Source organism: Scaptodrosophila lebanonensis, unplaced genomic scaffold, assembly GCF_003285725.1.
Source record: "Scaptodrosophila lebanonensis strain 11010-0011.00,11010-0021.00 unplaced genomic scaffold, SlebRS2 tig00000096-arrow-pilon, whole genome shotgun sequence".
NCBI lineage: Eukaryota > Metazoa > Arthropoda > Insecta > Diptera > Drosophilidae > Scaptodrosophila > Scaptodrosophila lebanonensis.
The window spans coordinates 2,396,170-2,527,456 of record NW_022060567.1 but is presented as its reverse complement, the minus strand read 5'-3'; the positions used below and the strand labels follow the sequence as shown (position 1 = coordinate 2,527,456).

Sequence of the window (131,287 nt, the reverse complement as noted above, 5' to 3'; positions counted from 1 at the left end):
AGTCGGTTACCTGCCCCATTAGCTTTTCTCTCAATTTCTTTAATTAATAAATACTATGACCAAACTTAAATCGCACAAATGCTGGCTCTACATACTATATATAATCACAATTTGGTTGGACCATGTGTCAAAAAAGAAGAAGAAGAAGAAGAAGAAGAAAAGTACATATGTACATGCAACCCAAATGGAGACGAAGGAAAATGAAAATTCAACTGAAACATTTTCCCGGGATGTCGTAAAGTTGAGGCAGGTTGCAGCTGCGCTCGCTAAGCAAATTAATTTTTCCTTAGCTTTGCGTTTTTTTTTTCTGTTCGGACGGAGACATTAAATATTCATATGCCAAACAGCATTTTCGTAAAAGCAATCACATGTTGTGTGTGTTTTGCTGAAATGTATTATTCATAATTAATAATTCAAGAAATGACATATGTAAAATCGCGCTTATGTATATAGTACTATATACTTAGTTCACACACTGAAGAGTGTGCTTTTGAAGTTGCCTGTAATAAGTACATACTACTTGTATTATGGTAGTTGGCTTTTATAGGCCGCAAGCACACAAATCAGTTAGCTGGCCAACGAGCTGCAAATAATTTCTGTCAGGTTAGATGCCAAGTATTTAAAAGGACCACGCAACCAGAAGGCTATCCACGCTCTTAGCTTCAGCATACGACGAACGTGAAATACGAATTTCTAAATCCCGAATTGTATTTTTATATACAAGTATATATTTATTTCAATTATCTCCGTAAATGCTAAATGGAATCGCACTTTAGTTAAATGTTATGGCTCTTTGTAAACTGTTTTCAGAGGCAAGCGAGAGGTAAACAGCATCTAGCTTCGATTTAAAGTCGCTGCCAAGCTGAGAGCTGGCAATTTGATTCAGACAGTTAGATATTGGTATTATGTTTCTGTTGCTGAGAGCTTTTGCGTGGAAAACGAGCAACAAACCGGCAAAATATAGACACAGTCGACATAATAGTTTTATGTGACTTCCTCTGTTCACATTATGCTCAGAGCTTCGGCAATGCACTGTCGGCGGCATGATGATGAGATATTATTTGTATAATACTTACTATATTTATTGATAATCAATTGGGTTTTAGGAGGCTAGTCGTTTTACCAACACTGCTGTTGCTTATTTATTTATAGGGCAGTCCCAATAAATAAATATGTATTTAACTTTTTATTTTCAACAAAGCGTCCCACCTCTTGCACCGCTCTAAAATGCATTCGTCGTTCTGCTACTCAAAATGGCTGCTTAGCCTCCTTTTTTTTTTATCAAAATTTCTGTTCTCCAAACGCAATTTGAAGCTAAGGTAAGAAAAAAGGAGTCACTTGGTCTAGGTCTAGAGAGTATGGCTGGTGCTGAAGCAATTTTTTTCTTTCGCAAGCAGCGATGCGATCTTTAATAATAATCAGTATATAGTATAACACTACAACTATTTAAAAAAAAATTCTTCTCATCACTTTTTCTACAGTTTGCCTTTTTTTCAATTCACTACGATTTTGTTTCTGGACTACAAGTATACTGGTGAATCTGTTCTTCATTGACAGTGATAAGTCGGCTCAAGAGCTCTGATTTATTGTGCTAAACAGCGCCCAGAGAGACTTGCAACAGTTAATTCGAACACGCTTTTAATCGAAAGTGATTCCTTTTCAAAATATGGTAAACCCACTCTTTAGAAATATCGGTTATGTTAGCTATACCTTCTATTTCGATTCGGTGGTCTTCTACAACCATTTGGCTAATTTTGGCGATGTTGTAGGACCTAGATACAATATCAAAATTGTAATTTATTTATTTTAGTTTTATTTACTTTTAAAATATAGAATACATAGTTGATTAATAGAAAATATAACTGGAACGATTAATGGAGAAGAAACACAAGTTATTGATTAATTTTAGCAATAAAAGTATAAATAATATGGTTTTGAACTAAAAATAAAAGTGTTAGCAGCAGGTAATACAAAATCCACAGAGTTTTATGTTGCTAACGCGCCGTGAAATACTAGACATACGAGTATTAGAAGATCATTTTGCCTATTCATGAACTTAACGTTACCTAAAATAGCTTTAAAACTAAATTCAACAACTTCAAACAATGTATCTTCAATATCTTAACTTAACAATTATTTATGAAAGTAGTTGTGCATGTAATTGTTTTATATTCCAAGGCTGAGGACTTTTATGATTTTTTAATGTGATTTCAAGAGAATCTACTGGTATAAAAAAGTCATAAATTTATTTGACAATATAGATAATATGGTAGGAAGGGAGTGCATCTATTAATACCAAGTCCACCCATTACTTAAGTTTTAATTAATTAATTAATTATCTGGCCGACCATCTGGTGACTCCAAAAAGCACTCGACTTCGAAGGGCTGGATTATTTGTTAAGAATATAGGCTATACAGTAATTAATAACTAACTTAAGAACTGTATTGCCCGCTTTTGCAGCAGCTAAGCCTATGAAGAGGATTTGTTTCGCATTAAAAGGTTAGCCCACTTTTTTGACCAAATCGTTATACCTTTTTATCTGGACTTCAGTGACATTGCGATAAATGTAGGAAATATAACATATTGAGGAAATATTACTGCCTACCCTGAGTGGAATCCGAATTAAAACTGTTTGTAGTATTTGCTCACTACTTTCAGTATTGAATACCAAAGATGAAAAGGCATTGAAATTGTTGAAATTTCTATTTTTGCACGCAATTGTGTGTCACATTTCGACAAAGAAATAGCACGCGCTGCGGCTCAGCGACAATGTGCCGGGATAATGCTGATTTAAGCTTCGTATAGTTACACACACACACAGAAACACGGAGAAACACGCATGCATGTATGTGTGTATATTTAGGTATAGCACTAGTTTGATGTTCCCGTCTTTTGAAGAATATAGCAATAAAAATACCAGACCGCACGCACACTCTCCCCACGACGCGTCGTGACAAGTGCAGGAAATAAGCGGCTAATGGCGTTAGTTGCTGAGGAGTCCACAGCATTACCCGTGTGCGTGTGGGCTTACACAAGTATACTACTATACTTGTATTATGAGCATATCTCTACATATCTGTGTACTCGTACATGGTTGTGATTCACATACTATATTTACAGAAGTTCATTTTTTCGCAGCCGAGGCGTAAATCTCAACACAAATCTCTTATTTCGGCAGCGTCTACCCAAAATCTGGTGCATTTGAATCGCTTCTGAGGCAAGCGGACGAACAAACAAAGCACAAAGTACAGAACAAATCGGGAGTTAGCATAACGGTTAACGGTAACAATCACTATAATAAACACTGCTCAAGTGAGACATTTAATAGAGCATAGAATGTTTTATGTTTGTCCCTTTCCCTACCTTCCAAGCTGCTGGTTTCGCTACCAATTGTTATTTAAATATACTTGTATTTTTTTACTTGAGAAACGCTGAAATACTGCCCATAATTGAAATGATTGATAATCTAAAATATAGGGGACATTAAGCAAATATCTGATGTCCCAGAAATACTCTAGGAAAGTTGCAATGATGCATTTTTATCCTGATGCGAATATCATCTTGACAGGGCATACGTAAAATCAACTTCAGCAGAGATGCTCTTCCAGCACCTGTTGTTGTGCCTACTACATGTATATAGACGATTCCACTACCCTTTATCCGAAGCGAGCATTAGGCTTAAGCAGAGTATAAGCAGAGTATATGCATGTGTTCTTAATCAGTAAAAAGAGGCAAACCGATCTCGGTATGTTCGTCCATCCTGGTGTCTGGATTTAGTACTCGGAAAATCCCACTTTAACCAAAGCAGACATGTAAAGGCAGCTACTCCTGTTTCGTTTTGTTATTTGTATACACCCATTTCTGTTTTTACACTGTCTTTTTTACACGATTTTGAAATAACACGGTTTGAAAATTAAAAATTTCATGTACAAGTATTTTTCTTTAGGGATAAGGAACCAATCCCCTATTTTTGCATGTGAACAAAAACAGAATTAGGTGTATTCCCCTTCCTTCTTTCGATACAGAGTTCCTTCAATACTAAAATTTGCACAAGATTTACCTCCAACTGTTTTTGTTTATATGTGTTTCATTAGCTACATACATACATACTTACAAAGCTTCTGCAGGATCCTTTCCAAGATCAACAAATTGTTAAATTTTCGGAATGTTAACACAAACTTTGAAAGTGGGTTTCAGTACCATTCAAATCTTAAAAACTAGCTGTAATATTAGTGTAGTGCTGGTCTTCTTCCCACTTCCTAGACTGCCGTGACTGTTGATAATATAATATATATAATATTCTCTGTATCATCGACCAAAGGAGACAAAGGCTGTGCAGTGTGAAAAAGAGGGAAACAAAAAAGGATCTAAGTCGATCCAAAATCGATTAGTATGTGTACAAAATCCAGTTAGTTTGTTTAGGATATTGGACAAAATGGGCTGTTTATGGATATTAATATAAGTAGTACATACCTGCAAATAATTTATCCTGCATGGCTTTCAAAATCAGAAAATAAGAGGAAAGCTTCCCAAGAAAGGTACACAATTGGACATTTGGAAACTTTAAATATTGATATGAGCTTCCAAAAAATAGCACATATTACTATTATTATTATTAAAAAAAATCTATTTTTTTAATTTTACTGTTAAATACTTGTAATATGAAATTTAGGAAATAAACGAAATTTAACTATCTTTTAAAAATAGTATTACGTTGAAATATATAAAATATAACAAATAATAAGTTGCAATCCCACCCACTATAATCCTTAGGCGATTTGAAATTGGGTTGCTGACAAAATTTTATGTTGATTTAGATTACGTTGGAAACTGTTGGCTAGTAGTAGAATTGTGTTTGTGTTACCTGAAACTAAATCGAAATTCAAAATTGTATAATTTCTTTCAAATCCATATGATTGATGGCTGGTAGCCATTTAAGTAGTTTTTTCAGAAGTCGCCACAGCAGGTGTTTCCACTGTGCTTTAAGCATATGCCCGCACATACGCGGAGAACACAAATAAACTAAATGGCATATACTTACATATGTATGTGCTCACACCTACACACGCACACAATAAACAAGTAGTACATACATACTTGTATGTACGGCAGGTACGACAGTTTTCTTTGATATAGCATCAGCTGAACTGGATAATGTGACATTAGATATAATTTTTTCTTTGTTGCTATTGCTGTTCTTGTCGCTGTAGCTATCGACGCTGTTGTCTTCGGCGGGAAAAGTGCGATGACAAGGCGAGAAAGCAAGCAGCAACAACAACAACGACAGAAAGAAACAGGATGAGCGGAAATTTATGTTTGACATTAAATAAATTTAATCGATTCTGTGTGGCATAAGAAACAACAGCGAGTGTTCAGCGCACACATTCAACTCTCACGTATCTATATCCGCACCCACACACACGCACACATACACTCACACACACACGTGCGCTTTCACCTTATGAATTTTCTTAATGAAAGTTGAGCATATGTTGTGGCGCTAGAAGAGCTCTTTTTCTCGTTTTGAATTGCGTTTTTTGTTGTTGTTGTTGCTTTTATTCTTTAGCTGCTGACATAACTGGCTGCTATTGTTGTTGTTGTTCTTGTTCTAGTTGTTGTTATTTTTGGTTCAAATTTTATGTACATTTCCAGGCGTTTAATTAAAAATGCTGAAAGGTTCGTGGTTCCACGTAAACACTGCAAGTGCTTCTTAATTGTGTTTATGATAAGAGTAGATGGACGCGTGTGAGGAGAGAGCGAGGGAAAGAGAGAGAGACCTAGAGGCCAGGAGTTGGGAAGCCTAGTATTCGCAACCAGTTGTGAGTTGAACAATTGCAAATTGAAGCCTAAAAGTATGCTACAGACTATCTTTAATTGGTATTTTATTGCGAAACATTTAAAATTAGTTTTGAGTTTTGAATTTTTGAATTATGCATAATGCTTATCTTCCAAACAGTTGGCTATACTAATTTCTGCTTTTTAAAGATACAAGAAAATGCTGCATTCGCCGAATCCGTAACAATTTAATTTTTCAATTAAATTTGATTGGTGACTTTATTTAAAAGGAAAAGAAATATGATAAACAGTACATATTAAAAAAGAATCAAAGTTTCTCTCTATAGTAACAGTTGTTAAAGCATTAAATAAATGGGTGATATTGACAATGGGTTATCCCCAGAATTATACAATTTCTGAACTAATGTAATGTTGTAAATTGAATTGTACATTCAATTTAAATTTGCAAATAAATTAAATTAGACTGAATTAAAAAAGAAATAAATATATAAAGACTAACATAATAACTAAAAGTAATTTGATACTTTTAACGCTAGGATAAGGTTTATAAGTAATTAAATAAATGTAATAAATAATTATAAATATAATATAATAGTCTTAACATAACAAATTAAAAATTATTATATGAAACACGATATTGTGATTTGAAAGAAATTTTAATTTATTTTAAATATTTTATGTTAATAAAATAAGTTCCCATCGCATTGATTGGGAAAATCCTAAGGCCTGCTTAATAGCCTTAAATGTTTAATGACTTCAATTAATATATTATTTTTATTTCAGCCGTTTCTCACACGGATAAGGAGGATTAGGTTTATAAGTAATTAAATAAATATAATAAATAATTATAAATATAATATAATAGTCTTAACATAACAAATTATGAATAATTATATGAAACACGATATTGTGATTTGAAAGAAATTTTAATTTATTTTAAATATTTTATGTTAATATTAATAAGTTCCCATCGCATTGATTGGGAAAATCCTATGGCCTGCTTAATAGCCTTAAATGTTTAATGACTTCAATTAATATATTATTTTTATTTCAGCCGTTTCTCAACCAATTTATGAATCCTCTTTAAGAAATAGCTTCACACAAGTTAGGCAATTGTACATGTTTTAGGTTTACTAGGCGTAGCAATATTAAAGCCAGCAGTATACAATAGCGGAAGATAAATAGCAGCTGCTGAATATATAATTTTGTTTACACTTAAAGGGCAAAATGGAGACGCTTCCAATGTTCTATACATAGTAAAGCTCCCACAACCTCCTAAAAACTTGGCCAAAATATTCTCACTACCCTTTGAAAGACTGGAGTGCGTGTGCTGACTATTGATGAGCTCCTGTTTTGCAATTGAAAACAAAAGCTGGCGATGGCAACGTGAGACTCTTACATGGAACTTGTGGTCGCGCCTTACACCTGCTTGAAATATGTCAATAGTATAGTATATATAAATATATATATATATATATATATATATATATACTTGTATATATACTTGCGGACCCAATGATGCGGTTGGGCAGCTGCAGAGCTGGCATAATATGACAGAAGTAAAAAAATAGAATTTTGTAGTGAAATGTAAAAACCTGAATATTTTCTGACGTCTATGCAGCAGCTTCAAGTTGTAAACAAACTTATTTAAGATATAATTTTTGTTTCTTCAACGTAGGAGCTAGACCTCCCTGCGGAAAGAATTTGGACATTGCCCTCTTTAAAGTCAGAAGAGACCGAAATAGGAATATCTTTCAATATTCTTTGTGAGGGAAAAATAATTAGAAAGTTTGTTTAGTGAAAGGATAAGGATATAAAGGTATATACTGTTTATGTAGGCATCCATCCAGAAATCAAGATAATTAAACCTTTACCGAAATTGGAAAACTGTTAAAACTTTTTGATTTAATTTTGATACAATTTTAAAAATTCGAGAAAAACAACAATATTGCTTTTTTTTTATTGGTAATTAGCATAAACGCCTAAAACATGGCCTGAAAATACGGTTCCTAATTGTTACTTAATCTTTCACCAGTTGTAAGTTATGGCGAGCATACAAGCAGAAAGATTAACCTAATAATAAGCTTGATATAATTAAAACTGTAGTGACTAGCGTAATAATTTAAAAGTAACCTGATACTTATAACGCTAGGATAAGGTTAAGAAATAAATAAATAAATAATAAAAAGAAGATTATAGTAACATTTATTAATTAAGCAATGACAATATTTTATATTTAAGAAACTCACTGAAATGCCTATTTTTTTTATCATTCAAGTGTGAAAATTACGTTTCGCTATAGTTAATTTTAATTGATGATGATTAGTAGTTACTAACAATTAGATATGACTACATAACACTAACGGCTTCTAAATTTTCGATTTGGGCTTTTTATGCACAGAAAAATAAAGTTTGTTGATTTCAGAAGATCGCTATAAGACGTTCATTTGCAATAAATATCTATTGTTATACCCAGCACCCGTGCTTAACTAACTTACTAACTGAAATGTCTTTAGAATAATATTAAATATTTGTAGGTAAGCAAGTTAAAGTATTGTCAAATGATTAACTATATACTTCTTATAGAAAAAATAACAGCAATAGGTAGCGGGCAAAACATGGAATACACACACAGATGCCATCAAACAAGTTAGTACCTACATCACACCCACATGTACGCACACATACAAAGGTAAATACTTGTCTGCCCACTCACTACAAAAGAATGCGCGGCCGCTGCCTTAAAAAAACGTAATTGCTAAAGGAGTTCTGGGCGACAATTATATCGTTGTAACTGTGTAATAATAAGAGTGGTGTGTAGGTTGTGGGTTTATACAAATAAGTACATACATATACTCGTACACTTAATGACCTACTACGATAGACAGAGTATCTCGATGGTAAGAAAAAAACTAAGCAACAGTTTTAGAATTCATCAAGTACATAGCAACAAAAGGATTCAAATTATTCCTGAGTAATTATTTAGCATAGATTCTGAATTGTTTTGATTTTGTTTGCATATCGACAGCTTTGTTTGTCGCTAAAAATACAATTAACGAAATAAATATAACAAATACATATATAAGCTTGTGGCGTAAATTGAGCCAATAATTAAAATTTCCAAAAAATGTTACTTTTAAATGACTTTAAAAAAATATTTTCTGACATTAGTGACTATTTGCATAATTTCCAGGGCATGGTAGACTCGATTTTGGACAGAGACTTTTTCAAAGGAGAAATATAATACACTTTGTTGTAACTGTTGCTTTCTGGCTTCTCTCCTTTGCAGCTCAATTCGGCGATGTCGAGTGGGGAAAAAAGAGGCGATAGGCAGCAAACAACTTGATGAAAAGCTGCCATGAGGTCATGTTGCGGGGGCGGCTTGCAGCATAGCTGTAAACTCACACATACCCGTACACACAACCGGATGCAAGGGTTGGGCAGCATTTTTGCGGCAAGTTGCTTTGACAAGCCAAAAGTTTATCCATTTTATTATATTTGAGCAATTTTCGGGGGCTGTCAAATGCGAGTACGTAGCATGTCTTGGGGGCCGGCTGAAGCGGCTGTTTTTTAAGTTCTTTCTAGCTGTCGTTTTTCTGGTTGTTGCTTCAAACAAGCTGCAAGTACATCAATGCTGCCTCAATTTTATGAGCCGCCGCTGTTCTTCATTAGCATTAATGAGTTAATTTGAAAAGGGCAAGCACGCCTATACACACCTTTACTCGTACACCCACACCCACACCCACCCATAAATAAAATGTGTATACGTACTTATGCACTGCCATATAGTAGCCTAGTAGCTGCCTGCCGCCGATTTGCGGTAAATGTTCATGCTTCGGCGACAATCTTAAAAGGTTTAAAATTGAAGCAAGGTTGTAGCTAATTGACAGTCAGCCTGTTTGCATAGACAGAACGGCAAAGGGGGCGGAGCTGCAGATGAAAGGCAGCATTGGTGACTACTTCGGCGACATTCTGGTGCTGCTGATGCTCCTGCTTTCAGCGTGCGACTAATTAAATTAGTAGCGCTAATTTCGGGTCTATTAGCAGACATCGACAATGCCGTTGAACGTTCAGCAGGCGACTACTTGACACTTTTCTTGTGCAAAAAGCATTTTCGACACTTTACAATCAGCAAGAAGTACGATTACGAATACGAGCAGAGGCAGAGACACACACCACACAATACAGATTCAGGCGTTGCATGAAATGTTGATACAACTTTTAATGCCCAAGTAATGGTGCACATCAAAACAACACATAATTCAAGATACAAAACAACATTGTCTAGAGATGGCACGGAAAAAAGTTTACATACTCCCAGTCCTGAATCAGCAACAAAGAGAAATCTTAGGCTTTATTTGCCTTTGAAAACAAGGCTACAATTATGTCCATAAATTAATTGGAAATTGAAATATTTGACTGTAAAAGTGAATATGCCGCACGGCTTCAATGAAAGCGCAATTAAGTTGTTCATCCAATAGGCGGCAGTTACAAGTGTTTCTTGGTAATTACACAGACTCTTCATTAAATGTAATACGCAGAAAATGCAGACTGAAAGAGGCTCATAAAGATTTAAAATCACTTACTACACATAAATACAATAGTATTAAGTCTCTTGTTTTATGTATTTTCGAAATCATGAAACGAACGTCGATGTTGAAGACAACGATCTTAGAAAATAAGTATGCACTCGTAGACAATTTTCAGATAATTACAATTGCCATTTTAATTTGGATAGTCCTCAATAAAATTATTTTGAATTACTATATGAAGATTGAACAATTCAAAGAAAATTGTCAATATTGCTGCATTCCCAGTAAGCTAAAAACAAGATGTAATTTATTACGTAAAACACTTGCAATGGGAAGCTGATAATAATGTTGTATTTCGTCTTAACTTGTACATCTTATTGGGTTGTTTTTGCCGCACTCTTTGAAAACAATTTGTAAGCCAAGCCAATCAGCTTATTTTTGAGCAAGAATTATCAACGCATTACTTGTAGTTAAAAAAAATGCGCAATTCCAACGGTCAGATTATGATAAGCAAAATTTGTATTTGGAAACCACTTTTTTAAAAATTTTCCAATAGTATAAGTAAATAAAAATATAAATTTATTTGAGACTTTCTTAGTACAATTATAATCAAATATTAAAGGTAAAAAAAAACAGTTCCTCACACATAGCAGAGCTATAAGAAGGAAAATAACGAAATTGTCAAGTTATTTCACTGATAACATTTTCAATTGGAATGGAATCGATGGTTGACATTTAAAGTAAAGTTGCAGAATTACACAAAACCGTTTCCTTCTCATATCTGTGCTGGGACAGCTGCAAGATATAGCAATCTGACTTGGTGTAGAGTTTTTAAAATTGTGGAAAGAATGCTGATTGACGTTGTCTACCATTCTTCCTTTTGGATGTTACAAAATTATGCATTACACCAAAAAACGCAGTTCCTTTTTAGTCAAGAGAATAAAAATATAAATAGCTGCTTTTAATTCGTATAAATTGGTACATATTTGTTTTAAACTCTCTCACACATGCATTTTAAAAAAGTTTAACCAAAAATAAATACTATCGACACAGTTAGAAACAAATTATTGAGTATTTTCCAAAAAGCATTTACTGTTGTAAGAAATTTAAATAAGGAGCGCTCGTTTCAGAGCTGGTGTCGTGCAGCCACCAGTTCACGAGTTTTCATGAACGAAAGCACGCTCCATCCCTCTGGCTACCCCAAGGAATGGAAATGCACATAAAATTGCACATTAAAAACAAAAAGCAAAAAATGAGCAGCAGCTCAAATTATTATTATTATTACTTATTATGGAGCTACATCTTTTTATTGCAAATTACACGAGCATGCATTTGGTTTGGCCGGGCCCCGTATTCGGGCCAATGCCGTTCGCAGTTTAAGCGCCTCAACGGATGGCTGCAATTGGCCTCGCAGCCATATACCCGCACTCGTAAATTGGATCGGTGGTGGCACGGGCAGGCGACGCAATTAATTCACTTTGATTGTCAAGGACTCGGTTCATGCTCCTAATTGCGTACACACTCGACTATACTTTAAAGCATAAAAAAAGACTGGCACTGACTGCCCAAAAGTTTTCAATTCAATATTTACTGAATCCAGTCATGCTGAATGCCTTTGGCAACTATTTACATACATACAAACACACACACATATGGTACATATGTATTAATGGAACAATTTCTTGTATACAGCAAATATTTGCATATACCCATATGCACTACAGGCGAGTATGTACATATGTATGTACATATGTATTTTTTGTTGTTGAATCATTTGAGCGAAAGTCAATTTCAAAAATCATGCATGTGCTTTCAAATATTAAATGAACATAAATATGACTTATAGTTGATACATGCGATATAAATTATTATTTATTTAAGGCCGTTGAGAGATGAAAATGAATATTAAACAATAATGTAATGCCGATGTTGACTCTTAAGTATCTGCAAGTACTTCAACACAACACAACCGATTTCAATTAGATTTTTTGTAAGCTAAAACAATTCAATGAAAATGAATATATTTCGCACGCATGATATAGGGCAGTGGTTTTTAATGAATATATAGATTATGGTTCTAAAAAACAACAACATATAATTAAAAAATTTGTCAGCATGCTCTAATAAGTGGGAAGTGATTCAAGATATGTCTACACCTAAAAAAAAACCTACACATATTTAAATATTTACACTTAAATTTGTACCACCGATTTTTAGCCACAGTATGTTCTATGTTCATTTCAATTTCGAGTTTAATATTAAAATATTACATATAAAGTATTATAAAATATTTTTCACACTTTTTTGCCCACTAACATCTAACATCAGTATCAATTGTTGTTTTTAATAATGATTTTTTTGTACATGTACTATATATTTATATATGTTTATTTATTTTATTGACAATTTTTATTGGAAACGAATTTTCAAAATTCTTTTGTTATTATAAATATTGACACAACCTATGAAAACCGACTTGGGAATTCTGGTCAATGTTTGTCTCAAGTTTGAAAATATTTGAATTAACTATTAAAAATATTAAGACTTCAAAACTACAAAAAACTTAACATTATAAGTATACTTGTAGTGGAAAATTTTACCATGAAATATAGAATATTTAACTATTCGTTATTTGAAGTGGGTGCATATTTAAATTAAATATTTTTTTATTTATTTATAAGCCTTTTCTAGCGTTAAGAGTATTGTATTGCTTTTAAATTATTGCGCTAGTTAATGACTACTGAGTACTTAATGGTAAAGAGTTACACATTGTATTGAATATTATTCATATTAGTACAATCAGTAATTGATTATGGATTTAGTTAAGCTTACGTTTTTTATATTTGATTTAAATACGACATACTTGTATTGGAATCTTTCTCAATAAAATTTTGTTTGAGTGTATGTACAATTTAAAGTGCATATATTTTATGCAGTATAGAATTGAGCAACGGCTTCTGGCAGAGCGTGGGTGGACATTTAATTTATGGATATAACTTCCTTTACAATTGACTTATCACGATGAAAACTGACATGATGAGCATGATGAGCACTGGTCGGATGTTATTACCTAATTTGAATAAAAAAATGACAAATTAAATAATCGCGAGGGAGGGAGGGTAGTAGGAAAAAAACACAAACCTGACAAGCGGCTTAAATGGGAAAAATATGAATACCACGTTCGGTTATTCTAGCTTCTATATTACTTATATGTATCTCTCCTTATGGGTGTAACAAACACAATTCAGTAAAGCTGTTGAAGGTCAGTAATAAGTTGAAGAAATAAATTATTCAAAGTAAAGAACTCGGCGTTTGTTGCTTTATGAGCAAAAATATATATTCGGGTTCACGGTTGATAGCTTTACATTTTTTATTTCTACAACTCGTTTTCCACCGTTCGATATTCTACTTAACTTCCTTTTCATAGACAGGGTAAGCTAACCTTTTTTTAATTATTTTAATTGTCACTTCACTTTTACTACAAAGTTATTACAGACCTGGGTGCTTGCTAGCACTTAATAAGGCAATTTATTATGTTGCTACTCAGTGTTTAATTTGAAATTTTTTACACACTATGAGGCAGTAAATGAAGTACACGGCCAACACACACACACACACAAACGCATGCCGTTTTTCCTGAGATTAAGGCAACTGTATTCGCGTACATAAATAAGAAGTGAATGTTGATGAAAAAGAGCCAGCAAGTCCTGCTGCACTTGTTGTTGTTGTTGCTGTGGGTACTGTGAACAGACTTATTTAAACTTTCAACTTTTGTGTCTTCTACCTGGTAGTATGTGTATAAAGAGCTGAAAAGTTAATCGCATTTTCACTTTCCGATTATTCGATTACATATTTAATAGTTTATTAGCTAAACTGAAGGGACAATTTTTGCGCAAGCGTCAAATTTAAAGTATTTTCAATGAAATAATATATTATGATCAACAAATTCGATCACTTGAAAAACAATAGATGAATTTCAAAGTCAAGTTGAGAAATTTCTTGTTTCAAGAAGGCCTGCCAAGCCTGTGGTTAAAAGGTTAAAAGGTTAGCGCCATCGAATTTTTTGAAAAAAATGTGTTTATTGACAACATACTATGTATAGTGTGTATATCCTTTCCCTACAAGTATTACAAATTGTGGATCTCTAAAATGCAGTTAAAATCCGGGACCCCTTCGAAAAACAAATTTAAGGATTTCGAAATTTTCTGGTGCACCGATTACGAAAATACTTCAGAATATGAAAAGGCTCCACAAAAAACTCATAGGCACAAGCTTTTCTGTTGAAATCTTTGTAAACTAAAAACAATTGGCGTGCTTTCTACACCAATCGTATATGGCTAAAACTTCAGATTATTATGAGACTCTACACAAGACTCGTAAATACCAGGCTTGCTTAAGATAAACAAAAAGTTATTCTACTAAAAGTGATTTTTCAACCGATAAGTGGAATAATGCAGAATGTCTAGACTAGAGACACTATAAGCTCTTATGGCTCAAAATTAATATTGATCGTACGGATAGAGAGATGTACGAACAGGCAGCCGAGGATGATCCATTCATTAACTTCGTTATCAATATTCTGAATTCCTTACTTCCTTAATTAATTCCTTAATTCCTTTTTTTAAAGCCTCTCATTTCCCAAAGAGGATAACTTGGCGCTTCTTTCAGCGCCTTTGTAGACTTGCTGATTGGGTTTAGGCCCAATGACCCGATTCCGTTATCTGCAAATAGTGCTCCCACAATTACGTCAAACTGACAATTGGAGTAGAGCAGCTGCTCCAACTAATCCTGGAACATCGCGTTGCCAACGAAAGCCAACGATACGGACAGAAAAGGAAGTGGCATAGCTTTGCCTTGGTGAAGTCGGTCTAATGGGAGATATTTCTCGATAGCATAATCTTGTTCTCCTGCTGACCGATTTTTGACTTAATGCTGTGCATTTGCTTGGTGGAAGAGTTTTTTTTAGATAGCCTTGGCCATCGTTTTTCTGTTTGTGCTTCAATTGCGACATCTCGGAAGTTAGCGATTCGAGGCTCGCTTTAAATCAATTGCCATTTTTATGTGAGCCGGCATGTTATTCCCTAAGTGATTGCCGTTGACAAGCTGCTCTGTACCTGATTGCTCCAATTGCGCGGCACGAGCACTGTTTCCGATCGAAGGAACGTAATGAGGGTGCTAGCATGATTGAAGCCAACGTTGCGACACCTGCAGCTCGCTTGTTTTATTTTCCTTCACATCGTCCTTTGAAGAGACCTTGCTTAGTGGCAGATTGTTGAGTTTGAAATCACATTTTATTGAACAAATGCATTTCAGTTTAATATTCTATAGATTTTAAAACATCCCTCAAATATTCATCACGTCATAAAATTCAAATTAAATTACGCCCTTGGCACCTTTTGATATAGTCAGTATAAGGGTATCTGTCATACGCACATTCTGGTTCATCAAATGTACTTGCATTCATATTTTCAACAAAACAACAACAGCAACATCCCAAAAACCAAAATGCTGCACAAATATTACACAGTCTATTTACCCTGACGCATAAACAATGCAAGCCCAGCCCAGCCCAGCCCAGCTTTCGACACTATCACAGGCGGCAGCTGTGCAAATAAAAGTTCAAGGATATTGAAGCGTGAACCACGAGACACCAACAATTGCAGCGCATTAGGCACAACGGGGGAGAAAAACAAAAAACTGTGAAGGAATGCTAGAGTCGAGCGGGCTCAACTTTTAAGTACCCTGTGCCCCAAAGTGTAAAAACAATTATTTTAAAAATAAATTTATAAAAAAATTAAATTAATAAAAAAATTTAATTTGATAAAAGAAAAATATTTTATACATATGTATGTACAGAAATGGAGACATATGGTAAATGTACTTGTACAGTTTAAATAACAGATACAGGGTGCGCCATCTTTTATGTCGGTGTGTAGATATTGAATGGCTTTGTCATTAGTGAACCGATTGACTTGAGTAGACCAGTGTTGAAAACGTCAGTTCAAGAAATTGTACAGAACCAAATTTAATAAGAATATCTCATACTTGAAAATCGGTTGTTTATTTTCAAAGATATTCAGTGTTTACATACCGACATAAAAGATGGCGCACCCTGTATACATTAACATCCGAATCGTGTCGATGCGTGTTTATGACAACAGCTGAACAGATTACGCTAAGGCTATAACTTCCTTTAAGAAGTATTTGACTTATCATGATGAAACTTCTGTGTGTTACATACATTCGCGTCAAACTAGTGTACCCTTTCACCCTTTGGGTGTAGGGTATAAAAATCCAAGTCAAGGTAGGATCGTCGTTCCATTGCTCTTGGGGTCAAAAGTGTCATGACAACAGCAGCGATGAAGATGATTATGACAGCGACTCAACAGCAGTGGCTGGGCAGGAGAAGGGGCTGGGGCTGGGGCAGGCACAGGGGCAGAGGCAGAGGCAGAGCAATGGCAGTGGCACAGTGAAAAAACCTCAGAGCAAGTCAAGTCAAAGCCAAGTGAAAACAAAACAACAGCAACAACAAAAGGCAATGGATGATGCAGCTTTCACACATTTGGGTGTGTGGGTGACTGAATGAGTGAAAAGGAGAGCTACTGGTTTCACAAGCGACATTGGTAGTTGCATGTTTGTAAAGCAATAAGCACTATGGCCATCAATTTCCATTAATTATAAAAGTGTCTACGAGATTTGGATTCTCAAAGCTTGTATTTATTTATTTTCTAATCTCAAAACCAACAATTATTTTGTGGCTTGCTCGATTTGAGAAATAATGAAAGTAAAAGAGAAAGGACTTCGAAGCCTTTCTTTTAAGCAAGCCACAAACAAATGAAAATCTTCTTATATCTTCTCATTGTTTCAAAAGGAAATGAAAAATATTTTCTTTGGGACAGAAACACACAAATTCTGTATACATACTTTTTCTTTTTCTTGTGCACAAAGGACGTAGAACTAAAACACAAGACGAGCTTAGAGAAGGATTTAAAAAATAGTAAGGTCGTGACGAAAAGGGAATAGGTTTTCAGAAATGTACACAATGATTTCATTTCCGTAATATATTTGCCATGTAAAGTCATCAGGATTGGCAACATTCTCAGTTTGCAATTCGCTTTAAATATCCTCATAAATAATACTAATTTGTTAACTTTAAACATGAAATGTACAAGAGTATATGTTTTAGGTTTGCAGGAGATGAAAAATGTAACAGGCAGAAGGAGGCGTGGCAGACTCCGGGAAGTATAAATGTTCTTGATCCGCATCACAAGACTAGTCGATCTAGCCCTGACTGTCTGCCTTTCGTTTTTTCAAAACACAACAACAACAATTTTAACATAACAATGCCTAACCAAGTCGGATATGTTTTATCAAATTTTGGGATGGTGATGGCTAGGAATGATGGCGTGCCCCATTCTCAACGGGAGGCACGAAAGTCTCCTTGTATTGTTTGCATCGTGGTTTTCCAACGCGAGTTTGTCGGACTGGTGAGTGGTCACAACAGGGAAAGCTTGACTCACAGAATCAGCTTAGACTCCACTTCTGATTCGTTACCTGTAGACTGGGAGTTTGCTGGATGGACGCAGGTCCCACCTGCTTCAGCTTTAAGATTCACCCTTTAATCTCCTGTCTATTTCGCCAATAAGACAACACTCGAATAGGGTAGGGTTTGCTGCCGCCTAGAGCTTTGTGTCCATGGGTTTTGTGCCAACATTTGGCACCTACTACAATGTTATATCGATGGGTTTCCTCGGCGTGATGGTACGGCTAGACTGGGTTTTGGTTTTTAAGAAGCGCTTCCAGCTGTTTGGGGGACATAGTCGACTTTGAAGCAGCGTTTTCAAGGCGATAATCAAACAATTATCAACAGTTGTGTCTTCATTGAATGTCGGACTATCATGTGGGATAGGAATCAAACCAACATCTGGTGGATACTTAGATAAAAATTTCGCAAAACCTTCATTCTATTCTTGCCTATCTGTGGCACTTTTGCTTGGCTCATTGTCCTCTGACCTCTTACGTAGGTTTGAAGAATATAAAATTCTTAGTTGGATAGCTTGAAGGGTCAAATTTGTTACCTTTAGCTCTTTAATAAATATAAGCAACATACTTGTAAACACAAAAATAAAAGAGAATTTGTCGATTTTTAATTAGTTCAGCTGCTTTTCAAGGGGCTCTGTCCACAGGACCATTGCTCACGCAATGAGTTTCACATTTAAACTTTCTTTTGAGGCAACTGAAAACTTTGACGTTTGCACTATTTATTTTCCTGCGATGATATCTGAAGACCTAAATGTGGCAAGGACCATTGGGATGCACAGTTCAACCACTTTTTTGATGGCCACTAGTTGGCAAAACTTGTTTTGAGTAGAATGCATAACTTATTCTCATCCAACTGTATCACCCGCAGGTTATTTGAACCCTTTTTTTAATGCGAAAGTTTGTAAACTGTTTGAACAGTTTGGTAGCAAATCTTTGGTGGCCAGTCTTAAGTCCGCAGACAAAAGAATCCCTCACAATTTATTTAAAACAGCCAGTAGGCACGTTTTTATGTGCGAACAACCCTCCTATATGTAGGCCTTAAATTTTTAACGATAACTCATTCTTTCACATCCCATTGTCCCATTCACGTCGACTTTAGAGCCAATGTGCATTTGGGCTGTGGTTAAAACTCATTTCGCTAGCTATTCGGTGCATCAGCCAACCGCAAAAATCAATATGCACGCAATGTAGCTCTTTTCGAGCTCATACGAGGACTCGTACACATTTGTACAAGTATGTATGTATGTACAAGTATGCATGTGTGGTCCTCGAGGCAGAACAATAAGCTGCCTGCGGTTTGGACACCCATTTTATTTTGGGCCAATTGCTAATTACCAACCTATGCCTGGGTAACAAGTGTGTGTGTGTTTCCAGGGAGAGTGCCAAACTCCAAATCAACACGTGTGTCAGATAGCATGAAAGGTAGACTGAAAACCGCTGGCAAACACATTGCGAGCGCATTATTCAATTTCAATTGAAAATAGGCAACTGGGGAAGTAGCGAGCTAGCAGATTTTAATTTAATTATTTACAACAATCGTCACCGTCAGTTCGATTATGCCCCTTTTTCCAGGGCAAACGGTAATTAAATGACACGATTTTGAATTTTTCCTGTACCTAAATGGTAAAAAGGTAGGGAGAAGGGAGCAAATTCGACCCCATAAAGAATTTATATATAATTTTAATCAGCATGAAGAGACAAATTGATGACATGTCCGTTCATCCGTTCGTTCGTTCGTCTGTCTGTATGAACGCCTGGATTTTGGAGACGGCTTGGCCTACATTAGTCAAACTTGGAATTTAGATACTTCTTTTACATACTGCTTAAAGTTAAATTTCTTGTTAATGCCGGATCGGCAACCTTTTCTGTGACGAAACCAAATGCACGGTAAAATAACTGTGTTATTAAGATACGTGCGTGAAACTTACGGTATAATCTAAAATATTAACGAAGTTGGTGTTCTCCACAACACATCGCCGCACGATGGTACATTAAAATAAACACACCATCGTCAGCAGTTGATTTGCCTTCTGTTTCTTTATGACAACCTGGTAAGTTATGGTTTAAAGAATGGCTGTTTCTTGTGTTTCTACTGGATCGGCAACCATCGGTGACGGCGGTGTTAATATAATTGTTTTACGCGCCATTTTATAGTTTGAGCTGCGTGCAAGCCATTTTCGCCTGTTTTCTAGTTCGATAACAGAAAACGGTAACCACTTTCTAGGTATTTTTTAAATTTACGTTAGCCAACAATTATTAATTAATAATTATAACGGCTCCTCTCACCAATCTAAAAAGGATTAACTCAAATTGAATCACACCAATACAACCATTGAGTTTCGCTTCTATCGCATCTCACAGAGACACACACTCTTTTAATTCCCCTCTCCCACCACGCCACAAAATTTCGGTACTACTGTCCACTTTATAAAAGCTTCATAAGTCCAACCAATCCACACGTAATAATATACTTCTCTCTACCGATGTTTTGAAAATAACTTTCCTTCGAATTAATTGAATTAGATGAAATTGATAGATGAAAATAAAAATAGAGAACTATATGTAATAATTATGTAGCTTTTGAGTTTTGCACAGTACAGTACAGTACAGAACAGGGATATAAAAAATACACTTACAATTGGACTTTTTCAAAGATGTTAGTTATAGCGATAGTTGTAATAATAAGGTGTTTTATGATATGATATCAAATATAAATGAAAGGCACAATTGATTTCTTAGATAACCGTTGCTTAAAAGTGTTGCTAAGTTTGCAGTTTCGAGCTCATTCTGACTGTTTCCGACTTCATGTCACGAATCATGTTGTGTCATTATCATTTTATTTCTTTGATTGCCTGTGTGATAATTTCAAAATACATCGAATAAGTGTGCCAGTTAATTTGAGTTCAATGCCAGATTCTCCAGATCCTCGCATTACTCGTCCTCAGTGGAGCTACTATCGGAGTCGTCTGAGTCCTCCTCATCGTCCGATTCACTATCGCTGTCGTCTGACTCATCATCGCTGTCGTCCGACTCATCATCGCTATCGTCCGACTCGTCATCGCTATCGTCTGACCCTTCATCGGGGTCTTCGTCATCCTTGTTCACCCCAAGTTCGTGCTGTTTCCCTTTTCGGCCAACGTCTCTGTTGTTTGGCTTCCTGTCGTACCAGTTCAACTCGGACTCAATATCGGAATAGTCGGAGTCGGCGTTCTTTTTTGGCACTGGCTCGTACTCCTCCGGTGGACCGTTCTGATGAGGATTTCGTCTATCCTCCCCCTCTTCCTCCTCCTGGTCCCCCTCCTCTTCCTCGTCGCTGCCACGCAATCGCTTCCGTAACATTTGCGAAAAATAATAGCTATCAGTATCGTGGCCGCCCCTCTTGCGCCGTGCAAATATCTCCTCAACCTCCTCCGCAGAGAGCGTCTTGTGGGTTGGAATGCGTTGAAAGTTGTACCAGTCCTTAATCGGATAGGCGTCGATCCATCCATCCTTGGCCTGCAAGAAGAGGAACAAGTTTCCACGCTCTTCTTCGCGATTGCCTTTGTACTGCCTGCCCTGCTTGCCGCCCACAGTCAGTATCCATGGCTGATCCTTGGCTCGATATTTTTTCGGGGGACTGGTTTTGCGGAACCTCTTGCGTCCCCCGTTGTAAGCCGTGCCTGGGCCGTACCTGGGCTGCTCCTCCTCCTTGGGACGCGATTGCTCCCAATTATTCTCCCTCTGAATAGTGACCTCATCCCATTTGTCGAAGTTCACATTAAGGTTGGCGTTGAAACCCATGCCATGATGGACTATCCCAGTCTTTGCTAAGCGCACATTGTATTCCTTCACACTGCCAATACCAGATTTCGGTTTGGATGGTGGCTTAGACATGTTGGCAGTAGATTTTTTTTCAGGAACTGACATCGCAAAGTCTAGACGTTTAAAGAATATGCTTTCTGTTCAATGACGAAGCAACTATGCCTACTATGAATTTTTTATAGCTGCGCAGAAGAATATTAGGGTAGAAATTTCGATAAGTCTAGGAAATCGATTGATTAGATGATGGAACATTTTGTTGGGTTTTCTTGTACATTTAAATCAAATCAAAGATTCGTAAAATCTTCTACTTATCTGTCACTCAACAGATTTTGATGTTTTAATATTTCCACCGGAGGAGTACGAGCCAGTGCCAAAAAAGAACGCCGACTCCGACTATTCCGATATTGAGTCCGAGTTGAACTGGTACGACAGGAAGCCAAACAACAGAGACGTTGGCCGAAAAGGGAAACAGCACGAACTTGGGGTGAACAAGGATGACGAAGACCCCGATGAAGGGTCAGACGATAGCGATGACGAGTCGGACGATAGCGATGATGAGTCGGACGACAGCGATGATGAGTCAGACGACAGCGATAGTGAATCGGACGATGAGGAGGACTCAGACGACTCCGATAGTAGCTCCACTGAGGACGAGTAATGCGAGGATCTGGAGAATCTGGCATTGAACTCAAATTAACTGGCACACTTATTCGATGTATTTTGAAATTATCACACAGGCAATCAAAGAAATAAAATGATAATGACACAACATGATTCGTGACATGAAGTCGGAAACAGTCAGAATGAGCTCGAAACTGCAAACTTAGCAACACTTTTAAGCAACGGTTATCTAAGAAATCAATTGTGCCTTTCATTTATATTTGATATCATATCATAAAACACCTTATTATTACAACTATCGCTATAACTAACATCTTTGAAAAAGTCCAATTGTAAGTGTATTTTTTATATCCCTGTTCTGTACTGTACTGTACTGTGCAAAACTCAAAAGCTACATAATTATTACATATAGTTCTCTATTTTTATTTTCATCTATCAATTTCATCTAATTCAATTAATTCGAAGGAAAGTTATTTTCAAAACATCGGTAGAGAGAAGTATATTATTACGTGTGGATTGGTTGGACTTATGAAGCTTTTATAAAGTGGACAGTAGTACCGAAATTTTGTGGCGTGGTGGGAGAGGGGAATTAAAAGAGTGTGTCTCTGTGAGATGCGATAGAAGTGAAACTCAATGGTTGTATTGGTGTGATTCAATTTGAGTTAATCCTTTTTAGATTGGTGAGAGGAGCCGTTATAATTATTTATTAATAATTGTTGGCTAACGTAAATTTGGATTTTAAAAAATGGCTAGAAAGTGGTTACCGTTTTCTGTTATCGAACTAGGAAACAGTCGAAAATGGCTTAAAAACAGCTACGAACAGCTCAAGCTAGAAAATGGCGAGTAAAACAAAGTTAAGTACCCACTATTGGCAGTCCAAGGTGGCCAAACTTTTATTGAATCATGTCAGTCGTATAATCATTCCAACGGTCATCGGCTTACCTCTCGTTTAGAAACTTCAGCTCGAAAAGTGGGAAACTGTGAGTTATTCTACGAGTATGACTCGTTGTTCTTGCATTGTGAAACAGTTTGTTTGGGCTTACTCGCTTTACTTTACAACGCTTTTGACTACAGTCGATATCGATATTTAAAGCAGACTATCAGACTAACGCGACTCGACATTTGGTCCCAGTTTGCCGCTGGCACAGGCCATTGACCAAAATCAATGGCCATGTATGAACCATCCTCTCTCTACTCCGTACTCCTGACTCCATACTCTTGCGGGTACGAGTAGTGTGTGTCTGTGTGTGCGCTCGAGTGTAAGCTTTTAGAGTGTCGTGGGTGTTTGGGAGACGGCTTCTTGGAATTTGCCTACAATTTCATATAAAATTGAAGTTGCTTTGAATATTTTGTTGCCATTGACAATTGTCAGCGCCAAGAGACCGGTGTCCTCTTCCCTTCCAAGGTCCCAGCGCACGTTTCGTGCGAGCTAGAAAGGAGGACGAGAGGTCCAAGAGAAAATGCAGCGCGACTTGCAGTCAATGACCGCGAGCAAATTGCAATGACAGACATACACACATACATATATATTTATACACACACACACACACACATTACACTTGCTCGTTTAGTTGGCTGCTTGTCTGCCACAGTCACAGCCACACCCACACACACACACACACACACACACACTGACGCCCATTGACTGCACACTCAAGTAGAAACTTGTCAATTTCTTGGCGCAGCCTTCACTGCCTTTTTATCGTGCGCTTGTCATTCCTTTTATATATAGATATATATGTATATATACATTTATATATATATATAGATTTATAGTTGTTTTCTTACCCAATAAAAAGGGGCAAAAAAGAAGGAAGCAAAGTAGCGAAATCAAATAAAAATCGATGTTGAAAATGTTGGCCAGGCCGTTGGCAGTCGAAGCTGCAGCAATGCCGCTCTTTTGTGCGAGTCCTTTAAATTTGCTAAGCGGTCAAGAAGTTAAAAATGGATAGTAGGGAGAACAAACAAATACAGTTCTGTTCGACGCCGAACTTTAAACACACTTTCAAAGCACAGCTCAACTCATTTAGATATATGTATGTATTTCCTGCGGTGTCCTTAAACTTAACCTAACTCCTTTGAAAGCATATAATAATGAGATGAGTTCTGGTGAAATAGTTTTCAAATTATTATTGCCAACAATAATGGATTCTCTCAAAAAAGTATCATATCCAGCAAAAATACAATTAGAGCGAGAACATTATATTGTTATTTTTGCCACAAAATGCAAATTAGACTTTGATATGCTTTTATTTAAATTGTAACTAAAATGCATAAGAAAGTGCCACGTAACTATGCAGATATGGGAGCTCTAAGAAATTATGGGCTGCACTAGTCTGGATAAGTAAACGGAAATTGCTTGTGTTTGGCGGATGTGGAAGCACCGTTGTATATTCTAATATCAATAATATGTTCTAGCTTAGTTTCTTTTCTACTGCCAGAAATTGTAGTTTGAGTTACTAATAAACGGAGTGACCAAGAATGGTAGAAATGAGAAAAATAATCAACCAAAAGCTTGGTTCATTTAATTATATTCCTCCAGAGAGGAATATAAATCATATTGTACAGCATTTCTTGCAAAACTTGCCTAATTATTTTTAAAATAATGAATCTTGCCGATTTCTTTATAAAATACCATAATAGCTGCAGCGTTTTTTTCCTTTTTCTTACCCTGTACTGAATAGTGAAAAGTATGTTGTTTTTGGAGTGCAAGCTTTTAACGCCCAAAGGGGGGAACTGGAAGAAAGGGAGGACAGAGAACAATCTAAATCGCTTTATCCGTTTTAATCCCTACTCTCCCTCCCAGTTTAATAAATATCGTACTAATGCCCCGTCATGAAGAAAGGATATGATTACATTTATTTGCATTTTAATTAAAACAAAAATTGAAGTTGGAACAAACTAAAATAATGCATGATTCTTGGCAATTTCGCATTTAATTTATTATTCAAAGCAGATAGCGGAAATGAGTTTTTTTTTATAATTCGTTGTGACGTTTAATTCTCAGATAACATGCAGTCGCTTGTTGATGGGTAATTGGATTTCACTATAACTAGCAAAATGAAAAACCAATTGGATTTTTTTGTTCGACGTACTATAGTAAGTTAAGTTATGCATTTATTTTTAATTAAGGTCGAATTAAATATCTGTTCAACTGATTGGTCGACTTATGCTGTGTGGCTGGCAATTTTAACTTCATTCTCTAGCAGTCATTTCTATAATAAGTATATCAATATGTTTTATTAAAGGCATTATTAAGGTCCCAAGAATGGCAATATTGTGGCATTAGCAATACATGGGACGGGCTCGAAGCCTTAAACTGATGTACCGAATAGAATTTGGGAGAAAGGACAGACAAAATTTGGTAAAAAGCCATGTTATTGGCTGGCATTTGAAATCGGATTGAAGCTTTGAGTTGAATGAGATATAAGTAGATTAACGATCAGCCACCATTAGAGGTCAATAATGATAACTATTTTCGGCAGTCTTTTTATATCTGCCTGCACTTTGCATACTAGATAAGAAAAGCGTATTTTACGCAAAGCCATAGCCATAGAAAGGAATAGTACACGGTTTATGATTATGTATTTTATATTTTCAGTTTGCGTGGCTTGTGCAACAAAGCACATAAATAGATTATCATGCCCCCTTTTGCCAGAGTATAAGAAGAACAGCAGCAGCGGCAAAATCAATTTCCGTTTAGGGTTTTTCTTTTTATCTTTCTTGTAGACGCTTAGACAAGTCTTAGGGGCACTCGCCCAGCAGCGCCTTGACGTCCTTGGGTGAATGGCCAGCAGCGACTGCGGACAGCGGCAGCAACAATGGCAACAACAAGACAAGAACGGGGCACAAACTCATGGCGTAATTACTTTAAGTGCGTGGGCATATAGTGTTCCCCAGTTTTTCAGTTTGCTTGTCTGCTTATGCAAAAAAGTATGCAATTATTTGCACGCACGGACACGCACACACAGGCACAGGGAAGGCACAGACACAGACACGCTTTTCAACTGTTGCACAAAGACATTGTCGGGGGTTTTCCTTTCACTTACTCCCACTCTTTATTGCTCTGCAAATTGGCTTGATTGGCACTATTAAAATAATTAGCTTGACTCGCATAATGTTATCAAGAATATATAGAATATATGTAAGTAGCACCTACTTTCTCGCCCACCCTCGCCCAGACTCAAATGACTCTGGGTGGATCAACTGAATTAAAGAGCATATTCAATAATATAATTGCGCAATTATTTTGAAATTAATCTACGAACAGGTGCAGGACCCTAAAATTACACCAAACAATAGCAATTTACGGACTGAGCAGCTGAACAGTCAGTCAGACAGATAGACAGACAGATAGAGGACGACGAATAGACAGGGGTATTAATTGTACGGGTCAACAGACGCAGATTGGCCTGATCGACCCAATCTAACGTATATTGTTGCAGCAATGTCTGCTGTAATGATTGTGGCATTAAATGTGCAATTAAGAGCATGTTGCCGCATTTGGGGCAACTCTGGGCTTGTGTGCAATCTGCAGGCAGGCAGTGCAAGGAGGGGGTCGAGGGAGCGGAGGATAGGGGATGCAGAATAGTGGCTGCGAATAGTGGCTGCGAATTAAGTGAAAAATGGATGGCGTGTAGTGTACGAGTATGTGGATAATGGCCGCCAATTTATATCTATATAAATTGGTTGGCCCAGCAAATACACAAAAAAGATGCAGGCGCATTATAAATCAACGCCAGTTTTGTGCCAAACCCTCCCGAAAACGAAACTTCCAAATAAAATAGAGACTGAAGAAATATTTGTTTGTTTTTTTCATTACGATAAATAGTCGACACTATCTTTAATAATAATTCATACACAATTGTTGATTTGCAGCAATTCTAGATACCCATCAATTGTCAAACTGTTTGCTTCAATTTTGTTCATAAATTGGACTGAATTTAATTTGCAATTAAATAGTATTTTCCACATTTCGATTACATTTTGTTACCGGTCTAGAACACACAGAAGGAGGCATGGCAGGCCCCACAATTCAAATATTATATACATATATGCTTTATTAAAAAATATTTGTGTGTCAGGGTGGCACGCGATAGAAATGAAACTGAGTAGTTATATTGGAATAATTTTATTTGATTTAATTTTTTTTAGATTGGTATGGGGAGCCTTTATAATTACTCAACAATTATTGATAACTAATGTACATTTGACTTAAAAATAATGGCTATTACATGGCTATTGCTGTCGGTTATACTTAGTAGTAGCTAGAAAATGGCTAGAAAATCGCTACAAATGACTAAAAGTACCGCTAGAAAATCCGCTATAAATAACAAGAATTTTCACTAGAAAAGGCAAGAAAACGCACAATAAATGGTTAGAAACCCAGCTAACAATAGGTAGAAGATGTTAGAAAATTCATACAAAACCGCTATAAAAAGGTGGAAAATCCGATAATGGCTAGAGCAACCACTAAAAATTTTTCGAAAATCCACCGAAAATTCAAAATTGTTAGAATAACCCGCCGTCACCGATGGTTTAAGCTAGATCCAGCTTTTAAGAGCCTCCGAATGCGCTGTTCTATTAACATAAAAAATAATTATGGAGTGCGCCGAAAACCACAAGAAATGGCGACTTTTAAAAATCAAGACCTAACTATGAGGTATTTTACAATTAGGGTCCTGCTGCCATGTGGAACACCAAGCTATTTTTTACATTATAGATTGTACCTTTAGGTTCAAGCACTCATCGTCACTGAAAAGGTTGCCGATTCAACATTCAAAACCGTCCCATAAAAAGTTTCACTACAAAATATTTTGTATTCTATTTTTGTTTGTTTATGGGAGTTGGATTCGCTCTACTCAAGCATTCCATTCTTGTGTAATGATGCCGAGTGCTAGATATTGTTGAAGGACACTTTGACGTCAACATCTGTTGTGCTTTGTGCGAGCATTTTTCTTTGTTCGTAGTAAGTTCTGGGCAATGGCATTAATATTGTTTCAAGTTCCCACCAGATAATGCCCAGGTTCTTGGCATCGGCGAATATGCTGATTGCATGTCTGCAGGAGGTGGAATTGGGTGAGATTTTGTTTCGCCCCCATAATGATTTTGCAGCTGGTAGTACTTTTCCACAGCTCATCAGACTCCGTTGGGGCTTTTAGGGATATCACTAATTGTTGTGTGCTGTTTGGCCTAGCTCTGCCGGAAGTTCGAGTCGCACCTTCCACCAACGTGTGGACTGACATGCCAGTACCTGCGTGCATGCCGCCAAAAACCTCGAACCATGACCATGATAATCCGATACCAGATCCATGCATTGCCTGGGGAGCTGCCCGTTTCGTCCAAGGCAAATACAGTGTACAAATAAAAATGAAATAGGGCTGAAATATTTGTGTAGGCTGCTCACACCAGGCTCTGATGCTTTTGCTCCTACGTGGACGGTCGTCCATGGTGATAATCAGGGCCCACAGCAATGTGCCTAGTAGGTGGTTTCCGTAAAGCGAAGCTCCACATCTGACCTTAGCCTTTGGACCAATACGAGCGAATGTCTTGGCTCAGATTATGCATTAGGCCTAATTTTGAGCATAAACTTTAGCAATTTCTGGCAAATTAAAGACTCTGACTTTCTCTGAATTTCTCGCCATCAAAAGCCAACTGGTAAGACATAAAAGCGCACCAACATACAAACAAATTGATGGCCTACTCACTTAAACGTATATGTCAAAGAACGTATGTACGTGTGTGTGAGCTGTGTGTGCATGTGCGTGTGTAATTTTCGCACGAATATTCTTTATAGTCATATCCTTAACAACAATAAAAGACATGCAAAAGCGTGCTGCTACTTAATAAGTAAAGAAGTCGGCAGCAAGAAGATGCAACACCGAATTGTTGGAGGATTGACAACGACGCTGCTAAGTATGCTATATTTTGGATTTCGTTGCTGGCCAAGTTGCCTGTCTGCGAGGGTGTTTGAGTTAGTTAGTGTAGGTGTGTGGCAGCTTTACTTTGCAGACAAAAACAATAAACATAAAATGCGCAAATACAAATAAACACACACTGTGTCTGTGTATGTGTGTGTGTGTGTGTACGTGTTCTTCTACATTGTAGCCTCCAATTGCCTGCCTCTCTATGTTTATCAATTTCAATGTCTCTACTATGTGGCTTTTGGCTCTCTTCTACTTACTTTAGATTCTACTTGAGCTCTGCTTCACCTTTTCCCACCCATTTCTCACGCTTTCCCGTTATTTGTTGGGGGCCATTAGTTAGCAGCCACTGCCACATAGTCACTTGGTTGATTTTTTTTTTGCATTTGCCTCTATCTCTCTCCATATGGAAGCGTTGGCCAACTCACGCACATTCCTAATGCTGGAAGGCAGGAAAAATTTAGTTCCGCCAAGGAACTTGCATTGCTAGAGTATCTTGGTATCTTAATAAGATAATCTAAGCCCCTATCGTTATGAGCTAACTTCAATTTTAGTAAAATGGGGAATTATAAATCGGATAGGCAACATACTCATGAAAATATGCTTCTGCATTTATTTGGGTCTATGTTAATGAAACTTGCCCTGCTTTTGGCATTTATACGGTAGCTAATTGTATCATAAAGTATTAATTGCTTGCAAGAAATGTTTTATTCACCTTATTACTTGAACAAGTGTTCAATTTCTTTTAATAGCTATTTAAGATGCATTTAGGCAAAGGCAAATCAGAGCAAGCCCGAAAAGTATTTCAATTATGTTTCTCTGAAATTATTTTCAGAAACGCAAATGAAAATGTCCAATAAAAATCTTTATCACAACTTGCTTGACTCCAATTATAGTACATTGGAGAATTATAAATAAAATAACTTTGTTATAAGAAAACACAAAAATCGGATTAGCAGCACAGATTGGTCAACATACTCGTATGTAATACGCTGATTATCAGTCCTGTTGACACTTCCACCTAATTTCTTTACACAATTCCAGACATTGTATATACATTTCTAATAAGTTTTCGTAATTTATAGCGGCTTTATTGATTGTTTCTATCGGACCATCGGCTTAATGTTGTAATTCATAAACAAATTTAAAGTACACCGAAAATAAAAACATTATTTTCAAACTAAAATCAAAATTATTGCCTTGGTGGTATATACTGTAATGTATATCTGGAAAGGTCATGAGCAGGTTTTGTTTGAATATAAGTCGATTTGTAAATGTTAATGGTTACCGGAAAAAAGAAGGTTAACAGATGTGCTACTATATTAAAATGTAAATATTTTTTAACTTATAGTGATATTTTTGTGTATTTTATAATCCCAAAAATTTGCTTTATTTTAACAAAACGCTTCAATAGAACAAGCTTAAAATTATTAATTCCTGGGCAAGTTTTATTTTATTGTTGGCTTAATGATAATTTAAGTGGTTTTTATATGCATTTAAAAAATCCTTCTCTATATGTCACACAAAAGAATGTTTACATATTACATACATATTTATCGATGCATCTATTTTTCCCTATCATTATTATTATTATTATTTTTAGAATTCCTATGCAATGTAAAATCTATATATGAGTAGTGGGTGAAGCTAGCTCGATATATATATAAATAAAACTAAATAAGTATAGTATAGTATAGGGGATAATATCATAGATGAATAAGAATGAGTATGAGTATGTTTGAATATGGTTATGAGAAATTGTAAAAATAAATAGATTATTTAAAAATATCGGACGTATTAATTATTCGTTGGGATTAGCGAATTATATAAATATTACCATTCCGTACTTGCTTATGTATAACAAATCGACAAATAAATGAATATTTACAATATTTTTTTATGAATGGCCCAAATTAAGTGATAAATACTAGCTATTTTCAAGAATTTGATAAGTACATACATTTTAAATATGCAGGTTTTTTTGGAATGGCCTTTTTTAAGCAATATTAACCCTATTATATAGAGTTCGTTTCTGTTATAAATTATGACAGATGTTTGCAATTTTTAACTGGAAATCCATCACAGTTTTCTTATTGAGATATATTTAAATTATCTGTGTCAATGGTAACAATATAATGTAGCTGCTATAGCAACGATTGGTCGAACACTCTTTTAAATGAGGAATAAGTGGGAAAAGAATAAAATCTTGGGGTGTGTGTAAGTGCGTTAAAATTTGAAATTTGCAGGAAACTGTTATGTTTCCATTATAAGCGATGTTACCATCTTCTAGATTGGTTTTAAAATTACACTGTAGAGCAGCATGTTATGAACAAATAAAATGAAATATTTTCCAACACTTCAGAGGAGTGGGCCATTTTTACAATTGAAAGCATTTGATCGATCGATCTCGTGAATTATCGAACTTATTTCGATCAATCAGGATTACGTCGCATTTCATCTCTACCTCTCATTTGCTGCCCCATCGACTCTGAGAATGTGCCGCTGTAGAGTGCGCAGCATGTGCCTATAATCAGATTCACACACACATACACACACACATACACACAGGCATAGTCTAAGAAAAGCTGTAAAAAGTCTGATAAAAGTTTAAGCTGCGCCTTTCATTTTAACGCCTTTTACTGTTTGCTAATTTATGGGTGAGCCATCAACAAAGTTGCCGCTTTTAGCTGTACTTGTAGTTTTGCAACTCGTCTTCATTTTACATTCACATTTTGCAGAGCACGAGTATTTGCTTTCACTTTTCTGCGCGAGCCACAAATTTAATGTCAAGCTCAGTGAGCCCAATAGGTATTGAACCGTTATGTGCGAGAGTGTGTGTGTGTGTGTGTGTGTCTGTGTTTGTGTGTGTGCATGTATTTTAGCTGGAATATAGCTCTTGTTGTACGCTATGCATATTAAATAGCTGCGCACACGCCTCGCAATTTCCGACTCTGACATATTTGTTGCTCGCCGCCCGTTGCCTAAAATTCAAATTCGCTTCCTTTTTCGCTTTTTCTGTTTTGTTTTTGGTTTTGGTGCGATTTTATGGTTCCCAAAGCCATGGGCGTGGTAAACGCTTGAAATTCATTTGTTTGTCCTAATTAAATCAATTTTCCACTGCATTTGCAGTTGTTGTTGCCCTTGACTAAACAAATTAAACTTTACACGGCTTGTCGGCATTTAATGTTGCATGTTTATAGGCGCACATGCATAAAATTACAGTTCGCATAATAAATAAAGATTTCATTGAATTTATTCATCTAATTAAAAGTAATTCATTTGAAAGACTCACACTCTGAAACAATACAAGACAATATCCGTTTTTAACTCTGCCACATTTCAACGAATCCATACAGGTGTTGGAATTAGTCCAAGGTTATTCAGAAATATGTTAAAACCTGCACATTTTTAACCTTTTTTTTTTAAATTATTTAAAAATGTATATGCTTGCTCGCTAAAAGAAGCAGAGTCGATACCTACGAGCGCACTGTTTTTGACTTTCCTGCAAGAAGTTCCCCCTTTATTAAAAGCAAAGACAGAAAATGTATAAAAAAAGAAAAAACAAGAGAGAATGCTGCAGTCGAACCAAAGCAAACAATGATGACCCGTTGTGGCATATCCGTTGTTATATGCACACATAGCAAAAGCAAAAAGAAGAGGGAGAGCAAACCCCCTCCTGCAGTTTACGGATCAGCTATTGGAGTTTAAAATAAAGGTAGAATATTACTTATAAAAAATGTGCACCAAACTTTGTAAATGGGGATTTGGAATTGTTGAGAATGTTAATGGAATTCTGTGCGTAAATGAAAAATCTGTACTACCCATCAAATTTGTACTCTGCACATGAACTTTACAAGAGTATATTAGGTTTGCGGGAGGTGAAAAATGTAACAGGCAAAGGGAGGCGTGGCAGACTCCACAAACTATATATATTTCTTGATCAGCATGACAAGACGAGTCATCTATGCCTGTCTGTCTGTCCGTATGAACACCTGGATCTCAGAGACTATAAGAGCTAGAGACACCAAATTGCACAAAGATGCGTTATGTGTGTACGCTGTGCAAGTTTCTTATTTATATTTTTGATTTTCTCCCCACTTCGCCTCCTGGGGGGGATTTCCCGATTTTCCATTCGTATAATCGCCTATATCTCAGAGACTATAAAAACTAAGGGCACCAAATTTTAGTCCAAGATGCTTTTTGCGAATACGCAGACAATGTGTATTTTGGAATTTCCCTCCTCTCCACCGCAATCACTAATTTGCCATAGCTACCGTATTCCTAGAATTGTTCATTGAAATTCGAAAAATACCCCCAGTTTTGAGTCCGGGTCCACAATTTTACGGCTACAACAAATTTAAAATAATATTAATAATAAATTTAAGGAATACATTTGTTCTAAAGGGGATTTTTGGGTACAAAGTGTATCCCCGTTGGACTTCCTTGACTTGAATCGACAAAATGTTATCGCAGTATATGTGCTTGAAAATTTTAAAACAACTTAGTATAACAGCCACTTCAAGAACAATTTGAATCTAATGAGCAGAGTGTTCGAATAGCACGCATCCGACTCTTGTACGTGGTCCCTGTACCGGCCTTTCTGCTACAGTTCCAAAACATATTACCTTGTAACAATCGTTCCTATTCGATATAGTGAAGCGTTTTTAAAGATGCTTAAATATTGGTTATGAGTTCGGAATAAACAAAAAAGTTATTTGCATGACCTGTAACAATTTTTGCCAGCGTATGGATTAGACAAAGCTGCATACCAATATTGTTATGATATTAAAGTGCTTGGTGTTCATACGGACTAAAAAAAAAGTCTCGTCACCCACAATTCCTCAAACACAAACGCAGAAACTAGGGTTTAATGAATTGGAAAGGATATATAGAATATGGAAAGTTAATTTATTGCTGATGTATTTTGAGTGCATCAAAAAATAGATAGGAAACTTTAAAAGTATACTTTTAATACTTCGATATTCGTTTATAGAATTAAAATACAATAATAAATGAGAAAAAAATAAAAACGAGCAACTACGGTCACATAAGGGTATATACAGTGAAAACTCCCTTAACGGACACCTCTTTTAACCGGACACCCCTCTTAGGCGCACACTTTTTCTAGAACATTCGTTTTGGTGTACTTTTTAGGGCAAGTTCGCCTTTCTTGTGCGGACACTCTCTTGACCGGACGCGGACACTATTTTTCAAGAAATTCGAGCTAAAGCCTCACTTGGCTGGACGCGAACCTCGTGTTAACGGACGGTGACATGCATAGAGACATCAAATTTGAAACAAAACCTCTCTTGGCCGGACGCGTACCTTTTGGTAATGGACGTTTCAAATGCATGCAGGATAGTTTCATATTTTTCATATTTCTTTCTACTTATGCCCCTGTGATCGACTACAAGATTTTTATAAAATATCTTATCTTCCGCTATTTGTGCACATATTATTGTTATTATTTAATTATTTCACAGTTAGGCTCAGTTTTGCAAGATATATAATAATAATAGTAGTTCTTGAACAAATATTGAAAATTAAATTAAATGTGTTGTTATTTAGCTCAGGAATGGTTGCAAAAGGAAAATATTTTATTTTTATAATAATTTGCAAGAGTAGTGAATATCTGTTTTCTTCTACTATGGCTGAAGCCAAGCACTGCACTTCTGAATGGCGCACATTTACTCAAAAATTGGTTTTTAAGGAAAAAATTTGCAGCAAGGTTCAAAATATAGTTGTGGGTTTATGTATATAAATGTAAAATTATTGAATGAATTTGGATCTTTATTTTTATTTTTGATTGTTATATGTAAGTATTTTCAAAATCCTAAAGTATTTTTTATATTGAATAAAGTGAATTTATTTTAATCGCCTAAATAGAAAAAATATTAAAATAAGCAAAAAAATTGAAAAAATTTCTATATATCCTCTTAACCGGACACTCTCCTTGGCCGGACAAAAGTTCGTCGATGGTGAGTGTCCGGCCAAGAGAGGTTTCACTGTAGTTAGTGTTGGAAGAACATGGAACATGGAAGAACAATGTGTTTGTGGAGAAACACTGGAAAAGGTATGAAGGTTCTGCGTCGTCTAAGAAATCTTCGCTAGTGTTTCTTTGATCGATGACACTTTACATTTAGGATTTATGGGCTTTAACTCGCACATATTTTGATCTAGTTCGATTTTCTTATATGACCTGATTAATTTACCTAATATATTTAAGTGTTCCTCAAACTACTACATCTAGCTAGGATGAGAATATTGTGTATCCTATCCTATCTTATCCTATCTTATTTTATTACAAACTTAAACTTCATTGCATTGCTTGTTGTTTGCTTTTCGACAAGCCGCTTTGCACCTGTTTTCTGGTTCGTTTGTCTCTTTTTGCCGCACGAGGTAGAGAAGAGAGACCGCAATCTCGCTCAAAAGGCTGTCTTTGATTCCGTTGCTTTGTGCTTGACCGCTCCTCACGACTGGACAGACTACCGAAAAGGTAGCTGAGAAAACCTCAGGCTTACCATTAAAGGGTAATAGGAAAATGGCATATATTTACATATGTGTGTATGCATATAGTAGTTTATATGTATATTCAAACATATGTACTATATATATGTATGTATGTAGGCAGAGACAGAGGCAACACAGACATTCCGGCATGTGTGTGTGAAAAATGAATTACCCGACATAGAAAATTAATGGCTGCATCATTTATTTGGCTCACTTGCTCGTCCTCGTATTACGGTGGACTAAAGTGCACATAATCGTCTGTTAGTTAATTGCTAAAGTTTAATAAAAAAGGGAAAGGCAAATACTTACGAGGCAACAAAACGGTCCTGAATAATTAAAGCTCTGATGCATACAAATACAATGCTGGCAATAGCGGCAATGGTTACCGTAATAGTAACGGTAACGGCAATGTTAACGGTAACAGGAGCAAGCAAGCAACTTAAACAACACTTGCTACCGAGTCCGAGTCCGAAGAACGAGGAGACAACAGGAGCCTTGAGACGCATAAAATTGTTTACCGTCGTTTGTTATGGTCGCTGTTTTGATGTTTTGTTGCTTTTGTTGTTATTGTTGCTTTTGCTGTTATTGTTGCATTTGTTGTTATTGTCGACTCTTACTCACTGGCTGTGTGCTTCTACTCGGGCGAGTTGTTTCGCCTGAATGAGCGTGAGAAAAATCAGTGTTAATTACTTGACTTTTTGTTAACGACAGAGCGCACATGTCACACAGCCAGACGCTCACAAGCTCAGACTCACAAACACACACACACACGCACGCACACACACACACGCACACAGACACCCACAATGAGCTTGTTAAATTGTTTTGTATTGGCAACAAATGACGCACCGAAAATGCGCATGTATGTAGTACTTATGTGCCCTTATAATGGCCAAATAAACGACGTGGTGTGGTATAAAGGACGCCTCTTGTCCATGTACTCGTATGATTGTACATGTGTGATTGTGTGTGTGGCAGAGAACTTTTTCTGCACAGAACGTTGCCCTTTTTGCTCGAGCGCTGAAAGGTATGCTACACTTTTCTCTCCTGTCTATTAGTTGATGCTGACATCGCGTTAGCAGGACATTTTGATATGTTGAGGAGTATTGTGATATCGATAGGGGAAGTCAATTCAAAGCTCAATTATGACTGTGCTTAGAGAAGATTTAATATAATTTATTTTACTTAGAGGGGCTTTTATTATCCTGCAGTTTTTATTAGACGTTACAAATAAACGAGCCAAAAAGTTATCTTAGCTGCACCAAAACTATGTGCCTCATAACAAAAAAGTTATTTCTCCATGGTATTATTATAGTCTGCACCCAAAGGGTATACTAGTTTAGTGCGAATATACATATGTAACACACAAAAGGAGGCGTGGCAAAACCACCCAAAGTATATACTCGTATGTGTATTCGTCGATATAGTCATGTACGTGCGGTCGTCTTACCGTCTGTATGAATGAAAGCATCCAGGTCCCCGTCAGTCTTAAGCAGATTAAGCTTATGTTTTTCACTGATGCACCCCTCAATCGTTTTGTTTTGAACCGCCGCATCTCGTATATAGGCTTGAGGTAAAGTGCAAAATGGAAACACTCGATACCGAATGCTTTAAAAAAATCAGCTACAATTAATTGAAGTACATGCATAAGTATATCTATCTGTATATGGACGATAGATATAGTATACTTATATACATAAATCTCGTGTCACAATGCTTGTCCTCGATAGATGCCGAAACTACTGAACCGATTTAAATCAAATTTCACATGCATCTATAATTTGGTCTAACTAGAAAGAGAGAATAGTTTTTATTGCAATTATTTATCGTTTGCATACTTTAATTTTGATTTTAGTATTTTCCACGTATTTTGTTTTGGATATGTATGTTAAAAGTAATAAAAATGCAGACTGAAGTAGAGCGTCGAGTTAGTGTTAGTTCTTAAAGTGTTGAAGGAAAGTGCGTGCGTTTGAAGTATTGAATTATAATTCTAGATATTCGTTCGAAACTCCAGAGGGCTGGGGGTAAATCGGCTACGCTCATCCGATTATCAAGAAAATGCGTTGAATGTCATTTATAGTTACGACAAACAGGCAGCACTATTTAATAGAAAATAGGATGAAAATGGAAGAAAAATATTTTAAAATGTGAATTGTCTATATATATATATATATATATATATATATATATATATATATATATATATATATATATATATATATATATATATATATATATATATATATATATATATATATAACCTTTTTAAAAACTGAATACAAATCGAACGCATGTTTTAATGCCATTTGATTGACATATCGATCGGTGCAGCCAATCAAAGGGTCGTTATCATCTGTAATATTAGTGTAGTGCGCTCACACCATATGCTGGTGCTTCCCCACTACACGGACTGCCGTCCAGGGTGATTAAAATTTTTAGATAGATATTATTATTTACGATGTGACCAATAAGAATAATAGCCCAGATAAGAACAGTAACAAACAACGAGATGATGACATGTAATACATTAGCGTCCATATGTTGAGAACAGAATACACAGACAAACGATTGCAGGAACCACCCCAGACGCCCACTCCAGTCATACACCGTTCGCACAGAAAGCGCAAAGAAAACAAAAAGAATGTTTACGAGCACAAAAGACAATGCGAGTGTATGCAAAGAAAACCAACAATACGTAATATCAATACGAGATCAAGTGCAATGGAAAGGGAGGGGGAGGGGCACAAGAATTGCGAAACACAAAGGAGACGCAAAAAGGGGATAATGACAATAGCACTGGCACAGCACACAACAATAACAGGCTTTACAAATGTCTTTGAGGGAGCACAAATATTAGACATTGAGACACGCAGAGCTTACGAGCACAGCAGCGAGGCAATAATAGTGCAGACCCCAAAGAAGACAAACGAGGTGGGTTCAAACAGTAAGGTGACTTTATATTTTTATGGAAACATATTTATTTATTCAATCAACACTTATATTGTCCCCTTCAAAGTAATCGCCCATAGATACTATACATACAATGCACTTGGCCCAACGCTTTTTTCAAACTTCAATGCATTTCTCATAAGCACTTTTTGGTATAGCCTTGAGCTCTTCCAGCGATGCACTTTTTGGTTCATCAATGGTTGCAAATTTCCGTTCTTTCATATGTCTTTTAGGCCTGTTTTGGGAACAGGAGATAGTCGCATGCGGACAAATTCCTGTGCATATGGTAGCTGAGGCATGATCGTCGTGTTGTTTTTGGCCAAAAACCCATCACAAGCAACGATGGCTGAGCAGGTGCATTATCATGATGCAAAAGCCATGCATTATTTTTAATCGCCGCAGAACTTCAAGGTTATACTCCTTATTCAACGTAAGATCTTGAGGTAAAAACTCTTGATGCACTACGCCATGGTAGTAAAAAAAAAAATAATCAGCAAAACTGTGGAATTTGGCTTTGGAACGATTTGGATGGGGTTTCGAACAAACTCAAATTAAGTTTAAGCTTTTTAATATTCTTACTTTTGTGTAATTTTTCTCGCTGTACACTGTCAATTGTTGTTTATCTTTTTATATTTCTCCATTTTGTTGTTTGGTTATTTTCTTCCTCGCTTGTGTTTTGTGAACGCCTAAAAGTGATTTTATTGATGTTCTCAACGACCGAAATTATTCAATGAGGATGTTCGGTTAAATTATGCGTAAAGAAAGAATTTTCTGCAGCTGAAACTTTAAAAATGTTCCAGAAGGCTTTCGATAAACAGCTTTTGTTAAAACCAAAGTTTATAAATAAATTAAAATGTCCAAGGGGGGCGAGAGAGCGCTAAAGACAAATCTCATCCACGTTAAGAAAACCAATAAATTCGTAATCCCAAGTCGTCGATTAACAAATAGAGCCATTGCTGACGCTGTCGCCATTTCTAATGAGTCAGCAAACACAATTTTAAGTCCACCTTTGTACCTCGTAAAAGTCAAATCTGCACTCGTTCCTCGTGTCCATTTCGCCAAAAATAAGACGCATATAATTTCATAGCACAATCACCGTATTCGTCTGATTTAGCTAGGTGGGGCTTCTGGCCATTTGATATATTGAAAATACCGTTTAGATACAATTGAGAAAATTCAAAAACAATCGAAGCCCCATCAAGAGAACAACATTTTTGACTGCTTCGACGGGTGGAAACAGCTTTGCCACATGAGCGATAATGTAGATCTTTATAAATAAACAAAGATTTTGGTAGTCGTGTATAATAAATAGTGCCGGTCATATATGTAGGCTGATAGCGACACTGTAGGAGGAGCACAAGTTATACGAGCATGGTATATATTTTTAAATAAAATTGTGTTTTATATTTGTTGATTGAATTTTTTTTTATGAAATATATAAACAAGTCTCTGATTAAATCACGATTATTAATTATTAAAATACAAAAAATATTAAAATTAATGAAACGGAGCCCAGAGGTTAAAGGGTTTTTTGGTATAAAATAAACACATGCCGAAACAAATCGTTTGAGTTATGTCCTTCTTCTTCTTTTTACTTTTTTTTACTTCTTTTAACTTCTTATATTTACTTCTGTAAAAATCCATATAACACAGCAAATGAAGTCCTTTGGGTTCAGAGTATTTCATTTTAGGCCTTGCTCGCCTGTCACATTCTCCCTTGTTCGTTCTATTATTCACTTGCATCATTTGCATTTTAAGTAATTAAATGTCAAATGCAAATAATATGCTCAAATGCACTTCAGTTCCAATCAATATGTTATTAATTTATTTATACGGAAGGACGAACATGCTCATAACGATGTGTCGCTTCATGATGGGCTTATTTGCACTCACGCCTTATTCTGCCTGTTAAATATATAGGCAGCTTTTAGTTGGTTGTAAGGCCGATAAAAAATACTTATCAAATCAAATTTCTAACGTTAGCTAAGATATTAAAAACATATAATTGCAAATAATAATGTAAAGCTCAAAGCTTAGCTTCTAGATTTTTTTTAAGCACAAATTAATTGCAAACCTATATAATTGGTTTTCTGCAATCTGTCAAGCGAATACACAATATCGCCCTAAGACTGTCTGGACGTTACGAGTTAAGCCAATTTGATTCTCCCTTCCTAGAAATGGTACTAGTGTCTAGCTAATTAAATACTAAATGAGTACTTTGTTTTATTAATTATCTATTTGGAGCTTGATTGCTTTGCTCAGTTGAGCTAATCAGTTACAACAGGAGTGTCGTATGATTTATTCATGCAGTTACTATAATTTATGCTTTAATAGTTATGTGTAAGGGCAGCAAACTTTTTTATATGGCCCATACTAGGTATAAGAAAATTAATGAATTAATCTTAAACGCCTTGTGTTCTACCAAATTTATGTATATATAGTAAAAGCAAAGAGCTTGCGTCCTAATAGGAATTCTTAATTATTCTATGATTTGTCTCAAGCTCTGCACAAGTACACGACCTCCATACTCCAATAATTGTACTAATCGAATTTATCGAATTCGGTATTATACTCAAATATTTTAAAATTGCTTTAGGTTATGTTTTTACTGTGAGGGCTTGTCTATTTATAATTTTAGTTGTGGCTTGATGGGTAAATTATGTATGCCAGTAATACAATAATTGATAGTCCTACCGACTGTCTAGAATTTGAAATCAAGGTTAAATATTGTGAAATAGTATTATGAGAAGTGAGTGCTCAGTCTCTTAATATTTTTATACACAAGTTTTTCCGTTTTCCCAATCATTGCATTATGAATACCAAATACATATTGTTAGGGCGGTTACTTATTTAATGATAGAAACGGTCTTATAACTTCTTTTGTTCAATAGTTCCTCCTTAACGATATTCGTGAATAACCATGGTTTTGGCTACCTTACCGGCTTAAAACAAGATATGTAATTGTAAATGCAATCCACACTCCTTAAACCACGCGGAACCACAAATATTCTGTAACCAAAAGGCAGAAATCTAACGCACAAACAAAAGTGCGTTGTGTGTGCGTTTCGAGAAAGTCTTGCCAAACTATGTTTGTGCGAGGAAAGTAGCAGATCGAGAGGAGCTAATGAAATTATAAGCGTGCCAACAGCTGCCTTGACGACCTTAAAATGTTGAAGGCATGTCTGAGAGTTAAATGGTGGGCTAATTGGCTGCAATTGCCTAAGTGTTGCAACAAGTGCCGCAAATCGCACTCGTACTCGAGGCAACGGACCAAAAATGCCGCCGACGACACAAATCGCAAATCAAAGCCTTGATGCTGAACACGCCTGCCACAAAATTGCGTTGCATTTCATGGCTGGTTGTGGGGGAAGTCGAGCTAAGAAGTTATCTTCGCCAGCTCCTTTCTATATGTATGCTTCTCACTGTGGCTAACAACAGAAACAATTTTGCTCCATGATACTAAACGCGAACTAAATATACCCTATTGTGTTCGTATTATCTCGTTTTACATAAGGATTTACATTTTTTTTTGCATTTTTAATTTCAAGCGTTTAATGCAACTTTGTTTAAATCATGAATTCATGAATGCGGCGCAGCGTAATAAATTGATTTTATTTAAAGTTAATGTGTATTACATAAGGAGCATTGGTTATTTTGTTGCTTATCTGCATACTATATAGTATGAGATGTGTAATAATTCTAACAAAATTAGTTCGGTCTGTTCTACTGAGTTGGTCTTGAGCAAGAAGAAATCAAATGTAGCTATTGTATTTGGGTTGGTATTTTTGTACCAACTGGAAATAAATTTGGTTCGTTCGAATTGTTTGTGAGCCAAAATAGCTTTGATAAAGTGTATAATGTCAGTGCTACTACTGTTCGGTGTGAAATAGGAGGGCGACAAGTGGCGACATTAATATGGTTCTAATTATAAAAGGATAGAAATTGTGATTATCTGTATTAGCTATTGCAGTTGAAGCAGAAAGTGAATCCGAGCAGACAAAATTCATTACACATTATTGTTTGCCGTTTGCATAGAAAACCGCTATAACATAACATTATGTAATTTGGCTACGTCTGCAGCGCTCTCTTGCCGTCATTAACATAATGTAATTGGGCAGTACTCTTGCTCTCATTGCAGGGGTGATCTGCAAATGCAGCTGCCGTGTTAGGGCCGTGCGTTCGTCAAAGTCGAGTCTCGAAGCGCAGTTCAGTTTTTGTTGCTCTCCAGCATTCGCAAATGATTAGTCCGATCTCGCTTGTTTGTTGTTTTTGGCGAAGCAACACATAACGTAATTCAGCTGCACCTGCTCTCCTGTTCTCATTAACACTCATTAACATAATGTAATTTTGTAGCGCTGTGGCTCTCATTGCAGCAGCTGATCTGCATAGGCAGCTGTCGTGTTAGGGCCGCACAGTTCAGTTTTGTTGCTCTCCAGCATTCGTACACGATTTATTCGATCTCGCTTGTTTGTTGTTTTTGGCGAAGCAAGACAGTCGGTCAGAGCCTCAGCCATAATATATGTACATACATATGTATGTACTTAGTAGTTGGCAGTCAATATTTACAATAAATGATTATAACGATGTTGTTGAAAGTAACTTGTTTTATTTGTAAAAAGCAAGTCTTGGCTATAGTTTTCAAAACAGCTGCCAAAAAATATTGCTACCTCAACAAAGTTCAACAATGGTGCAGAGTTCCAATGCAATAGCTTGTAAACTTGTGTTGGACTCGTCCTTCCGATTATACAATAATTGTACTTGCATCTACTACCTAAAACATGGAGGTCTACCATTCATTCTTCTGCGTGTTACAAACTTGCGCAGCAAAAACAATATAGCCGTACACTTTACTCTGAAGAGTATAAATATAGTATGAAAGCAGACAGGCCGCAACATTTGCGCTTGACTGAAGCGACGACCAAGTTAGTATGAGAAATCAGCCCGAGATGACAACATCTTGCATATATGTATGCATACATACGAGTACATACATATTTACGTATGTATGTGCATATAAGCATACGTTGAGTCAATGCACCAATGTAGCTTTTTGTGTGCAGCGCCCCCCAAGGGGACACCCTGTAATATGGGCTGTCAGTGGCATATAAATCATTGAAAAGCATAATAAACTCAGTGTAGCGCAAACAACGTGGCCAACCAGGCACAAACTGCATGCAAACAACTCACACAGCAAGATGATGACGAGGCGAAGAGGCAGCAACGCGGGGATATGCAGCTAGGGACGAACTGCAGTTAGAACTGAAGTCGAGGCAGTGGCAGACGAGCAGGCCGAGTCCAGGCCGAGCCCCATAAGGCTTAGCATTGGCCGCACAAACTCACGTGCGGTACCAAGACACACATTAGAGATGGGCTCGTAAGAAATTGTGCAGACATGCCTGCAACACTTGCTGGCATATTTCTGATGAAAAGGTATAAAATAATAATAACAAATAATTAATAATTAATCGAATAATTAATTAATAATGATTAATAATTAGTTAATATCAATTTCTTTTTGATTCTAGAATGTATACACTTATATAGTAAGTATATACATAAAAGTATATATAAGTGACAAGACAATCAATCTGAAAACGCGCTTGGTTTCCGCAAATAGCAAAGTAAATTAAAATTTGTTTTGTGAATATTTTTTGAACTTCAAGGTGCTTTCAAATTTGCTCAAAATAGTTTTTTGGCTTATCAATCAGATTGCAATGTCAGCATTATTTTATCTTATAATTAGACGTTTCTGCCATGCAACATGGATTCAATCTCAATCCTATGATCAATTAATTTTTTTAATAATTTTAAATAATGTGTTCCATTTTTCGGTAAAAATGTGAACGATGTCTGTGTTTCTGAGCAATAATTGAACTACGACGAAATGTTTGATTTATGAGGACCTGAAGTAGCCGGAGGAATGTTAAATATGCTATCGCTTTAATTCTTTTTGATTTTGCTACTGTTGTTTGTCTAAATCTATAAAATGTTTATCTAGAATTAAAAAGCATGAACCTTGCGCTTGATTTACACGACAATAATATACATATGTTATATAGCACAAGTGTAGCCGAATTTACTCAACTTCATATATTTCGAGAACATAACCATAAAAACACTCCATACAAAGTTATAGCATCATAAAAGAGAGATAGCTTATTATGTTGTCATATGTTCACTAAAATTGTGCCAAAAGGGTACTTTTTTGCAACAGTATGACGGCCATTATAGTTAATATTTTATGAACTCTGCAATGTCTCGAAAAGTCTTAAATCTCATATGTGTTTCGAATGCTACAGACGAGCAAGGTCGGCGGTGAAAGAGCCTGTACCCAAACAAACTTCTGCAATTGTGTTATATAGTTTATAAAATAATAATATGTATATAAAAACGTTTCAATAGAAATATTGACAACGTGTTGTGATTAACAAGACGGGAAAAAGGGGCGTAAAATTGATTCAACCGTTTCCGATATACAGGTATTCAACCAGATGGACGGACGGACATATCTAGATCGGTTTGTCTCGGCAGGCTGATTAAGAATTTACATACTTTTAAGGGTCGGAGGTACTCCACACTTTGCACGAACCTTATACACCCTTTCCATGCATCGGGTACAGGGTATAAAAATCTATAATACTAAAGAAATCATTTTAATAAAATTTGTAAGCAATTAAGAAATGCATTTTACATTGTTTGTAACTATTTAAATACACAATTTTCTCTACTTTAAACAAACTAATTAAAGTTTAGGTTAATGTGCAAGCCAGAGTTGGAAACTGTACAATTTTACAAGAAAAAAAAACAATCCAAAGTTTGATAGTTTCAAATATAAATAGCAATCCAAAAAATGTTAAATATCGAATATGTTTATTTATTCATGGCTACATCGATTCTTATTTTCTATTTTTCTATAAAAAAATCAGCCCATCCCGAAACTCATTTTGATGGTAGCCCGACTCCTCAGTAGTGAGTCCTGTGAATGTTTTCTGTTATTTTGAGACAGTGTGGTTTTTAAGTCTCCAACAGAAACGCAGTCACACACCCATCTCCAATGTACTGAGACGTGCCAGATAAGGGCTGCTCGGTGCATCCCATCATATATAATGTGGAGGGCAAAAAACTACTAATGTTTGACGCTACGCTTTTTGGCCAACTGGCGCACGCCAGCCGTATGGATAAGCCGCAAAAAGGCATGTTCAAACAAATTTAGGCACACTGGCCTGCGTTGGTCGCCGAACAGAGCGGCTTGAACGATAAACAGACAGAAAGACAGTCGGAAAGATGTGGCGCACAGACAAAAAGGCGCTTGGGCTGAAGTGAAATTTTGCACACGGGTCACCAAACTGGGCTCGAGGCGGCAACGGAGCTAACAACCGTGGTCTTAGCATGCAACACCAATGCACAGTCCAATAGACAGGGAGTCTCCTAAGTGTTTTGTTCTGTGTATAAATGTTATCTCTTTATCTACATACATTTCGGGTCATTTACAATTGGGATATGGTTAAGGGTTGTCGTGAATAGTTTAATCTGGAATATATTAAATTATTTGGAATACGAATTAAATGAGAAGAGATTTGAGTTTGAAAACCCCATTTAATCTCACATGAACGTCTTAATGCAATAATGTTCATAAGTAGCTATATTGTACTGTAAAGGGATTGTACCAACATCTTGTGCTGAACCAATCGTTCGACATGGTTTTAGAATGGTTTAAAAAAAGTCCTGTTTACTTTGGAACGCACCTTCTTTTTATATTTCTAAAATTATATTTGGCATGCTTGCAAATTTATTCAGTTTTGCATCTCTATTAAGAAATACCACTTCTACTGGGATCTCTTATGACAGCAATTATTTGTTAAGCAACAAAAAACAATTGTTACATAATCAAAAATAATGGTAATTCTTAATTGCAGAATACAGAGCTTGAGTCTAAGCTATTGTGGGTTTTCCATAGAAAATTTTTCTTTTAAAGAATTCTTTGTGTAAAGAACTTTTACAAGAAAAATTTTTCATTTGTGATCATTTTCCAAAGGTTTTTACCAAGTTATATAGAAAGGATATTTGAAGAGTTTTTTTTTAAATGGCAAAATACGTACATTTTTTTGTTTTATTCAAGTTTTGTTTTTTTTTTTTTTTTTTTTTTTGTAAATAAAATAACAATTGACTTACCCCTGAAGTTTCCTGTAATGTTTACAGGAATTTTCGTTTAACATTGATATTTTTATGTTAACGCTGTTTAAGGGAAAAAATCAGCATCAACACTGTTAAGACTCCGCTGTTAACTTTGCCTCACAAATTATAGACAATACGAATTAACGCATAGAACCGCTTTAGCCACCTCATATAACTTATGCACCTTAATACATACATAATGCAATTGCTTTTGTTCCTATTTTATTAATTGGCAACTGGATATTATATAGTAATCGAACAATCGCGGTTACGTGGAGCCTTCCCGACGTAGGGTTTGACGCAACAAAAATAAAATCTTAAAACAAAAAATACAATATTGGAAACACTGCTTACATTTTAACACTTTATTTATTGCCAAAAACACACTTTATATTAATATATAATTTATTTTTTTAAACCAAAAGAAACAGCCATGCGCTCTCTATCTTCGATCCCGACACTGTTAAGTTACAAAAAACCAGCAAATACTGAAAATGTGGGGACGCTTTCTCCCTCTCTCTTTCAGTTTCTTTTTACGGTAGAGATGTAACTATTCACTGTTAAAGCTCACATGTTTCGTGTTCCAAAGTGTTGTTGCTGTTTTATGCAGAGGAACACTTTGTTGTTATGTAGGGCATATGTATGTACTATATCTATTTGCTGCAGGAAAGTTTTGTATAAATGTAACAATTATTCTTTCGCTATATATTAAATATACAACTAAAATAAACTTTCATGTATAAGAATTTCATTTTAATTTTTATTCAATCATAAACCAAACTGGTCCCCCGATAGAAAATCAAAAATGTTGAGTATTTAATCTTCAAAGCTATGTTTCTATTTTAATTTCTGAAAGTATTATTGGCTTGAGCGAGCTAAAAATAAATAAATGAATGAATGTACCCTTTTTCTTCTTCTTCTTCAGTTTTTTTGACAACACTAATATTTCGCTCTAAGGCTTAATATATAACTGAAAATAAATGGTTGCCAACGGCAGATTTGCCAAAATGTCTACGCATAATTTTATTTAGTTATTTATCCTTTGAGTTTTTGCTGAAGGATCATGATTGACCAAAGACTGCCACTGTGCAGTAAACAGTATACATACATACGTATACAAACATTTTCACAAAGTGAAAAAAAAATTAGGCACAATAAATTGAACGGAAGTTGCTGTTTAAAATGAAAAACAAAAATTGTAAAACGGAAGCGACCAAAAATGCACACACAATGATTGCAAGAATAGCAGCCATAGAAGCGGAAGGGCGAGGGGGTGGAGCAGGTCTGGCTAACAGTTTGCTTGTCTGCGGCTATTTTTGCCCATTTTAGCAACAACAGCAACGCAATTTGGCATTACTGTATGCTCCTCTTACTAGCTTGAAATTCCTGAGCCGGGCCATTTGCGTGCTTTACATATTTGTGTGTGTTTCTATATCTGGATGCCTGGACAAAGTTAAATTTTGCTGCAGCCACAATGAACAACAAACAGGCAGCAACTGCTCAACATTCAAAGTGGCAAACAGGGACACACACATACAAGCATATACAAGTAGTATAACGATAGACAGACAGACCCACAGGCAGACAGACAGACAGACAGACAGACAGACATACAGACAGATAGACGCTAGATGGGATACGGACATTGGCGTCGCCGTCGGCGTCGAAATCGGAATACTCGCACAGATTTCAATTTCCATATCGTGTGGCATGTCTGCGCAATGCCGTTAGATTCCTTTCGGCAATTTCCGGTTGCAACTACAAAACAAAAGACAACTAATCGTAACAACAACAAAAGCGACAATAACAAAACAGCGAATTCATCAACCACTGCAAGACATGCATAAACTAACAATGCAAAACAAAATAAAACAGGACAAGAGAAAACAAGACACAACAAGAAAACAGGCAAAACAATGGAGCACAAATGAATGAATGAAATGTAGTTATGTCTGAACAATGACAAAGTCGATGACAGTCGGCCGACAAAAAAAAATAAATAAATAAAAAGAAAAGCACAAATAAAACAACAAATAAAACCGCTTGGCTACGACGCCTCCCGACTATCGAATATCCTGTATCCAATTGACTTAAAATTTTTACGAGCTTTTAAAGCTACTGCTTTTCAAATGTGATACGAAAATATTAACAAACCTTGATCTATAGGATGCCTCTCTGCACACAACTTTTAAATGATTCCGATTTAGACGACTAAAAAACAAGAAAAGAAATCTATTGTCGAGTGGGCTCATATCTTAGAAATAAATAAACAAAAATAAATAAATTTATTTTTTTGTAAGTCCAAGAATTGCAGGAGCTATGGATAAACACCAATAGCGGGGGAGTGGAAGGTGCAACAGAAAAAAATTAACAAACTTAATATGCATAGGGCTTAGGGGAACCTGTATACCAAGTTTGGTTATTCTAGCTATTGTACTTGCTGAGATCCTTGCACTCATACAGACGGACGGACAGTCGGACATGCCTATATCGACTCGCTTTGTCATCCTGACCATGGATATATAGTTTGCGCTTGTGTTTGGATGTATATAGTCTCTGCCACATAATTTCTGTGTGTTACATACATTCGCACTAAACTAATATACACTTTTACCTTTTGGAGTACAGGGTATAGCAACTGCAATCAATTGAATACTTGCTCTCTTGCATTTTAACATTGCTTTAGGAAAGTATTGTACTCTTACGAATTCTTTCGATGGAATTAAGATATTTAGTTTTAGTACTTAGTATAACAAAAACTATTGGCCCTTTATTTTGTGTAGATTGGAAACTATTGGCGTTCTTACAGACTGACAAAAGGATTTGGGGTTTGTAGAAACAGGATATTCTGCACGTAAATGTAAATATAAGAATAAAATAATAAATACGCAAGAGCTCGACTATCTGTAAAATAAGTTTCTTTTGAGTAATTCATAATAAATGATCTCTTGTTTTGAGGTCATAAAGACAATCTCTGTCAATTTTTCTGTATAGATGCAGGGATCTCCCAATTTATAATTAATTGGGAGCACTACAACAACATCTACAACAAAAATGGCCGTTAACAGGCAGAGCTCTGGGAGCCGAAACAGCCACTACACACCCATCGCTATCCTAGAGCTTAGCTCACGATGTGCCATTAGTTTTAACCGGGAATTTAATCTTGGCCCATGATCTGTTAGCAGTATATACTTGTTGTTGTTTTGATACAATTGCGTTCTACAAACACACACACGCATTATAGTTAAGCATTTTGTATTTAATTAATTAATTATCATTGTATTATTGCATTACAATTTAAAGACATTTATTTAAAAATTATACATTTTTTTGTTAAAATAATGAATAAAGATGCTTCTTTGAATTAGTGGGCATTTAAGCGCCGGTTGTGTGGACCTTAAACTTTCGACTCGTCAATTTCCCTATTTTGACTTGACTAAGTTATATCCGTACCCCCTCTTGACTAGTGCAATAAATATGAGTACATGTTGCACATATAGGACTAAGAATAAATACAACTCTTTTTGTACGTTGCACACATACTCGTATATTCCCAACAGTATTGCTCTTTAAGCTAGTGTTGTAATACTGTAAGCAATACATTGACATGTAATTGTTATAATTATATTAAGTTATGAATCAGATCAATTATTAACCAGATCGAAAGTAAATATCTTTAATTTTGTTTTTGATAAACTGTTAGCTGTGCTTGAGACACGTACAACCTACATTAAATAATCGTCGAAAAAATTTGTATGCTTTCGAGTGCAGTACATGTAATTGTTATAATTTAATTAAGTTATTAATTACATAAAAATTAAATATCTTTAAATTTTGGCTTTTGATAAACTGTTAGCTGTGCTTGAGACACGTACAACCTGCTTTACATATAATCGTCGTAATAATTTGTATGTTTTGAGTGCAGTACATGTAATTATTTTAATTATATTGTTATTTATCAGAGCAATTTAGCAAGTTAGATCGAAATTAAATCTTATTTAAATTGGTTTTCGATAAACCATTAGCGTACAACCTGCATTAAACAATCGTTGTAATAATGTGTATGCTTTTGTGTGCAGTACATATAATTATAATATTTATATTAAGTTATTAATTAGATAAAAATGAAATCTCTTTTAAATCTCTTTAGAACCAAAAAAGAATCTCGATCATGAGCACAAATTACAGTGGTGGCTTTAACTTTTTTTTTGAAACTTAACACAAGGACACAGCACGTATGTGCTATAATTATATTAAGTTCAAATGAGATGATATGGTCCGCCTAGTATTAGAAGTTCTATATTTTCTCCAACTTGCAATTTTGATTAATAAACCCACTTTAATATATGTACTTGCTTTCCGTCTATATCTGGCAGGTGGTAACCATGTCTCCCGCCCAGCATCAAGTAACGCCCAGCGGTGGGGCTAGCGGCCCTGTCGCAGCACAAGCTGAGAACGACTTTGAACTTGCCGCCAGCACTGGCGGCGATAAGTGGAAGGATGTGCCGGATCGATATTTTCTGTTCATTGCCCATTTTCTGGCCGGCAATGTCAACGATACGGAAGCTATGGACCGCTTCAATGGGCCCATATTGAAGGCGAGCATCAAATCGGTCTACTGGCTATTCCTCATTCAATATGCCGCTCTCGCGTTGCTTGGCGTCATTATGAACATCGTTATAATTGTGTATATACTCTATCATCGATTGTACAAGGATGTGACGCATGCGTTCATCATTAATCTGGCATTTTGTCATTTCGTCCAGTGCGCCCTAGTCTTACCGGTCTCCCTCATGGTCATGCTTATACAGAATTGGATATTCGGGCAGTTCCTATGCTTCTTTCTGCCCATGCTTCAGGTAAGACAGTACATACCCGATATTGGCAGAAACGTTAATTAAGGTGTGATCGATTGCAGAAATACAAGTATGAAAGCAATTCAAAGAATTAAGCTATACTATTTTGATTATAGTTCACAGCATGGTCGTGAACAAATGTATATATATTTGAATGCATATGATTAGCTTTTTATGGACGGGATGATAAGACGAGTCGATTAAGTCCGATCCGTCCGTCTGTATGAACACCTAGATCTCAGAGACTAGAAGAGCAAGAGGCGCCAAACCTTGCACACAGACAGCACACTGATGACTTATGTGTATATGCAATACAAGTGTATTTAAACATTTTACGCCTTCCCTCACTACTCAGCTACTAGTGTTTTTTCAAAGCTCCCAGAATTCTTGTATTTTTGAAAATGAAATTTGTATGAACTGTACCTCTTTCCCTACTATTCAAAATTTGTGAAGAGAATACAGATAAGAGGTAAGATTTCATGTGAAGGGAAATACTTACTCCTTCATACAAATAATGCAAATAAATATGTAGTAGAAATACCTACATCTTACAATTTTTCCTTGTTGTTATCGCCTCTGAAGTGGAACTACAAGTACTATATGTATGTCCTCAAACTGATTGATGGCTGAACAACTGCGTTGTTGTCACGCACAGATACATTTGACAAGTTAGTGAGTTGGCATTTTGTCTAATTTGTGTAACAATTTATATAAATTGGCATTATAATAATGTACTATAAGTGTAGCAGCTTGACAGCTGCCGGGCTCATACATCGAATCAAACTGAAGGTGCATACTTGTATAGTACTTGCATGAACTCGTGCATATATTTATGAAATGAGGAAGTGAGAAATGAAACTGGAGCATGTTTGTGATTTTAATTACTGATGGACATAATTATAGTTTATTACTTAGCTCTATTAAATATTTTGTTTATAAAAATGCAACTAAAATAACAATACAACTCATTCTTAATCTGGGAGCTTAGACAAACAATTGCTGGGCAATTATTCTACTGGTCACCGTTAAGAACACTGTCGGCAATTAATTAAATGGGAATTGTTTACAAGTCCTTGGTATCTTTTCATCAACAACTTGGAACATTTCTCCTAAGCATTCTTAATGCCTACCAGAATTAATTGTTTAAGGCCGCATATATACCCTTTACTGAAAAGCGTAAGGGTGCATTCTATTTGGTGTTTCAATTTGTAACACCTCTTAAGTGGAAATTTTAACCAATCTAAATGATAAAGTTCGTTAGTTTGTTTGTCTGTTTGAATCGATCGGCAGATCGGTCATAGCAGTCATGGAAACGGTATGATCTGAAAAGTAGTTATGTATAAGACTCGGGCTTGCTTGCAGGAAATGAAAGGTGTTCCAAGGCATCGGTTTATGGAGATAGGTCTGTCCGTATTAGCTTTCTAAGCTGTATTCGGTTGCAATTTAAAATCATAGCGCTATTAAAATATTACCCTTTTAATATACTTATTTATAACAATCGTTGGCCACAAGATACAAGCAGGGTTTGGGAGCTGCCGATATAATATAAATTGGTTAATAAATTAAATATATTGAGGGGGGGATTTTTGTTAGTTGTCTAATGGGTTGGATACAATTTATAACCAGGATATGAACATTAATTTGTACTGACGTGGGTACGTAGTTATGTCAAAGCTAAAAGAGCAGCGTTGGAAATTTGTTTGTGTGGAAAGCCGCAAGGATTTGTTCGCCGCTGCTGTTGACGCTGATAAACATCTAGCCAATATTTTGACTGGCTACTTACGAATACGACTACCACATAGTGTCAAATGCCATTGAGACTTGGGCCTAAGCTACAGCGCAGGCGAGAAGCAAACAAATTTGTTTCAATCATCGCACACGTCCAGCAGGAGCGACAGGACCAAAATCGGTCGGCCTAAGCTGGCAGGCATTTGCGCAAAGTAAGCAAACAGACGAGAGCTACGTATACATACATATGTATGTATGTATGTATGTATGTATGTATGTATGTATGTATGTATGTATGTATGTATGTATGTATGTATGTATGTATGTATGTACTTGTATGTATTTGTGGGGGTATGTGTGTGAGTGTGTGTGTAGTCGTATAAGCTTCGTGTCTTGTTTGACCCATTTGTCTTATTTTGTGGCTATTTTCTTTCTCTCCTCGCGCAGGACATACCGCTGCACGTTGCCATGATATCGCACATTCTCATTGCCTGGGATCGTATGCGCTGGCTGAATGATCCGCTCAGGGGTCGACTTCCGGGCTTTGTCTGTTGTTGCGCCACCTGGCTGACGGGCATGGTGATTGCCCTGCCGTATCCCATTTATACGATTTACGTGGAACTTGGGGTAAGTATGGAAACAAAAAAAAAAAAAAAAACAAAAAAAACACACACACACACACATCAAACACTACAGAGCGTTCGTGTTTGGCCAAGTACCTGCCTGTCATACCACCGAAAATTAAATTATGATACGATTTGATTACAACATTTGGGTCTCTACCCATTTACTGAGATGCTAGCATTTTGTTTTGGGCTTAGTAACGAATATGGAAATACTCTTATATAAAAAAGAATTAAATGTGTTCCTAAATAAACAGAATAGAAAATATTAAGGAGCAAGAGCAAGGTATTGGTACAGGGTAGAGCTGGAAAAACATCGATATATCGATGTTTGGGCAATATCGAAATCGAATCGGGTACTTTTTGAAAATTCGAAGGAGCAGGATGAAATATTTTAGTCCCAGTTTTTAAAATTTTTTTTTTTTTGATTTTAATATTTTTTTGTTATTAATGTAATAGTTTTAAAAGTAGTGGTGTTGGCAGTGAACGTGGATGTAGCGTGGACGCAAACAAAGAAAAAGGGAAAAGGAGCAGTGATGATTCATTTAATTCTGTAGTCAGGCAGATCATGGCCATCCACATAACACATGTAGGAGATTTTTAAAAAGCAATATCGGAAATAAGTTGGATTTTTTGAACAAAAATATCGATCTAACAAATAAAGGCTAAATCATTATAGTGTATTTGAAAACATCATTAGTATCGATGTTTTGGTTTTTAAATATCGAAAACATCGATCTTTGTGAACATCGGTGAACAGCTCTAGTACAGGGACAAATTGTATAAAAATTGTATAAATTACGTGATCAATGTTCATGTAGTTTTTGAGTTGTGCACAGTATTGGCAAAGTTCTGCAATTAGATGTAATCATATAAAAATTACAAAATAATGATTTGTATTTAATTTTATTCAACATTTGCAACATCAATCTCTGGTATTGGCAAAGACTAAATATTTTTATGAAAACATTTTTATAGCCTGTACCCAAGGGGTGAAAGGCTATACTAGTTTTGTGCGCATGTATGTAACACACAGAAGGAGGCGTGGCAGACCCCACAAAGTATATATATTCTTGATCAGGATGAGAAGCCGAGTCGATATAGCCTTGTCCGTCCGTCCGTCTGTCCGTATGAACGCAAGGATCTCAGAAAGTATAAGAGCTAGAATAACCAAACTTGGTTTCCATATTCTCCTAAGAACGAGAAATTACGAGTTTGAGTTTTTTTTCGATGCACCCCCCACTCCCCCGCAATTCGTGTTTTTTCTTATAACTTCCGTAATTCTCGGAATTTTGAAATCAATTTTGGTAGGTACATCCAGTTAGTACTAATGTGTCCGTATGCCAAATTTCATCATTATAGGTCAATTCTGAAGAAAGTTATAGCCATAAGTAAAATCGCTGCTCATGCGCTGCCTGCAGCTCTGTCGGCAGCGCTGCCCGCAGCTGTTGTTGTTGTTGCTGCTTTGGTTCAACTTTGTGCTGCATACATACACGCATATAAACACGCATAGGTACGTGATGTAAATGTATGCTGTTAAAACTGAACATAAACATGTATTCTAATTTAATTTAATTAATTAATTAATTCATTCAATTTTTTTAAAAATTTAATTTAAAAAAAGATTTTTTTTTTTTAATTTTTCTTTTTTGTGGAGAGTACAGGCTATTTTACTGTCGGGCTTGCTCGACTGTAGCGTTCTATCTTGTTTTACGTTGGTTTTTTTTACCCCAAAACTGGATAATAGGGGTTCCTTTTGGCTCTTCATGGCTGAGGATAAATATAAATGTTGTCCTTATTTCCCACGAAAAAGGCAAAATTACAACATGTTTTTTTTTCTTCAAAAACTTCAAAAATAATCATTAGCTTATGCGTTTTTTTGTGTAATAAAAAGTAAAATTTTCAAATCAAGCATACATAATCTTAAAATAATGATAATCGTATAATCCTCGCTGTCTCAAAGTTACTATGAGTGAATGATTTTTGCACTTAAAAAAACAAAATGATCATTATTTGCGGTTAGGAGGGACTATGTGCCCTGTTTGGATTAGCTTTTTCTACCGATTCATCCAGACAGTCGGGCAGACAGCCGGACATGTCTACGTCGATTTCTCCTATCATGCTTGTGGGAGCGATGAAGCTTCCTACACCTTTTCCACAGTTTTCACAAACATTTTCCACTCATTCCCTGAAGGTCAGGGTATAAACAAAAACTGCACCTACACAAGCAAATATTCATTTTTTGTTGAAGTTAAGGCACTAAAGCGAACACTGTGCTAGGTGTGTGTTCTCACTAATTGTATTTGTAACCGACTTCAAAAGAAGAAGGTTATCAATTCCATTGGTCAAGAGCTCAGAGAGAGATGAAACCTGCTCATGTTAGGGATTCCCCGATCTGCGGCTGAAGAACTTATCTCTGCCAATAGTGTTTCGGTCGTCAAGATAAAATTTTTTGCAATACACAACAATTAAATCGAAATGTCGACATTAGTGACACTGCATTTGGCGAGCAGGCCAGTCTTTTTATGACTGTCGCACTGCTTTTGGCACATACTGTATGTTCAAGGCGAGCTGCAAAGTGTGTTTGGTGCGTGATTCGTTGCCATAGCCGGGCTTAAGGCGCTGGCCATCCCCACACATTGCTTCCATCAAAATGAGCTGCTTGCGGGCTCAAAGCATAGATCAAAGCAAATGGGGTCCCCACACCCACGTCTAACGTATTCGTCTTCGTATGCAATTAATTAAATTTGCGTCTTAGCAACGGGCAATTCGTGGAAGTGTCTGTCTATTTGCATTTTCCAATTTGAATATTTGAACATATCTGATTAGTCAGTTTGCTAATATTCGCTACTGCATGGGAAAGGCACTGCGGCTGAACAATATCGACCTACTCTGATCTACAAATTTATGGCCAAGTTGCATATAGTATGTTGGGGCAATGTGTTGGCCATATCTGCATATGTTTGAGCCAGTTTCGAGCTCGTTAACATGCCTCGTCAACGCCGTTTGCATTTTCCAGCCAAAAGCTACCCAGCGACCCTACTACATTTTAGTGGAACACATAAATATTTATGGGCCATAAAGTGCTGCAACTTTCTGATACTCTCACATGTGTTGTGCTCGTGAAAAATCACCTGAGCTGTAATTTCCATAGTGCGGTCTTTGACAGAGGCCTGATAAAATTTGAATATTTTAATGCACTTCATGCACTGTGGATACGAGCTAAAGAGTTATCTTCGTATTATTTCTCCAAGTGCTTATACGAACGGATTAATGGAAAATTTTATAATTAATTAATTTTATAGACTTGCAGAGCGTGCACTTATAAGACATCTGTGTACAAAATTTGGTGGCTCTAGCTCTTAAAGTGTTTGAGATCTAGGGGTTCATACGGACGGACGGATATATCCTTTGTAAGGTCTGCCATGGCTACATTCTTATTGGCATTTGCAAAGTATTTAACGGGCAGCAGAAAGCGTCTACGACCCCCTAAATTATATATAAGTATATTCTTAATAACCATGGCGAAAGAAACCTAGACATGTCCGTCCGACTGGGTGATCGCCCGGTTTTCGGAAACGGCTAAGCGCACATTAACCAAACTTGGCTCATGCCTAGGCAATATTTTTTTTATTTCTCTTCCCCCTCTCTCTCTAGAACAGAACTTCGTCAATACTGTCCACATTTCTAAAGCTACATAAACCAAACTTAATGAAATCTATATTCAATTATCTACTTTTCTCTTTAATTTCATTCAAATCGGCCAATCGGTCGGGCTTGCTCGACAGTAGCGTTCTCTCTTGTTCACTTTGCACAAACCTAATATATTCTTGTAACTCTCAGGTACAGAGTATAAACATGTTATTTAGTTCACTGACTCGCTTTGCGTACAGTATGGTTGGCTTTTGTAATATTTATGTTGCTTTTGATTAATAATATTGATTAATTAGTTGGAGTATGTTGTATTAGGTTTGCCGATATTTCAATTAGTTCCACCACTGTTCAGGCTGTGGGGAGTGGAGGCGTTGGCCCAGGGGTTGCTATGGTTGGCTTTTGTCTGCCAAACGTGTCGCCTGTTGCCGTTCTCGTAAAGTTGGGAGTTCGTACTGCTAAGCATTTCCAGAGTCTAGAGATGTTTATGGCTGGTGAGGGTCGCCTCCGTCGTACGTGATGGGTGTGCGTGGGTGTGGGTGTGGATGTGGGTTGAAGGGTTTAGGAATTGAAGTATGCTGAGAAGGCGGGGGAGGGAGGGGAGGCTTGTGAGCTACGCCCAGTTGATTGAACCCTTAAGCAATTATTTGTGTGCTTCTTGTATTCACAAAATTTTCTAATTCCCTTCACATTTCACAACGACAATTTGTATAATTTATTTGGCAGTTCAGTGAATGTCTAGGCAACAGACGCGCCCATAAAACTGACGGCAACAAGTGCCGCACATATACTTATACAAACAAACACGCACACACACACACACAGACACACATACACACATACAGATCACCGTCATTGGCAACGATTTATAATATTTGGTCCAAAAGTCGATTATTGTTAGAGGAAGGAGCGTGTGTGTGTGCCTCGCCAAACTCAATCAGTCGTCAATAATGTCATTAATTCAATATTTGAGCATAATTTAATGCCGTTACTTTTAGCCAGCGGCAGCCTATTAAGCTGTGGCCTACACATATCCTTCTCACTCAGTTGTTGCTGTTGCCGTTGTTGTTTAGGCTCTTCTTTATGAATATTTCAGCATTATGCCCCGTCCTGTCCTGATGTTCTGATGTCCTGTTGTTCTGCTATCCTGTGCGTGTTGCAAGCCATGTCGCTCGGAATTTGGGCGGGCAGAGCAAATTGCTTTGACACACATAATTCCGAACGAACTTTGATTGCGTTGCGTTCCTTGCTGTGTTTTGTTCATGTCCTTGTTATGACTGTAGTTGTTGTTGTTGTTGTTGCTGTGCGACATGTGGTGCAAGTTCCTGAACTCTTGTCTATTTATATATGCATATTTAAGTGTACGAGTACGTTGATGTATTATGTCTTGTATGTATTTAAATAAGTAGCAGCAGCAATTTAGCTGTCAGGAAATTGGCGATATCTCTTAAACTAACAAATTAGCTTTAATTTATTGTACTCCTTAGCCGATTAAACTATTCACTGGAATGCAGACCCCGACGCAGTTTAAATAACATACTCCACTCCCCGCTATATCTCCTGCAATTCTGGGAATTTCGATGAAAACTATGTCATAGCATTGTTTAAAAAACGATTCATCTTATCTGAATAACGAAAAGGAAAGATAACCATACTTGGCATGTAGACTCAGCTATTCTATAGTAAAGACCAGTTTATTTAATTTATTTGTGAGATTTGTACAGTCAGATACTGGAAAGTTGTAATGACGAGCCTGAAATTAAAATGCAATGAAACCAACACTTATCTAAGCTGTAGAAAGCGGGAAAGGTTGTATGGTGCAAGTTCGGTACACTCCAGAAATTGAATTATGTTGCGTTGAATCTTACAAAATAACCGCTTTAGAGCCTCCGCAAGGACCAACATACTATAAACATATACGTCACAAGACGGCTGAACATTTGAAAACAAGATAGAACGCTACAGTCGAGCAAGCCCGACAGTAAAATAGCCTGTACTCTCCACAAAAAGGAAAAATTAAAAAAAAAAAAATTTAAAAAAAAATTAAATTATTAAAAAAAATGAATGAATTAATTAATTAAAATAATTAATTAAATTAAATTAAAATACATGTTTATGTTCAGTTTAAACAGCATACATTTACATCACGTACCTATGCGTGTTCATATGCGTGTATGTATGCAGCACAAAGTTGAACAAAAGCAGCAACAACAACAACAGCTGCGGGCAGCGCTGCCGACAGAGCTGCAGGCAGCGCATGAGCAGCGATTTTACTTATGGCTATAACTTTCAGAATTGACCTATCATGATGAAATTTGGCACACGGACACATTAGTACTAACTGGATGTACCTACCAAAATTGATTTTAAAATTCCGAGAATTACGGAAGTTATAAGAAAAAATACGAATTGCGGGGGAGTGGGGGGGTGTATCAGAAAAAATAAACAAACTCGTTCTGCCTAGGGCTTATAGGAACCTTGATACCAATTTTGGTTATCCTAGCTCTTGTACTTACTGAGATCCTTGCGCTCATACAGACAGACGGACAGACGGACAGACGGTCAGACGGACAGACGGACAGACGGACATGGCTATATCGACTCGTCTTCTCATCCTGATCAAGAATATATATACTTTGTGGGGTCTGCCACGCCTCCTTCTGTGTGTTACATACATGCGCACAAAACTAGTATAGCCTTTCACCCTTTGGGTACAGGCTATAAAAATTAGTAGCTCATCACAATTAAGGGAAAAATTTGACTTGTGCTTCGAAAATATGTAACTAACATAACATTGTTCAAAGTACAATAAAATCCAACAAATTAAAGTCTATATTTTAATAAATATGTTAAGTAGGTTAACCAAATCATTTCAAATTTCAAATTTTATCAACGAATAATTTTACGTTTTCTGACTAGTACATTCATTTAAAAGAAAACCCATATATTTAATCAGTCCGATTGGTGGACCAATTACACTTTAAAGAACTAATTAAAAACTAATTAAAATTAAAACTGAAACATTAAAAAAACTAATTAAAATGTAAGCGAATATGCTGGAAAAAGTGAAATACATAAAAGTAGTAACTAAGGATTCAAATATATTTATATGAGTATGTACGAGTATGTACAAACATATACTTATAATACATACAAGTATATCGCATGCATTGGCAACTTTGTATGTATGTATGTTTCCCAAACTGTGGCATCGGTTGTGTTTATCTTTGAAGCAAAAGTTATGAATCAACAAAATTTGAATTTTAATTGTGTGCCTAAAGCCAGTAAGTCCGACCTCAATCAATACAGCACTTCAGGTAGCATTGTAGGATTGTTCCTGGCATATATAGTTGTTGTTAACTCTGCTGCTACTGTTCCTCTTCCCAGTCATATCCAACTGCCTTGTCAGCACTTTGTTGGTTTTGTTGACAAATTTATTTGCGCTTGCGAGCTCAAAGGGTTCCCCAATACTAAATGTACGCACCTACATCAAAATATGGTAGTTGCTGCTTGGCCCACGAGACGTATACTTGATTTTCGGAATGAATTAAGGACATATGCACTGGATATTTGAATTGCTTTATGGGCCCGGCCCAAGATTAGAATCTTGAGATTCGAATCTACCGAATTCAATTTAGAAATACATATAATTAATTTATTTCTGCTCTGTGTCTGAAAAGGGTGTTGAACCAACCTGTATCTGCCTGTTGCCACCACAGTCCTGAAACAAATGTAAGCTTTGTTAAACCAATTGTTACAATGGCATATATATGATATAATATCCTGATTTCAACGCTTATTTAGATTGTGTGTGTGTAGTGGTATTATGAAAATCTTTCAAAAAACCAGAAAATAAACAAGAAAGGTTTTGGATAGGCACCTATATGAAATAATGAAATACTATGACTCTGTTTATTCCTGTTGTTAATCTGATCAAATATGTATTAACAATATGGGTTCAATTATATCAGCTCTGAACGATTTTAAAGAAATCAAAGTCCACGATAAAGGCAGGAAGAAATTGGAGGGAAAAACTACTTATTTCCGGAATCACAACAATGGCCGCATAACAATCCACCTACTCGTACGATCCCCATCAGACTGGCCCAACAAAATCAAATTAAAATTGTGTTTCCAATAAGTATTATGTACCGATTCAAGTATCTTGTCAATGAAAACTTTTCTCCACTTTCGATCTTGCTTCTTCTTCTTCTTTGCAATTTCTGCTTAGGCCGAGAGCATTAGGCAGTCGTTAAACTTCTCTTTTTGCTTATTCTTTCTACCAGAATTTTTAATTTTTTGGCATTTTGCGCTGGAAAGTTGTTTACAAATTTATGCAGTCCTACCACTCGAAATTTATGTGCGCCATAAAACTTTCTTGACACAGTGCAGAATTTTGGCTCGCTGCCGCCTAAGCATTTCAGCATTTCAGTCGGCTGGTAGTCGCTGATGGCTGGGAGTATGAGGTCATGAGTCCGTCAGCCAGTCAGTCAGTCAGTCACACAGTTGAGCCTCAAAGTTAAGATGCAGCAGCTACAACTAATTACAAGTTATGCGCGTCAAATCTCAGCAAAGAGTAAGCTCTCGAAAACTCTAGGCCACTAAGCCAATGAGCAACTTGAGCGAAGCTGAGAATGGATGCTTCAATGAACAAGGAGCTGTTAAGAAGGGAAACTAGGCTTGTGGACGTTATGGAAAAACATAGATGAATAAATGTATAAGGTGGATAGCACAAGAAACTTTTTTCATCAAATACGAAATAAGCAGTTTCATAGGACAACAATAATCACTTGATTTAATAAATTATATTCTTTTATTGACGAACTTCTTTTTATAAAGATTTTTTTCAATTTTAATTTACTGTGAATGAATAATGTGATACTATAAACAAAATGCAGAATAGATAAATTTATCGTTGGCTGAAAGATTAACTGAATTATCCATCTACACTCAGCCAAACGAATTTAAAAATATTTACTAAATTGAAGTTGGAGAACCAATACTAAAAAACAAAAAAAGATTGAAATGATAATGATCTATGTTTTGACGCAACGATAATATATGCCAGTCACTGGAACACAGTTAGGAACTTATTTATTAAAATAACACAAAATATAAATAAATTAGAAATTAAATAGATTTTCAAAAACAAAAGAAGATTGATTTAAATAGGAAGAACCGAACACGCAGAGCTGTGAAATGATAATGACTTATGTTCTGATGAGATTATACGAGCTAGATCCACCAAAGTTTGCATAAAGATGCCTTAGTAAGAAACATGCTTATTGAAATAAAACAGAATATAAATAAATTAGATAAATTAAATAGATTTAGAAACAAAAGAAGATTGATTTAATTAGCAATAACCGAACACACGGAGCTGTGAAATGATAATGACCTATGTTCTGACTGAGATTATACGAGCTAGAGACACCAAAGATGTCTTAGTAAGAAACTTGCTTATAAATTAGAAATTATATAAGGATAGAAGAAAATTGAATTGAATTTAATCGGCCCCCAGGAAAAACTAAGCTTTCTTATATTATTATTTTGTTGTTGCCCTGAATTTAATCGTATTTAAGGAAAAACTTTGATTTCTTTTATTATTATTTTGTTGTTTGAAAAACCTAATTGATTATTATTGCCCGAACTTATAGCATTGAAAGGTATGCTTCCATTTTTACTATAGTACTTGTATTAATGCAGACAAATGAATGGAAGTTTTGTTCAATCAGTGTGTGTTTTTTAAAGACGCCCTTTTTATTTACTCATATTTGTTGCATTTAAGAACGAAGTTTATTATGTAAGTGCGTTTGAACAGCGCTTAGCAGGCATCAGATTGAATAACTGACTTACTGATTGTCTTGAGGCACTATTTGTCCGTTTGTCGGTTGCCTTGGCTCCTTGGCTGTTTGGCTGTCTGGCTGTTCGGCTGCTTGGGCGCTCAATAAGTGCGCAAAGGCTTTAACTGGATTAACTCAAGTTGTGACTGCGCCTTGGCGCTTCAGTCGGGCAGACAGCTGTCGTCCATGCTGCAGGAGGAAAGGAAGAGGGCGTTGCTAAAATGCTATTCAAGAGCACAAACACACACACATACACACACACACACACACACACACACAGATACTGACACAGCCACTCACATGTACTGTGCACTCGCATACTAAGAAGAAGCAAAATTCTGTTGTATGCAAAAGTCTGCGCCCAACTATGTGTGTGTGTGTGTGTGTGTGTGTCGACCCGCAGCTTTATTTATGTTTACTGTTGCTGCTTTGCGTTGTGGTTGTTGTTGCTTCAGTAGCGGATATCCGCTTGCCGGCACTAAGACGTAAAAGGCAATAGCAATACGAACGACGCCCGAGTCCCATCCCCACCCCCACCCACACCCCCTTCCCCATCCCCATCCCCAGCCCAAGCCCCTTAGCTACTGTCTTAAAAGTAGAATTATGCTCTGAGCATGGAAATACAAGTCGCTGCGTAAAAGAAATGGCAAAGTAAATATTATCAACGCTACTGCACGATTCAGTCTCATCTCCCTAGCCCCGTACAGAAGGGATTGGGTGCCTTCAAGTGCAGCACCTTTGAAGCATTTCCCAGTTACCTTGCACTACAGCTTTAAAGGACCGCTTTAAAGTCTAACCTCACTGTTTGGGGCAACAAAGAAAAGGGGGAAATTTATGCCTAAACTCATATGGATAGATATGTTTGGCCGGCATAAGTGGAGCTTTTTCCCCTATCAAGCGGAAATCAAAGGCACATATGCCGCGTAGTTAATTTGCATAACACACACACACACACACACACACACTTACACATAAGTAGCTCTGCAGGTTCTTTGGGAAGTCTGTTTCCATCATAATCATTAGGCTTATTAGCATTATTGAAGGCTGTTCCAATTTGTGCGCCTAGTCGAAGTAAATTAGTTTTTGGGCTGGCATTAACGCAAAAAGTGTAATGTGCTTTAAGGACCAATCTTTAAGACTTTATGGTAGAAATTTTGTCGAATTTGGTAACCTCATCTATACATAAATTCTAATTCATATAATGATAGGCTTATCAGAAGAAATGGCAATAAAATTGTGAAATATTGAGTTTCTAGGAGCTTACTAGTAAAGCTGCTTGCCCGATCACAGCTGAAGGGTTCTAGAAAAACTGTTATGCAAAACAAATGGTAAAAAGGGTGTCTTAAGTGCGTGCAATGTAGTATGTAACAGGCAGGTAGCTACATCTTCGACCCCATGAAGACTATATATTTTTAAGCAGTGTGATGGCAGAGATTGGGCTAGACATATCCGTTTGTCTGTCTGTATGAGCGCCCTGATTTCAGAAATGTCTGAACTCACACGCACAAATCTTAGTACGTGGACTCTTCTAATATCCAGGGAACACGAGTTTATTTTATTTATTTATTTTTCATAACAGAAAGTTCAATTTTGGGAAGGGAGAAGAAGCTAAAACTTTAAAAGACAAATTATTTTTATAGGCTGTTTAATGAGTGTGGCTTCCAAAAAGCCCTGATCGAGAAGGCTATTGTTGAAGATCAATATTTTATTTTATCATACTTAGATATTATTTGACACTTTGTGTTTCCAAAAATTAGTTAAGTTGGCCTCTTACATCATATATGTACTATATATTATAAGAATATACATCGAACATATTTAACTTCTGCAGCTATCATGAAAACTATATAATTTGAGAAGTTATTTGTCCAAAGAACTTTAGATATTAGCGCTAAATTGCAGCGAAAATGATTTGTAAATCAACCAAATTTATGTTTTATTAGTTGAACATTTAATTCTAAAACATTATTGAAGATGAACTACTATACTGTATGAATATTTTACTATTTTGGTTATTCGCACAATATTTTCAAAAAAGCAAATATTTATAAATTGGTCGAATGAAAGTATGGAATTGTAGCGCCGTGAACTTTTCTTTTGTATTGCAACATGAAAACGTGACTCGTGGTTTATTTTCGGAGCAGAAATGTTTTTTTATAAGACCAAGTAGACGTAAAATATGTCGCGAAAAAAAAAACAAAAATAAATGGGCAATTTGCGACTTCTTTTCCAACACGAGCTTCTATTATTGTTAAACAAACTCAAGCTGATAATTGATATTTCTCAATATGGTTCAACTCTGACACTTACGCTTGATAAATCATTGGGAAAATTGCCTTCAGAATTCATACACAATACATGCAAGAACAAGAAGAACAATAAATCAATTTAAAAGCGCAGACATGTGTGCTTTCATTTTTGCTTGTTCATACACACTTCTATATGTGACTACATAAAATTCCTATTAAGAAATGTATGCAGGAGCAGATGCTATTGCCTCTATTGTTGTTGTTGTTGTTGTTATTTTTGTTGCTGTAGATGTTGTCGTTCCATCATTGGGTGCACGTGGCCTGGGGTTTTGGGCGCCCGCCCATTCGCTCTTTGATTTCTCGCCAATTTTAATGACCCTGATGTTTGGCTAAATTGCGTGCTAAGTGCTGAGCTATTGGCCGCCCCTCCCCCCTTTGCTGAAGCACGCAACGCATTTTACTAAAGGCTTTGCTTGTACGTGTGAGAGCGTGGCAATAGATTTTTATGACTCAGCAGCTGTACGAAGTATCGAACTAATATTGTTTTGCCCTACCTGCACACTACCTGTCCAAGCCCAACAACCGTTATGAGAGCTAAATACTTAACTAAAGCTGGCTCTCAAATGCCGACCAATTGTAGAATTCAACTATTTTACAAGTCTTTTACAGACTTTAAGATATTTTGCATTTGCTTCCGGGCCATACATATACAATATACTGCTGTATTGTATTAGACACAAACACTCAGCTAAAGTAGGATTTAAAAATATTACACACTAATCTAGTATCATCAAGGTAAACAGCATTGTTATTGTTTTCGTTCTCTCCTGTATGAGTATACTCGATTGTCGAGGCATCTTCATTTTGGCAAAAGCGATGCGCGACCCAACTCCCGAAATGCTTTCTTCAAGCAAAGCTACTTAATGTTTTTAATAGTAATTCTGGTGCTATTTAAAAAGTGTATTATTTATTAAAATATCGTTAACCAGTTTGAAATTGTTGTTTCTTTATTTTTTTATTTTTTATTTTATGAAAGTTCAAAAAGTTTTATAAACACATTTTTCCTAATAACAGAAATACCTTTTTGCATTGGTGGCATTATTTTAAAGACTTTTGAATTTTCGATGTGAATATATGTATACTTCTTCTTCTTTTTTGAGGTAATCTTAGTAATGTAGCATGTAATGTATTTAAAACCTCATCATATACTTTACTCTTAAATAACTATTTCTTGTGTCTCATCAAGTATCAAAAAAATTACATATCCTTCCAAAACTCCATTAAGACTATTTCATCATTAATATACTTGCAACTTGATTCGGACAGTCTCTAATCCTATATTACTCTACTACTTGTTTCACTTGTTGAATTTTATTTTAAGCTATACCATTTAATATATTTTATTCTTTTGTATATTTATAACTAAGTTTTTATACCCTGTACCCAAAGGGTATAAGGGTATATTAGTTTTGTGCGAGTGTACATGGAACACACGGAAGGAGGCTTGGTAGACCCCACAAAGTATATATATTCTTGATCAGCATGACAAGCCGAGTCGATATAGCCATGTCCGTCTGTCTGTCCGTCTGTCTGTCCCGTAATTCTTGGAATTTTGAACTACAATTTGGTAGTCACATTAGGTTAGTGATTATATATCCGTATATCAAGTTTCATTATGATAGAATGATCGGAAAGAAAGTTATAGCCATATAACCAGGCCCAATGCACACATACATATGTACAAGTACACAAACACGCATAGGCACGATTCTGATGTAAATGTAAATGTATGTATGCATGTATGGAATATTTAATATTTAATTTAGTTAATTAATTAAATTAATTTAGTTAATTAATTAAATTAATTTAGTTAATTAATTTAATTAAATAAAATAATTAATTTAATTTATTTTTTGTGGGGTGGTACAGGGTATTTAAGAGTTGAGCCTGCTCGACTTTAGCATTCCTTTCTTGTTTTTCTTTTTTTCCTATTATTATTATTTTATTTTTGTATTGTTCTTCTTCTCGCAAAGTTAACAGTTCTTTGTTAACTATAAATAAATAAATAAAATAAGATGTGGACAGCGATTTTTGGGAGCTCCCTTCCTTCAGAATTCCTATTTAGGCTTTCTTCTGGGTTGATATAAAATATGCCAATGGGCTAAGCTTAGCCTTGAGTAAGTTAGGAATACATCCTTTTCATATTATTGTCAACTAACTATAGCTTTGATAAATGAAATACCCAAACAGTTTCTCCTTAAATTGAGTTTCAAACAGAGTTGCATTTATTCGATTCATACATATACTCGTATTTAAGCAGTAGAGAGCATTCAAGTTTGGTTGTGTGGGGGAAAACATATTTGATATTGTTCCCAATTTTGTACGTGACATTAAATGGCAGCCGAAAATAGCGGTATAATATTTTTGTGCTGCTTAATATGGAAGCTGCTTGCTTGCCACTGTATGCGTGTGTGCGTTTTTGAGTGACATCCTGTGTGGGGCAAGGCCTTTTCCCATCGTGGTTGTTACTGTTCTTGTTGTTGTTATTCCCTACAACTGAAGTACGCACTTTAATGCTTAAGATTTGGATGACATTTTTGACAAAATGACATGTAGGTCGGGATGATGTTGTTTTTGTTATTTTATATTGTTATATTTATTATGATGCGATGCTTGTTTTTAGTCGCATTATTTGTATGTCATTTGTTATCATTTTTTTTTTGCCTCGACACTCATTCCTTACTTCTTATTGTTATTCAAGGGGATATACAGAAGAATGAGCCCACAATTTCAATTTCCTAAGTAACAAATGTAAGATTTACCTTCAATCCGTGTGCTTAAAGTAAAATGAAGCAAAAACTCGACAGAGACTTCTTAGATGCAAAACAATTTCATAATTCAACAAGCTACGAAGTTGTCTTCACTGTTGTCTTATTTACTTTTATTCCCTCATGGTGGGGGGGCTGCGAATTTTATAAAACCGCACTGGGTGCGTACTATCTTTTTCTTTTGATTATAAATTATTGTTTTTACCTTTATTCCATTTGGTCAACCTTGCCATCAAGTATGACAACAACATTCTCAATATTTAATTGGGTCCCAATCTCTAATTTCTATGACGGCTATATACTATAGAGATCTCACATGATTGCCCTCGACATACTTCTGTATAGCCTGTATCGTTAAGAAGCCGCCTTGGACAAAGATTCTGAAGAGAATTCTTAGTGGAGAAGAATAGTAATTGAAACAGACAGACAGACAATAATGCTGATCGTATATGTATCCTCAAGATGTGATCAACCATTGTTTCTTCTGTGTGTAACAAACTCCTAAAAGGACATGAATTTGTCATTTCATGAGTGCATTTAGATAAGTCAATTATTTGGTAGAGAAGGAAATCGTCTTCGACATAATATTTTCGCTCAGAAGATCGATTTTACGTCAAATTACAAGTCGAATAGGATTCGCCCTTAACACAGGTAGTCTATATTATCAAAAAAATGTTACATTAATTGTAGCTCATGCCACAGATGAAGATTTCCAAAAACAAGTCTTCAGTTCAGTTTAATTTCAAGTGCATTTGGTTGCACTATATTATGGTTATTATGCTCAAAGATATCTCCTTCTAGATGGCATACATTTATTATTAAATAAAAAACGTTATTTCTTAGACTTCTAATCTAAATTAAAACACAAAGCTCAAACGATTGCTGCTGACTAATACTTACTATTTGAAAGTTGTAGCATTGAAATGAGAGCCACAGCATGGTTTAAAATTTAAATAACTAAATTGAAAACTAAATCGAATATTAGTTCTTTAAGTTTATTTTAAACAAAGTAAAATATTTTTAAAATCTTCAAAAAGGTGTTCTAACGCTCTTTTCAGCAGGTTTCAATTAAAATGGAGATCAATGTAGATCCACTTTTGATAAAGATTCCTAAAAAAAACAAGTAAAAAAGCTAAAGTCGGGTGTCCCGACTTTGAAATACTCTGTACATATGTTTACAATAATTATAGAAAATAAAACAAATTAAGAAAATAAAAAAACAAGATAGAACGCTACAGTCGAGCAAGCCCGACAGTAAAATAGCCTGTACTCTCCACAAAAAGGAAAAATTAAAAAAAAAAAAATTAAAAAAAAATTAAATTATTAAAAAAAAATGAATGAATTAATTAATTAAAATAATTAATTAAATTAAATTAGAATACATGTTTATGTTCAGTTTAAACAGCATGCATTTACATCACGTACCTATGCGTGTTTATATGCGTGTATGTATGCAGCACAAAGTTGAACAAAAGCAGCAACAACAACAACAGCTGCAGGCAGCGCTGCCGACAGAGCTGCAGGCAGCGCATGAGCAGCGATTTTACTTATGGCTATAACTTTCTTCAGAATTGACCTATCATGATGAAATTTGGCACACGGACACATTAGTACTAACTGGATGTACCTACCAAAATTGATTTTTAAATTCCGAGAATTACGGAAGTTATAAGAAAAAATACGAATTGCGGGGGAGTGGGGGGGTGTATCAGAAAAAATAAACAAACTCGTTCTGCCTAGGGCTTATAGGAACCTTGATACCAATTTTGGTTATCCTAGCTCTTGTACTTACTGAGATCCTTGCGCTCATACAGACAGACGGACAGACGGTCAGACGGACAGACGGACATGGCTATATCGACTCGTCTTCTCATCCTGATCAAGAATATATATACTTTGTGGGGTCTGCCACGCCTCCTTCTGCCTGTTACATTTTTCAGCTCCCGCAAACCTAATATACTTCTGTACATTTCATGTACAGAGTATAAATATAAAGGAAAAGGAACTAAGGTAACCATAAATCAAGTTTAAAACTGATATTAAAAATGACTTACAATTGACTTTTGATTGCAAACAAACAAAGAAGAATCTATAAATGCTTCAGTTGGTAATTTATTGACAAGAGTAAATGAGTAGCTTGGTAGGACTGCTTATATTGTTAAGCTTGGAATGCAACTGATACTAAGTGCTTCAATTTCATAAAGATGTTGGGACAATTGGACGAAATTGGTAGACAGTAGAACGGCATATGAGTATCATATTTCACTATCATCATATTAAAGTCAAGCGCTGGCCTGAAAGTTTCCTTCAACAAATGTGGGGATGGCATGCCACGCCTAATGGCTGTCAACGCGGGCCGCAAGTTGGAGCGCTTGTGGCACCTTGCTGTGAGCGCAGTGCTGTGTCTCCGCCAAATGCTGTCAACAGCAAACATTTTTGGCAATGGGCAGCACCAAAGTCAGCACCAGTAACAATAACAACAACAGCAACAACAACAACAACAACAACGAGAGTACAGCAGACATGTGCCTTGCACAAACTACATATGCATGTTGGCTTTAAAAAGTAGTCCAAGCATCGTTAAGTGGGGCACAAATTACAAGCACAGCAGCAACGACAAAAAATAAACAAAGACTCAAGTGCCAAACACTTCTAACAAGGTTAAATGTATTTTGGCAATTGTAATCCACACACATACACACACACCTAAAGATAGACACACTACACTCACATCAACACTCACTTTTCAATTCAAATGCTCTTGTTGCCGTTGTCAGCAACTTGCAGAATACAATGCGATATAAAGGAGAGAAAAGTGCTGAGTCAGCCGAAGCAGCCAAGTCAGTTAAGTTAGTCTGTCATTCTGTCAGTTAGTCAAGCAACCAACCAGATCATGCCACTTGTTGTTACACACGCATTTGTTGTTATGCACATAAGCATAAAATATTAATACAAAATCAACATCAACATAAGCATCAGCATCAGCAGAAGCAAGAAATGCCAAATCAAAGCCAACCTTACAAATACTATATATATATACAAGAGTATGTATAGTCAAAATAAATACAAATATAAAACAAATAAGCATCGCCTACCAATCACTCTGCAGATGGCCCAACAGACTCACTCACAAGTATGTACATACTTGCTGAAAGTTCTAGATACGATTACCCAGCCGATAAGCCATTCAATTCTGGAGGATATTTTGGAAACAGCAAACACATCTATAGCGGTCGAGGCTATGTTGACCGCAAACTATATTAATAGCGATAAAAATAATTTGATCACGTATACGTATAATACGTATAATAATATTATTATGCGTATTCGAGCTTCTCAAAAATGCAACTTAATTCTACTACGAGTATATATTTTAGAATCAATGTATTTCTCGTTGTTTATTGAATCGCACTGATTTTTATTGTTAGTTGACACATTATCACTCACATACTTTAGACATCATTGATGGATAAAGCAAAATAAAATGGCAAACAATATGACAATTTTTCAATAATCATACAAGTATATATATTTTTTTTTGAGGCAATCTTTTAATTTTTTAATTTTTTTGTTTGTATTCCTTGGGGCTTAGGGCTTCTAAAAGAACATTTTTCCATCTGACTCTCAATTTCTAGCCGTCTGTCTGTCTGTCTTGGCTGTAGCTGTATCCCATGTGGTGTTGTTTCTGGGTTAAACTCTGAAGGTAATCCGCCGCCATGTTGTCGTCTTTTTAGGTCTGTCGACTCGACTGCTTCCTTGGGAGTGTTCCGCCAGAGTATCCGTAACATCGACATCGAAGTGGAACCGTTTTGCGTTCATTTGTCTTGTATAAGTTTCCATAATCATATGTTGTCAGTCGACCTGGTGATTGGACAGATGCGACTTATCCCAGTGGTGGGGCTGCCACCTGTCGCCGCCGGGGGGAGACGTCTTGGGGGGGGTTATACTATTGTGTTGTCCAGATAGCGTGGATGGATGTGTTCTTTTGGTGGATAAATGACCACGACGTTGAAGGCATGTATTTAATGAGATATTTTTTACATCATCTTTTATTATTTTAAATACATTATTTACAAGTATATATATTTGTCTGTATTAATTATATATATATTTCCGAGTCCTTCAGTCCGATCCAAATTGGACCACTATATCTGCAACTGGGGGGTCAATTGCCTCAATCTTTCCAAATGTAAAAGTTCTTCTATTTGGGATCACCATTTACCAAATTGATTCCGAACTAATGCCGAAGAATATATATTCTTCTTAGCCTGCCTTAGCAGTCTTCTTGGAGTGCTTCAGTCGAGTTGGGACTTAATTAAATATTTCAGTGCCAATGATTGATTTGGACAGTGCTTGTGTGGGTCTGATCAGCCTACTTACTCTTACATCTAATCATCTTAACAACTAATATCAAACAAATTTAATGGCGGAAAAATAGTGTCACTTTGATATTGAAAAGATGATTCGCATAAGAAATACGTACAATTATTAATTGCGTGTAGTCCGAATCTGCGAGAATTTCAAATGGCTGCGAATGAATTTTATTTGAATACCCATTTAAAAACAAAGATTGTACTAGAAATTTAAGTAGAACATTAAATAGAAAATTAGCCGTCGTTGGTTTATTTATTTACTCGAAAGGAGCTACAACTTGGCCTATAATATTTCCTAAGAACGTCTGTAACAATCAAATGGAATTCATTGAGGAACAAACCTAAATAACTGTGTTGTCAGAGGAAGGGATATCACCGCTTTTGGAAACAAATGTGCAGGATGTTTTAGATGAATACGATTAGAAAACATTTGAGCCCAACTTCAACTCCTTTTTATTATTTTTCTCTTAATAATAAATATTCAATCCCCGCAATTTAATTCACTCCCTCACTCCTCACTACATGTTGGGGTGTACGCTGTGTGTAATTTTTTAAACTCAAGTTAGCCCTGCCATTAAGACTCCGAGCAACAGCCAGAGTAGAACACATGTGTGTGAGTGTGAGTGTGTAAGCTTTTCTGGGTGTGTGTACACTTTACGACTTTAATTATGTAAGTATATAATTGTGTTATTATCGCCAGCGGTGGAAGACGCACTCTCACATGCACCGCAGCCGGTTCCCAAGCTATGGGTCACGGCCCATGCTTAAAAGGTGGCCTTTATGTATATATACAGATACATACACATGTACATGTGTGTGTGTGTGTGTGTGTACATACATATGTGTGTTTTTGTGCTCGCTTGGTCTTTGGTCGCTTGTCAGCATTTTACGGCCATTACCCTTGGCTGTCTGTCTTTTCGTCTTCCTCTTTCATTTTTTTTGTTGGCGCCTTGCCATTTTTCATGCTTCCCATCACAATGCTCCTTGTTTACATTATAATCCTGATGTCGGCTCTCATTGTTTTCTTATTATTATTCAGCAACGACAACAAATTAAATAAAATTATAAAATGCGCATTGCTTTTAATTATGCATTTAGCATTTTCGTTATGAAAACTTCGACTGGTCTCCAGGACAACAACGATAGAAACTTTTGTCTACGCCGGCAACTTGTTAAGCTCCCCGAAATATATTCCAAGCTATTAATCGTATTGTCTGATAATTTTCCTCGAACTGGTGTGCTTTTAATTAGAGCGCAAAAATTCCTGGCATATACGGTGCAAAAAAAGAAGAAAATTCGACGAGTGGCACGGAGGAGGAGTGGTAGAGTGCGGAAGAAATGGGCAATGGTTGGTGGCTGTTTTCTGGCTCTTTGCCAAAAGCATTGCCCACAGGCCCAATTAAATTATGGTTTTAAAACATTACTGCTGCCAGAGTCCAATATTCTCTACTTTGATGGCTCCATGTGCCCACGCACTGCTCCTCATTTATGGTAACAATGGCAACAATAGGAGCGTTGGCAGTAGTTGCAACAATGCTAATGATGTTCTCACAGTATGTGCCAAGGGGAATTGGCTATTAAGTCCAAACGTGAGTCTCTACTTCAGTTGTTTTGGGTCATTGATATTTAAAATAGCAATGTAATGCTGGCTTAAAGTCGGGCACAGGTCAGGTCACTTGAATAGCAGCATTGCCAACGAAATCAGATGCTGTCTCTACATTCTTAAGAGTGTTTGACTGATGTAATTAATTGGAATGAAATGAATGCGATTGAAGAATGGAACACGTACCCGTAATTGCTCAAAGCGGAGCTGTATGATTTCGGAGAACACAGCTTGTTACCATACAACACAGAAAGCATGTATTACCAGAACATGCATTTGGATTTTCTGAGAAATACTTAGAGTCCACATATACCTAGCCCGCTGATTCAGTGGGTTGCACTATGGACCAAATCGCCGTTTATTTTGGCATAAACTTCCAAATTTGTTGGCAATAAAACTCGTAAAGGATGTAATTTTCCCAAAGTATAAACTGATAAAAAGGTGGCATAGTATGTACAGATGAATATTTTCATATTAAATTTAATTTTCTACTATTTCACATTCAAATCAAATATAAACATCGTAAATTTTACTATTCAAAAGAAAGTGTACAACTTCGCTATTAAAGTATGTCATATTCAATTTAATGTTGAACCATATTAAATATTAATATGCACACACTTCAAAAAACAAATAGCTAAATTTATTATATTCCATAGTAAATTATAATATTTTTCTCAAAAAATAAAACAAACTTGTACAGCGTAAACACATAACGCATCTTTGTGCAAAGTTTGATGTCTCTACATCTTATAGTCTCTGAGATCCAGGTGTTCATACGGACGGACAGACGGACAGACAGACAGACAGGGCTAGATCGACTCGTCTTGTCACGCTGATCAAGAATATATATACTTTGTGGGGTCTGTCACGCCTCGTTCTGCCTGTTACATTTTCAGCTCCCGCAAACCTAATACTTGTATACTCTTTTATATTTCATGTACAGACATTAGCTAAAGATTTAAAAAAAAACTTTCCTTTAGTAACAAGATATAACGCTACAGTCGAGCAAGCCCGACAGTAAAATACCCTCTACTCTCCACAAGAAAAGGAAAATTAAAAAAAATATTTAAAAAAAGTTAATTAATTAAATTACATATAAAATATTCAACATATGCACATAATAAATTTACATCAGAATCGTGTCTCTGCGTGTTGAACCAAAGCAGCAACAACAACAGCTGCGGGCAGCGATTTTATTTATGGCTAAAACATACGGATATATAATCGCTATGTGGGTGTGATTACCAAATTTTAATTTTTTAATTTTTTCAAAATTATAGAAATTCTTGGGAAGGTGTATCAGATAAAATGAACAAACTCGTCCTTTCTCGGGCTTAGAATATGGATACCAAGTTTGGTTATTCCAGTTCTTATACTTTCTAAGATCCTTGCGTTCATACAGACCGACAGACAGACGGACATACGGACATGGCTACATCGACTCGGCTTGTCCTCCTGATCAAGCATATATATACTATGTGGGGTCTGCCACGCCTCCTTCTGTGTGTTCCATGTACACTCACATAAAACTAATATACCCTTTTACCTTTTGGGTACAGGGTATAAAAATTATTAATATCGAATCAAATGCTGCCACAGCAAAATCATTTACTGCGATGTAAAAACAGGCGTAGTGCTCTAATCTTTCCTGGACTGTGCTAATCATTTTTTATTTCAAATGACCTTCATATCTTTTTCATCAAAACATTACACACTCGAATACTATACTTGTATGAACATTTTAATTAAAAGGACATCAAGTTGGAGAGTAACCTAAAAAAACAGAACTTTTGTGGAAGGGAGCGAGAGGGATAAGTTTTAAAAAATTCGCTTTCCGCAAATGGAGAGTCGGAAGTTCTTTATTAAATTAAGGGTATTCTTTTAGTAATGTGTACAATAGTTAATAATAATAATTGGACTTAAATTAAATTAAATTTAAGTTTGTAGCTATTTTTCCCCAAGGTGTCTGTAGGAGCGCAATATTGTGTCTCTCATGTGTTCCGAGACGGACGTACTTTCTCTCTTCATACGATTCAGTCTCCTCACTCGAAGTCTGTACTAGAATAAGAAATAGCGACTCCTCAGTAATCTGCAGTCTTCATGAGATAGCTCTTATGTGTGTTTCCAGCTGCCCTTTGAATCCACTGTTTGCGATAGATCCATGAAGCACTTGATAACAAACTGCTAAATTTGTCTTTTTAAGTCGCATTTCCCTGCTAAAAGGTGAGCTTTATTCCTGGAAAGACCTTGACGTTGCTCAAAGAGCAAACGACATTTTTTATTGCGGGATGTGACAAACGGAATTCAATTTTCTTCCTTAGCCACACTTCCTATGCCACCAGCTGCGGTTTAGTTTGCTGCCTCCAGCAAAGCACACACACACACTCAAATATAGAGCTGGAAAATCAAGCCACCCACTGCCAGAGTCAGGCGCAAACATTTTTACTTGTAAATTATTATTAAGTGCTTTTCATTTAAAGTTTTCCGACACACAAGTCGAGCTTCAAAGGCGCCCGCATGCTGCACAGTTGGCCAGCGGTGGATAAAAATTAGGACATCAAATAAGGACCAGTTGGCTGATTAGCAAAAAATTGATTACTGGCTCTCTAGTTTTTTTTTTTTATTTGGTTTGTTGTTTTGCGGTTTTCATTTACGGTAGCTCTTTATCATTATTCTTTTTTTATGATGATTGCTTCTTAGCCATGACTGCCTTTTTGGAAAAGAGATGTCGAAAAAATATTTTCAAAACTAGTCTGGTGATCACAATTTTAAATAGTGGAACCCTTAAGACTTTTATAAACCACATAGTAAGACCAGCGAGACATGTCTGTTTATCTCTACATCTGGATAAACACCCAGAATAGATATGGACACGAAACTTGGTCCGTTAGCTTGTCATACCCATCTGCAGAGAAGGATTACTTTAGGCCTCGTTCTATTGGATATCAGCTATATAACCGATAGTGCAACTTTCTTTTTGAAAAGCAATTTTGCATTTTCTAGTTAAAGTACTCATTGCAAATTTAGGTTGTTTAATTAAAAACGCTAGAAACATAATGCTATGCTCAACAAAGTCGACCTTTTCACAAGGCATCCAGACAAATTATTAAATTATATATCACTCCTGACGCATTTTTAAAATAAACTTTTTAGAAGAGCAACTTAAATATACACAATTCTATTAGCAAGCAGGATTTCTCGATGTTGAAACAATTTCAATAAAGTGAGTGAATCACAATAAGCAAAAACAATAGGAATTGATTTTAAATGCTGAAGAAACCACTCCTAATAACTGCAAATAGAAAAGTGTTGTGTTTAAAGTTGTATAAATGGTTGCAATTTTCCATCGAAGGAGCACACTGTACACACAGTAGCATAATGCCATATACATACAAGTATATTATAGTATGTGTTGTATGTAAGCATCCTTTCACAGCAATTCGTCAAAGTCAAAATTACGAGCGAGGAATGATTATTCCTTACGCCTGCTGTTGCAATTTGTTGCCTCCTTCATGGTTTTTGCCATTGCTGTAGAGCGCAGAGTGTGGAGTGTGGAGAAACCGGGGAATAGATATAGAGAAAGGGCAGGGGAGGAGTACAGTTCCTTGTTTTCGTCACATTGCGGCAAACAGCTGTGGAATTTTTGTTTAGGCATCTCGTCTTGTTATGGCTAAAGTTCTGGCTCCAGATGTTGTTGCTGCCAGCTAGGCGGGCGGAAATAAATTATTATTAATGTGTTTGCTTCATACTCGTATAACGCTTTTGGCAATCGCCACTGCAATTTTTGGCGTTGGCTTTGTTTTTGTTGGCATCGTACTTAGTCAATAAACTGAACAAGAAACGCGCATTAAGCTGAAAAAGATTTTTGGGAATTTAGTTGAAATTATTTTCGCTGTTACACTCAAATGGGCTCCAATTTGCAGCCACTTGTTGATGGGCGTGTTCAGGCCCAAGTTTACGAACCGCAACAGCATAAAAAGGTTTTACGACCCCTCCCCAAATTGATTTCTTACAATGCGCCACTGTGCTGGAACTGTCCAGTGATGCCAACTCAAAGACACAAGAAAAATGTTGCATAAGCCAAGGCGTTGGAGCTCGAAGGAGCAGCAACAAGGGGTCCAAGTCTTGGGGAAAGGCAAGCGAAACAGCAAATAAAGTGTATTTGATATTTACGTTTCCATACAAATTAAATGAAAGCAAGCAAAAAGTAACCGCCAAAAAGCTTAAAAGCAGAACGCAAGCGGCGAGTACAATAAGGCGTCCCAAAGAAATATAAATACTTGCACACATTTATATAAATAAAATAAAAACAAAATATATATATATATATCTGTATATATAAAGGGATGCCCGCAGGAGTCGTTAAATTGCGTGCAGCTTCCGCCTTCGTCGCAGCTATCTAATATAATCGAGCGCCGATGTCGCAGGCTGAATCCTTCGTCCGATGTTGGCACTGGGGCCAGGGCTGGGGCCGGGGCTCGTTAAATGCCACAGAGCAGTCCCGTTTATTTGCATTTTGAGCAATATCCAAAAACAGATTTTCGGCCAGATTGCACAGCGCTAACAGTTCATTACCCAAATGACTTTGCTGAGCATGAGGACGGACACAGGTTCAACGTCAAACGACAAGGTTTCGCTTGAAAAGTTTTCTCCTTCTTTTTATTATTATTTTTTACTTTTTTGTTTGATAGCGAAAGCCGAAAACGAAAACAAGTGGAGACGCTAAAGTCGGGTGTCCCGACTTTCAAATACTTTGTACATTTGTAGGTGCTTTCCGAATTTCAATGAAAAATTCCAAGAAATACGGGAGCTATGGAAAATCAGCGACTGCTGGGGAAAGTGGGGAGGCTGGGAAATTCCGAAATACACATCTGCGTATTCACATAACGCATTTGGGGTTCCTAGCTCTTACAGTCCTTGAGATATATGCGATTATACGAATAGAAAATCGGGAAATCCTCCATAAGGAGAAATAAAAGCGGGGAAAAAATTAAAACAAACTTCCACAGAATATATATACTTTGTGGGGTCTGCCACGCCTCCTTCTGCCTGTTACATTATTAATATACTGTTTAATATACTCTTCAACATTTCATGTATAGAGTATAACAACTGGGAAACAATCCAACCTGAAAACTTTTTTCTTGATAAGCCGAATATTACAAGCTTTTATGCCAATGCCAGAATAGGAACTTACGTAAACCTTTTTGTATTTTGGTGTCCCAAATAAGATAGCGACAGCATTGGTTCCGCAACAGCTGCAGAGAGTGATTTGAAATAGCATTTTAATGTATTTCGTGGACCAACTATAAGTATATAATCCTAACGCAAATTTGTATTGCTTTCCACGAATTTGTCCAGTAATAGAAATCAATACCCTCCACGAAAATTGTTACGCTAATAGCACTTCTAAGAATTTACCGACTTGGATGAAATTTGAAAGAGAATTATATAATAATATTTGCTTGCAATATTTGGTTTATGTGACTTTCAAAATGTGGACAGTATTGACGAAATTCTTTAGCGGTGGAAGTGTGGAACAAATTAAATAAACTCATGAGAGTTTAGAGAGAATCTACTCACCAAGTTTGATCAATTTGCACTCAGTTTCTGAAATCCAGGCGTTCATCCAGACGGACGGACGGACAATTCTATATCGATTTATCTCGTCATATTGATTAAGTATGTACTTTATGGGGTGGAAGATATTTCCTGTTACTTAAATAAAGGTCTAGTTGAGTTTACATTCCATAGACAATAATACTTTATGTATAGTGGTGAGGATCATGGTGTAGTCCTCTTATTTTTATTTTTTTAATTTATTTCATAGTTTTTATAATTTTTAAGATTATCTCTATATATATAAAACAGTTTGTCCTGACTAACTGACTGACTGACTGATTGGCAATCAACGCACAGCCCAAACGGTAAGAGCTAGGAAGCTGAAATTTGGGCTCAAGTATTCTATCATGGTGTAGATGCGCACTAAGAAGGAATTTTGGAATTTTTCGAGCTCCAAAGGGGGGAAAAGTAGCTCCAAAGTTTGTTTGAAAATTCTGCATTTTTGAATCGATCAACTTTAAATTTGGGTTTTATAATCTATAAAAGAATACAAACAAAACTGCATACTCGGTTTTTCGAAATTTGTGTTGGAGCTTGAATTATTGGGGTTTTAATATTTATTCATTTTTTCAAATGAAAAGTTTGTGTTATAAATTTTGTCAGATCGATTTCAAATTTGGGTAATATAATCTACGTAACTAAAATTACAACTTTGCATTTAACGATTTTTAAAATATGCATTTTACAAATGCAGGTAGAACAAACAATACAAAATATCAAACAGTTGGGGACAACTAAGTATACATACACACACACACATACATACATACATACAAGCAGCTGTTCGTGTAGTTGCGTGCAAACGGTTGAAGTAGCCAAAGCAAAATGTGAGACACTAATGTGTGAATGTTCATTTGTACACATGTATGTACATACATACATACATATGTATGTACAAAAGTACATTCGTCTTGCACTGACAGGGCAAGAAATGTTAATTAATTAAAAATTATTAACATTATAACATAAACATTTTTATGTTATTTTTTCTTTTTTAGTACATTTGGCATAAGGGGTTTTTAGGACAACGGACTACAAGGGCGTACGCAGGTTGGTTAGAAAGAATTTCGCATTATGAATTACACCAGCACCATATGTATTACAAACGTACATACGTCTGTATGTATAGCATGTACATATGTATGTATGTACATCAATAAGTATGTATGTACGTTCATACATTCCTATATACATATATATATATATCATATATCAAATATCAAATAGTTGGGAACAGTTCGTGTCTATGTGTGCCCATGCATACATACATATGTACAAGCATATGTATCTATGCCTGTATATGTATGTAGCATGTACATACAAAACAACAACAACAACTTCAAGTTGTTGGCTCGCTCATCTTCTTTCGTTTTGACCATTTAATGTTAATTGCAAAGGCAAAACGCCAAAAGTTTACAGTTACCGTCGCTAAGCAACGACTGCGTAAGCGATAGTAAAGCAGAAACCGAATAACGGAGCTACGCATATTCTGCTTCGCATTGCAGGCAGATGTATGTATGTATATGATTTGTTCTTATCGATCTCAATAAATAATTAGATTTTATTATTTAAATATTCTGCTTATTGCATTCAAACTTCGATATTTTGATGGTATCGGTGGCTTCAACTATCGAAAGTTTTACTCTAGCAAATTGAGATGAGAATTGTCAGTGCTTTTTGATCGTGGCTCATCGCTGCACGGCATTGACACCAGTGCCGTGTTTCATATTCCGAGTTTGTGCGTGACCGTATTGACTCAAATGTGAATTTAAAATTAGGATATACCCTTATAATTATTCCCCTTTTTTGCACATAGTCTATCTTAAAACGTTGCGTTATCTCTATATATAAAACAGTTTGTCCTGACTAATTGGTGATCAACGCACAGCCCAAACGGTAAAAGATGAAATTTGGACTCAAGTATCCATTCATAGTATCCATCATAGTGTAGGAGCACACTAAGAAAGGCTTTTGGAAAATTCTAACTCCAAGGGGGGAGGTTTAAAAAAATATTAGTTATAGTGGTCATGTTCGTTTAACGAAATAGTTTGGCAAGAACAAAAATGTAACGGACTACTGAACAATTTTTTGTCAAGAACAGAAAATGTTCATTTAAATACCTTAAATGCCTTCCTACTGGTAACTTATAAGGTGAAAACATATGGGTAGGTTATGCACACACAAAATAAATACAATTGGAAACATTATATTGAGCCGGGTTAAGACGGGCAACACCTGCTAGTTATACCATATTTTATTTGCTTGATTGGGAGAAATTATAGATTATTGTTTATCGATGGAATATCTTAAAAAGAAAACGAACGGTATTTCAGACTTGTTCTCGACTACAAAAACATTTTTGCGACTCGAAATCTGAAGATATCATTTTTTATGACCTAATGCAAATTCAAGTCCAGATAGTATCTTTTGACAATGGAACAGATTAACTGTGTTGGGAGGCCCCGCTAGCTAATATGCTAATAAATATAAAAGATAGACACAGCCGAAAATGTATGTTAATATGTATTTTCGTGTGAAGAAACTATGTTGCAAAAACAATGTTAGTAAACATTCTGGTGCTTCTGCGGTACACAACCTTCTGCAGCATTAATGCAGCTACACTTCCTAACACTGTTTTATCTTACTATATTTTCTCGCTCGTACACTTGCAACAGCGTGCACCCATTTCCGCAAAAAACACTTCAAATTTCCGTTTTCAAAACGGTGACAAATCTGTAGGCGAATGGAAAAGCCAATTGCAATTTTCCTACAAACAGTCAACTGGTTCCTTTCTGAAACATTTTTTCTTAAAGCCATGGAAATTTGAAGGTTTTTTTTAAAGGTATTTTCGAAGCAAATTCGAAACGTTGCATGCAGTTTTAAAATAATTATTTTTAGCCAAATGAAAAAAGACCAAATAACTGCTCATAACAACAACAAATTACGCCTCGCTGTCGAAATCTGACAAATTGTTAGTTGATGTACAACACTCCAAAAAATAAATAAATAAAAAATGTATGTGAAAAAGCGCTTTAATAAACGTAGCAATGTAAAGGTTTTTTTTTCAGCACAAGCCAACGCTGGCGTGTGGTAGCTTTTTTCAGCACAGTCAGCTGTTTCAATAACCCATGTTACAAAAAATAAGTGGATGTCCCTGGTATGGGAAAATAAAATCACACGATTTCGACCAAAACGCGAAATTCGACGGAAATGAAGGCAGGGCCGTTAAGTCCGGATTTGCACGACGGTTTTTGCGGGCGTTTCAGTTGCCTTTTCATAAAAATAATTTATTTAGATGCTACCTTTGTAATTTCAATTTAAAGCAGAATTATTTTTATAAAAAATGAATTCAAATATTTTTAAAATGGAGGGAATTATTTAGCCTACAAAAACTGGCCTTGGTGTGGAAATAATAAAGGTATTACTGGAATACAGTAAATATGATGCTAACAAGCATGTCAATAGAAAAGAAAGACCAGCAAGCGTCCAATCAGCGAATGGTTCCCTTTCCCAATGTTCTTAAGCTCGTACATTCAATTTATCTTCATATGAACTGTAGGTACAAGGCCATAAGCACAAAAGGAGACACTTGCATGAGGCGAATCGCCTTGAAGTGGCATTTCCCCTTTTTGAAGCAGAGGGAAAATCAAATTGAGTTCCAGCATAAGTGGCTTGCTGCATCATCCACGACTTCTTTGAAATCACATTGCATTTGTAACATTCGCGTATGTATGCATATAAATTGGCACTCGGGCCAACAATTCAACAATATTAGTTCTTTGATAGTGGAAATATAATGCAAAATCTATGCCCCAATGACACCACGCTGCTACAAAACAAATGTAAAGGAAAGGGAAACTTCTAACAGCCGTAGAATTTTAATTTCGGAATCAAAACAACAAGTTTCCCCACAGAATCAATCTGTCTGTTCAAATTGTGGTGTTTTCTCAGCCAGATAATCAAAATACATATACATATGTATTCGTAAAATGAATCGCCTTTAAAAACTTATATGGAGATTTCTTGAGATAAAAATATCGTGTTTGATGAGTTTAAACAGCAGCCTATAATGAGGAATGAAAGTTCATAATTAAGTTAGTTTAATGGCGCGACGCATACTACAATAAGCGGTTACCAAATGGCAACGATTCAAGATATCAACGAAGATTTATAAATATTTTAACTGGTACAAGCAATTTAATTGTTAAGTACACCGATTTCGGATATGCACAAATCAAATATATTTTTATTAAAAATGGCATATACTCGTACATGTATAAACGGATAAAGGATTTTAAATTAAGGCCGTTCATTAACGTTCATTATTAAAATTTTTACCTTTTTCGCTTAACATTCCAAATTTAGGAGGCTTCATAAGCTACTCATTCATACATCATTATTACATTATCATTATTATTTATAAAATAATTTCATAATTTATGCGCTGATACTGATCTGATAATACAGTTCTTGTTAATTCTTTGCTCAAGAAGTTAAAAAATAGTATTACAAATTGTTGTATAAATTATTGACTAAAAAATGGGAAAATAAGAAGGGTAACGATCGAGCAACTAGTTTATTTTTTTGTGTCAATTGATCAATTTTCCAACACTGCCGGCTGTTGCAGTGTCTCTTTGAGTCAAAATGTAAATACAGCTTGACTTAATAACAATACCTATTGACAACTCTTGATCCGGTCCTACTACCATGCTGAATGAGAAATGTAATCAGAATATCTGAATACCATCTAACTTCTTACGAATAAAGCAAGAATTAAGTCTGATAAATTGTTGTTGGCCTTGAAAAGCGCAAATTGAAGAATAAACTTTTCCGCAGCATACGCAGTTGGGCTACACTACTATTTTCTTTTTACTTTCAATTATATTCAAACTTGGGCGATTTTCATGCCCGACTGTTGCTTCAGGATTGAGTAATGCTGCCAAGGAGGAGGTCTTGCCTGCCAAGAGAACTGCAAACTTTTTAATAGTTCTTCATACAAAATCATTTACGAGTGTGTTAAGAGCTCCAGCTGTGACTGAATGTTTGTACGAATGCAGATGTAAGCACGTACATATGTATGTATGTCTTAAGCATATGGTAGTATGCAAAAACTTGGGAAAAGTGCCGAGTTGCTAAGCCAAATACAAGTATGTGGGGGAAGGGGGGATCTGAAGGCAGTAAGTAGATTTTGGTGTCGGCAGCTGTGCTAAGTCGCTGCAGCCCCGTGCTGTGTAGTGTAGTTTAGAGTAGTGTAGAGCTTAAGTTGAACGAATGAATGCACTCCTCCGTGTGCTTAGTTAATTAGGCTTACTAAGTAAGTAGACGGACTTGGGGTATGCTTCTTGTTGCACCTTGCCTAGATGGCTTTCTGGAGTTCTACCAGAATAATTGTTGTGTACATACATACGTATGTTAATTATAGCGTAAAACTAGTCGAACTTTAAACAAGTAAAAAAGCTAAAGTCGGGTGTCCATTTCATGTACAGAGTATAAAAACTGGTTCTTGGATGAACTGAGAACGATATATTCAACGAACGAAGTGAACCGTTCACCTGTGACTATTTCCCAAAATCGTCCGTAGGTAACAGTTATTTTGTGATAGAGAAACGGTTAACAGTTATTTGCAAGCTCAGATTTATTTATATCTTTAAAAAAATTCTGAGTAACACTTGTGGTAGAAATCGAAATAAAAAAATAATAAATAAATAATAAAATCCAACAAAAATGTTCCATCATCTAATCAATCGATTTCCTAGACTTATCGAAATTTCTACCCTAATATTCTTCTGCGCAGCTATAAAAAATTCATAAAGTAGGCATAGTTGCTCCGTCATTGAACAGAAAGCATATTCTTTGAACGTCCAGACTTTGCGATGTCAGTTCCTGAAAAAAAATCTACTGCCAACATGTCTAAGCCACCACCAAAACCGAAATCTGGTATTGGCAGTGTGAAGGAATACAATGTGCGCTTAGCAAAGACTGGGATAGTCCATCATGGCATGGGTTTCAACGCCAACCTTAATGTGAACTTCGACAAATGGGATGAGGTCACTATTCAGAGGGAGAATAATTGGGAGCAATCGCGTCCCAAGGAGGAGGAGCAGCCCAGGTACGGCCCAGGCACGGCTTACAACGGGGGACGCAAGAGGTTCCGTAAAACCAGTCCCCCGAAAAAATATCGAGCCAAGGATCAGCCATGGATACTGACTGTGGGCGGCAAGCAGGGCAGGCAGTACAAAGGCAATCGCGAAGAAGAGCGTGGAAACTTGTTCCTCTTCTTGCAGGCCAAGGATGGATGGATCGACGCCTATCCGATTAAGGACTGGTACAACTTTCAACGCATTCCAACCCACAAGACGCTCTCTGCGGAGGAGGTTGAGGAGATATTTGCACGGCGCAAGAGGGGCGGCCACGATACTGATAGCTATTATTTCTCGCAAATGTTACGGAAGCGATTGCGTGGCAGCGACGAGGAAGAGGAGGAGGAAGAGGGGGAGGATGGACGAAAGCCTCAGCAGAACGGTCCACCGGAGGAGTACGAGCCAGTGCCAAAAGAGAACTCCGACTCCGACTATTCCGATATTGAGTCCGAGTTGAACTGGTACGACAGGAAGCCAAACAACAGACCCGTTGGCCGAAAAGGGAAACAGCACGAACTTGGGGTGAACAAGGATGACGAAGACCCCGATGAAGGGTCAGACGATAGCGATGACGAGTCGGACGATAGTGATAGTGATGATGAGTCGGACGACAGCGATGATGAGTCAGACGACAGCGATAGTGAATCGGACGATGAGGAGGACTCAGACGACTCCGATAGTAGCTCCACTGAGGACGAGTAATGCGAGGATCTGGAGAATCTGGCACTGAACTCAAATTAACTGGCACACTTATTCGATGTATTTTGAAATTGTCACACAGGCAATCAAAGAAATAAAATGATAATGACACAACATGATCGTGACATGAAGTCGGAAACAGTCAGAATGAGCTCGAAACTGCAAACTTAGCAACACTTTTAAGCAACAGTTATCTAAGAAATCAATTGTGCCTTTCATTTATATTTGATATCACATCATAAAACACCTTATTATTACAACTATCGCTCTAAAATTCGGCATATGTATGTAACATCTATGAAAAAGTCCAATTGTAAGTGTATTTTTTATATCCCTGTTCTGTACTGTACTGTACTGTGGAAAACTCCAAAGCTACATAATTATTACATATAGTTCTCTATCTTTATTTTCATCTATCAATTTCATCTAATTCAATTAATTCGAAGGAAAGTTATTTTCAAAACATCGGTAGAGAGAAGTATATTATTACGTGTGGATTGGTTGGACTTATGAAGCTTTTATAAAGTGGACAGTAGTAGCGAAATTTTGTGGCGCCACCACGCCGAGAGGGGATTAAAAAAGTGTGTGTCTCTGTGACATGCGATAGAAGCGAAGCTCAATGGTTGTATTGGTGTGATTAAATGTGAGTCAATCCTTTTTAGATTGGTGAGAGGAGCCGTTATAATTATTTATTAATTATTGTTGGCTAACGTAAATTTGGATTTTAAAAAATGGCTAGAAAGTGGTTACCGTTTTCTGTTATCGAACTAGAAAATAGCCGAAAATGGCTTGCAAGCAGCTCAAACTAGAAAATGGCGCGTAAAACAATTATATTAACACCGCCGTCACCGATGGTTGCCGATCCAACCGTCAAGTAGAAACACAAGAAACGGCCATTCTTAAAAACCATAACTTACCAGGTTGTCAAAAAGAAACAGAAGGCAAATCAACTGCTGACGATGGTGTGTTTACAGCTAGTGTAATTTAAAATATGAGGCGGAGGGCTTGCCAACTTTGGGATTTTTTTGGTTTAAAGCATTTGAACAGACAAAAAGGGGTCTTACTTTGTTATCCTATGTATATGTACAGAAATGGTATATATTATCCATAGTTTTGGTGCAGCGCAATAGTCTAGTTTTGACTTAAAAAGCAGTCAGTTGTGTATTTTTAAATATAATTCACGGTTATTATTTCAAAAACCTAAAAAGGTGATTTTTTATGAACATGGCTCTGCATAATGCAAAATGTAATTATAAAATAATAACTTAAAATATTTTCTTATTTATTTTTTTTAATTAAACATTTTTTTTTGTATTTTTTAATTATTGAAAAATTAAAATATGTATAACATTATTGAAAATAAATGTATCAATAAAAATTTTTTTATGTTAAAAACTTGGCAATTTTATTAGGCAAATATTGCACCGGCAACAAAATTCAACTTTGAGCTAATATTGTGCAGCTTCTAAATATCATAGCACAATTTGCAATGATTTGACTTCCGTTCAGAAGATATGATTTTTGCAAGGAAAAAAGTCAGAAGGCCCCACTGTGCGAGGGTGCAATGCGACGCCTTTAGCAGGTCGATCAAAACTAGGCCTTGCAGTGCAGTTGCCAGCAGAATGCTCTCTTTAAGAATGTAAAAGTGAAGGCAAAGAATCAAAAATCATTGCTGTAAATCAACTCTCTCCCATTCCACACGTGAAAGCCGTAGCAAGGATGACAGCGATATAGCTACAAAACCAAGAGCTGTGAACAGAGCTTGGGGATAGATTTCATTTATGGCTATAACTTCCTTTCAAATAAGCCTATCAGTTATTTAAAAAAATGTCAGACGTACAACAGTCTTGTCAAAAAATTAAAAATAATAATCTGATGAATTAATGAGTAACTTATAACCATGTCGCAACGAAAAATGCTATCTGAATCCAGAATATATAGGTTATAATTTTTACAAAATAGGCTAAAACTTAACATTGTATCGGTAACCATTTTAGGCATGCAGCATTTTTTTTAAAGATACTAAGTAGTATAAAGCATTTTAATACTTATCCTTAAAAACTTGCGGAATCTTTGAAAAAAAAGCAATTAAATAAATTTGAAGCTCCTTTTTGAATTTAGTTTTTGATTGTTATTTGTACATATGTACACAATTATCTTTATATTGAATAAAGTCAATTTATTTTAATCGGCTAAATAGCAAAGCACTTGTTGGAAGCGAAAATTTAAGCGGACGCTCCTCTTGGGCGGACAAAAGTTGGTTGACAGGAGACTTCACTGTAGTATCGGTTGATTTCAACAAAAAATCAATATTTATATTTACAGCGAGATTATTGGCAAAAACGAGCTTGTTTTCCAGTATAATGATTTATTATTGAACTTGGATTATTTGGAGTGTTGTGTTTGTTGGTGAACCTATTTTTCGGTTCTATGCATACGATAGATCTGTGCCATAAACAACTATATAGGGACTGAGCCAAGCATTTTAGATATTTGGAAAGTTTTTTTTAAAAAATGAACTATGTATATTTGTAAAGTAACATCTGTTTTTACCCGCAGTCTAGATATTTATTTTCATGTACGCATTTCCACTTTTACCAATAAAGCCGACGTTTTTTTTGGGGATTTCCACATATCTAATTAGTAAACAACTTTTGACTACTCTATCTGAGTTTCTTGTCCTCTATATACAACTTAGAAATCGGTTTAGAAACAACTTTTGATTAGCGCCATCCAAGACACACCATTATCTTCCTACAATTTAAATAGACTTTGCCGTTTCTTCCTTCAAACTCTGGAAGATCGCAAAACATTTTCACATATTGCTACACGAAATAATAGGTTATGAAATCTTCGTCCTTGAAATTTCACACAACAATTGAACTCTTCATTTCTTGGGATTCTATCGAATTGCATATCATTTAACATTTTTTAATATCTATTTTTTATGTAACATCCCTTTTGTATTTTGTGCTGCGTGTTTTGTATTGTCTCTATTTTTGTTTAATACCACAAATCAACTGACATAATTATAGTTGATTGTATAGATGATTTACAAAATTTATATTTTTCCATTTTTTTATTTGATTAATTGAACATATCTCATTAGTTTTGTAATACTTATTAAAAGTATGTCAATTTAAAAAAATTTAAAATTTAACTGCAACAATGTAGCTTGAATATATGGGACGTAATATTTCATTATTTTTTAATGGCCAGAGTTGCATTTAAATAATGGATTCATTTTTTACATTTTCAAATGCTTATGCTCGTGTTCATTAATAAATTCTAGAGGTTTGATAAATGTCCGTTTATGTATTAATACAAAATAAATAAATGCTAATCCAATTCTATTTAGTAAGCACATTTTTAGGTCGCTATGGGTAAATAATTATTGGAATTTTAAGGCTTTGTGAAATTAATTCAAATGCTACCAAATTGTTAGACACAGCGCTTCGTCATTGAATATTCTCCAGTTACATTCATGAAAGCGAAAGTTAAGGTGAATAATTGGCAAGTTGCTGTTATTGTTGTTTGTTATCTACCTACAGCAATTAGAGCCTAAAATCCATAAATTCATTTCCGCCCATGGTTTAATTTCCGTTTCCGGCGCGTGCATCGGACCATGGCCTTAAAGTTTTGCAGCCGAACGGGAAAATTTCGCCAGCGCCGTTAATGTGTATGTACGAGTATGTATTTATTTAACTATATGTATTGTAATTAGAGATATGACAGTAGAGGAGTGCGTATGTCTCAGGCATAATATAAATTACTAGCAATACCATTCTATAGTTACATACATACATACATGTGTATACACATTGTGTTATTTTCGTATTGTATTTTCATATTGCCATGACATCTGCCACAGAAATGGAACCGACACCAGCAAAGACTGCGGCAGTCCTAAGCTCCGGTCCTCACGAGCAGTTCCTAATCGATTGCTTACAATGGCGAACGACGCACAGTGGGGCCTTCTCATATTTTTCGTTGCAAAAATCATATCTCATGAACGCACAAAGATATTGTCATGAAAAATTGATTTATTTTGAAAGAGCAATTCTTAAGCTTTAGAACAAATCATTGCGCGCTGTTCTACGATTTCTAGAAGCTGCACAATATAAATAATAATTGCCCAAAAAGATGACCAAGTTTGTAATTTTTTACATCGACCTAAAAAAAATCAATCATCAATTTTAAAAATTTAAAATAATGATGATTTTAATTTGTTTATTTCATATTGTATTAAATTTCATTATAAAATAATTTAAATAAATCCCTGTTTGTATATAAATTTGTTTAATTCTTGTTTCTGGAGTCTAGGACTTTCTTTGATATTTGTCCAATTAGTAGGCACTGATATTTTAAGAACATTCTCCCATGAGTCAACATTTGTTGAACCATGGAAGCAAGCTCGTTTTCAGGAAGGGAGTATTTTACAAATTATAGGTCTGTTTATAGTTGCAATTTAAAAATAATCAACTTCCGATTCGGATTTCCTTGAGAGTACAATTTTCTTAATCTCTGGGAAATTATACTAGTACTATTAAATACGTTTACGCTTTTTACCAAAAGCGTTCATGAAATTTTTGATTTTTGCAACCTATTTTGGCCTAAGGTCCCACAGTGCGACGGAGCGTACAGGGCCGTGGAAACTTTTGCCTTTGTCTCACTTGCGCGTAGATAGCCGGCAATGACACAACTTCAATTTGGAGTCCTGTGGTTGCCTGCGTCCTTGCTCCTGTATCCGTCGACCGCCGGCTATTTCAACTCCAGCCAACTCTATAATTATAAAATCAATTTAATGCTTAAATTGCAGGTTCGGTGCATAAAAAACTGAACAGCCAGCAGGCAGAAAGTATTTATTCTAAAGCTGAGTGCGTGACACGCACAGTCACGAAGGAAACATCTCAAGATATATATTTTTATTACAGTTCTCAGCAGTGTAGTTGACGAATTCAAAATTTTCCAGCACCGATAGGTATAAGGTCAAATCTGGGAAAAGTTCTTACATTTCAGTAAAGTAGTACTTTTGAAAATTTTCTAATAATTCTTTAATAAAATGTGCACATAAATCTTTAAGATTTAAATGTTGTTCCTCTTACTTAATACGTGAATTAATACAAAATTGTTCTATATCTTTATTGGTCTAATCAATGGACTACATTTTTGTAGGATCTCTAATTTTGGAATTCTCATAATTTTTTGTCACATAGGAAGCTTTTGTGAACCCTAAAGGCGATATCCTTACGAATTTCACGGTGCAATGAGTAGTCGCTACTAACGCACACCTCTAGTTCACATTCCCACACACACACACACACACACACACGTACCTATATATAGGGTCAGTGGACAGTGAACTTTGAACTGTGTATGCGTGCTTGTGTGGTCAGCGGTTTTCCGAACTCTGTAATTGTTTATGCCGCGCAACCTTTGAGGCATTCAGTGTTAAAAAAATATCGTTGTCATGTGATTATTTGTTTGTCTTTTTATTTCTCGATGCCACCTTGCAGGACTACATGAAACAACTGAGCGGAATGGGATTATGTCTCGTGAACTTGATGGATGACATGCACGAATACACTCGGGGCCTATTTCTACTCATGTAAGTATAGCAATTGACTGTAGAACGAAGACAAGTGATCGAACTCGTTAGCTATTTATTAAAAAAAAAAACCCCGGAATGAATGTGTTATTCGACCCTCTTCCCCATTTCCTTTCCCGATATCATCAGTCTTGCCATTTAGTAGGTGGAATCAAGTCCTAACGAATGCGTCACAACTGCTCTTTGCATTATTCCCATTTGGGTCCAAAGTGTACGCATTTTTCCTTACGTATAATACTATATGTACGAGTATGTAGTGTATGCTCAAAATTTCCTTCTCTTCTGTTTTTTATTTTTTTGTGCATAAATAACGTGTACAAAAGTTTCTTCTACCCCTGCACTGGCCATTAAATAAAATCGTCCAACTATTATATATACATATGTACGTATTATTAATTTCAGTTGTGTTCAGCCCACTCTCAAGAAATAATGAATCACACTATAACGTGTCGAAATCATTCGATATTAACTAAAAACTATTTTTTTTTAATTTTTTTTTTAATTTCAAACAGCATTTTAGAAAAAAATTTCAAAAAAATAAAACAAACCTGCACAGCGTATACACATAAGGCAAGTTTTGGTGCAAAGTTTGGTGTCTCTACCTCTTATAGTCTCTGAGATCCAGGTATTCATACGGACAGACGGACATACAGACAAACAGAGAGGCATAGATCGACTCGTCTTGTCATGTTGATCAAAAATATTATTATATATATAATATTACGATAGTTCTGTTAATAGGATTAAAAGCGGAATTAAAGACTTAATTCTTTTTGGTCTAGTCCGCATGATAATGTGCCACACAGTTTCCTTTCAACTGAACTCTATTTGTTGGCTCTCTTAATTATGCAGTTTAAGCTTTTGATGAAAAGCGAACAAATTTTGAACACAGCTCGTGGCTCTATTTGTGCTCCATTTGCAGGTATTGTGGACCGGCCATACTACTCTCGTATCTGTACATACGCACCTCGCAGGAGCTGCGACCGCCCGACGGACCATTCGCGGTTATGATGTATGAGCATCGCGCCGACTTGCGCATGCGACAAAGGTAAGTAATGAATATGTACATACATACATATATGTATATACATATATAGTATACATATGTATGTACAGTGGGAGACGTCTTTGTCTAATTTTGAAGCATGTACTTTTAGATTTTTGTTCACTTCTTTCAAAATAAAAGAGACATCTCTACGATCAAGTTTTTTTGGACGACCACTTCGAGGTTTATTTTTGACACTCATTGTTCTTATACTATAGTTTTTAAATATTGGCTGCACAGTGGACTTGCTAAGACTTAAGAGTTTGGATATTTCGCCTAGTTTTATTCTCATTTCTGTGCTTTAAAACCAATTTTCGCAAATCGGTTGAAGTTTTCTTACGCGGAGCCATTGCTAGGCACGGAATCGTTCCAGAGAGCTACTAAATGAAATGTTAATACACCTAATTCTGTTTTTACACGGTAGAGGGATTCCAGAAACACCCGTGTAAAGAAATATACATATATGAAATTTTTAATTTTCAAACCGTGTTATATCAAAATCGTGTACAAATAGAATTTGGTGTAATTTCTAGAGCTAAACAAAATCTGGACTTTTAAATATCGGGGAATTACTGTTTTATTGTGATGCACAGTTTGAAGTAAAAAGTGTCAAATAAAATCGTATGTACACTTTAGTCAAGGAAGAAATATGGATTCTTGTTTATACCTATTAGTAGAGGTGGAGAACTATCGATGGCACTATCGGAACCATCGATGGTGGGGCACTATCGAACTACCATAGATGGTAGCCATGCACTATCGATAGTTTTAGACAGTTTTTCTTGAAAGCTTTACCAACAACTAACAAAGGGCGCACAATATAATTGTAGCTCACAGCGTGTATTAAACTTTTTAAAACTATTTATTAATATTTACTATAAAATATATGTATGCGAAAAAAAGGAATATATTGGTTAAATTGATTGATTACATTTGCGTTCGAATTGTTTTAAAAATGTTATAATTTGTAAGAATAATTAAAAAGCTTTAACCCAGGCGAGGATAGTCCTGTAACTAAATTAATGCAATAGTAATAACCGATCCCAATCCATCAAATTGAAACCGAATGCTTGTTCGTTGAAGCTTGGGAAAATATTAATTTGTTGCTCTTTTCAAATAAGAACCCATGGCTTATATCAAAATATGTATATAATCGTTTATGAATGTTCATAAGTCAATATTTTATATCAATAACAACGAAATATTACTTTCTTTTGTTAAATTTTAGTTTGCTGTTTAACTTAAACCTATATTTGTATTTTTAAACATATTTGTTTAAATACGTTTATTATCAAGAACTATCGATGGTTTCCTGAAAACTATCGTCGACTATCGATGGAGCCGACTATCGATATTTCTCCACCTCTGCTATGTAGGGATACAACTTAATTTTATGATTTTTTGTTTTCTTTTATAAAAATACATAAGCTGGTATTGGTTTTTTAATAAACACCTTTGGTTCTGCCAGGTAGCAATATATGGGGCGTATGTAGACTTTTGGCGCCCACTGTATATATGTACGAGTATATGCTTTTGAAAATTGTTGGGCTCTTGGCATACGCTTAACTGCTGTGGCTGTGTCTGTTGCTGTGGCTGTGGCGGTGGCGGTGGCGCAAGGACGCCCTCATGACCCGTGTCATGTTATCGAAATATATATTAATCATACGCCGTAAGCCGCGCTCCACCAAAACACCAGTGACAGTTCATTATTGGACTTCACTCCCGGCTGCTACTCTTTCTCTACTTAAACATGTCTCTAATTGCGTTGATTAATATGGCGGAACTTGGAAACAAAGGCAGCACCAGCAGCAGCAGCAGCAGCAGAAAGAAGGCGTGCCAGTGTGGCAGCAGCTGATGAGGATTGAGCGGATTGAGGAGAAGTCGCCGGCGCTGAGAAATTGGAGCACAGTCGCCTGTCGGCTGTTGCCACTAATGAGCTCAATCTTTGCTCATTTGGTCGCTGTGGGCGCTGCATTTAATGAGGTTGCTCGATTTGTTAAGAATGTTTCTCATTCCTCTTCTTTGATTTTTTTTCTCGTTCCCGTTACCCGTAGAAACTCATCGACCACATCGACATCTGGGGGCGAGCGTACGTTGAGTGGAGGCGGCGTAGCGGGCCTGACCACCGTCACCTCGCACAGCAATGGCGGCACAGGAGGGGGCTCCTCCGCCCAGTCACGCTCCTACGATCTATACAGTGCGGAAATGGACGTGCGGCGCGAGAAGCGGAAACAGCGTAACTTTGGCAGCATGGCGGCCGCCCAGGTGGTCTGTGTCTGTCCACTGATGGTGCTGCGCTTCGCCCGCCTCTCGCTGGAGGAGACCTACGAGAACCAGAAGCACTTCGACTTCACGTATTTGATGTTTGTTTGGGTCGCCTTCTTGCCAACCGTCATCTTCCCCTGCATCTATGCCTCGCAGATTTTACCCAGGTTTGAATCTATTTCCATTTCTCCCTGTCATTTTTCTCCAAACAAATCTTTTTAAGTGCTAAGTACATAAAACATGCATGTTTATTAATATCATTAACAAAAATGCACACACTTTGTATTTTAGTTATAGATTTGTAAGTCTTAACGTGATGTAAATGCTACAAACAATGCACATCCAACTTTTTCTTTCTTGGCTCTCTGAAAATTGTTTGCTGTGGTAAAACCCCAAAGCTACAGTTTTGTCAACCCATAAAGTATATATAAGTATATTCTTAATCAGTTAATAAACCTTCTTCCACCCTGTCAGTGATTCTCCACTTTTAGCTTTTATTTATATTGTTATCTTTTATTACTGTAGTATCTTAAATCAATTTAATTTTACTTGTTTTTGATTTTTTTTTTATTTATATTTCCGCATCTCTATTTCCTTTTAGTTAGGTCTGACTACTCTGTGCTGTGAATCGGGGCATAGCTGGCCATTTGGCAAATGAAATACCCCTACCAAGTTTGATTCGTTATTTGATATTATTGTAATTTATATAGCCTTTTTACTCTCTCATTTTTTTCATTCTATTTGAAGTTCTTTATTGCATTGTGTTGTTTTTCATCGACAGCTATGTTTGTTAGTAAAATAAATAAATAAATAAGCTTCATAACGAGGACGATATTACCGATATGGCAGATATGTCCAACCGCTGTCCGTTTGTCTATCTGTATGAATTCCTCAATTTCGGAACAGGCTGATTTGCCAAGCATGTATTGAGGGAATGTGGGTATGGAGGTACCTAGCCTGTCTTGGACTGTGCGAGGATATCTCCCGTTATGTTATTATCAGTCGTTGGGAACCAATACGTCTTGCGTGATTTAAAGCCATAGTAGAACTTAAAGAATTTTCTTTATTAGCCTAATGAGATAATGGTACAATCGAGCAAGCCCCGCACCCCAAACATTCACAGCTGTTTAATATATGAGTACATTTGTTGCTATATACATAGATATACTTGTAAGCGCATAACAGCAGGAAAAATGTGATCGTCAAGATTTTGGAGCACCAATTGTTCATTAGTTTTATGCCAGTTTCTGAAATTTCCAAAGTCCTCAATCTCACGATATGTCCCTTTACGATCTGGAGCCTTGGATGAACTTTAGCTTGGCCTGAAGCAAAAGATGTTCACGATTATATTTATTGTGCCACTGTCTATACCATTGCTTGTACCATTGCTTGAACCATTGTTTGTACCATTATTTTATCGTTGTTTGTACCATTGTTTGTACCATTATATGTACCATTATTTACCATTTTTTGTAACTTTATTTTATCATTGTTTGTACCATTGTTTTCACCATTGCTTGTAGCAATATTTGTACCATTGTTTATGCCATTATTTTACCATTGCTTGTACCAGTGTTTGAACCATTGCTTGTACCATTATTTTACCATTTCATGTACCATTGTTTGTACCATTATTTTATCATTGCTTGTACCATTGTTTGTACCATTATATGTACCATTTTTTAACATTTTTGGTAACTTTATTTTACCATTGCTTGTACCATTGTTTTCACCATTGCTTGTAGCATTATTTGTACCATTGTTTATGCCATTATTTTACCATTGCTTGTACCAGTGTTTGAACCATTGCTTGTACCATTATTTTACCATTTCATGTACCATTGTTTGTACCATTATTTTATCATTGCTTGTACCATTGTTTGTACCATTATATGTACCATTATTTACCATTTTTTGTAACTTTATTTTACCATTGCTTGTACCATTGTTTTCACCATTGCTTGTAGCATTATTTGTACCATTGTTTGTGCCATTATTTTACCATTGCTTGTACCATTGTTTGAACCATTGTTTGTACCATTATTTTACCATTGCTTGTACCATTGTTTGTACTATTATATGTACCATATTTTTACCATTATTTTATCGTTGATTGTACCATTATATGTACCATTATTTACCATTTTTTTGTAACTTTATTTTACCATTGTTTGTACCATTGTTTTCACCATTGCTTGTAGCATTATCTGCCATTGTTTGTACCATTATCTGCCATTGTTTGTATCATTATCTACCATTGTTTGTACCATTATATGTACCATTATTTACCATTTTTTGTAACTTTATTTTATCATTGTTTGTACCATTGTTTTCACCATTGCTTGTAGCAATATTTGTACCATTGTTTATGCCATTATTTTACCATTGCTTGTACCAGTGTTTGAACCATTGCTTGTACCATTATTTTACCATTTCATGTACCATTATTTGTACCATTGTTTCTACCATTGTTAGTAAAATTATTTGAACCATTGCTTGTACCATTGTTTGTCCTTGCTCTGCTAGCAGCAGTTGCTGTTGTTGCTGCTGCTTAACACTGTATTGCACACATAGTCACAAAAAGGCATGCATGGACACACATACACCCGTTGATAATCCCGCTGTACATTTTTGTTATCATCCTGCTCCACAGAAACGAACAGGAGCGGCTCCGCGGCTACTTACGGCTGTCGAGCAAACGCAAGAAGAAGGCACGCCGCAGCGATGCCGGCGAAAGCGGTGCACCTGGGGGCAGCTCCCGCGAGAACTCCATAGAGAAGGATGAGCACACAAACACCACAACCGTTCTGGCTAATGGGGCGCACGGACCAAACGCTGGTGATGTCTACAGCGAGCCAAATAAGCAGACCAAGTCTGCACGCTCGCATGAGCTGCGACATGAGCGACATGCGGGCGATCGGTACAGTGGCGCCCCCTATCGACAGGCCCAAAGTCATGGGGCGAACAAGGAGCGCGTACAACGTGCTGCTCCTCTCTCCGGCGGCAGGGGCGCTGGCGATGCGGGTGTTGTCAACAATCTGGGCAAGGACATCCGGAGCAAAAAGCACGACGTCAAGATCAACATTATATCTGATGGCCAAGGCCCCCATTCCATGCGCCATGGCAAGCTGATGAGCAGCAGCAGTAACAGCAGCCGTAAGTCTGCGCATGCGCGACACAGTGGTGGTGGTGGTGGGGTCGGTTTGGGCGTAGCTGAGGGCGCTGGATCAGGACGAAAGCTAACCATTGAATCGCTGGACAACAATTCCGTGTCAAACATCACTGCATCCACCTACTGCAATGGGAATAGCACTCTACTCGATGACAGCAGCACCAGCAATTATGGGGATGGCGAGGAGAGCTCAGTAGTGAGTAGCATTATGATGCCGAATAGTGCACATCTGGCCACACGCTGGCACGCAACGGGCAACATGCGTCACAAGGATGTGTCCTTTAGCGAGTGCAGTAGCACTTTCTCACGCATGGACTCATCGTCGAGCACCTTGGAACGTGATTTGGAAATCATTGATCTGTTGGAACGTGAGCGTAGCATGGACATACAGGTACAAATATCATACAATAAGTTAATAATCATAATCCAAATAATATAAAATATTAAATTGTTATTATCAAAAGTGCGTAAATTATTATTGGTTATGACCGAGAAATACGCGGCCTAATAAAGGATTTTAATAAATATGTGTTGGTGGCTCAAATATTTATTTTCAAATTCCAATTGGCAACAAAAGTAAAAATAAATATATTTAAAAAAAACCCCAATATGCAAAAAAAATAAAATAATAAGAAAGCAATAAAATGAAACAATAAAAGTCAAAATAAAATATTCAAATAAAAAATTTAATAAAAATTCCAAGTGGCTGTATTAGATAGATCAGAACATTATAGGTGTCACAATTGAATGTGTGAAAGATTACATTTCAGTATTCAATTAAGTTATTGCTCAAAAGATTAGTTGACATTCAATAGTGTGTAAATAATTCGTATTTTGAAATCTACCTTAATTTTTTAAGGTGTGATTCGTGATTTTAACTTCATAACAAATGCTCATTTAGACTTTTTGCTTTGAATATTCATTTGTATAACAAAGAGTTATTAATACAAATTTCCAATTCTGAAGCGACTGCCTCTTCTCATCCCTAGTTACTAAATGATATTTGAAAAAGAGTGTGTCAAATTTAACATCGATTAGTAAATAATTTTAGTAGCAAAAATTAATAATTAATAACTATAAATGAAGCCGGCGCGTAAACATTTTATAATTGAAGAAAGAAGATTGTAGAATGCTACTATTTACAGATATTATTTAAACGAATTTGTGTTAGAACTTATAAAAACCAAAAATAATTACAAAATATTGGTTCTAACTTGAAAGATAGATAGATAGAGAGACATAGAAAGAGCGAGAAAAGTTCAGAAAGCTTAAGTGTAGGCCTAGAAGTGCAGACTCAAGTTAAGACAATTTATTAAGAAATTCGAGCTCCATTGCCATTATCTACATATAAAAAAAGTTTGAACTACAGAGAAACAACAGGTAAAGCCTCCTTCCAACTTTCCATAAAGTACATTTGAAGTCAGATGGAATATCGCAGTTGTCGGTCAAATAATAACGACATAAATCTTTAAGAAAAATTTAAGTAAAGGTCAGCTCTTTAGCTAGAAGCACAATAAGATCTGAAATACAGTCAAAACACAGAATTAGAGTCCGCTTGAAAGAGGCGGGCATAGCTTTAAGTAACTCATAATTTCTTGAATCATCTCTCCATTGGTGCTAAGACAAACAAAAGTCTTCAAGCCGTTCAAAAGCTTTCTTCTGGAGTACTTGAAAGCGACTATCACTTGTGCATAGTTACAAATATTAAAAAAAAACTCATGGTATTACAAATAAAACCTTTTTTAAATTCAATAACCAATGAGTTACTAAATTAACCGACAGGATTATAGAACAAAACAGTTACAAAAATATATTAAATTTCAACAAACAGTTTTTTTATGTATTATTTATTTGATCGAGGATTATGTTTTCCCTGACAATCAATAATATTTCAGCAGCTTCAATTTATTTAATTTTATTTCTTAATCATGGCTTGAGAGATTCATTCGCTAAAAATATGAATTCATATTTTGTGCAGGACATGATGGAGCGAGAGAAGCACGGCGAAAAGGTGAGAACAATGGGTGGCGCCGGTCGACAACTTCCCGATATTGAGAAACTCTATGCACAACGGTCACCCAAGCCCACACGTGATTCCTATGGCTATGAAAAGGCGCTGACCAAGAATAATCAACTGTTGAGCACCTCGGTGCTGCCGGGCAGCGACCCACTGAGCATATCTCACTCCACGCACTCATCGCAACCCACTGAATCGTACAGCTTGTCATCGACCCTGAATGAGGAGGAGATGCCCCTGCCGCGAGATGAGCTGCTGTTGCAGCGCATGAGTCTACACGATGACATGGTCGAGCGCATGATAGTGGACGAGGAGGAGGAGGAGGTACCCCAGGATTTCTATGACAACTACACACCCGGCGCCAGCAACAATATGCCCATTGGCAGCAATCTCAATGGGAAACCACTGAGCACAGCGGTGGCGGCAGCAGCTGCACCACCAGTTCCTCCGCCCGCTTACCAATATCAGTATACACGCCGTCTCAGCCGCAAGAGCTCGCATCACAGTGTTGGAGTCGGCAGCTCCCATCATCGAGGCAGCAAGCGGGACAGTTTCAATTCTTTGAATGGCAGCGATTTAATTGCAGGAGCTTTTTGTGAACTGGATCCGACGCAGCCGTTGAACAAGATGTCCGTGATTGATAGTCGAATGCGACGTAGTAGCCCCAGGAACTCCAGTTTTTCGTCCTCGTCGGCGCGCAGCTCCATGAAGTCGAGGGACTATGGACACGGCTCCACACATTCGGCGCATCCGGAACTCGACTTTAGGGAGAACATTTTTGCCGAACTTTAAATTGTAGAGCCAACGAAGAGAAGGCATCACAGCTGTGTCCTGGACTTGGCCATGGCTCAAAGCTGGACTTGGATTTGTTTAGTAAGTTCGTAATTTATGCATAATATCCTACTGAAAAGAAACTGTAATTACTTATATGGATGAAAGACGAATTCTTTTGCATGTACTTCCAAAGACTTGTTCACACTATCAAAAAAAAAAATGAATATTTTTGGATTATTAGCATTTGCTTACTCAGAAACATTAACAGAAACACAATAATAGTTTTGTTTTCTAGCTTTCTTCCACATACATACGTATATAGTTTCTGTTCAGTGCAGACTCAAGCTTGATAAGAGTTTTTAATCCTGAATATAGCAACAACTTAAACGAACAAGTTTCGATATTATTATTCTTTCAGATTTTTTTTTAATTGTCCATAATATAATAATATATTCTTTATTTTTGTGTTTTTTTCACTATTTTTTTTATATTCTTATATTTATATATATGTATATTTTATTTTATATATATTTTTTTATTATTATTATGTTGCAAATAGGCCTGCAGTTTTGGTCGTAAGCAGACAATTTGCCCTTTTTTATATATGAGACACTCTTACAGAATTTTTAAAACTGCTGGAATCCTGTTAACTCGTTGAGTTATACCGGGCTACAAATAATTTCTGATAGATCTTTTAACATTGCATTGTTGGGAACATATTTTATAGAAAGTAGAGCATACTTTTAGGGTTCGCTCTTTGGGTTGGAAATTTAGGTGCAATAAGCATTTTATAAACAAAAACTACGGCTCATTGCTTACAAATTACGAAAATGACGGGCATAAATTTAAAAATGTATCGAAACGAAATGTTTTTTGATATTGCAATGCGTTGTGAAAAAATCATTGTTTGACAATTTATCAAGAAATCGTTAGAAAATGACATTGTTTAAGAATGAATACACGAGTATATGCCCAGTAATCGTGATATATTTCAGAGTGAACTTGGTTGATGGGCCTAACCAAACAAAAAATGAACATTTGAACCTGATAAGAAATAAAAGTGTAACTAGAACCAAATACGCATAATGCAACAAAACAAAATCGAAAATTAGTTCGATTCGAGTTCAGGCCTAAAAACGGTTGATAGTGTGAACAAGGCTTAAGTTTGGTGGGAGGACACCATGAGGAGCAGAAAATTTTTCGCGGCATTCGCCACTCATGCAAACAGAGTCCCTTGTTAAACTTGAGTGCACACTTCTTCGTAAACTACTACTCATTAATGTTTATTTTTTTGCTAGTTGAAATGAAAATGAAAAGTAGTAATAAGTGCGTTTTCGAATGCAACTTTTTCTATGGAGAATTTTTTACTCTTAGCTTAGCGAAATTTCGCGGAAGTGCGAAAGTTGAGAATTTGGAATGAAGTATTACTATTTTTTTGTCATGTTTCTTGAAAACATGTTTTATACTATGACCGCTGATAGGAAAGCGGCTTTGGTCAACAAAAACAAATTCAAAAAAAATAATAATGCGAAAAACGAGAGGACAAAGAAAAAAGTTAGGAGCACTTTTATGAATGGGCACACTTAAGAGATAGAACAATTCATGAGACGTAGCTGAATTAAATGACAAATGTGGTTTTGTAAGAGGAACAGGATATTTACATGAAATATAATCAAAATACAAATAAAATATCAATGGATAAATCCATTGTACAATATTCAAGTTGTTAAAATAACTAATCGCTATGTACTATATTTGTGTACCAAGTAGATGCAGATATTTTCAAATCAAATCAAAACCTCTGGCAACAAAATCCAAAACACAATTTTAAGCTATATAATCAGAATAATAATATCTGTGTGTGTACGTGTGTGTGTGTCTGTGTACATAATCAAGTTATTACTGAACGCTATTCTAATATAAAGCTATACAAAGAGATAACAATAAGCGAGCAACATGTGCCAAGCAGCTTAAGTGCTGAGAGAAAGTAGATTTAAGTGGGAATAGATACTTAAATACTTATAAATACATACATGTACTATATATTCAACAGATTATTTACCGAGTACGCGTATGATCTAAGAGAACGCTGTCAGAAGCTAACTAAAATATTCATATAAATGTTCACGTCTTTTAAAATTGCAAATTTTAATTGTGTTTAAATGTCATACGAATATTATAAGCAACTAAATATTTAACAGAAACTGTTTCGCATCGGAGGCAGCGAAGGTTTTTAGTCGAAAGAGTGCGTAAAGCTAATTGTTAAGTGTGTTGCCACAACAAAGCACAAACAGAAATATTAAAAATTTATCAAATAAAATATGTATGAAATACAGTATATGTATATTATTACGCACTCACACAAATTTGCAATTCTTTTGAGCCCCGAGAATTGTAATTAATAACGAGCGCAAACATTTTACAGAAGTCAATGCTACGAACTAACTATGAATGTTATTGTTATTTGAGACAACGCAGCAGGTTTTGATTAAACAAATAAAATAAACATTAAAAATGTTATACATATTGCATAATAAATATGCTAAGCAGGACAAAAGTACGAGTAACACAAACAACGCAACCAATGCAAGCTCCATGAAAAATGAGAAAAGTCCCTTTACACATCTATGTATATACGTACTATACACATACATATATATATTTGTGTATATTGAATAAGTTGTTTTTTTTTGTATTTTTTTGTATGTGAAACAAAGAGAAAAACTAATAAAAAATTTGATGTGAGTTTAACCTACAAAAGGCTGTTGAATTGACTTTCCTGTACGTTTGGGGGGGCCAGTGGGTAGCCTTCTGTCTGCCTGATGATGCGAATTGGACGCTGTTTTATTTGTATTTCAGCTGCGTCATAAAAACGAACGGAGCGGGCCTTGTGCAATTCCTGGCGTTATCTGTAGGTAAGTGAGCCCCTGCCTCGTCTGCGTTCACTCCGAGAACATACATATATAGTACATATAGTCGTAGTGTAAGCCAAGCTGCTGGGACCGAGCATGTGGCGCCCAATTTAATCCCCAAAAATGTATGGGAGCAGCACACGAGGTCATAGCCGGTTGTGACACTGCACAGTGGGATTTTGATAACAATATGCAAAGTACAGAATATTGACTAGTTGTAAACCGTAATGAAAAATCTGCAAAGTAATATAGTAACTATGACGACTATTACTTATTTGTTTCCTATTATAAGCCTCTTTTTTTGTACAGGAACATATGGGCTTTTCCAACGAAAGGACAAACGGCGGCGAAAAAATGAAGGTTTTTAAAGAATATGCTCCTGTCAGTTTAAAAACTAATTTATGGCATATAAAGAAATGCAAAAGAGTTTTGTTTCGACGGATCAGAACTAAAAGTAATTAGTACTGTAAGTTGTGAAAAAACCCCATATTTTTTTTCACTTATAATGTTCGCACTTAAATTTATTTTTGTTTATTACATTTAACACTTGTAAACGTGGTTTAACGATAACAAAATAGATTTTATTTATTTGCTTGAAATTAAACAATCAGGCGCATGCTTCCATTCTCTTTCAGAATCCAGAGTCAATACAAAAATATAACTAAGGATGCAAAAATGTATCGACAAATACTATTATAAAACTTTATTGTTATTGTTAAGTTTGATATTATTATATGAAAATAAAAACGTTGAGCACTTCTGTTAACTCAAAAAACACTTCCTATATATAGTTTCGAAACAAAAAGAAAAAAAATATATATATCAGGATCGAAAAATGAGCGAAAAATTGAATTTAAAAAATTGTATTCATAATTTTTGAGTAAGATCAAAACCAATGTTAAGAGACATTAATGCACAACCTTCTAAAACTAGTCACATTGCCTCAGGTCGCGAAAACAACTTTCGGATTAGTCCCATGCGCATGCCTTGGTTATTTACAATTATCTTGGAAACGAAATGTTGCCCAAAATCAACTTTAGCATCAATTATAGGGATAGCTAAAAGTTATGTGCTAAGCCTATTTACAAATTCAAAATTCGTTTTCATTTGAATTTTATATTTTCATAAATTTAAGGTATTAGAAAAAATAGATTACTTAAAAACGCAGATCCTCAATATTTAGTTAAATACTACATACTCTCTAATGCAGATTTTTGTTAAGAAGATGTACGAGTAATTGGGCAAATGGCGACAAACACTCGTTTCGAGACAAGAAGTAACCTTCGTCTGCACCGAAGCCATATGCCTTCAAACTGCAACCATCTACAACCATATCTGTATATCTACATAAGCGTTTTTATTTATTTACTTATTTATTTATTTATAAGCCTTATCCTTACAAGTTACAAGTATTGGACTACATTTAAATTATTACGCTAGTCATTACAAATTTGGGTATATTGATCTTATATAATAACCTATTAATTATTTTCTTATTATTAGTTTTATTTTTAACATTCAAAATTTTTATTAATCTCTATAATTACTTTGTGTCCCTACACTCTATTTTTCATTAAAAAAACACACTCTTTAACATTTTTTTTTGCATTAAGCCATCTGCGATTTGGTCCCAATTTCTTTATAAACAAAAGTTCTTCAGTCAAAACTCTTTCTAGGTCTATCGCTGAAATTGTGGGAAAAGTAAAGTTTAGAGACTGCCATTTAGATTCATTTCATCATGCTGATCATATTTACATATATTCAGCTTAAACTGAAGTTAAGAGAGAGGGGTTGCAAGGCCTGCACCACTGTGCGTTGCATCGGATGACGAAGTTGGCAAAGGTGGCGAGGAGTGCGAAGTTGGGAAAATAGTTCGCAGCGCAATAAACGCGCAACGAGCTCAAACTGGGTGTGGAACGAGGTCGTTTGGTCACTTGGCCATTTGCTCGGTCGCCCGGTTGCCCGGTCAGTGCTCGAGTTCAAAAGTTCAGCCACCGGATCGGAGGGCGACTCCGCGGCGGCTGCTGCTCATCGTTTAGCAACCGCAGTCGTCTTGAGCCCAAATGACCTCCTAAAGTTATTGGGAGCCATTATTTTGCTTAATGCTTATATATGTAGACTCTTATAAATGAGTATATTGCAAAGATTCTGCATAGCTTATATTTTATTTATTTAGCAACACACTTAAATTAGTTTAATTTTTGCAGCGTTTCTTTTGTAATGATTAACACACTAAAGCAATATCTATTTCTCAATATAATATGCTACTGACAAAGTTTAAAATACCAGCAAAATTAATTAAAATTAATTAACAGTTGGTTGGAAAAACATCAATTAATATTATCTATTTCTTTTGCTTTTGTGAAAACATAGTGAATTTTCAGAGAGATTTTTTTTAAAAGGTCTACAAGTTTTGCAAATACAACACATAAATTTCATTAGAAATAGAAAAGAACTTCGTAAATCTGGAGACTGTAGATCAATAGGCACAACATTCGGTACAGCCCGCGGTCTTTTTAATACTTCGCTAATACCATCGCTTTAATCATATGTTTAATGAACTTGAAAACTCTACTTTGTTAAGTGTGGCGTTTTATAAAATTAAGTTGACTGTTCTTTACCAGATATAAATAATTATATTAAATTTTAAAAAAGAAACCGAAGTTCGATACAAAATTGAACTGAGAAACTTGGCGAGTTGCGGTATTTCCCTTACCAGAAACATTTTTTGCGTCGCTAAGTCGTTGTATTTGTATTTGTTTGTTTATTAATTCCTAGTACGACAAGAAGATTTCTTATAAATTAATGTACTAGTCACAAAGTATGCAATTTTCTTAGATAAAATGAATTGTGATGTTTATAACCTACTTAATCCTATTTTATAAGATTAATATTATTAATACATAAATTTAAGGCTTGTTTTCTTTCTGTTTTTTCCTGTTTTTTCATTATTATTAATACATATATTTAAGGTGATTTTTCTTTTGCTCTTACCGTTATCATTAAATTAGTACAAAAGAGTTGCCTAATGAATGTAAATGTATAGTATAGGTTTAGTGCTTTTTGATTTTTTCAATTAGTTATACTCTTGGAAGTGTGCTTCAATTCTAGTTCTAAAATGCGTTTCATTGCTGATTATTTTTAAGTTATGTGATAGCACGGGCGATTTGCCCTTGATTGTACCGTTGCTCTTGACTTACTTAAGCAGACTGACTTGAACAAGCTTTACACTAAAGGCTCATAGCTTCGCCTTCGCTCAATTCTTACTTTCCTAATTTTTGTGCTCTCTCCCATTTTATATTGTGCCCAACTACAATGCGCTTCAACACTTGCATCCAACAATGTGTGATGCTCTTTCTTTGTATTTGCTTTTCTCATATCATTCTTTATCTAATTACAATAGTTCTTGTGTTCACATTAGCTTTTTTTCCTGCATATGTACTAAGTAAATTATTATGTGTTTTTAAAAATATTATAAGTAGTAGTATAAGTTTAATCCAAAATAAAAGTAAGTTGGGTGTGTGTACAAAGATAACTGTCATAAAATAATTATTGTTTCCTTAAAACTGTACCGCTTGTCACGCAAAGCGTAAATTAACAATCCGTTATGGTTTGCTACTTGTTTAAACACATCGCTTTAACATTACATAACGTAATTGGGCTGCACCTGCAGCGATCTCAGGCTCTCATTAGCGCAAAGTAAAATGGCACCGGCGCTCTCTTGCTCCTATTAACTCTGTGTTAACTTAATTAATAAACAACGAGTTGTAGAACAAGGGCAGTCAAAAAGATGGTTTGGCGCAGTGGGAGCGAAGTCAAGTATTAACACATCGCTTTAACATAACATTCTTACGTAATTGGGCTGCACCTGCAGCGATCTCAGGCTCTCATAAGCGCAATGTAACATGGCAACGGCGCTCTCTTGCTCCTGTTAACTCTATGTTAACTTAATTAATAAACAGCGAGCTGTATAACAAGGGCAGTCAAAAAGATGGTTTAGCGCAGTGGGAGCGAAGTCAAGTATTAACACATCGCTTTAACATAACATTACTTACGTAATTGGGCTGCATCTGCAGGGATCTCAGGCTCTCATAAGCGCAATGTAACATGGCGACGGCGCTCTCTTGCTTCTGTTAACTCTATGTTAACTTAATTAATAAACAGCGAGCTGTAGAACAAGGGCAGTCAAAAAGATGGCGTAGTGGGAGCAACGTCATGCTATGTGTATTAATACATCGCTTTAACATAACATTACTTACGTAATTGGGCTGCATCTGCAGCGATCTCAGGCTCTCATAAGCGCAAAGTAAAATGGCACCGGCGCTCTCTTGCTCCTATTAACTCTGTGTTAACTTAATTAATAAACAACGAGCTGTAGAACAAGGGCAGTCAAAAAGATGGCGTAGTGGGAGCAACGTCATGCTATGTGTATTAATACATCGCTTTAACATAACATTACTTACGTAATTGGGCTGCATCTGCAGCGATCTCAGGCTCTCATAAGCGCAATGCAACATGGCAACGGCGCTCTCTTGCTCCTGTTAACTCTATGTTAACTTAATTAATAAACAGCGAGCTGTATAACAAGGGCAGTCAAAAAGATGGTTTAGCGCAGTGGGAGCGAAGTCAAGTATTAACACATCGCTTTAACATAACATTACTTACGTAATTGGGCTGCATCTGCAGCGATCTCAGGCTCTCATAAGCGCAATGTAACATGGCAACGGCGCTCTCTTGCTCCTGTTAACTCTATGTTAACTTAATTAATAAACAGCGAGCTGTATAACAAGGGCAGTCAAAAAGATGGTTTAGCGCAGTGGGAGCGAAGTCAAGTATTAACACATCGCTTTAACATAACATTACTTACGTAATTGGGCTGCATCTGCAGGGATCTCAGGCTCTCATAAGCGCAATGTAACATGGCACCGGCGCTCTCTTGCTCCTATTAACTCTGTGTTAACTTAATTAATAAACAACGAGCTGTAGAACAAGGGCAGTCAAAAAGATGGCGTAGTGGGAGCAACGTCATGCTATGTGTATTAATACATCGCTTTAACATAACATTACTTACGTAATTGGGCTGCATCTGCAGCGATCTCAGGCTCTCATAAGCGCAAAGTAAAATGGCACCGGCGCTCTCTTGCTCCTATTAACTCTGTGTTAACTTAATTAATAAACAACGAGCTGTAGAACAAGGGCAGTCAAAAAGATGGCGTAGTGGGAGCAACGTCATGCTATGTGTATTAATACATCGCTTTAACATAACATTACTTACGTAATTGGGCTGCATCTGCAGCGATCTCAGGCTCTCATAAGCGCAATGCAACATGGCAACGGCGCTCTCTTGCTCCTGTTAACTCTATGTTAACTTAATTAATAAACAGCGAGCTGTATAACAAGGGCAGTCAAAAAGATGGTTTGGCGCAGTGGGAGCGAAGTCAAGTATTAACACATCGCTTTAACATAACATTCTTACGTAATTGGGCTGCATCTGCAGCGATCTCAGGCTCTCATAAGCGCAATGTAACATGGCAACGGAGCTCTCTTGCTCCTATTAACTCTATGTTAACTTAATTAATAAACAGCGAACTGTAGAACAAGGGCAGTCAATAAGATGGCGTAGTGGGAGCAACGTCATGCTATGTGTATTAATACATCGCTTTAACATAACATAACATAACATAACGTAATTCAGCTGCAGTGGTAGGGCGCTGCGCGGGCCAAAGTTACTAACATACCAACAACATCCCATGTTAACTTAATTAATAAACAGCGAAATAGAGAACAGCGTTAGCCAAAAATGTTATTTGTATCAACACATCGCTTTAACATAACAACGTAATTTTACTGCGTCTGCAGCGATCTCTGGCTCTCATTAGCGCAAAATAATTTGCCACCGGCGCTCTCTTGCTCTCATTGCAGGCCTATAGCCCTTTATCGTCTCTCATAATTAGAAATTGTTGCTCTAGTTGCTTCACACTCACGTTTAATTGGTTATTGCTTGTTTTTTTTGTAGTTACGGCGAAGCAAATACATAATGTAATTTCCAAGTGACAACAACTTTGCTATAGATTTCAAAACAGCAGCCAAAAAACAAATGTAGCTCAACAAAAATAATAAAACAAGTGTGACAGGATAAAACTTCGATGGCGGCTTGCCTGACAAAGGACTACTAAAGGCTGAACATGACTACTTTAAATACTTAGTACTGATGATCCTCTCAACTATTTGACTGTTATACTCGTTTGACTATTGTTGATCTCATACTTCTGTATTACTGCTATTAACGACCAACCAAAGCACCAATATTATTCTTACTTACCTTACATGAAGAGAGTCTATTCTTAAAGAGCATTAAATATTAATTTGAATTAATAATTTGGGCATAATTTACTTTTGAGTATTATTCGTATTTGAGTTTTCTTGAGTCTAGCTGGAGCCATTCTTAAATATCAACTGTGGTATATACAAGTATACAGACTCAGGGCTGGAAGTGTCTGAGGGGACCAGTTTGAGGTCTAATCTAATTATTGTTTCTGCTCACAAATATTGTGATTTGAGTCCATATGCATGCATAGATATAGTCGGTATAAAAAATAATAACTTTAAAATATGTGATACAAGACCAAATATATAATAGAAATATCACAATTAAATACCATAAAGAAAATAAATAATACGTAATATTTAAACAGTAATTGGAAAGGCTCTTCCCATAAACTTTCACACCTGCTTTCCGCTGTCATTACCACAATAATGTGATACCAGTATTGCACTCGATAATTTCATTTTCAACCATTTCTTGAGCAGAACTTCCACACCCGCACCCGCACCCACACCCACACACAACACTCGCTCTGTGCTTTGAATTTGAATGTGAATGTGCCACAAATGCGAGTACAAATGAAAACAAATGTCATTATGTACTATGAGTATATCAATTTCAATTCGAATTGAATATTTCCATGTTGCTTACATAACACAACAACAACAACAACGACAACAAAAACACAACAAATGTCAGTAAAAAACAAAAAGCACGGTGGCAAACTATGTAAAAACGTGCGGGGAATGGCAAACAGAAATCGGCCCAAAAGGCGGACATGGCGGACAACCAACCTAACAATCAAGCGATGGCATTTTAATAAATTAAAAGCAAGCCAAAATGTCTGGGACAGTTATATGAATACTATATACTCGCATGTATGTACGCTTGTATGAGAGTATGTTCAAATTTATGCGTTGGGCCGACATTATTGTCATGACATTTGTCTATGGCTCAATGAGCGGTCCACTGGGGGCTAGCTTGGGCGAAGGGTATATCAGCTAAAAAGGCTGTGCCAATTAAAATGCATTTGGCCAACAAATTAGGACAGCGAAGCGTAAATGAGCCTCTCACATGGGCAAACACGCTCATGTCTCAATGCACCACATTCGCAATTGCAAATAAAACTTACATACACTAGCCAACTACAGTGCCACTCCTTTAAATTGAACTAATTTGTGATAATGAAAATAAACTAATTACATTTAATTATAATTTTCTTCACAAAGTAGCCCAAATACTCGCACTCCTGATTTAAAAAATAAAACAGTTTAGACAGTTCACATTTCAATTTCGTACTAGAATTCAGCTGAGAATTCAACAGAGTTACAAATCCATCCTGCAGGGATTTAAAATAAACATGTTCAATAGCAGATCAGAGTGAGAATATGTAAAATGTATATTGTCAATGCAGTTCCTTGTTTGCAACCAGACACATATATAAAAAAAAACATCACTTGCTCATATAAGTACACGCACAAGTGCAAGAAAAGGGAACTGCAGAAAAAGAGAGAAGATGTAGAAGATAGAAAAGTAACAATTGTGTATAAAATAAGCAACATTTTTAATAATATAATTATTTCATATTTGGATTCAAACGTTTTAGCGTCTTTTATTAAAGCCTTAACATACTATATGATCTGCATGACGAGACAAACTGATACATAGGAGACATCCGTATGATCATCTAAAATAGTGGAAGCCATAGGGGCTAAAGCTTGGAATGCAGGCTTATCTTATGCATATCAAGTATACACAAATCATATAAGGCCTCATTATTTTATATACGAGAATCCTAAAGTCAAGCCGAACTGATTGTAATAAGAAACATTATCTTTAATTAGGAACTAGAATTTCAAACTGTACTTCCACAGTCCTTAGACAGCTGTTAGACTTGTAATTGATTTATACAAGCTCGTTATAAGTATTTGTAATGTGCCATATCGAGGTAAAACTGTGGATTAAAATAGCCATATGTCATTGGAAACGCAATTTCAAAAGAAACAAAAATATGGGCAAGTAAGCAATTTATTTGTTTTTTGTTTTCAACGATTTTTGGTCTAAACTAAGTGCACATCAGTGATTTTAACATTAAAAAAAGTGAAAAAAATGTTTATTCCAAATGAAGTATTTTAAACTTTACCTAAAACTTATATCTTATTTCAAATGAAATGAATATTTATATATTTATACAATTCTAACTTGCAATTAAATCGCAACTACAATGTGATTTAAAAGCCAGAGCAGCTTCTGGACTGGTTTAGTTCAGTGGTTGAGGATTAATTGGCCGTGACGAGTGAAATGTTTTAAGATAAGAGTACTTACCTGCCAATGGATAATGCCTCTTTAAACGGCTTCAGTGCTGACTGATGTCGAGCAGGCTTATGGCCCAGATATTATCGCGAACAGCATGTCGTTGATTCCAAAATACACTGTGCAGCTGTTTCGCACGTAGGAGTAGTCCACGTTAGAGGCGCTGGGTGTCCCCCATAGGTGGATGTCATAGGTGGATACCAGCTCTAAGATTGCCTTGCCTAGCAGGGGTTTAGAAATCTTGCTATCGGACATTGCACTTTTTGAGCAAACAACAAGAACGGAATGAAAGAGCAACAAAATAGATAAATGAAATAAAATAAACACTCGTTTCATGTCACACGTTCGTGGAGCAATATGTTTATGTATAGTTTACATTTACATCAGGATTGTGTGTGTATATGGACAATATAAAGTTTAGTCAAAGCAGCGCCAACAACAACAAAAGGTGCTGCCAAAGCCCGGGCAGCGATAACATAAAGGGTATTAAAATAACTACAAGTTATTGCCGTCCCGGCCAAGCCACGGGAACACATACATAGGTATTTAAAACTATTTTCATGCTTTCGTTTTATTTGAAACAAATAGATAAAAAAAAGTGAAAGACTTAGTCTAACTGACTATCGAATTGTAAGCGAAAGAAAGCGAAGGATATATAGAGCTAACTCTAAAGAATTTTTAATTCCTGATCTAGGTGATATCTCTCTTAGCTTTGTGGCAAAGGACACAAGCTTCCGAGGCAGCTTTAAATACAAATTTGCTGGCAGAAAAGGGAAGACCGGGAATGCTAATCGAGCTTCTTGACTCTTTACATCACTCTGGTGACATTGGTTTTGAAAAATTTGTTTATCAATTACATTTTTAATTAAACAATAATAAGAAGACAAGTAATTTATACATGCTGATGATCTTTCTTAATTAGATAACTGTCCATCGGGCTTGTATCTACGAGTATGTATGCGTTTGTGTACAGTACGGACTCGCACCAATGCATTAAAAGCTGTGGGCAAATTAGATTAATGGCATTAACTTCCTTTGGAAGTTTGTCGATGAACTGAAAGAATGTTATATCCAATTCCAACTTATTGAAGAGTTATGAAAGCAAAACTAATATCAAAATAGTTGCAGTTTAACACAGACTTGTGAAAAAAGTTGCATTGTACAGATGAATATTTTCATATTAAATTTAATGTTCTACTATTTAATATTCAAATCAAATAAAAACATCGTAAATTTTAATAAAAACATTCAATTAGTGATTTTAATATGCATAATATTTAAAACAAAGTGTAAAACTTCGTTATTAAAGTGTGTCGTATTCAATTTAATGGACAGACTTCAAAGTAAATTATAATATTTATCTCAACTTTAATTTGAAGTTTTTTGTAGCCGATTTAAATATTCTAGCAATATATTAAATTTTAATTGCCTAGAATTCTCAAGTCGGTTTTCAGCGTTTGTGTGGTATAAATACAAAGTGTAACCGCTTGACATACAAATATTGTCGTTAGGTATGTGTCAAGTAAGTGTTATTCAATCAGATGCTCCTCGCTTTTAATGTTAATACTTGTATTGATCCAAACTATATCCTTACTTAAAAGGCATAAAAAATATCAAGATAATTAATTCATAATAACAAAAGACATTTAAAATTACTCTCCGCTAATAAATGGCTCTATAGAAAAAGAAATTATATATATAGAAATAAAATATGCATCATGGAAATGTTAATATTGAAAAGAGTTAAAAAAAAACCAGTAGAGTAGACAAAAAAGTGGAAAAAATATTTTATAATTGTAAAAAACAAACCTTTGACGCGAATCAAACCCACGTCCCCACATCATCACTTGTGATTTAATATCGTCAAACTTTAAATTTAATATTAAATTTTTAAATTTACTAAAACACACGATGGTGCAAAATCTATGGTAAAAATAGTTAAATCTACGTGTAAATATTGAAATTTCCGTGGTTTTTTTTTATCAGTGTAGAAAATAAATACAAAGATTGTTCATTTGTCAAGATCCTTGCGTTCATAAAGACAGAGAGGCTATATCGACACCAGACACCATGTTATATGAACATAGAATAGCACGAACTATTATGCTAAGCAAATGTGAGTAGAATGTGGAAAATTTGTGTTCAAATTCCTCTCATCCATGATCATCTACTTCAAAATCAGGATCCTCCAATCTGCAAACTCTGTTACACCTGTACTATCAATGCACGTCATAAGTGACTGGCCTAACCTAACCAAATATTTAAGCAAAACTATTATTTAAATAAATTGATGAAGTACATGAAAATTTGGAAATTTAATATAAAATATGTATTAAAAGATGAAGTACATAAACATTTAAAAAAATATATTTGTATTAAGAATTTAAAGGTCTCTAAAGAAATTTATTAGAAATAAGAAAGCAAAAAAAAAAATGAATTGAGAGAAGAAATATTTATATAAAAATATTTTTATTAAGAATTAAACAGTCTTTGAAGACATTTATTGGGAAAAAGAAAGCTTAAATAAAAATACTTATTGAGAGGTAACTATTTTATTTGATGGCGTCTGGAAGTTTGTTTAAAATATTTCAGAAAGAGCTCGAATCAGAAGCTTTGTAGCTACCTGAAAACGCAGGAAGGGTCCAATTTACTGCGAAGCTTTAAATATTCCACCTTAAATACGTGAAATATTATATACTATTAAAAATAGTTGTAGAAAATAGAATGTAATGAAATATGATAGAAGAGGAGTTCATTGATTAATTGCCACTTGATTTGGGAATTTGTTGAAGCGAAGCTAAACTGTATGATTACCCGCTGGCTAAGCAAAGGTTGCGAATTGTGTATTGATTATGAAAGCCACACCGCGATGGTGATGGTTTTATAATGCAGCTGCTAAATTGCCAAACGGTGTCCGGTAGCAGCAACAGCAGCAGCGGCAGCGGCAGCGGCAGCAGTGAGCTCTGAACAGACAAGCGCACAGTTAACGGTTAACATTGGTCACATTGCGTATACGTGATCGCCATAAATTTACTTCAGAGCGTTTCATTTTCATTTGCGCGCATAATTGAAAGCGCATTTCATATGATTGAAAGTTGTTTATTATAGCAGCGTGCCCACACACACACACACACACACACACTACTTACGCGTATATACTATACTTTAATATGCGTACACATACATACATACATACCTTTATAGTAAATACGAGTATGTGTGCGTGTACTCGAATGAATGTGTGGCGGTATGTGTGTCACTTGCATTGGCGACGACGGCTACGTGCCTGAGCAATGAAGACGAACGCTATGGCTCTGGCTCTGGCTCTGGCAATGGCCATTGTTGTTGCTTTTTATTATGCCAATGAGCCCAGAATGTGTGGACAATGAAGTGCGAAGCCAGCGGCGGTAAACGTAACGCTGGCAAATTACTCAAAGTGGCTTAAAGTGGACGCAAATTTGTTTGTTTGTAGCCCGGCTAAACAGCCAAGGTAAGAAAAATAAAAAAAAAACACATCAAGAGGGCATGGGTCAATGGCAAGATCTGTACTAAAGATACCAAAGACATGCGAATCAAGGCTGATTAGTCTCTAGTACAAGCTCACAGTCCGTTGTGCGACTTCAATTTATTCTACAGAGTTTAATCTCGATAGTATCCCAACTGAGAAAGCGAATGGCGACATTGCTGTATACATTCGTTCCATTCGCATTTGGCCTGCTTTGGTTCCCTCTATGCTTCACGTGAACATTCATGAAACACGTTTTGACCTTACAGCCTTATTGCCACTCTTAATTATACATTTGCCAATGAAAGTAATTCTTTGAGTAATTATAGCTTCTCATATAGCTTAGAAAATAAAAACGGAATGTGAGCGAACGGTCCATTCCATTTAATATTAAATATTAGTTCATTACAGCTGCAAAGCGTATTAAGTATTGGCTTATATGTAAAGCAGGCTGCTTCCTGTTTTCTTAAATTTTAGTTGACCTGTTCCCTGCGGGCTTGCAGGCTAGTAACATTTCTAAAGCTTATCCCTGATATTTTTAGTGAGTCTGTTGGCAGTTGTGGAGACTGGATAGATGTCTTATTTACTCTCTGGCGAATGCAGTGTGCTTAAAAGTCACTTTCACCACATCAAGAAGAACAAATTATTTAATCTGCATAAAATATAAATTAACAATTACCAACGAAACCCATGTTTAAACTTAAAACTGAAGCACACTTGCAATAGAACATCTAAATATCGTAAATTATAATACAAACATATCATACACTTATATTAGTTGGACAACAACATGCAGCAACTACAAAAATTATAAAAAAAAATTAATAATAAAAAATAAGAAAAGAAATAACATGTATGATAATAATAATAATAAAAGCTAAGGGAAATATTAAAAAAGAAAAACAGAACAACAGAAAATTATAAATTTTAATGAAATGACATTAAATTAAATTGAATTAAATAAGAAATAAATAGCGTAAAGCTAGGATAAAGATTATACATAAATAATAATAATAATAAATAAAAGTCAAGGTCTCGTGAAATTTAAGCACTAAGAAAATTACTAAATAGGTATAGAAACTAAAGCTGAGAGTGGCATAAAAAAATAGGTGTTGATATAAAATCCAATACAAAAATATCGGCCAAAAACAATAAAATTTCAATTTTATTGAAGGAAATTCAAATGATTAGAGAAATATGTATTTATATATTTATTGCCATCATTATTCCTAATAACTTTATTACTTTGAATTAAGTTTATTCCTATGCTATATTTCTTGATGTCTACTTAAATGTGTTGGCACCCCTAAGGCACTCATATTTCATGAGAAAACTGAAGAAACACAGATTGTTCTGCTCAAGACCATGTGCCATCATCTCCATACTCATCCATTTTTTTGATGCGCCCATGCAGAGGCAGATGCAAAGGCAGAGGCAGAGGTGTCTCTTGCATAAGTGTTGGGGAAGGCATAGCTCATACGCACACACACACACAAACACACACTCACTTGCTCGTCACAATTGTCGCTGAATGCAAGCAAATCAAAAGCAAAACTACTCATGGAGCACAAAAGCAATATTGCAAGCCCAGTGCGAGTAAAAGAGTGAGAGCGGGAGCGGGTGCGGGAGTGGAAGAGGTAATGAGTGATACTGATAGTGAGAGAGAGAGAGGAAGAGCAGGTGGGGTATAAAAACGTGTTGGCAGCGGGCGGACGTCACACAGTTGTTACAAACGCGCTCCAAGTGCGCAGATAACGAGCCATTGCCGGTGGTAGGTTTAATTAAAGCAACAACAACAACAACTACAAGGACAACGAAAGCGACAACAACACAACGACGGTTGGCCACCGAAACGCGAAAAGGAATCAATTACAATTAGCATTTGTTGTCTGTACACTTCAATCGCGCACCGCCCAGCCCCGCCCCGCCTCCCCATCTAACCCACCCCCAACAACAACAAAGACCCTACCACACTTCCCGCTGGCAACGCCATTAATCATAAAACGCGGTCATGTTTGCACAAGTGAGGCAACACCGGGCAACTATCCTGCTCCTGCTCATGGCCAGCATGCAAGGTGCGTGCCATGCTCAATTATCCTTTCACACGGACGCCAACACCAATTCGTTCACGCTGAAGACGCCGGCACTGCAGCAGACCTTCACACGCTTCTACGGTGCCGGTAAGCAGGCGGCCGCACCGACGGCTCAAACGGTACAAGAGGAGCAACAGCCGCAACAACAACAAATACAGGTGAGTCTCCAAATCACAACACAGTGCCTAATCCATACAGTGAACAATGCAGGTGAAGTGAAGTCAATCATACGAGTATATACTATATCAATCAGAAAAGGGATCAGCCACCAAATTGCAGTTAGGCATTGAAGTTCAGTCTTTAATTTAAAAGACTTTTAAGGACCTTAAAGTGAAGAATATTAATAACACTTTGCTAAAGAAATTTAATACAAATTGTAATAAATCGTCTAAATACTTGTTAAAGTTCCAGTATTAGTGAAGATTTTTATTGATAAGAGCTTCTTTCAGTTATGGATAAATCGAATGATGTTAGAAAATAGTTTAATCCGGTTCTACTAAGTAGCTTAGATCGTCCACCTTTAACAAAACGAAATTTTGCTTTCAAAAGTAGAATACCAAGCAGATATATTTGGAAATGTATATACTTTTGCAACAATTTGCCTTTGAATGAAGCAATCTCAAATTTGACGGCCAACAAATAAATAGTCCACATTACTGTTGTCGTCTGTCAGTGGCCATATTTGATGTCCTGTTGGAATTGGTTTTGTTTTTTCTTTACGGGTCTACCAAATCACCTGTTTAGAAATAAATTTGCAGAGTTGTAATCACTTTTTTGACAGCTTCTAGAAAAATGAGTGGCACAAAGCGTTGCATTGAATGAATTATTAATTACCATTTGGAAGGTTTACCGCAAAGGGACATTTTCGAAAAAGTTAAAAACCCTCAAACAACAACCAAGCAATAATAAATAAATATAAAATAGATAAATGATAAAAGATAAAGGCGGAAATGGTGCGAAAGCAAACCTGTCTTTCAAAACCAAAAGTTAGACTTTGCGGCTAATGAAAAAAAAGTAATCAACCGACGTGGAACTAGAAAAAAAAAATGGTTTAGATTTCAATGTTCGTGTCACAGGACAAACCATAAGAAATTTTTGTTGACCAAATCCCGCTATTTATTTTATTTATTAACTTATCCTAGCGTTACAAGTACAAGATTACTTTTAAGTTATTACGCTAGTAATTACAAATGTATTTGTAAATTAATTTAGCTTAATTTAATAAGATAAGAAACCTCAGTTCATTACGTTAATACTTATACAATACCTACATATAAAACAATTTTCAAAGTAATTTCAAAGATTAAAGATATAGGATCGCAAACGTATAAATATCTTTTAACTAGCTATTTGCTTCTAATTGCTTCTGTGTTGCACAAGGGATGACAAAACCGTGGTTCTTCTTAGCTAAGCGTAGTTCTGAGAGAGTGTACACTAATAATTATACAGCTGTGTGTTATAAGGGTATGCTTGAATTCTTGGATGAGTAGAATGAGAGCCCGCTATAGTGGTATTTAAATGAACTACTGCATAAGTACAGGTAGAGAAAGAATCATCCCAGAACTTTGTGTCTATAAAGCTGACAAAATAATCAAGTAAAGATTTAAACTTACTTTATTCATGTTATCATCCGGCGATATTAAGCAATTGTATGATTTTTGCCTTAAGATGACGAATCCCGTCCTCGAATTACAGACTTTTCTATATATAACCAAACATACTTTCATTTCTCACTTACGCCCAAAACATTATTTGGGCATACTTTTATTTTTGAATGATACTTAAAGATTTAATGATGCAGAGGTTTTATTATATTCGTAAACTGTTTGCATGCAAAAATTAAAATTGCAACGAATTGAACAAACCGTGAAATACAAGTTGGCCTCATATATGTAGTTAATTTTGTGTGAATAGTATCTACTTTTTATTGCATCTCACAAATTTCTTCACTATGTGTGGTTACTGGTGGTTACTAGGCGCAGGCTCTTGGGTGAAATGGCCTTTCCCAGCAGGAAGTTGCACATTTTGGAGATAACTGAGCTTACTAATTGCAACAATAACACTTGATGCCAAACTTTCATTTCGTTTTTAAATATTTATCTAATTTCGGGCATATAGCTAAGATGTCCTAGTTGCGCAGAAAGCGTTAAGCATTTAGGAATACTATACTATACATGCAGGAGCAAGCGTGCCAGATTCCAAAACTTTGACAGAAAGGGCATTCTATGATATTATTTGTTAGTGGGAAAAATTCTGCAATTTTTGTTGACACATCCAACGTAGATGCCCAAAAAATTATGTGCCTTTAATTTTGTATACACGTGCTTAAGAATGAGAGTGTAATGGTAGGAATTGTGTGGTTCGCAAAAATATATTTCTCCACATGGATGAATTAGTTGCCTAGGGTTCGTCGTTAGCAATACTTCGAACCAGATGCAGAGGAAGTTGACAAACAGAGTGCCGATAGGGAGAATATTTCTGTTTTAAGTTCAATTCAAAGCTATACATATAAATTGGCAAAGCTTAAGATTATTGTTGAGGTGGTCGGTATTTTGTAAAACTTTACTTTCCCCTTTCGAAGATAGAGCTGATTGCTTAAAACTCAGAAGGCTGCTAGTTCAAAGTACTACGACGACGGCGGCGCCGCCGCCCAACGGGACGGACTGCATCTCCAAACCCAATTTGCATGCCGTCGCTTATCCTCTGGCCCAGAAACTCGACGCTATGCTCGTTACGTGCCGCCGCACCCGTCTCGATCATATCCTTTACCTGTCCGGCCACCATCAGCATGCCCATGCCCAAGTCCTAGTAGATATGGTGGCTTGATGAATAGTCTTATGTGTCGGTATTCAAATGAAACTTTACCTGGGGTTGTGGCCATGGCGAGGGCACAGCTTGAGTTTCTCTCATCACCATCACCACCGCCAACGCCACCACCAACAACAACAAGGCTCCCGCGAATTTCATGGTATTTCCAACATAAAGCTTACTCTCTGGAACGCTTCGATTTCGAGTTCTGTGCGGCTCAGTTCGTGGGCGCGCCCTTATAAATGTGCATTACATGCAGGTGGCTAATTAGCTGCTGTGGTTGTCGATTTAATTTTCATGCTTTTCTTTTTTTGTTGTCGTTTGCTTGTTTTCCTCATTATTGGCGCATTATTGCGGTGCCTTTGTTACCCATCGAACACTTCCGGCTGATAAATGTGCACATAACTTTTCGTTTTTGCTTTCATTGCGCGATTAATTTACCGCCTGGCATGCGATTTTTTTACAACTGCTCATTACATTAATGCACCGATATATTGAAGCGTTGCATTGAAGCGCTGCGTGAATAACAGGGCGGTAATAGAGCTCCGATTTCAAAATTATTCTTGTTCCGATATTGGGAAAAGCCATCAACATAATATTATTGCTAAGCTCATTTTAAATGCATCTGCGTTATTTATTGCCATTGTTATACCCTGTAGCGAAAGGGTAAAAGGTTATACTACTTTAGTGCAAATATATGGAACGCACAAATCATGTCCGTCTGTATGAACGCAAGCATCCCAGCAAGTACAAGAGACAGAATAATTAAACCTAGTATACAGGTTCCCCTAAGCCATGTGCAGCTCAAGCTTATGTTTTTTTACTTAATATTATAGTAGGTCTTCTTGTTCCCTAACATAAGTGGAGTAGACTTGTAATTCTCTTCCCGAACTTAAGCAATGTTTTTCCAAAGATGAGTTGTCGTTGTTTTCAAAACGCTTTCTTTTGTTCTTTTAATAAAATGTTTTGCTCCTAGGTTTTATGCATTTCCTTCTCTTTGTTGTGCAAATCGAACACATTACTATACATGAGAAGTTCATAGGAATTTGATGTCATTATGCTATGAGTTTTAGAGTCCTTCCCTAAACATCAATATTTCAGCATAATTTCGAGTTGAGCTTTTGTTCTTCACAGAGTACTTAGCCGACTTACATTTATGTGGCTACGGCTGTCCACTATAGTCCTACGAATTCTCGCTCGTGCAACAACCCCCCACACACTTTTCAACACAAATATATAACAACAATATTTCGTAAACATCAATTGTTGCACATACAAGTAGTGTAATAATGATACAGAGTTGTCGAAATATAACGGTCATTTAATAATGTGCAGCTGGGTTTTGGCTAAATAGGCCCTTCAGCTCTTCGAAGAGGCCATCAAATGAGTTCACCATTGATGTCCACGCCTGCTTCATGTGCTCGCCCAATTCTTCAAAGGCATGACTAATGCGCTTATCTAGACGCGGCACATCGGGATAGACCAGGTTCGGACGCACATCATCGTACTCATTAGAATAGTAATCGAAGTCCACACTGGAATCAACGTCGACTGCCTGCAGAAGAAAGGAAAACTGTAGTAATTGTAATTGATGAGACCCTTCAAGGAAGTCGTTGTGGAACTAGTTCCATAAATTTCTTGTCACTTGTTTTGTGAAACAGTGGAAGGTTGTGATATACATATATTTAGAATTGGCCACAAATTAGCGAAATACATATGTGTTTGAATTATGTTTTATGTAGATTTTTTCAGTAACTGCATAGTTATTTGGAATATTACTGAAATGAAATTCTATTAGAACAGAAGCATAGAAATAGTTTTAGTATCGCAACTGTTTTCCATTTTGTATTTTAAACATAACAAGTGGACTGCCAATTCAACTTCGAGAATGCAGAAATTAGAAGAGAAGCATTAAACAACGGATATGCCATTATCATAAAAAAATCAAGGGCATGTAACAATAAATAGTCCTTGAATAATGGTTTGAGAGACTGTTTTATATCAGTCTTTCATAGTCTCTAGCAGTGTGAGTTTTTTTTAAGTCTCAATGACTTTGTAGCTTCTCTAGTTACGTTTATTGGAAGATCACTTCACACTTTAGTTTTGGAAGTTATGTACTGGATTCCATTTCACTTCAGATCTTCTTCAATTTCTTTCAAACAGAGAAAGAAGGAAAGAATTCTAAATCGTTTTTTTATTCGCCACTGGCTCTATATCCTTGCAAGAGCTTCTGAGCTTACCGGTAAGGTTGCTGCTGGCCTGGGTAATACCAGCAGCGTTATAATGAGGGTAGAAATAACTAGAAGAGTGCACACCTCTGATTGATGCATTCTGACAGGCCCAACTGATGAAAGAGTAGTGCAGTTTTCCGCTTTTGTACTCGTACTGCAAACAATGATCTGAGCTCAGATCAGGCTTGGCGTGTGGATAGAAGCGATAAGAGTGGGCGAGCATTTTTACATACAATTATCTGCACAAATATTTCGAATAAATAATGTTGACATAATAAAACTTTTGTTGCGGTAATAAATTGATAACAAAAATGTTTTATAAGCAGAAAAAAAAGGCTTAACAACTAGTTACAATCCATGCCTCAGGTAAGGCTATGGCCATGGGTGCAGCTACAATAGAAAATGTACATCAAATCTGCATTAAAGCTATTCATTATATGATTTCGCTAGACTATAAAATACTTGGATTTGCTTGGCTTAAAAATAAGGGAATATCTTTATCTTCAAGTGTCTTTATCGATTTATTGCTGTTGATTGTTGTTGTTGCCTGCTACCTTATTGCGTATTTGTTGTATTACATCCGTCACAGAGTCCATAAACGACACCCACATTCCCTGTAAGCGCTGCCCGAAACTTGGTGGCTGCTGTCCAAACTGATCTCCTAGCATTTGTTGTTGCTCAGGCACCTGTCGTCTCCGTCTCTGGCTCTGAATGTGCTTCTTCTTGCGCACCTTACGCGTGCGCTGCGCATTGTTCGTTGCCCGGCGAGCGGCCGCGCGTCTCTTGCGCGCCTCCACATCATCTTCCGCTTCATCCGTTTTCTGCTGCCCCATCATGGACCACATGCAGGGCGCCCGTCGAGTGCGATGAAGATGTGGCAGCAGCTGCCTCTCCATCGGCGCCTCCCGCTTGCGTCGTCTGCCGTCGGACTCATCGCTGCTGTCATCGGCACCGCGCGGTCTGATGGCCTGACCGTAGCCTACCGCCGTCTTGGAACGCACGCTCATAAAGGGATTTTCAAAACCGATTTGCCTATCGATGGCAGCACCTGACTGTATGGTCTCCGCAATGTTTCCAGCCACACTCATGGCGCCCAAAGCCATTTGCTCTATCGGATTTTGGGCCAGCGCCCCCAGTTGCCCCTGCATCAGCATCAGCAACAGCACCAACAACAGCACCAGCGAAAGCATCCGACACTGCATTGTGGCCTTTTTCGAGTGTTTCCCTCCTCACTGTAGTGCACGCCACGCGTTGCGAGCCTTTTTAAATCATTTGAAGCCATTTGGGGCTCTTGCGTGCAACGTGTGCGCAACGGGGCGTATGATTGATTTTTGTCGCACTCATATCAGCGGCGGCACTATTTGTTGTCAGTGTTTTTGTTTTTGTTTTGCTCATTGAATACGTGGCATGCAATAGGCTGAACTGAATAAGTGTGCATGTACTAGAGTATTGAAAAGTGTTCTTACTACTGCGGAGAAAGTGAAAAGCATGTTTCGATTAATTAGTCCCACACCTTATGAATTTGTTGGTGTAGAACCGATTACACACTTTGTTATACCCTGTACCCGAATGGTGCAAAGCATCTTACAGGCAGACTCCATGATGTACATATTTAATCCCGCTCAGCATGACCGGAGAAATAGTCTGCCTCTTCTCCAGGCTAGTCGCTCGCAGACTCTCCTAGACTTGCCCTTCCCCTCGCTACAGAATTTCAATCCGTTTGTAAATCTCTAGCTCTATTTCAAAGTCTTATACAAACCGGTAATTTGTTAGCAAAACAATTGTACACAAGTCCAAATAACTTGTGCAGTGTATTTCGCAGTCGGGCTTGCTTCTCTTTTATTTATTTTTAATAATTTAACAATGTTATTATTTGAGATTTTAATCGAAATACAATGTCCAGCGGAAACGGGTGCTATGACTGCCAGAATAATAAAATATAGCCATGCATTGGAAGCTTACATAAATCAGAAATTATTTTAATATGATTCAACTGTTTTCTAAATGAATAACCATTTTTCTATCAAATAAATGCTTTATTGGCGTTAAGACAACAAAAAATTTATTTTTTTTTATTTTTTGTCAATGACAAGAGAACTTGAAATCGTTTCCAAAAGTTTTTCTTTCGATCTTCCATTAATTCGTATTCCCTAGGTTGTTACACTCCCTTAGTCTTTATAATTTTATTTTATGTAATAACTCAATCAATAAATCAATTTTGCTGTCGATACAGATTACTATAAGATATTTTATATTATTTTATATTATACGGGTATAGAATAATATTATGTTACAATTTCACCTTAAAAAATAAGAAAACCTCCAAAATAACTATACAACAATGTCTATTAATACCTCCGACATATTGGAGGAATTTTATTTGCCATTCTATACACAACCATATGTAGTCAGAGACATTGTAGAGCTAACAAACTTAAGAAAAAATAGTAAGTGGAGGAGAAAACTTAATTCTAGTTAAGAGCTAATAAAAAGAAGTAAGGAGCGGAAAGAAAAAGAGGGAAATCTCCAAAATAACTATAAAGGATAGCTTTTATAGAATAAATAGACAGAGAGTCCTGTCTAGAGTAAATGTGAGAAATCATTATAATTTGAACAAGTGATCCGATTCATTTTCACCCAAAAGTGTATTCTCTTGCCACTAGATTTGTCTTTGTCAAAAATTTAAGACGCGTTAAATGTAGGAAATAAAAGTTATCGTTCTATATGTTGTTGGATATTGAAAAATTTGAATGTACTATAAGATGTAGCGATAGGCAAACGTTGATAAGAGATATCTGGAATTATATTTAAAAGAATAGCGGCAAGAAAAAATACCAGACCCAGAAAGAGAGCCAGACGTGTGATTAATAAAGTTATTTAAAGTTGATTTCGCTGTGCTGTTGCTTTGCATTGTTTATGAACAAAATTGAATTAAATACTTTCAGTTTTATTTATTTTTATTTAATTATTTATTTCATCGGCAATAAAGCTGTCGATGTAAAAAAAGAAAAATCAATAGAATAGGGAACTAAAGTTTAAAAAAGCCTATAGAAACTACAAAAATATCGAATAACAAATCAGACTCTGTGCGGGAAATTTTATTTCTATTTGAGAAACGAGCAGCTATTAATGCAGACTTGATTGCCTTTTGAATGATTGAATATTGGTAAGCAGTCAGTGGAATGCTCACGCCTATTTATAAAGTCAGTCTGCGGCACATCACTCGTTTATCTTATTTCCATCCGAATGTTGAAAACTAAAAACTTTCGTTATAAGCACTCGTTGAGCTTTCTTTCAATTGTCTAGTAGCTTTGCCTTTCCCTCTATCTTTTCCGCTGACAAGTTACATTAAATTGAAAAAATTCCCATAAATTTAGTTTGTTTTTTTCGACTCCCTCTTTTTAAACTTGTGCTGCTTCAACCGAAATTTTTTGTGTGTGGTTTCTCGCAAGCCGCGGGTTAAAATACAATTTCAATTCACACTAAATTTTCCGCAGAAAATGAGAAAATCTAAAAACCGCAGCAATGGGGCTAGACTGGTAAACCGAATGCTAGCTGTTTTATTTAAATCTCTCGACCTTGCCTCTCCTTGCAGCAAAATCCAACTCAATTCGCCGCTTTTCAACCGTCGGGTCTACAATATTCAGCTGTCTATCCGCAGCAGCAACAGCAGCAACAACAACAGCAGCAGCAACTGGTCAGTTACGCACAGCAGCTGGCCAAGCAATCACAACTGCTTCAGCAGCAGCAGCAGCAGCAGCAGCAGCAGCAGCGTCTCGCCGTGGGTGCCAGCACAAAAAGCAAGCCCATTCAGGGCTCGTTGCAACAGCAGCTGCAACAGTTGCAAGTGCAGCAACAGCAGCAGCAGCAACAGTTACTGCGCCAGCAACAGGCACTGCAGCGCCAACAGCAACAGCAGCAACAACAACAGCAGCAGCAGCAACAGCAGCAACAGCCGCAACAACAACAGCTGCTATCCACTGCAAGCAATCCCCTCAATGTGCCGACCTATGCGGATCAAATGCAGGCTGCCTATGCAGCATATCAGCAACAGCAACTGCTGTTTGAGCAGCAACAACAGCAGCTGCTCCAGAAGCTCTATCACAACTATCCGGACATATCCAATAATGGCGGGGCCACCGCAGCGGACGCAGCTGGTCTCAGTGCCCAGCCACCCAGTCGCTACAGACAGTCAACTAACATTTTTGGTGCACCCGCCGCCTTCAGCAGCGGCCTCAGCGGTGGAAGCGGCGGAAGCGGCAGCAGCTCCGGCAGCAGTGCAGCGTCTCCATCGAAGTCACAGTCGGGTGAGCCGGGCTACTATTCGGCCGAGCAGCACTTTGGATTCTTGCAACAGCAACAGCAGAATGTGCTGCAGAACCACCAACAGCAGCAGCAACAGCAATACTCGAGCCTGCCATCCACCACCGAGAGCTATGGCATGGCCGTGCCCGAGTCCTCCGTCCTGGGTGCTACACCGTATGAACCTGCATCGGCGGTTTCTCATGTGAGATTCAACAGCGGCAATCTCAGCTACAGTTTCTAAATGTGGCAATTGGTTAACTGTGCTGAGAGCATGAGCTGAATGGATGATGATGCGGATGAGGAGACAGATGATGAGGGCACTGCAACCATGCAACAGGGTTGACGACTCAAGTGTTGTTGATGCTGACTGCAGGTCTGCGCCCAACTCGACCCAACATTATTAATATAAGCACTTTTTTTTCTCCACATTTTTTTTGTTATTTTTTTCTGGTTACCTACCACTTGGATTTGTATATATAGTTTATTTATTTTCAAAATTTTGTTTATCTTTTGGCCAGAGCTTGAACTGAAAACCCAATCGCTAAATAAAACGGATATGAAAATTGAACTGATCCACATTTTTATTGATATTTGCTACCATTTGGATTTGTATATATAGTTTATTCATTTTCAAAATTTTGTTTATCTTTTGGCCAGAACTTGAACTGAAAAGCCAATCGCTAAATAAAACAGATATGACAATTGAACTGATCTACATGCAGGGGTATTTTGTGCTCTTCGAGATAAAAACTGGGGACTGTCAACGTCCCAGGTGTGTTGCACGAAGGGGCAAGTAGCAGCTGACAACCCGTGCAACGCACGTTAGAGTCCTCCTAATGTTGAATGCAATAGACCGGAGTACTACAAGGATTGCTGCATGTCGGAATTCAAATTTAGTTTGCAGAGGGCCCCACACCCAGAAACACGCAAAAACTCGAAAAAAATCAAAATCCACAAGAACAAAGAACACAACCCAGCAAAGAAGGGAAAAACGCAAGCACACACACACACTTACGCACAACCTATTCATTTCCCTGCAAGCGACTGAAATGAAAAACAAAGAAGAGTATTTCGCAATGAAAACAAAGCCAAATGTCGTGGCCGTGCCACCGCCATCGCCATCGCCATAAAAAACGCACAGTGGTCAGTGCTTTGTTGGTTTTTACTTTGATTGTTCGCATAAATCAACTCTAAATCTCTAGAAAAACAATCTGTTCGCATATGCCGAGAGATGCATCTAGAAAAGGCACATCTGCATTCTACGAATTATTTGAAAAACCACTCAGCAAGTCCGAGCGCCATGGGTGTAGCGAAGGGAAGGCAACCAAACAAAATTATTATTCCCCATGAAATTATATACAATCGTCTTCAGTTGTTTAACATTAAGCATTTAAACATTTTAATTCCTGTTTGACAGCTTTTCTGAATACTCCCACAATTGAGGTGAGTAAATATTTGCGTGGATAATTCAGAAGTGATTCAAACATGCAAGTATTTATGTTAATTGAAATTTCTCCATATAACTTTGAAGGAACATTACGACCATTATGGAATGTACCAGCTGGTTCTTATATTTATACCCTGTACCCAAAGGGTACAAGGGTATATTAGTTTTGTGCGAGTGCACATGGAACACACAGAAGGAGGCTTGGTAGACCCCACAAAGTATATATATTCTTGATCAGCATGACAAGCCGAGTCGATATAGCCATGTCCGTCTGTCTGTCCGTCTGTCTGTCCGTCTGTCTGTCCGTCTGTCTGTCCGTCTGTCCGTCTGTCTGTCTGTATGAACGCAAGGATCTCCGAAAGTATAAGAGCTAGAATAACCAAACTTGGTATACAGATTCTCCTGAGACCGAGAAAGGACGAGTTTGTTCATTTTTTCTGATCCACCTCCCCACTCTCCCCCTATTAACGATTTTCTATAACTCCCGTAATTCTTGGAATTTTGAAAATTTGGTAGACACATCCAGTTAGTAATTATATATCCGTATACCAAGTTTCATTATGATAGAATGATCGGAAAGAAAGTTATAGCCATATAACCAGGCCCAATGCACACATACATACATATGTGCAAGTACACAAACACGCATAAGGCGCGATTCTGATGGAAATGTAAATGTATGTATGCATGCATGGAATATTTTATATTTAATTAGTTAATATTTAGTTAATTAATTAAATTAATTTAGTTAATTAATTAAATTAAATTAATTAATTAATTTAATTACTTTTTTGTGGGGTGGTACAGGGTATTTAAGAGTTGAGCCTGCTCGACTTTAGCATTCCTTTCTTGTTTTGATTCTGTCTGTTTTTATGTCCGTCTGTCCGTATGAACACCTGGATCTCAGAGACTATAATAGCTAGAGACACAAAATTTTGCACAAAGTTACAAACATATATTGTATATTGTCTAACGGCAGAAAAAAAATCTTGCCCTCCCCTAAATGAGATCTTGACTACGCCCATGCATAGTGTATAGTGGTTTAAGCATTCTCTGTCCCTTAGAATGAGCGTTTGCTTTAGCAACTCGTAGTTCTGATAACAAATAATAGAAAGCGTTCCCCTCCACTCAAACAAATTTCCACCGCTGTGTTCTCTAGGAAGGGTTATAATAAAGCAGAAGAGTGCCCACAAAAAGAATAGCATATGTTGTAGTAGTTTCTAGCAATTATTCAAATAAAGGTAGAGAATAATATATAAGAATCGGATGGATTATGAAGCTTTTAAAATTGTAGGCAGTATTGACGGAATTTCGTAGCAAGAGAATGGACTGGGACTAGGGACTAGGACAGTTCAGCTCAACAGTTTCTGAAATCCATGTGCAAAACACGAAAAAATGT

At 36.4% G+C, this 131,287-nt stretch overlaps 5 protein-coding genes across 5 annotated transcripts; 3 read left to right on the top strand and 2 right to left on the bottom strand.

The window, feature by feature from the left end:
• Positions 1-21,915: 21,915 nt before the first annotated feature.
• On the top strand, positions 21,916-22,330 carry LOC115627691 (pheromone-processing carboxypeptidase KEX1-like). The gene is made up of 2 exons (XM_030523434.1): positions 21,916-21,940; positions 21,999-22,330. Exons 1-2 carry the CDS (start codon positions 21,916-21,918, stop codon positions 22,328-22,330), a joined length of 357 nt encoding a protein of 118 aa, XP_030379294.1.
• Positions 22,331-51,235: 28,905 nt separating this feature from the next.
• On the top strand, positions 51,236-101,986 carry LOC115627690. Its single transcript, XM_030523433.1, has 7 exons — positions 51,236-51,709; positions 53,882-54,061; positions 92,585-92,676; positions 93,599-93,724; positions 95,776-96,153; positions 98,640-99,549; positions 101,137-101,986. The coding sequence occupies exons 1-7, from the start codon at positions 51,236-51,238 to the stop codon at positions 101,965-101,967; spliced, it is 2,991 nt and encodes a 996-aa protein (XP_030379293.1). The 3' UTR covers positions 101,968-101,986.
• A 21,167-nt stretch (positions 101,987-123,153) lies between these two features.
• On the bottom strand, positions 123,154-124,238 carry LOC115627561. The gene is made up of 2 exons (XM_030523282.1): positions 124,146-124,238; positions 123,154-123,460 (listed from the first exon to the last, which is right to left on the bottom strand). The coding sequence occupies exons 1-2, from the start codon at positions 124,233-124,235 to the stop codon at positions 123,227-123,229; spliced, it is 324 nt and encodes a 107-aa protein (XP_030379142.1). The 5' UTR covers positions 124,236-124,238; the 3' UTR covers positions 123,154-123,226.
• A 193-nt stretch (positions 124,239-124,431) lies between these two features.
• LOC115627560 lies at positions 124,432-125,356 on the bottom strand. Its single transcript, XM_030523281.1, has one exon. The coding sequence runs from the start codon at positions 125,336-125,338 to the stop codon at positions 124,658-124,660; it is 681 nt and encodes a 226-aa protein (XP_030379141.1). The 5' UTR covers positions 125,339-125,356; the 3' UTR covers positions 124,432-124,657.
• A 2,158-nt stretch (positions 125,357-127,514) lies between these two features.
• LOC115627689 (putative uncharacterized protein DDB_G0271606) lies at positions 127,515-129,009 on the top strand. The gene is made up of 3 exons (XM_030523432.1): positions 127,515-127,675; positions 127,732-128,346; positions 128,395-129,009. The coding sequence occupies exons 1-3, from the start codon at positions 127,637-127,639 to the stop codon at positions 128,680-128,682; spliced, it is 942 nt and encodes a 313-aa protein (XP_030379292.1). The 5' UTR covers positions 127,515-127,636; the 3' UTR covers positions 128,683-129,009.
• Positions 129,010-131,287: the final 2,278 nt, after the last annotated feature.

What these genes read in the sequence shown, in the direction of transcription:
- LOC115627691 (XM_030523434.1), top strand. Translation starts at nt 21,916, where the DNA reads ATGGAACATTTTGTTGGGTTTTCTT. An exon ending in ACATTTTGTTGGGTTTTCTT is followed by an intron (nt 21,941 to 21,998) that starts GTACATTTAAAT and finishes GTCACTCAACAG; the next exon opens with ATTTTGATGTTTTAATATTT.
- LOC115627690 (XM_030523433.1), top strand. Translation starts at nt 51,236, where the DNA reads ATGTCTCCCGCCCAGCATCAAGTAACGCCCAGCGGTGGGGCTAGCGGC. An exon ending in GACTTGCGCATGCGACAAAG is followed by an intron (nt 93,725 to 95,775) that starts GTAAGTAATGAA and finishes CGTTACCCGTAG; the next exon opens with AAACTCATCGACCACATCGA. An exon ending in GCCTCGCAGATTTTACCCAG is followed by an intron (nt 96,154 to 98,639) that starts GTTTGAATCTAT and finishes CCTGCTCCACAG; the next exon opens with AAACGAACAGGAGCGGCTCC.
- LOC115627561 (XM_030523282.1), bottom strand. Translation starts at nt 124,235, where the DNA reads ATGCATCAATCAGAGGTGTGCACTCTTCTAGTTATTTCTACCCTCATT. An exon ending in GGCCAGCAGCAACCTTACCG is followed by an intron (nt 123,461 to 124,145) that starts GTAAGCTCAGAA and finishes TTTCTTCTGCAG; the next exon opens with GCAGTCGACGTTGATTCCAG.
- LOC115627560 (XM_030523281.1), bottom strand. Translation starts at nt 125,338, where the DNA reads ATGCAGTGTCGGATGCTTTCGCTGGTGCTGTTGTTGGTGCTGTTGCTG.
- LOC115627689 (XM_030523432.1), top strand. Translation starts at nt 127,637, where the DNA reads ATGAGAAAATCTAAAAACCGCAGCAATGGGGCTAGACTG. An exon ending in GCAGCAATGGGGCTAGACTG is followed by an intron (nt 127,676 to 127,731) that starts GTAAACCGAATG and finishes CTCTCCTTGCAG; the next exon opens with CAAAATCCAACTCAATTCGC. An exon ending in AGTCAACTAACATTTTTGGT is followed by an intron (nt 128,347 to 128,394) that starts GCACCCGCCGCC and finishes AGCGGCGGAAGC; the next exon opens with GGCAGCAGCTCCGGCAGCAG.